The sequence below is a fragment of the Nerophis lumbriciformis genome, linkage group LG01, assembly GCF_033978685.3.
Source record: "Nerophis lumbriciformis linkage group LG01, RoL_Nlum_v2.1, whole genome shotgun sequence".
Lineage (NCBI taxonomy): Eukaryota > Metazoa > Chordata > Actinopteri > Syngnathiformes > Syngnathidae > Nerophis > Nerophis lumbriciformis.
Window position 1 is genome coordinate 78,607,780 of NC_084548.2, and position 117,646 is coordinate 78,725,425.

Below are 117,646 nucleotides of genomic sequence, written 5' to 3' on the forward strand. Positions count from 1 at the left end.
CTCAGGGACATTTGTATTAGATCTTTTAAGCAGGTGTTTTTTGTTTACATTGTTATTGCCTTCTGGTTAGCTAATGTTTGCCCTGCAGGTAATAGTCACTTTTCCACCCCTTTATATATTAGGTATTGTTGTAAGTTAAAAAAAAAAAAAAAGGTCAAAGACAAAGCTATTCGGTTTCTTGTGAGTATATACACTTCACTGCCGATGTGGGGGGGGCGCCACCTAAAATCTTGCCTAGGGCACCAGATTGGTTAGGGCCGGGCCTGGTTATGCGGATGACACTCAGCTCTACATCTCCTCCAAACCAACGGCCTCTCTTCCTCCTTCCTCCCTTACAGACTGCCTCAGTCAACTCAAGCAGTGGTTCTCATCCAATTTCCTTCAACTCCATACTAATAAAACCGAAATCCTACTTGTCGGTACAAAAACCAACAGCTTGTTCATTACTCTCTGCAGTTCCTCTGTCTCTGTCTCACCCTCCTCCCAAGTCAAGAGTCTGGGTGTCATCCTCGACAGCACTCTCTCCTTTCAAGCCCACATAAACAACATTACCCGGTCTGCTTACTTTCATCTTCGGAACATTAATCGTCTTCGCCCATCCCTTACCCCTCATACTGCTGCCATACTAGTCCACAGCCTGGTCACCTCTCGCCTGGACTACTGCAACTCTCTCCTGTTTGGTCTCCCTCACAAGTCACTTCACAAACTTTAGCTTCTCCAGAACTCTGCAGCCCGGATAATCAGCAGAAGCCCTTCAATCCAGCACATCAGCCCTGTTCTGCAGCAACTCCACTGGCTAGCCATCAAACATCGCATCCACTTTAAAATAATTCTCACTTTCAAAGTCATCCATAACCTCCCTCTATCATATCTCTCTGACCTGATCCATGTTGCCACGCCCTCACGGTCCCTAAGATCCTCTTCATCCATCCATCTCACTGTCCCTTTATTTCAAGTGTCCACCATGGGTGCCCGAGCTTTCAGCCGCTCTGCCCCACATCTTTGGAACTCTTTGCCACCAGACCTTCGCAACTTAGGTTCAATATCCCTCTTCAAATCAAGACTCAAAACACACATTGGAACTCTTTGCCACCAGACCTTCAGATTCAATTAGAGATTCTTTGCCACCAGACCTTCAGATTCAATATCCCTCTTCAAATCAAGACTCAAAACACACATTGGAACTCTTTGCCACCAGACCTTCGCAACTTAGATTCAATATCCCTCTTCAAATCAAGACTCAAAACACACCTATTCCTGACTGCTTATTCATTGTAATCATCTTTTTTTTTCTCTTTGTTGTTGTTTTTTATCCAATTTGATTTTATTGTGATTTTGTACGGTGTCCTTGAGTGCCCAGAAAGGTGCCTTATAAATAAAATTGATTATTATTAATTGGCAGATTTTGAACAAGTGAATGGATCACTGCCTAAATATTATTTTTGGGGGAGGAAGGCCTGCTGACACCCATACTAACAAGTACCGGTACTTTTTTCACCAAAGTACCACCTCAGAAAACACTTGGCTGTCCAAATACCACCATAATGACATTATAATACAGTAGTGTAGTAGACTTAAGTATTCATTAAGTACCACCATAATGACAACATTAAATACAGTAGTGTAGTAGACCTAAGTATTCATTAAGTACCACCATAATGACAACATTAAAATACAGTAGTGTAGTAGACCTAAGTATTCATTAGGTACCACCATAATGACATTAAATACAGTAGTGTAGTAGACCTAAGTATTCATTAAGTACCACCATAATGGCAACATTAAAAAAAAATGCAGTAGCGTAGTAGGCCTAAGTATTCATTAAGTACCACCATAATGACAACATTAAATACAGTAGTGTAGTAGACCTAATTATTCATTAAGTACCACCATATTGACAACATTAAATACAGTAGTGTAGTAGACCTAAGTATTCATTAAGTACCACCATATTGACATTAAATACAGTAGTGTAGTAGACCTAAGTATTCATTAAGTACCACCATAATGACAACATTAAATACAGTAGTGTAGTAGACTTAAGTATTCATTAAGTACCACCATAATGACATTATAATACAGTAGTGTAGTAGACTTAAGTATTCATTAAGTACCACCATAATGACAACATTAAATACAGTAGTGTAGTAGACCTAAGTATTCATTAAGTACCACCATAATGACATTAAATACAGTAGTGTAGTAGACCCAAGTATTCATTAAGTACCACCATAATGACATTAAATACAGTAGTGTAGTAGACCTATGTATTCATTAAGTACCACCATATTGACAACATTAAAATATAGTGTAGTAGACCTAAGTATTCATTAAGTACCACCATAATGACAACATTAAATACAGTAGTGTAGTAGACCTAAGTATTCATTAAGTACCACCATAATGACAACATTAAATACAGTAGTGTAGTAGACCTAAGTATTCATTAAATACCACCATAATGACATTAAAATACAGTAGTGTAGTAGACCCAAGTATTCATTAAGTACCACCATAATGACATAATACGGTAGTGTAGTAGACCTAAGTATTCATTAAGTACCACCATAATGACAACATTAAATACAGTAGTGTAGTAGACCTAAGTATTCATCAAGTACCACCATAATGACAACATTAAATACAGTAGTGTAGTAGACCTAAGTATTCATTAAGTACCACCATGATGACATTAATATACAGTAGTGTAGTAGACCTAAGTATTCATTAAGTACCACCATAATGACAACATTAAATACAGTAGTGTAGTAGACCTAAGTATTCATTAAGTACCACCATAATGACATTATAATACAGTAGTGTAGTAGACCTAAGTATTCATTAAGTACCACCATAATGACAACATTAAATACAGTAGTGTAGTAGACCTAAGTATTCATTAAGTACCACCATAATGACATAATACAGTAGTGTAGTAGACCTAAGTATTCATTAAGTACCACCATATTGACATTAAAACAGTGTAGTAGACCTAAGTATTCATTAAGTACCACCATAATGACATTAAATACAGTAGTGTAGTAGACTTAAGTATTCATTAAGTACCACCATAATGACATAATACACTAGTGTAGTAGACCTAAGTATTCATTAAGTACCACCATAATGGCAACATTAAGAAAAATGCAGTAGCGTAGTAGACTTAAGTATTCATTAAGTACCACCATAATGACAACATTAAATACAGTAGTGTAGCAGACCTAAGTATTCATTAAGTACCACCATAATGACATTAAAATATAGTGTAGTAGACCTAAGTATTCATTAAGTACCACCATAATGACATTAAAATACAGTAGTGTAGTAGACCTAAGTATTCATCAAGTACCACCATAACGACCAACATTAAAATACAGTAGCGTAGTAGGCCTACATATTCACTAAAAACAAGGCAGAGGTTTTATTTAACAAATATGTTAAAAAAAATTGACCACTAACATTACACACGGTTTGAACAGTAACACAGTTTTGAATATTTAAGAGATTTTTTTGGCACACCACCAGACGGAGAATCACTGAAATAAAGTTTGGAAATCCAAAATAATGACTAAAAAAAACCCCACAACTTGCTAAATTAATGTTCTTTACTCCTTTAATGGTTAAAAAAATATTTCTTTGCACAGAGAAACCATGAAACAAAACAATGATTGCCACCAATGAATGACTGGTGGGACAAGATGAGGTAAATGTTTGTGAGGCGTCAAAAAACCAAACGTTGTTAGCATGCCTCCAAATAATAATACTCAATAATATATAATAACAGCTAAAAAAATGTGCAAGAAAACCAAACAAGCCGGTTGTATAATACAAGTCCACTCAGCACACTATCTGACCACCAGACACGACACGCAGAGTTTGGAGGGTCCGATGCAGTCGTCATGGCAGAAGGCACCGCAGCCTTGGCACATGATCATGGCTTTGAGGCGACACGAGCACTTGAGCGACACCTCTTCGGCCGTACCGTCGCTGAAGGTCTGGATGCTGAGCGTGGCCTGGCTGGAGGCCAAACGGGGTCGCAGCTGGAGAACGCCGTCCGTCATGTTACGGGAAAAACCGCTATTGTCCATCACCGACACGTTGGCCGTGTAGCTGACGCCGCCCATGCCCCCGCCTTGCTTGGAAATCTTCCCGTAGATCTGGAAGGGCAGGGTGGAAGAGTGGTAACTCGAGTACGGAGCTTTGCTGAGCTCATTTTTGGCCATGCGGGCCAAGTTCATCTCCATGTTGAGGAGTCCCTCCATTGCCCCCCCACTTGAGTATCCGTCCATAGGACTCACGGGTTCTTTCTTGGTAACAACCTTGGGTGCAGCTGGGTAGGAGTTAGTGAACGCCTGACAAGCAGCTTTTGCACCAACTTCCGTCTTCACGATGGAAGCGGAAGGTTCTTGATGGTTGGACATGTGAATCTGTGGAGATCGCCAGGTGATCTTCAGACTCGGCACCACTTCAGTGGGACAAGGGTCTGCGTGAGGAGGTGTCGGGCCGTTGAGTACGGTCCTGTGAGCGGGCTGGTTCCTGTCTGGGATGACCCCCCGCGGGGGCTGATGAAGAGGCGACGCTTTGACGGCTGCCGTCTCTGACGTGTGAGAGTTCAGGTTGGTCATGCTGGACGTGATGACCGGGACGGCTCCAGTAGTCTCCTGAGACTGATACTGCGATGTTGTTGGAGTCTCCACCAGGCAGGACACGGGGTAGCCTTTCTGAGACTTGACTTGAATTCCTTCCGTGCTCAGTAACTGCGACGAGACCTCAGGCCTGATGCAAGGTCTTCGCTGGGGTCCCGGTAATCGGCTGATTTCCAGCCTCTCTGCCGAGTGTGCCGGTAGAACTTTGTCCAGGGCGAGGCTGCCCTGTAAAAGCTGCGTCACCAAAGGGTTGTTGGCTTCCACGCTGGATAGTCGTCTGGTCGGAGTAGAAATCTTCTTTGAGGCGCCTGAAGGAGCGACGCAGGGGTGACTACGTCCGTCGTAGTCTTCCTCCGCAGAACTCGGTCTGCTGCTTCTGCAATCCTCTGCAGGCTCGACTTTGATAACGACATTGTTCTCCCGGGGAGGTGTTGTCTGAAGAGACGTGTGTTCTTGGGACGGGGTCTGATTCCGTTGAGGCAAACCGTTGGGAAAGCGAGACTGAATAACGGTGTGACTCTGCATGATTGGCTGCTGGTTCCGAGGAGGACTACAAATTACCTGCTGCATTTGTCTGTGGCTTCTCACCTGAGAGCACCAATCGCCATCAAGCTGATACTGTGACTCGTCCACTTGACTTTCATTCTCACAATCGGACGCCGTTTCCGTGGAGTCACTGTGAGTCGCAGCCTCGTCATCTCGGACTGAAGAGTCCGTGCGAGGTGAGGGTACGTCTGCTTGTCGTGCCGTTGGGACCAAGTCAGCGTTCGTCTCCTGGGAGTCTTTGTTGGCGACAACTTTGTCGTTCTTGTGTTCAAGCGCTGAGGCTGTGGTGGATCTGACCAGCTTCTGAACAACTATCCCCTGAGCTCCAAACCTAGGTAAAGAATCAGGGATGGATGTTGGGGCCAGTGAGCGTTTTTCATTCCCCTGGTCGAACCTCTCAGAGGGTGAAGTTGACTCAGTCACCTGGTTTTGCTCACTCAGCGGAAAACCCTCAGACATTGAGTCAGTCTTTTGAGAGGGAAGATTACCTACTTGGCCCACAAGTCGGTCAGAAGGATAATGGGCGTTAGCTAATGTTGGAGCTAACCCTTCTTCAGGCCCCGAGACCCTTCCCTCCCATTTTTGAGGACTTGGGGTCTCTGAGGACACAGAGTTCGAGGTAGCAGACGGTGACGGGGAAGGGACCGTTTTGTCTTCTACATCGGTATGCTGTAGTTGTGTTCCAGACGAATGAGTGTCGGGAGACGTTCCTTGCTCCTGCGCGCCGCCGCCGCCCCCCTTCCTGCCACTCCTTCCTCCGGGCTCGATCGGCCCCGGATGCTCTTGGGCTCGCTGTCCACTGTTGCTATTCGGTAGCCCAGCAGAAGGCCGCAGCCGGACCCTGGTCGGCCCTGGCCCTTCGGAAGAGGCTGCAACAGCAGCAGCGGCTTCGCGTTGGGCACGGGCTTGCTGCGCCCGGGCTTTGATGTCTGCAAGCGTCCGCGCGCCCCCCGTCCCCGACCGCCGCGAGGCCTCTCCGGGGGGCACGATGCGGGGACAGATCTGGTAGGTGGGGTGCCCTTTGATCCACGGAGGTTTGATTCTGGACAATTGAATCTGCGGTACAGAAGAAATCACTGAGTAAAACGTAATAATCACAAATCTGCAGCATTGTGTCTTTGGAGCAAACCCTTACCCGGATTGGCGGCACCTTGGGCTCCTCTGTTGTCGGCTGCGATTTCTCTGGATGGACCCTGTCAATTGTGGTACGAAAGGACTGCTGATCGTTCAGCCGCGGCCTCTTTTCGGGGAAGCTTGAGAAGGCCCGTGCCTCTTCTGGTCTTCTCTTCTGCTCCTTGTGCTGGGTGCTGCTGGGTGCGGGGGTGGCTGCCGGGCTGTCTGAGGGGCTGCTCTCGCGGCTGCTGGTGGCCGTTTCGCCTGTGACGGAGGTGGCCACTGACGCCGTGTCATCCAGGTGGTCTGTGGCGACTGCAGCGGCGGATGAAACCGAAGAGGATGAGGAAGAGTCCAAACCAGTAGTGAAAACTCCCTGCCTATCAGAAGCTGAAGACGGTGAGGATGAAGGAGACGAATCAGAAGATGACGAGGACGACGAAGGGGAGGAGGTGGAAGCTAACACTGGTGCAATTTCTTCTGGAAGCAGACAGCCTGCGATGTTTGGTTCTTTGTCGTCGCTTGTAGATGCTGGACTGGGACTGGGAGTGGGAGTTGGGGTTGGAGTTGGAGTTGGGGTTGGGGTTGGAGTTGGGGTTGGGGTTGGAGTTGGGGTTGGGGTTGGAGTTGGGGTTGGGGTTGGGGTTGGAGTTGGGGTTGGAGTGGGAGTGAGAGTTGGAGTGAGATTTGGACTTGGAGTGGGAGTGGGCGTGAGAGTTGGAGCGGGAGTGGGCGTGAGAGTTGGAGCGGGAGTGGGAGCCGGCAGTAGGATCGGCTCAGGTGCGGGAGACTTTGGCTCAACAGAGATCTCCTCTGGCGGGATCTCCTCGTCACATTCCGCCTGCAGAACAACTTCGTCTTGAACAACTGTACTTTCTGACATGGGAGAACCGATAGAAACGGCCGAGGTGTCCAGAGAATCAATGTCTTCAGCAGCTTCTGTGGACTGCAACACCGGAGAGGTGGTCTTGCACAAGGTGCGTCGAGCCCTGCGGCGTAGATCGGCCCGTGTGCGCCTCCTCATCCGACCGTCTCTCCTCCGCCGACCCACGCTGCGCCTCTTGGGGGCGCCGGCTGACACCACAGAGACGTCGCTGTCCAGGACACTCGTTGCAACTTCGCTAGCGTCGCCCATCGTGAGCTGAAGGGATTCTTCTCTTGTCAAACCAGACCTGCGGGCACACGTACAATGTTTTAGTAAGGCGTCAAGGCCCAGGTTACACAGAATAAATAGCAAGCCAAAAAATCAATGATCTTCAACCAATATTCATTAGGAGTAATAAAGTTATAGGTTCAAATGCTTACTTTTGTCCGTGGTACTCCTCAAAAAACTTTTCCTTCCACACTTCAACTTTCTTTTCTTTCTCCATTTCTTGCCGGAACCGCACCTGCATCTCATGCGTGAACTCTCCTAAACAGATCAAATGTCAACATTACAGACAAGTTGTTCATCACAATAGGCAGTAGGGTTATCAATGATAACCACTTGCGACGATAAGTAGTTTTGAATTAAAATGATGAAAAAATGGTGATTGATAACTGCACTTTGATGAACTCACAGACTGACCGGCGCCATCTCGCTCGCTTAAATGCTATCATGAAAACAGGAGACATTTACTTTAACCATTCTAAAACGACACACCCCAATCTAAACTTTTATAAAGAAATGACTGTCTGAGCGTTTAAGATATTCAATTGTGCACATTGAACATACAAGCTGTGCTCTCTTACAACAGCGTGATCCTTCTATACTCCGAGGAATATGAGACAGAGGTGTTTTTACGGTGCGTTTAAGGCCCTCTGAACCAAGTAGGACTCCACAACGCCCACCAGAACTATTAAATAAGATATTTGATTTGTTACGCACTTTTCATTTAAATACATCTTAATTAAAGTGCTACAGTATAAATCAATAATTAAAGCAACAAAACCTTAGTCATAGCCAAAAACCCTAAGAAGAGCCTGTAGGTTCAATGTGCGCAATTCATTATCTTAGTTGCTCAGACAGTAATGTATTTACATACCATATTTTCCGCACTATAAGGCGCACCTAAAAACCACAAATTTTCTCAAAAGCTGACAGTGCGCCTTATAACCCGGTGCGCTTTATATATGGATTAATATTAAGATTCATTTTCATAAAGTTTCGGTCTCGCAACTACGGTAAACAGCCGCCATCTTTTTTCCCCGTAGAAGAGGAAGTGCTTCTTCTTCTACGCAAGCAACCGCCAAGGTAAGCACCCGCCCCCATAGAACAGGAAGCGCTTCTTCTTCTACTGTAAGCAACCACCCGCCCGCGTAGAAGAAGAAGAAGCGCGCGGATATTACCGTACGTTTCATTTCCTTTGTGTGTTTACATCTGTAAAGACCACAAAATGGCTCCTACTAAGCGACAGGGATCCGGTTCATGAAAAGACGCAATCTCTCCATCCGCACACGGATTACTATTTCACAGCAACTGCCTAAAGACTTTCAAGAAAAGCTGGCCAGAGAACATTATCAACATGGACGAGGTTCCACTGACTTTTGATATTCCTGTGAACCGCACTGTGGATACAACGGGAGCACGTACGGTGAATATTCGCACCACAGGGAATGAGAAGTCATCCTTCACTGTGGTTCTAGCTTGCCATGCTAATGGCCAGAAACTTCCACCCATGGTGATATTCAAAAGGAAGACCTTGCCAAAAGAGACCTTTCCAGCCGGCGTCATCATAAAAGCTAACTCGAAAGGATGGATGGATGAAGAAAAGATGAGCGAGTGGTTAAGGTAAGTTTACGCGAAGAGGCCGGGTGGCTTTTTTCACGCAGCTCCGTCCATGTTGATATAAGACTCCGTGCGCGCCCACATCACGCTGGTTTTTAATATATTATTAAAGTTTGACTGACCTATCTGACTGTTTTTTTGACATTCCTTTAGCGCAGTTAGATGCGGCTTATAACACGGGGCGGCTTATAGGTGGACAAAGTTTTGAAATATGCCGTTCATTGAAGGCGCGGCTTATAACCCAGGGCGCCTTATGGTGCGGAAAATACGGTAAGCTTACATTGTGGTATGCGGTTTCTTACTGGGGAAAGACGTAAATGTCTCTTGTTTTCATATCAGCATTTAAGCTAGCGAGCTTGTGCCAGTCAGTCTCTGAGTTCATCAAAGTGCAGTTACTAATCACGTTTTGCTCATTTTCATTTCAAACGGTATCGCTAACCGTAGGGAGTTTCACTGCGGTTATTATTAATACCATTTATTGTTACATCCCTACTGTGTACAATTCTACATGTTAGTTGTTCGGACAGCGAGTCGTTTATATAAGTTTAGATGGTGATATGATGTTCGTAATGAGGAAAGATCAGCCCCTGGCTGCTTCTCCAGGGAATTAGCATCATCACAATGACTGAGTTTAATTAAGTGCATTATCCAATCGCTAATCTACAATAGTCATCATTTAAAACAATAATACTAACAGTCTGAAGTTTTAGCACAGTTGATCATGTATACCGGTATTCCTTACAGCCTCAGGATGTAATGGTGTTGCAAATATCGCAGTATTGATGTTTCAAAGTTCTCAGTATGATGCTGTGGCATGTGACTAGAGGTGGGAACTATGATTGGTTCTCCCATGCATCAGGATTAGAACGTGGGCCATTCATGAATCGATGGACAAATGTCCAAATGTTGATTATTTACGCATGTTAAAAGGGGAACTATACTTTTTTGGGGGGGAATTTTGCCTATCGTTCACAGTCATTACGAGAGACAAGAACATTAGGATTTTAAAGAAAAAATGCGGCGAATATAAGTCACCGCTGTAGCCTTCAAAGCCCTCTAAAACACCTTCAAAACCCTCCATCAATGTTTTATATACACACTGCAAGTATATATATAATGTAGTAACAGACATCTTCATAACAATATGTACAGTATACACACTGCAAGTATATATATATAAATAAAATGTAGTAACAGACACCTTCATAACAATATGTACAATATACACACTGCAAGTATATATATATAATGTAGTAACAGACACCTTCATAACAATAAGTAATATGTACAATATACACACTGCAGCTATATATATAATGTAGTAACAGACACCTTCATAACAATATGTAATATGTACAATATACACACTGCAAGTATATATATAATGTAGTAACAGACACCTTCACAACAATAAGTAATATGTACAATATACACACTGCAAGTATATATATAATGTAGTAACAGACACCTTCATAACAATATGTAATATGTACAATATACACACTGCAAGTATATGTATAATGTAGTAACAGACATCTTCATAACAATATGTACAATATACACACTGCAAGTATATATATATATATATATATATATATATATATATATATATATATATAAATAAAATGTAGTAACAGACACCTTCATAACAATATGTAATATGTACAATATACACACTGCAAGTATATATATATATATATATATATATATATATATATAAATAATGTAGTAACAGACACCTTCAAAAAAATATGTAATATGTACAATATACACACTGCAAGTATATATATAATGTAGTAACAAACACCTTCATAACAATATGTAATGTACAATATACACACTGCAAGTATATATATAATGTAGTAACATACACCTTCATATCAATAAGTAATATGTACAATATACACACTGCAAGTACTGTACATATATAATGTAGTAACAGACACCTTCATAACAATATGTAATATGTACAATATACACACTGCAAGTATATGTATAATGTAGTAACAGACATCTTCATAACAATATGTACAATATACACACTGCAAGTATATATATAATGTAGTAACAGACACCTTCATAACAATATGTAATATGTACAATATACACACTGCAAGTATATATATAATGTAGTAACAGACACCTTCATAACAATATGTAATATGTACAATATACACACTGCAAGTATATATATAATGTAGTAACAGACACCTTCAAAACAATATGTAATATGTACAATATACACACTGCAAGTATATGTATAATGTAGTAACAGACACCTTCATAACAATATGTACAATATACACACTGCAAGTATATATATATAATGTAGTAACATACACCTTCATAACAATAAGTAATATGTACAATATACACACTGCAAGTACTGTATATATATAATGTAGTAACAGACACCTTCATAACAATAAGTAATATATACAATATACACCGTATTTTGATCATTTTAATCATTGGACACACACACATTTTTTTTTTTAGCCTACTCAGAATTTCACCCTGGTTGCGGCTACTACAGTAAGAGCTTTCCCAGCGCTGAGATATTTTAATACTGCCAAACAGTTGCTTTTAAAAATGAAATGAAATCACCAGTCAGTTTTCCTTGCTGGAGGAAGACTTACCTTCCGCTAACCTCTCTTTCCAGCTCTGGGAGGCGTGTGTAAAGAACTCATTGTTGAGGGCTGAACTACTCAGTCTGGCCATTCCATCTGTTCCAATCTTCATAGAAAGCAGACAAAAAAAGTACAAATATTAGCAAAAGTGTTAACAAATACAGATAATGTTGCACAATTATAAATTAATGTGTTCGATTGTAGGGCTGCAACGATTCATTAATTAGAAATAAAGATTCAGTATGTATTTTGTTGCTTCCATGATTTGTTTAAGACACAGAGGAAACCTTTTATTTAGTTCTTTGAAAAGTATTCTATAAAAAGTACAAATTTGTATCTGGTCTAAGAAAAAAGAACAACATTATTCAATTTAGAATTTGCAAAGAGTAAGATGCAGTGTCATTTCAAACTACTAGTTTTTGATCAAATAAAAGAAAAACTTATTTTGAATTCTCTGTCATTTTAATTTAATTACCGTATTTTTCGCACTATTAGCCGCACCTAAAAACCACAAATTTAGTCAAAAGCTGACAGTGCGGCTTATAACCCGGTGCGCTTTATATATGGATTAATATTAAGATTCATTTTCATAAAGTTTCGGTCTCGCAACTACGGTAAACAGCCGCCATCTTTTTTCCCCGTAGAAGAGGAAGTGCTTCTTCTTCTACGCAAGCAACCGCCAAGGTAAGCACCCGCCCCCATAGAACAGGAAGCGCTTCTTCTTCTACTGTAAGCAACCACCCGCCCGCGTAGAAGAAGAAAAAGCGCGCGGGTATTACCGTACGTTTCATTTCCTTTGTGTGTTTACATCTGTAAAGACCACAAAATGGCTCCTACTAAGCGACAGGGATCCGGTTCATGAAAAGACGCAATCTCTCCATCCGCACACGGACTACTATTTCACAGCAACTGCCTAAAGACTTTCAAGAAAAGCTGGCTACTTTCCGTGCATATTGTAAAAACAAGATAGCTGAAAAAAAGATCCGGCCAGAGAACATTATCAGCATGGACGAGGTTCCACTGACTTTTGATATTCCTGTGAACCGCACTGTGGATACAACGGGAGCACGTACGGTGAATATTCGCACCACAGGGAATGAGAAGTCATCCTTTACTGTGGTTCTAGCTTGCCATGCTAATGGCCAGAAACTTCCACCCATGGTGATATTCAAAAGGAAGACCTTGCCAAAAGAGACCTTTCCAGCCGGCGTCATCATAAAAGCTAACTCGAAGGGATGGATGAAGAAAAGATGAGCGAGTGGTTAAGGTAAGTTTAAGTTTACGCGAAGAGGCCGGGTGGCTTTTTTCACGCAGCTCCGTCCATGTTGATATACGACTCCATGCGCGCCCACATCACGCTGGTTTTAATATATTATTAAAGTTTGACTGACCTATTTGACTGTTTTTTTGACATTCCTTTAGCGCAGTTAGATGCGGCTTACAACACGGGGCGGCTTATAGGTGGACAAAGTTTTGAAATATGCCGTTCATTGAAGGCGCGGCTTATAACCCAGGGCGCCTTATGGTGCGGAAAATACGGTAACAAAAAAGAACAACATTATTCAATTTAGAATTTGCAAAGAGTAAGATGCCGTGTCATTTCAAACAACTAGTTTTTGATCAAATAAAAGAAAAACTTATTTTGAATTCTCTGTCATTTTAATTGAATTAAAAGTAAGGAAAACTTTTTTGTGAAAAAAAAAAAAGATTGTATTTTTAGGCCATATCGCCTAGGTCTAGTTTGTTGTGTAGCACTTTGTATTGATGTATTTTTCATTTAAATCAATACAATCCATTTATTATTACTACCGTACTCAGTTCAGCAGTCCTTGCCTTGAACGCACCGTGAAAACACCTCTGTGGTTGAGTTTGAGTTTGAGTTTATTTGGAACATGCAAGTATACAACATGATACATCACAATCTCCAGTTTCTCTTTTCAACATGTTCGAAAAGGAGTAGGAAGAAGCACAGCTTATTTAATCCTACCCCTTTTCTTTTACATAACAGTTGCTAAAACTTTTGTTCACTTCCTGTTCTCAATTTATTCACAATATACTCCATAAGTAATCACAATAAATAAGTAAATAAATAATAATTGGTGAAGTAAGTTACATTTCATATGTTGAGATAAGTAAGATTATTTTGTGAGTGAAAGAATGAAAGAATGGATGAGTTAAATAAATTCAGAATGTTTATCATGGTTCTTCTTCTTTGTACTTTGTAAACACTTTAAGTGTGAAGAGTTTCTTGAAGTGGATCATATTAGTACATTGTTTGATTGCTTTGCTTAATCCATTCCATCATTTAATTCCACATACTGATATACTGAAGGTCTTAAGTGTTGTACGTGCATACAAATGTTTTAAATTACATTTCTCCCCAAGATTATATTTCTCCTCTTTTTTTGAGAAGAATTGTTGTATATTCTTGGGTAGCAGGTTATAGTTTGCTTTGTGTATCATTTTAGCTGTTTGCAAATTCACTATGTCGTAGAATTTCAGTATCTTTGATTCAATAAATAAAGGATTTGTGTGTTCTCTATATCCAACATGATGTATTATTATCACTGATCTTTTTTGTAACACCGTTAATGAATGAAGTGTACTTTTGTAGTTATTTCCCCATATTTCTACACAATAACTCAGATATGGTAACACTAGTGAGCAGTAGAGAATATGAAGTGAATTTTTGTCTAGAACATGTTTTGCTTTATTCATTATTGACGTGTTTCTTGCTACTTTATGTTGTATATTTTTTACGTGACATTTCCAGTTCAATTTATCATCAATCATTATACCTAGAAATTTGGTTTCATTTACTCTTTCAATTTCTATTCCGTCTATTTGTATTTGTGTTTGACTTTCTCTTCTACTGTTACCAAATAGCATTATTTTAGTTTTACTGAGATTCAACGATAGTCTGTTTTTGTCAAAGCATCTTTTTAATTTGTTCATTTCTTCTGTTATTATTTGTAGTATCTTCTGTGTGTTCTCTCCTGAACAAAACGCTGTTGTATCATCCGCAAATAATACTAACTTTAAATCTTTTGTAACTTTACAAATGTCATTTATATATAGATTGAATAATTTAGGTCCTAGTATTGATCCCTGAGGTACACCACAGGATATATTTAGCGTTGTAGAGGTGTGTTCGCCTACCTTCACGTATTGTTTCCTGTTCGTTAGATAACTTCTTATCAAGTTTAAGACTAACCCTCTGATGCCATATCGTTCTAGTTTTTTGATTAAAATATTGCGATTAATTGTGTCAAATGCTTTAGTTAGATACATTAAAACTGCTGCCGCACATTTTTTATTATCTATAGCATTGGTAATTTCTTCTGTAATTTCAATTAAAGCCATCGAAGTTGAAACATTAGCTCTGTATCCATATTGATTTTCTTCGAGTATTCTATTTTTATTTATGAAACTCTCTAATCTGTTATTGAACAGTTTTTCAATGATCTTAGAAAATTGTGGAAGTAAGGAAACAGGTCTATAGTTTGTTGCAGCCCTACGTGATTGCAAGGGGTCTTGGTAAAGAGGAGTAAGTTACCTGGCGGTCCACCTCTGGCAGAAGCTGTAAGAGCTGCTGCTGGGACTGTGCTGGGAAGGCCGAGAAGGTTCTCACGTTAATGAGAGCCCTGATGTTGGTGTTGACAAGAATGGAACCCGGTGTTTCAAAGTCCACATCCACCCCGCCACGATTCCTCTTCATCGGTCCTAAAAAGTCCAAACCACAAGTGGCCACTCTTAAAGGGGAACTGTACTTTACTCTTATTTTGCCCATCATTCCCAATCATAATGAAAGACATGACAATAGATGCATTTTTTTAATAATGCATTCTAAATAAATAAATGTGTAGGGAGTGCTCAGAGAGTATGGGGTATTGGACTGTCTGATTGTGGCGGTCCGCTTCCTATATGATCAGTGTCAGAGCTTGGTCCGCATTGCCGGCAGTAAGTCGGACACGTTTCCAGTGAGGGTTGGACTCCGCCAAGGCCGCCCTTTGTCACCTATTCTGTTCATAACTTTTATGGACACAATTTCTAGGCGTAGTCAGGGTGTTGAGGGGATCCAGTTTGGTGGCTGCAGGTGATGTGGTCCTGATGGCTTCATCTGGCCAGGATCTTCAGCTCTCACTGGATCGGTTCGCAGCCGAGTGTGAAGCGACTGGGATGAGAATCAGCACCTCCAAGTCCGAGTCCATGGTTCTCACCCGGGAAAGGGTGGAGTACCATCTCCAGGTTGGGGAGGAGATCTTGCCCCAAGTGGAGGAGTTCAAGTACCTCGGAGTCTTGTTCACGAGTGGATGGTGAGATGGACAGGCGGATCGGTGCGGCGTCTTCAGTAATGCGGACGCTGTATCGTTGTGGTGAAGAAGGAGCTGAGCCGGAAGGCAAAGCTCTCAATTTAGCGGTCGATCTACGTTCCTATCCTCACCTATGGTCATGAGCTTTGGGTTATGACCGAAAGGACAAGATCACGGGTACAAGCGGCCCAAATGAGTTTCCTCTGCCGGGTGGCGGGTAGAGATAGGGTGAGGAGCTCTGTCATATGTGAAGAGCTCAGAGTAAAGCCGCTGCTCCTCCACATGGAGAGGAGCCAGATGATGTGGTTCGGGCATCTGCTCAGGATGCCACCCGAACGCCTCCCTAGGGAGGTGTTTAGGGCACGTCAGACCGGCAGGAGGCCACGGGGAAGACCCGGGACACGTTGGGAAGACTATGTCTCCCGGCTGGCCTGGGAACGCCTCGGGATCCCCCGGGAGGAGCTGAACGAGGTGACTGGGGAGGGGGAAGTCTGGGCTTCCCTGCTTAGGCTGCTGCACCCGCGACCCGACCTCGGATAAGCGGAAGATAATTAATGGATGGATGGAAGTCCGCTTTGAATGTGAGCTGCTCTATTCTGCTCATAAAGCCTTTAAAAAACAACTCTATTAAAGTTGTATATACATGATGTAAGTATATATGTAATGTAGTAGTATTTACATACTGTATATTAATCGTTTTAAGCATACGCAGCACATTCATTTCCAAAACGCATCACAAACTTTACTTTTTTCCCCCGATTCCAACACTGATTACTGCTCACTGCAGACTTCATGAGAGCCGACAAACATTAAAAACATCACTTACTGCACAAGGTCAGCTGTCATTAGGATGGAGACTGCTAGGATGTTCATATATTCCCATTTAGATGAAGAATGACTCAATCCTCGCAAAGAAAAGAAAGCGCGTCGTTCTCGCCATTACAGGGTCTAAATTGCCTGTCAAACTGTGCCAACTTGTTGGAATATGTCCTCATCCTTCTACTATCCAGGTGAGAGGCATGACTTATTCACAGGAAGCAGCTGATCAGTCGATCATGTTAACATTTGCACACAAGCTCCTGCTCACTGTGCCACTATAAATAATTTGTGCGTGTTAGCGCTTATAACAACAATGTCACTAATACTTGGTTAATATTCAGGTCACAAAATGTGAATGCAGTATTGTTGGCACTTTTTGGATGTTTTTTTATTGCATTTTATGGGCGGAATAAAAGGACCTCCCATTGGCTCCGCTGTAAGACAACTTATATTTACAAGTTGGAATGCATTAAAAAATAAACATCTGTTGTCACGTCTTTCATAATGATTGTAAACGATAGGCACAAAAAAAAAAAAATTGCAGTTACCCTTTCAATGAGCTCTCACACAATGTAAAATTCACGCAAATAAAAACAATGTTATTGCAATTATCAAGATGTTGGGGTGCAAGCTACTGATCTAGCGACAGAATAACATTTTGATCATTTCAAGTATTGCTGTTCCAAAGACATACCTGAAGGTACATGCTCTCCGTTTACTTTAAGAGGCGTGAGGACGACGCGTGGCATCATGACTGCTTTCTTACGCTGCCTCCCGGACTGTGGTAGCAAACAGACACGGCGCACTTCTTCATGTTCAAACACTACACACACTTTCTTCAACTGCAGTTCCAAGTACACACAAGTGCTACTAATGATCATTTCCACTTGTCTTTGGCTATTTTCAACTTTTAGTCACACCCACCATAGTCAGGGCAGGCCGTCTTTGAAGATGGTACTGACCTGTCTGGAGCGGCTCAGTCTGGTCTGGGTGTGCTGAACATGTTGGACCTGTTGAGCGTCGGTGCGTCCCTGCAATCCTGCTGCCCTGCTGAGTCGGGTCTGAGGTTGGCTGGTGGAAGACTGCAACTCTGTGGAGCCGTAAACACTGGATAAAGTTTCAGCTGCCAAGGCTGCGGGCCAGGAAAAGGCAGATTTATGTTGTCACAATTAGGGTTGCAAAATTCCGGGAATATTCAAAGTAGGAAACTTTCCATGGGAATTAACGGGAATTAGAGATGCACGGTTTGCGGGCACAACCGCGGAGTCCGCGGATTATCCGCGGATCGGGCGGATGAAATTAAAAAAAATTAGATTTTATCCGCGGGTCGGGTCGGGCGGTTGAAATAAAAAAAAATTAGATTTTAAATAGATTCAGGCGGGTGGCAGTTAAACCAATTGGGAAATATATATACATAGTTAAATGTTGTTACCCACATACGAAAAACGAGCAGGCACCTGCAGCATATGCCACAACAGAAGAAAAAAAAAAAAAAAGAGATGGACACTTTTACGGAGCGGAGAAGGGACGCCTCGCCGGGGTCCGGGACCGAGGTCCCTTCCCCCGAGAGCTCGGGCCCCACCGGGAGCCGTAGCTGAGGCGATCCGCGAGAAGGGCCCGACGCACGTCCAGGGTCACCACCGCGCCCACCGCACCGACACCCCGCCTCGTCCGCCTTCGCCGCGGCCGGCGTCACGCGCAGCAGGTAAGCAGCTTACCTGCCCGCCACCCCCGTGGCCGGGGTCTCGTAACAGGGGTCACTCCGCGCGCTCCGCCCGCGCAGTTTACCTGCCCGCCACCCCTGTTGCCGGGGGCGCGTAACAGGGGTCACTCCGCGCGCAGTGCGCTCACGAAAGGGGTGGGGCTCACCCTGATTGATATAGACAGCAGGACGGTGGCCATGGAAGTTGGAACCCACTAAGGAGTGTGTAACAACCCACCTGCCGAATCAACTAGCCCTGAAAATGGATGGCGCTGGAGCGTTGGGCCCATACCCGGCCGTCGCCGGCAGCGAGACGCGCTTGGAGGTGCGCTCAGCGCGGCTCCCATATGATTGCGCACTGGTGTGCGTCTGGGTCGTGACAGCGTGGCACGCGAATGTCTGTGCTGCATTGGATCAGTCTCCTTTCTTTAACAGGCAAAAGCTTTATAACCTCACTAATGCCTTGCATCGTCTATATTAGATATATAACAACGGGCGGGTGCGGTTCTGATCAAATGCTACATCGGGTGGATGGCGGATGGTTGACGACTTTCTGATGCGGTTGCGGATGCAATAATTGCCTATCCGCGCATCTCTAACGGGAATATATAAGAATCAACGGGAATATATGGGAATAAACATTGAATGAAACATGCTAGATCTTGCAGCATGATTATTAGCTAAAACAACCTGATTTAATATACATTTAGTTGAATTTCAACCTTGCACTGTGCATTCCTCCATGCATTCTTCCATCACATGCCCAGATAATTGCCAGCATGCTACACACTACAGCAGGGCTATTGAGGCCACACTAGTATTTGAGCCCAAGGACTTCATCCAGTCAGGTAAGTGTTGATGGGGTAAATATATTTGATCTATGGTATTTAAGTTTAATAGAGGTGTAATTGCTTGTTACTGTATGACTGTAGACTACTCCAGCAGACTTACACTCAAGCTATTTAGCTGTTCCTGTACTTGTTCAATGATTTTGGGGCCAATATCTCTAGCTAGCTAGGTTTATGTACCACCACAGTCTCATAATGAACCCAAAATATTTCTCCGTTAGCCGTGATGCTAATTTTCTCTAGCAAATACTAAATCAAAACATGTAGTTTCCTCCGCCTTCTGTTCTGCTAGCCATTCTGTTGTCATACAATAATGTAGGTTATAGTTTGATTTAGCATGCTGATTGACTGTTCATTTATTCATCTAGCTCAGGGGTCGGCAACCCGCGGCTCCGGAGCCGCATGCGGCTCTTTGATCACTCTTATGCGGCTCAGCAGCTTACTTGCTGAACCCCCCAATTTTCCAGTGAGACTTCCGGATTTCAGTGCCTCTCGCAGAAAATTCCCGGGATTAATATTAACCGATTTTCACCCTTACAGCTATAATAAGGGCGTGCCATGATGGTACAACATTTGGCGCTCTCTACAATCTGTATTAACAGCGTGCCAGCCCAACACTTGTTATACAATATACATCTTCTGCTTACACACGTACGTGACAGCAAGGCATACTTGGTCAACAGCCACACAGGTTACACTGATGGTGACCATATAAAACAACTTTAACACTCTTACTAATAATGCGCCACACTTTGAACCAAAACCAAACAAGAATGACAAACACATTTCGGGAGAACATCTGCACCTTAACACAACATAAACACAACAGGACAAATACCCAGAATCCCATGCAGCCCTGACTCTTCCGGGCTACATTATACACCCCTGCTACCACCAAACCCCCCCGCCCCCCTTCTGTGCGTCGGTTGAGGTGGACGGGGTTTGGTAGCGGGGGTGTATAATGTGTCACGGAAGAGTTAGGGCTGCATGGGGTTCTGGGTATTTGTCCTGTTGTGTTTATGTTGTGTTACGGTGCAGATGTTCTCCCAAAATGTGTTTGTCATTCTTGTTTGGTGTGGGTTCACAGTGTGGCGCATTATTAGTAAGAGTGTTATAGTTTTTTTTATACCGCCACTGTCAGTGTAACCTGTGTGGTTATTGACCAAGTAGGCCTTGCTGTCACCTACGTGAGCAAGCGGAAACACCATACAACGTGTCGCTGATCAGGCACGCTGGTTGTATTGGGTGCTATATGCTGTATCATCACGGCACGCATCACGCTGACAAGCGCCATTCATTCAAATCCCACGTGTCGCACCAGCTTACAAATTCCACATAAAGGTGTGGGCAGCGTGTCGGAGACCCCTGGTTTATACATAGCACAAAGCAAAAAAAAAAATTGTATGCAGTGTTATTTCATTTAAAATTTCAAAAAAATTATGCGGCTCCCATTGTTTTCTCTAATTTGCGAAACTGGTCAAAATGGTTCTTTGACTGGTAAAGGTTGCCGACCCCTGATCTAGCTTATTTCCATTCATTTGTCCATCAGTCAAATATTGTTAAAGACTACTCCAATTGTTTAGCTGACTATTTATATATATGTGTGTGGCATTGCATTAGTCTTTTACAAGCTTCTCATCTTATTCTACACAATAAGATGGACGCTGTCCAACTTTGAATACCGTATTTTCCGCACTATTAGCCGCACCTAAAAACCACAAATTTACTCAAAAGCTGACAGTGCGCCTTATAACCCGGTGCGCTTTATATATGGATTAATATTAAGATTCATTTTCATAAAGTTTCGGTCTCGCAACTACGGTAAACAGCCGCCATCTTTTTTCCCCGTAGAAGAGGAAGCGCTTCTTCTTCTACTGTAAGCAACCACCCGCCCCCGTAGAAGAAGAAGAAGGGCGCGGATATTACGTTTCATTTCCTTTGTGTGTTTACATCTGTAAAGACCACAAAATGGCTCCTACTAAGCGACAGGTTTCCGGTTCATGAAAAGACGCAATCTCTCCATCCGCACACGGACTACTATTTCACAGCAACTGCCTAAAGACTTTCAAGAAAAGCTGGCTACTTTCCGTGCATATTGTAAAAACAAGATAGCTGAAAAAAAGATCCGGCCAGAGAACATTATCAACATGGACGAGGTTCCACTGACTTTTGATATTCCTGTGAACCGCACTGTGGATACAACGGGAGCACGTACGGTGAATATTCGCACCACAGGGAATGAGAAGTCATCCTTCACTGTGGTTCTAGCTTGCCATGCTAATGGCCAGAAACTTCCACCCATGGTGATATTCAAAAGGAAGACCTTGCCAAAAGAGACCTTTCCAGCCGGCGTCATCATAAAAGCTAACTCGAAGGGATGGATGGATGAAGAAAAGATGAGCGAGTGGTTAAGGTAAGTTTACGCGAAGAGGCCGGGTGGCTTTTTTCACGCAGCTCCGTCCATGTTGATATACGACTCCATGCGCGCCCACATCACGCTGGTTTTTAATATATTATTAAAGTTTGACTGACCTATCTGACTGTTTTTTTGACATTCCTTTAGCGCAGTTAGATGCGGCTTATAACACGGGGCGGCTTATAGGTGGACAAAGTTTTGAAATATGCCGTTCATTGAAGGCGCGGCTTATAACCCAGGGCGCCTTATGGTGCGGAAAATACGGTAATCCAAAAATGGTCAAAATTTCCAAACTTCCCGTGGTAAATTTCCGGAAGGTTTCCGGAAATTTACCGGAAACTTTCCACCCCTTTGCAACTCTAGTCACAATCCAATGCGAGCAAACGAACGCATTGCTGCGAAAGAGACGACAGGCTCACTCAACAACAGACCCAGGTCAGCAGCACTGTGTGGTGTTACCAAAATTGGAGGCGGTGGAAGGGTTCTCAGTCACGTTGCAGGTCTCCTCCTCGGTCGCTTCTGTGGCGCCAGCCTCTGTGAGAGCGGAGCTGCTGGAGGTCGGGTTAGCGGCGCTGCTCACCAGCTCAGTGGCCGTTTCGGCCTCTGAACTCTTGGTCCACTGCAGGGCATTCTTCTACAGATCAGACAGGAAAGGGTGAAGGTGAAGTCAATCGCCTTGTTCTTTGGAGCTAATTAAGCCACTTAATGCATCACTGGCAGACACCCAAGTACAGGTACTAGTAACTAGGGGTGTCCCGGTCCGATATATCGACCTGATATCAGTCAAAAAACATGTAAGGGATTTTATGGGCTTTCATCAAAAATCTCTGATGTAAACGCTGTGTTACAAGCAGTCCTGCAACCTTTTTACTGCTAAATGTCCTCCAGTAAGTACACAAGGCAGGTCTTGTCTTCTATTTTGGTCATTCACAAAAAGTAATCATGCTAGGCTATAGGCTACCGGCCGCTAGCAGCTACACAACAGCTAAGCACACAAGCAAGACCTACGTGTAATAAATGTCCATTATTGAACAATATTGCAGTCTAAAACAGTGTCTCTTGATCATAAGGCCGGGGTTCATTGTTTCTCAGCCGTGTTTTCCACCACCTGTTGCAATAATGAAAATCTCAAGTAAGTATAAGTATGAAGCTAAAGATACAGGTAAAAGGCAGTAAATTAGAATATTTTGAAAAACTTGATTTATTTCAGTAATTGCATTCAAAAGGTGTAACTTGTACATTATATTTATTCATTGCACACAGACTGATGCATTGAAATGTTTATTTTATTTAATTTTGATGATTTGAAGTGGCAACAAATGAAAATCCAAAATTCCGTGTGTCACAAAATTAGAATATTACTTAAGGCTAATACAAAAAAGGGATTTTTAGAAATGTTGGCCAACTGAAAAGTATGAAAATGAAAAATATGAGCATGTACAATACTCAATACTTGGTTGGAGCTCCTTTTGCCTCAATTACTGCGTTAATGCGGCGTGGCATGGAGTCGATGAGTTTCTGGCACTGCTCAGGTGTTATGAGAGCCCAGGTTGCTCTGATAGTGGCCTTCAACTCTTCTGCGTTTTTGGGTCTGGCATTCTGCATCTTCCTTTTCACAATACCCCACAGATTTTCTATGGGGCTAAGGTCAGGGGAGTTGGCGGGCCAATTTAGAACAGAAATACAATGGTCCGTAAACCAGGCACCGGTAGATTTTGCGCTGTGTGCAGGCGCCAAGTCCTGTTGGAACTTGAAATCTCCATCTCCATAGAGCAGGTCAGCAGCAGGAAGCATGAAGTGCTCTAAAACTTGCTGGTAGACGGCTGCGTTGACCCTGGATCTCAGGAAACAGAGTGGACCGACACCAGCAGATGACATGGCACCCCAAACCATCACTGATGGTGGAAACTTTACACTAGACTTTAGGCAACGTGGATCCTGTGCCTCTCCTGTCTTCCTCCAGACTCTGGGACCTCGATTTCCAAAGGAAATGCAAAATTTGCATGGTTGGGTGATGGTTTGGGGTGCCATGTCATCTGCTGGTGTCGGTCCACTCTGTTTCCTGAGATCCAGGGTCAACGCAGCCGTCTACCAGCAAGTTTTAGAGCACTTCATGCTTCCTGCTGCTGACCTGCTCTATGGAGATGGAGATTTCAAGTTCCAACAGGACTTGGCGCCTGCACACAGCGCAAAATCTACCCGTGCCTGGTTTACGGACCATGGTATTTCTGTTCTAAATTGGCCCGCCAACTCCCCTGACCTTAGTCCCATAGAAAATCTGTGGGGTATTGTGAAAAGGAAGATGCAGAATGCCAGACCCAAAAACGCAGAAGAGTTGAAGGCCACTATCAGAGCAACCTGGGCTCTCATAACACCTGAGCAGTGCCAGAAACTCATCGACTCCATGCCACGCCGCATTAACGCAGTAATTGAGGCAAAAGGAGCTCCAACCAAGTATTGAGTATTGTACATGCTCATATTTTTCATTTTCATACTTTTCAGTTGGCCAACATTTCTAAAAATCCCTTTTTTGTATTAGCCTTAAGTAATATTCTAATTTTGTGACACACGGAATTTTGGATTTTCATTTGTTGCCACTTCAAATCATCAAAATTAAATGAAATAAACATTTGAATGCATCAGTCTGTGTGCAATGAATAAATATAATGTACAAGTTACACCTTTTGAATGCAATTACTGAAATAAATCAAGTTTTTCAAAATATTCTAATTTACTGGCTTTTACCTGTAGATAGATAGTACTTTATTAAAGCCATGAAGACGATTCTTAAGCGCATCATTTTTGACTAAAGTGGTGAAGCTAATGACTGTTTTAGCACTACATATCAATTTATTTTTCGTCAGACATTTATGACTCCCTTCTTACGCAGTATATTTGGTTAGTATATATTTTTCTAATCAGCCTCACATGGTTTAATATCATTTGGCAAGGTTATAAACTGTAGATATTCAGTAATTGTTGAACACGATCGAAATCAAACGTAAGATTACTAATTCAGTGGTAACATTTGAGTGGGCCTCGGGCTCCTTTGTAGTGGTAAAGTTGGGCTGCAAAGTCAAAAAGGTTAAGAACCTCTGGTCTAAAACACATTTATCAAATAGGCAGAGCATATTTTGAAGTGTCCAGTAACAAACGTGTCCGCAACATTAAACCTATTGCGTCATGAGATTCATTTTAAGCATTTTTGTTGCCACTAAAATAATAACCACTCCACTTCAACTTAAAAACAGCATAAGTCCATTCCAGATGGTTAATAATAAACATGTTAGTGTTTTTCATACCTACCATTGTTTTCTGTTTGGCTCACATTTTCTGCATTCCACACTACAAAATAAAGTATGTATGATTCCTGATATCAGATCCATATCGGTATTGTATAGGAAGTAAAAAAGTTGTATTGGCACACCCATACTAGTCACTAAACTCATACTATTCATTTCAAACCACATGAACACAGATCTTTGTGACACATTACCATTGGCGGCTTTTGTGTGTACAGCCATTTCAATCAGGGACCAGTTAAACTCCTGGTTAACACAAATGATATCAGCTAATAAAATGGCTTATAGCGTTTAGGGATGTAGACATGATCAGATGAACAAGTTAAAAAGGGTTTTGAGTGACTGAGCGTGGCATGGTTGTTAGTCGACACGGGCTGGTCTGTTGATTTACTGGGATTTTCCACGCACAACCGTCTGGGCTTTACGAAGAATGGTCCAAAATAGAGAAAATATCCAGTAAACAGCAGTCCTCTGGGTGAAAATGCCTTGTTGGATGGCAGAGGTCAGAGGAGAATGGCCAGACGGGTTCAAATAAAAATCACACACGTTACCACTTGTTACAACCGAGGTAACGCATTACACGTCAGCAGAAGACCACATCGGGTGCCACTCCTGTCAATAAAGAACAGGATATTGAGGCCACAATTTGCATTGGCTGATCAAAATTGGACAGACCTAAAAGCTGTTAAGGCTCCAGTGAGTCTTTTTGACTCTGCTGCAACAACCACTGTGCAAACAAACTGAACTGATTGGCCATTTAGCACAACACCCAGTCGATTGCAATCACGAAAAAAAAAAAAGACCTTGTCTAATCCCAACGGATTTTGAAACAGTCGGAGTGACAAGATGGCGTGCACACCATTTTTGGGATTGACCTACGAGCCGGACCACAGTCCTGCCTTGCCACTTCTTGCTTCAAATTTTGCGGCTTCACTATCACGTTTCCCCACGTTTTTTTTACGGCAAACTTTAAAGGGGTCCTATTTGGCGAAATCAACTTAGCTGTTGGTGTATATTTGTGTATTTGGGATCCCCGTACAGTACCGCATTTTTCGGACTATAAATCGCAGTTTTTTTTCATAGTTTGGCCGGGCTCCAGTGCGACTTATACATGTTTTTTTCCTTCTTTATTATGCATTTTCGGCCGGTGCGACTTATACTCCAAAAAATACGGTAAGTGAAATCAATCCATGGATGAATGGCGAAGATCAGTGATAAGAAAAGTAATTTAAAAAAGGAAATACAGCTACTCGTTGCTTTCCCCCAAAATGTTATTACCGTATTTTCCGCACTATAAGGCGCACCTAAAAACCACAAATTTTCTCAAAAGCTGACAGTGCGGCTTATAACCCGGTGCGCTTTATATATGGATAAATATTAAGATTCATTTTCATAAAGTTTCGGTCTCGCAACTTCGGTAAACAGCCGCCATCTTTTTTCCCGGTAGGACAGGAAGCGCTTCTTCTTCTACGCAAGCAACCGCCAAGGTAAGCACCCGCCCCCATAGAACAGGAAGCGCTTCTTCTTCTACTGTAAGCAACCACCCGCCCGCGTAGAAGAAGAAAAAGCGCGCGGATATCACCGTACGTTTCATTTCCTTTGTGTGTTTACATCTGTAAAGACCACAAAATGGCTCCTACTAAACGACAGGTTTCCGGTTCATGAAAAGACGCAATCTCTCCATCCGCACACGGATTACTATTTCACAGCAACTGATATTCCTGTGAACCGCACTGTGGATACAACGGGAGCACGTACGGTGAATATTCGCACCACAGGGAATAAGAAGTCATCCTTCACTGTGGTTCTAGCTTGCCATGCTAATGGCCAGAAACTTCCACCCATGGTGATATTCAAAAGGAAGACCTTGCCAAAAGAGACCTTTCCAGCCGGCGTCATCATAAAAGCTAACTCGAAGGGATGGATGAAGAAAAGATGAGCGAGTGGTTAAGGTAAGTTTAAGTTTACGCGAAGAGGCCGGGTGGCTTTTTTCACGCAGCTCTGTCCATGTTGATATACGTATGTTTGTGATTGCACATTTGCGTACATTTTGGGAGTGAACAGAGTTGTTAGAACGCTGGTTTTTAATATATTATTAAAGTTTGACTGACCTATCTGACTGTTTTTTTGACATTCCTTTAGAGCAGTTAGATGCGGCTTACAACACCGGGCGGCTTATAGGTGGACAAAGTTTTGAAATATGCCGTTCATTGAAGGCGCGGCTTATAACCCAGGGCGCCTTATGGTGCGGAAAATACGGTACTCAAGTAATTATTCTTTAATAGTTTATCAGTTAAATTACTTGGGAAAGCAATGTATTATTTTTTTTTATATCTGGTGTATGAAGTTGAGCGATGTTTCATGAGAGAAGAGTGCATGGCTGTGTGCTGAGCGATATTTCATGAGAGAAGAGTGCGTGGCTGTGTGCCTTAAAGGCGGTTCCTGCAGACATGTGAAGCGTGACGTCAGCCGAGGGCGCGCTCATTAGCTGTTTGAAGCTCAGCATTGGTAGTCTGTGGCCTGAAAAGGAGATTGTTGACGACAGCACCTGTGGAATGTTTTTAAAGCGGTTGAACATGCGTCAACGGCTGTGTCTCTCCTTGTCCACAAACGGTATTGTCGGATTGCTATTCTTTATGATTGTCACTTTATTGAATTGTCATTATTCTCCCGTAGTAGTAGTGTGCACTTTTTTTAAAGCTAATTTTTACTGTTTTATCCAAATTCCGCCATACACCTCGGTCATATAACTTGGTACTTGACACATGCAAACAGTTAGCATACTAACAGGTAATCAAATGTCATTGTTGGCTAAAACTGTTAGCCTGTATCAAGTATCTGTCAGTAGGCTGGATGTGGAACCACTAAACTACAACATCACACTGCGTCAACAAAAATGCCATTCACATGAGGCATGGGCGATCATGCACATTAGACGAGCCACCACCAGAGATACAGTAGACAGCAATCTTGTGGAAAAACACTCGTTCCACACTAGGTGTGCTTCAGCTTCTCTCTTGCTCGGATACAAGTCAACACCACCACCTCTTCCTTGCCAGAGAAAGTTGATTGGTCCTTGAGTCCTGAACCAGTACGCTTACTGGGACATACCAATTTTGATTGTTTGACCAATTAAACTGTTATATGTGTATGGCACACACAATACCCGCTACAAAGCAGGTAGATATAGGTCACGGAAAGCAATTAGCACATTTTATAACAACACAGCAACGGACGTCAGTATGTGAGCGTAGTTGATTTCCATCCCGTAATGACCACTGTGGCCTACAATCATAATATCATGTACTCCTGTCATAAATCTTTAAAAAAAAAACTCAAATTGGTTTCTTGAAAATGACAATGTCTTTGTAAAAAGGGCTGGGCGATACGGCTTAATACTTTATCACAAAATAAGTGTTTTATATTGGTCGATATCGGTAATTATTAATATTTTTTATGACCTATCGAAAATAAGGACCAGAGAAACCCAAAAGCAGTGAAGTTGTCACGTTGTGTAAATGGTAAATAAAAAGAGAATACAACAACTTATATTCAATTGAATAGACTGCAAAGACAAGATATTTCATGTTCACACTGAGAAACTTTCTTATTTTTGGCAAATAATCATCAACTTAGAATTTAATGGCAGCAACACATTGCAGAAAAGGCATTTTTACCAGTGTGTTACATGGCCTTTCCTTTTAACAACACTCAGTAAAGGTTTGGGAACTGAGGAGCAGTGTTGGGACTAACGCGTTACAAAGTAACGCGTTACTGTAACGCCGTTACTATCGGCGGTAACTAGTAATCTAACGCGTTATTTTTTATATTCAGTAACTCCGTTACCGTTACTACATGATGCGTTACTAATAACGCAGTATCGGCTAGAAACTGAGAAGATCTGAGTGTTGCAGCGCTGCTGAAGAGGCGACAAAAAAGAGGCGCGCCGCGCGCTGTCTGTGTGTACGTGTGTGTGTGTGTACGTGTGTGTGTGTGTGTGTGTGTGTGTGTGTGTGTGTGTGAGGGGGCGTGTCTGTGTCTACTATCAAGACGTCATGGCGAACCCCGAAGCCGAGTTTCTTAAAATGGAGATATTTTCAGTACGTTTCTTTTATCGACCACAAAGAAAATAACATTTTAGTTGAATGTAAGTTTCAAATATGCTGAAACAGCGACAAAAACAACATGCTTCGACGAAGCTAGTAAAGAGACACACACTTCACCTCCACCTCCAACAGCGGCTGGATTTTAATGAGGCACTGCACACTGAAGGTACACACACTCTGTCAATTCTCTTATATACTCTTTCATTTTAAACTTTTAGAGTGTTTGATTATCACATCACTCTAAATGTTTAGACTATAAAGTTCACAAACCTAAAGAGGGATACTAGTGGGCCAGGCTAATATTTTCTTTTCTCTAAACTAAGTGGGGAAATGTGTAGAGTGTTCTGGGCTTCAGACATGATTTTATTTCAGAATTCCTTGAGAAAACGCCTGGTTAGGCTTTATATATGTAGTGTGTGCCTTTCTTGTTTTACAGCTATGTTGTTATTATGCTGTTTGTTACTTATGTATGTTAAGTTGCAGCTATTTAAAATAGTTTTGTCAATTTGTTCTGGTCTGAAACAAATTGGCCCTTTAAAACATATCTTTGTCTTTGTGTGTTGTATGTAGAGCACATTGCTTAGCAGAGTTCAGTAATGCAAATGCATGTCAAGTTGATCAACAGATTGTATTATTCTCCAGTGCAATAACAGTACTGAAATGAAGGCTAAAAGGGCATTAAATGGGGCCTTAAAAAAATTAAAAAATATATATAAGTAACTAAATAGTTACTTTTCACAGTAACGCATTACTTTTTGGTTTAAGTAACTGAGTTAGTAACTGAGTTACTTTTGAAATAAAGTAACTAGTAACGTAACTAGTTACTGGTTTTCAGTAACTAACCCAACACTGCTGAGGAGACACATTTTTGAAGTGGAATTCTTTCCCATTCTTGCTTGATGTACAGCTTAAGTTGTTCAACAGTCTCCCTTCTCATATTTTAGCCTTCATATTGCACCACACATTTTCAATGGGAGACAGGTCTGGACTACAGGCAGGCCAGTCTAGTACCCGCACTCTTTTACTATGCAGCCAGGCTGTTGTAACACGTGGCTTGGCATTGTCTTGCTGAAATAAGCAGGGGCGTCCATGGAAAAGATGTTGCTTGGATGGCAACATATGTTTTTTTCCAAAAGCTGTATGTACTTTTAAGCATTAATGGTGCCTTCACAGATGTGTAAGTTACCCATGCCTTGGGCACTAATACACCCCCATACCATCACACATGCCTGCCTTTTACACTTTGCGCCTGTAACAGTCCGGATGGTTCTATTCCTCTTTGGTCCGGAGGATACAACATCCACAGTTCCCAAAACAATTTGAAATGTAGACTCGTCGGAACACTTTGCATCAGTCCATCTTAGATGAGCTCGGGCCGAACAAAGCATTTCTGGGTGTTGTTGATAAATGGCTTTGGCTTTGCATAGTAGAGTTGCACTTACAGATGTAGCGACCAACTGTAGTTACTGACAGTGGTTTTCTGAAGTGTTCCTGAGCCCATGTGGTGATATCCTTTACACACTGATGTCGGTTTTTGGTGCAGTACTGCCTGAGGGATCGACGGTCACATGCATACAATGTTGGTTTTCGGCCTTGCAGTGATTTCTCCAGATTCTCTGAACTGAAGGAGCGTAGATGGTAAACTACCTAAATTCCTTGCAACAGCTGGTTGAGAAATGTTGTTCTTTAACTGTTCGACAATTTGCTCAGGCATTTGTTGACAAAGTGGTGACCCTCGCCCCGTTCTTGTTTGTGAATGACTGAGCATTTCATGGAAGCTGCTTTTATACCCAATCATGGCACCCACCTGTTCCCAATTAGCCTGTTCAACTGTGGGATGTTCCAAATAAGTGTTTGATGAGCATTCCTCAACTTGCTCAGTCTTTTTTGCCACTTGTGCCAGCTTTTTTCAAAACATGTTGCATGCATCAATTTCCAAATGAGCTAATATTTGCAAAAAACAACAAAGTTGACCAGTTTGAACATTAAGTATCTTGTCTTTGCAGTCTATTCAATTGAACATAAGTTGAAAAGGATTTGTTGTATTCTCTTTTTTATTTACCATTTACACAACGTGACAACTTAACTGCTTTTGGCTTTTGACCATGTAAAGATTTGTGTTCAAAATGTGACCGTACTCTGATTATAATCCTCTCATCTATCACAGCAGAAAGGAAGGGAAATGTCAACACAAGCATGGAAAACAAACAATGTAAACAAAATTGTAAAATCACATTGAACACTTAACAATAACCTCTTAAAATAGAAGTGCAAAAAGAAGGAATATGTAAGCAATGCTCAAAGTGTAAGAAAATAGTGCAAAGTGTGAAAATGTAAACAGAGAGAAACCTGAGAAGAACTATTTTCTGCAGGTTTAGTGCCAGGAAGTTACAGCTGTGCTCTAAAGGGTGAGCGCTGCTAAGGCTGTGAGGTCTTGGTGGGGACCAGCGCCTTGCATCATTTACAGACCACACTGGTCTGACTACGGTCCCTTTTAAAAATTCCCAAAAACTGCCATTCTGTCCAGGTGACTTTTTTCTGTTTTATCTACAATTTCTTCATTTTTACTTTCTCTTCTCACTCCGTGCAAAGTTTCAACTGCGAGACAAAACGATGGCGCAACCAAACCTGATAGTCGATACTGTTACTTGATTGGCTGTTAGCTTGTCAGTCCCACTGATCAGAGATCACTTCCTGCGCTGTTTAGTTACGAGAGCGCAAAACCCTTAGTTCATGCAACCAACCACGCTTTGCAACTTCCGCTTTCTTCCGACAAAGAAGAAAAAATATCGTATAACGTTTCCTTGAACGCATTTTTTACTGATATCGATTACGTGTCTAGCGCGATATACAGGTAAAAGCCAGTAAATTTGAATATTTTGAAAAACTTGATTTATTTCAGTAATTGCATTCAAAAGGTGTAACTTGTACATTATATTTATTCATTGCACACAGACTGATGCATTCAAATGTTTATTTCATTTAATTTTGATGATTTGAAGTGGCAACAAATGAAAATCCAAAATTCCGTGTGTCACAAAATTAGGATATTACTTAAGGCTAATACAAAAAAGGGATTTTTAGAAATGTTGGCCAACTGAAAAGTATGAAAATGAAAAATATGAGCATGTACAATACTCAATACTTGGTTGGAGCTCCTTTTGCCTCAATTACTGCGTTAATGCGGCGTGGCATGGAGTCGATGAGTTTCTGGCACTGCTCAGGTGTTATGAGAGCCCAGGTTGCTCTGATAGTGGCCTTCAACTCTTCTGCGTTTTTGGGTCTGGCATTCTGCATCTTCCTTTTCACAATACCCCACAGATTTTCTATGGGGCTAAGGTCAGGGGAGTTGGCGGGCCAATTTAGAAGAGAAATACCATGGTCCGTAAACCAGGCACGGGTAGATTTTGCGCTGTGTGCAGGCGCCAAGTCCTGTTGGAACTTGAAATCTCCATCTCCATAGAGCAGGTCAGCAGCAGGAAGCATGAAGTGCTCTAAAACTTGCTGGTAGACGGCTGCGTTGACCCTGGATCTCAGGAAACAGAGTGGACCGACACCAGCAGATGACATGGCACCCCAAACCATCACTGATGGTGGAAACTTTACACTAGACTTCAGGCAACGTGGATCCTGTGCCTCTCCAGTCTTCCTCCAGACTCTGGGACCTCGATTTCCAAAGGAAATGCAAAGTTTGCATGGTTGGGTGATGGTTTGGGGTGCCATGTCATCTGCTGGTGTCGGTCCACTCTGTTTCCTGAGATCCAGGGTCAACGCAGCCGTCTACCAGCAAGTTTTAGAGCACTTCATGCTTCCTGCTGCTGACCTGCTCTATGGAGATGGAGATTTCAAGTTCCAACAGGACTTGGCGCCTGCACACAGCGCAAAATCTACCCGTGCCTGGTTTACGGACCATGGTATTTCTGTTCTAAATTGGCCCGCCAACTCCCCTGACCTTAGCCCCATAGAAAATCTGTGGGGTATTGTGAAAAGGAAGATGCAGAATGCCAGACCCAAAAACGCAGAAGAGTTGAAGGCCACTATCAGAGCAACCTGGGCTCTCATAACACCTGAGCAGTGCCAGAAACTCATCGACTCCATGCCACGCCGCATTAACGCAGTAATTGAGGCAAAAGGAGCTCCAACCAAGTATTGAGTATTGTACATGCTCATATTTTTCATTTTCATACTTTTCAGTTGGCCAACATTTCTAAAAATCCCTTTTTTGTATTAGCCTTAAGTAATATTCTAATTTTGTGACACACGGAATTTTGGATTTTCATTTGTTGCCACTTCAAATCATCAAAATTAAATGAAATAAACATTTGAATGCATCAGTCTGTGTGCAATGAATAAATATAATGTACAAGTTACACCTTTTGAATGCAATTACTGAAATAAATCAAGTTTTTCAAAATATTCTAATTTACTGGCTTTTACCTGTATATTGATATTGTTTTATCACCCCAGCCCTTTTCGTAAACACAAAATATATTTCAATACAATAAATAATCTAATTGGGTTCTATTGTGCAACCATTTAAAAACGCTTAAAGTCAAGGTCACACTCTGCACGTGGACATTTTGTTTGCCCCGAACCGTCAAGCACCGGCTGGGCAAATACAAAAAGGGTCTTTCCCAGCAGTCTAATGCTTCTCAAGAAATCCCAAAGTATGACATTAGTAAGAGGTCGGGCTTCTTTAACCAGCAAATTAGTTCTGTTAGTTTTTAGTACTAACTCCATTTAGTCTCTGGCTTCAATACAAAGCCAACTAAATAACATAACCCAGTTAGAATGAATTGTAAATCGAGGAAATCCCCTACAATTGACAATACTTGAACAATTAACCCATTTTGATGCCTAGTAAAACGTGTCTACATACCTTGAGCGTGAAAAGGCTCATCCGTCCAGGCAACTTAAAGAAGATGCTGTTCTTGACCCGATCTCCCCTCACCTGGGAGTGAAGCATTGTGACCAGGCAAGCCAAAGGTGCTGTTCCACTGCGTGCATACAACATTAAAATCCTGTGTCACTGGGAACTGAGTATCAGGGTGAAACAACAACACACTCACATCCATCCTACAACATTGCCAAAAGAGAAAAAAAAATCTTGGTTGGACTGGGCCACAATAAATAATTGTATAGATAACGGTTTAATAATCAGTATTTTTATGCGTATTAGCTAGCGGTCAATCCCTTTGTATTATAGGTTGTCTTTTTCCTTACAAAAGACTTTACAATTTGCGTGCTGTCTAAAACAGTCTTTCTGGGCTTCTTATGTAAGCCCATTTCACACAAGTGTTGCTTTTAAACACGCCTCGAGGGAATTTAACAAGTGAATGCATAAATTAACTTTGAAACTTGCTGCATTTTGAAAACAGAAGGCATCAGAAAGCGTATTTGAGGCAGTGGCTCGGACTGGGCCAAAACTGATTAGGTTGACTAGCAATATACGGTATACACTGGTATCATAAACAAAATGTGCAAAGTCCTTGAAGGGGAACTGCACTTTTTCTGGAATTTTGCCTAATCGCTCACAATCATTATGAGAGACAAGACGACAAAAAGTTTTTTTTCTTCCACTTACTATCATATAAAATCGTTTTGTTCTCGGTGACTAGCAATGCAGCTAATGGGAGAAATCAAATTCTACCTAGAAATCACTTTAAAAATGCACACAAAACACGACAATACTTCATTTACGTTCCGTAACCTGTATAATAACCAAGCGGTAGCAACATTGTTATTGTAAGAGCGAACACTGAGGAACTCTTTTTCTAGCGTACTAACATCGGCGTGCTTCGGTATTAGCCATAGAAGCTAACTAAGGCAAGAGATAAGCGAGCCTCTACAACAACACGAAACACCCTTGGGTTTGTAAAGCACACCAATCTGTACGGAGTGAAAAACATGAACAATCATATAACAGTATCTGTAAAGTATTATTTCATGTTTTGTTTGTACACAGCTGAGCTACACATACGATGTGCATCATGATTGATATTAAGGTGACCGACTCGATGGGCAGTTGCCTGTTGATTTTAGGTAAGCAATCCATTTATGTCGAAGTAGCTTGTCGCCAAGTTCCATATTTATAGCATCAAAACAGCTTTCTTCCCCCTCTTCCGGCTTTTGTCGCCTCCAACGTCTCACTCTTCCTTCGTGCTGGCTTCTATAAGCAGCAGTTTATCCACAGTATATTTTACTTCAAATGTATAAGGTTGTAAATCCTCATTTGTCCAAAAATAGTCGTCTTTGTTATTTGTTACCAAGTCTGCCATGATTAGAAAACACACTCGTGTTTGATTCCGGAAGTAGGAACATACATGTTGCCAGAAGTCAGACGTGTGCTGCTATGGAAACAGAAATCAATGAGAGGAATAAATCAGTTCCTGCGATGATTAAAATGATCAAATATGGTAACTATTGTTATGAATGTGTCATTTACTACATTTTATATATATATATATATATATATATATATATATATATATATATATATATATATATATATATATATATATATATATATATATATATATGTGTGGGAAAAAAATCACAAGACTATTTCATCTCTACAGGCCTGTTTCATGAGGGGGGGTACCCTCAATCATCAGGAGATTTTAATGGGAGCATTCGCATACCATGGTTTATATAGGGCACAGAGTGGGTGGGTACAGGCTGGCCTAGGGGCGTGGTGATTGGCTCATGTGTTACCTAGGAGGTGTTTCCGTCTATGGCGGCATGCTGTTACAATTTCGCTGCGCTTGTTGAGGGATGACAGGTCTGGACGGTAAATAATAAACAGTTTCTCTTTCAAGCATAGGTTGCATCTTTTATTACCACTATTGTAAGGTGTGCTGGATGCAAGAATTTGCCATGTTATTGAATATTCAACATTATTGTCTTTGAGGTCCCAAATGTGTTTGCTGAGTTCTGTGGTATTCTTTCAGGAACAAAAACCTGCGAAATACCACAGAACTCAGCAAACACATTTGGGACCTCAAAGACAATAATGTTGAATATTCAATAACATGGCAAATTCTTGCATCCAGCACACCTTACAATAGTGGTAATAAAAGATGCAACCTATGCTTGAAAGAGAAACTGTTTATTATTTACCGTCCAGACCTGTCATCCCTCAACAAGCGCAGCGAAATTGTAACAGCATGCCGCCATAGACGGAAACACCTCCTAGGTAACACATGAGCCAATCACCACGCCCCTAGGCCAGGCTGTACCCACCCACTCTGTGCCCTATATAAACCATGGTATGCGAATGCTCCCATTAAAATCTCCTGATGATTGAGGGTACCCCCCCTCATGAAACAGGCCTGTAGAGATGAAATAGTCTTGTGATTTTTTTCCCACACATACATATATTGCGCTCTACTACGGTATCGAGCACTATTTTTTGGATAACCTTATTAAGACATATATATATATATATATATATATATATATATATATATATATCTTAATTAGATTATCCAAATCACAAGACTACTTCATCTCGACAGGCCCGTTTCATGAGGGGTTCCCTCAATCATCAGGAGTTTTTTTTTTTCTTTTTTCTCAAACCTCCTGATGATTGAGGGAAACCCTTGGGACGGCGTGGCGCAGTGGAAGAGTGGCCGTGCGCGACCCGAGGGACCCTGGTTCAATCCCCACCTAGTACCAACCTCGTCATGTCCGTTGTGTCCTGAGCAAGACACTTCACCCTTGCTCCTGATGGGTGCTGGTAGCGCCTTGCATGGCAGCTCCCTCCATCAGTGTGTGAATGTGTGTGTGAATGGGTAAATGTGGAAGTAGTGTCAAAGCGCTTTGAGTACCTTGAAGGTAGAAAAGCGCTATACAAGTACAACCCATTTATCATTTATTTATTTATCATGAAACAGGCCTGTAAAGATGAAGTAGTCTTGTGATTTTTTCCCCCACACATACATATATATATACATATACATATAAATATATATATATATATATATATATATATATATATATATATATATATATAAACCCCGTTTCCATACGGGTTGGGAAACTGTGTTAGATGTAAATATAAACGGAATACAATGATTTGCAAATCCTTTTCAACCCATATTCAATTGAATGCACTACAAAGACAAAATATTTGATGTTCAAACTTAATTTTTTTTGTGCAAATAATAATTAACTTAGAATTTCATGGCTACAACACGTGCCAAAGTAGTTGGGAAAGGGCATGTTCACCACTGTGTTACATGGCCTTTCCTTTTAACAACACTCAGTAAACGTTTGGGAACTGAGGAGACACATTTTTTTAAGCTTCTCAGGTGGAATTCTTTCCACCTGATGCGCCACACATTTTCAATGGGAGACAGGTCTGGACTACAGGCAGGCCAGTCTAGTACCCGCACTCTTTTACTATGAAGCCACGTTGATGTAACACGTGGCTTGGCATTGTCTTGCTGAAATAAGCAGGGGCGTCCATGGTAACGTTGCTTGGATGGCAACATATGTTGCTCCAAAACCTGTATGTACCTTTCAGCATTAATGGCGCCTTCACAGATGTGTAAGTTACCCATGTCTTGGCCACTAATACACCCCCATACCATCACACATGCTGCCTTTTACACTTTACGCCTATAACAATCCGGATGGTTCTTTTCCTCTTTGGTCCGGAGGACACGACGTCCACAGTTTCCAAAATCAATTTGAAATGTGGACTCGTCGGACCACAGAACACTTTTCCACTTTGTATCAGTCCATCTTAGATGAGCTCAGGCCTAGCAAAGCCGACGGCGTTTCTGGGTGTTGTTGATAAACGGTTTTCGCCTTGCATAGGAGAGTTTTAACTTGCACTTACAGATGTAGCGACCAACTGTAGTTACTGACAGTGGGTTTCTTTAGTGTTCCTGAGCCCATGTGGTGATATCCTTTACACACTGATGTCGCTTGTTGATGCAGTACAGCCTGAGGGATCGAAGGTCACAGGCTTATAGCAGCTTATGTGCAGTGATTTATCCAAATTCTCTGAACCCTTTGATGATATTACGGAGCGTAGATGGTGAAATCCCTAAATTCCTTGCAATAGCTGGTTGAGAAAGGTTTTTCTTAAACTGTTCAACAATTTGCTCACGCATTTGTTGACAAAGTGGTGACCCTCGCCCCATCCTTGTTTGTGAATGACTGAGCATTTCGTGGAATCTACTTTTATACCCAATCATGGCACCCACCTGTTCCCAATTAGCCTGTTCACCTGTGGGATGTTCCAAATAAGTCTTTGATGAGCATTCCTCAACTTTATCAGTATTTATTGCCACCTTTCCCAACTTCTTTGTCACGTGTTGCTGGCATCAAATTCTAAAGTTAATGATTATTTGCAAAAAAAATTTTTTTTATGAGTTTGAACATCAAATATGTTGTCTTTGAAGCATTTTCAACTGAATATGGGTTGAAAATGATTTGCAAATCTTTGTATTCCGTTTATATTTACATCTAACACAATTTCCCAACTCATATGGAAAAAAGGCACATCAAAAGATTGTCTCAAATATGTATCTCTTTTTAAAATACTGCGATATTAACTATACCGATACACCGCGCAGCCCTCGCAGTGGCTATTGGTTTTTGAGGCGAGGATAAAACTTGACACCTTATTTTTGACCGTGGAGTTAGAAAAATATGGGATTTTCAAAAATGCCCACATGCGTGTGGACTTTGGATAATTGTATTTTTGGAGACTCTTCTGTTCTTCCTTATCACAATACTAAGTTTATCAGGCCCTGCTAGAAACCAATAAAAATATAATTCAAATATATGCAAGCTGTAAGTAACTTAGTCATATGACAAACATACCTTCTGTTGAGAGCATCACCAGGTGAAGAGTCCATACACATGGAAATACAAAAATAAATGTTAAAATCACATTGTGAACATAGGTGACCACTACAAACACACAACTAAATAGGCACTTCCAACCTGAGGGATTTAAATTGTTGTTGACTCAACCAAGTTCAGCAAACATTGCATTTTAACAAGAAACTTACCACTAATTAACACAAGAATTTTGTCATTAGAAAAGGAGTGATTTTTTTTTTTATATACAGTTTTGTCTATTTTATAGGAAAAACAATATTTTGTCATATCTTGACCAGAATGAAAAATGTATATTTTTGTATTGGGTTGGTTTACAATACAATGTAGTTCCATCCCGTCTAGAACATACTAGTTCCATACCTGCCAACTTTTGAAATCAGAAAAACCTAGTAGCCAGGGTCCAGGGGCCGCAGGCCCCGGTAGATCCAGGACAAAGTCCTGGTGGGGGGTTCAGGTTCGCCCCCCCCCGACCCAAAATGATTATTAGCATTCAGACAGGTTAAAATGTTGCTAAAACCATCACTTTTCTATCAGTCACAGTGACTTTTCAAAACAAAAATATTACAGCAAAAATCATATGGGTTGATTGACATGTTTATTCTGTAAGCTAACTTCAATAGTTTGAAATTATTTTGACAGTTAATGCCAGTTATCCTGTCAACATTTCACAAGACTTCAATTTGTTAATTGAAAGTATAAACACTTTTTACAGTAAACAAATGGTAAAACAGTACTAAACAATTCCATTAAAAAAAAAAAATTGGTGTCATTATTAACTTTCTGTCCAAGCTTGTATAATCTACTGCCTTGTTCAATTGTAAAAAATATTCTGTGCCTAAAATTCACATTTCTATCACAATTATCATACTGTAAACATGGTAAGCTAACTTCATTAAAATTAATAGTCCTGTCAATAGCATGGAATTACAATTCAAATGTAGTTTTTTTGTAAGCCTTTCAAAAGAATTCAAAATATGAAAAATGAATGAAAATTAATTGAAGCCATCAGACACTTGAAAAGTGGCACATCACATCTCTAATGTAATCATTTGAACTTTTCAACAGAAATAGCACTGCAAAAATATTAAGGACATACTTCTGTATTTTGGTAGTTATGCTGTCAACATTTACCGTATTTTCCGCACTATAAGGCGCACCGGATTATTAGCCGCACCTTCTATGAATTACATATTTCATAATTTTGTCCACCAATAAGCCGCCCCGGACTAAAAGCCGCGCCTACGCTGCGCTAAAGTGAATGTCAAAAAAACGCTGCGCTAAAGTGAATGTCAAAAAAACAGTCAGATAGTTCAGTCAAACTTTAATAATATATTGAAAACCAGCGTTCTAACAACTCTGTCCCAAAATGTACAAATGTGCAATCACAAACATAGTAAAATTCAAAATGGTGTAGAGCAATAGCAACATACCGGTAATGTTGCTCGAACGTTAATGTCACAACACACAAAATAAACATAGCGCTCACCTTCTGAAGTTATTCTTCATTCGTAAATCCTTCGAATTCTTCGTCTTCGGTGTCCGAATTGAAAAGTTGCGCTAGCGTGGGATCCAAAATGGCCGGTTCCGTCTCGTAGAAGTCATCGGGAGTCAGTGTCGCTGTTGTTCTGTGAATCCTGCCTTCCGGAAAGCTCGGACCACAGTTGTGACCGAAATATCTGCCCAAGCATTTACGATCCACTGGCAGATGTTGGCGTATGTCGTCCGAGGCTGTCTGCCCGTCTTAGTGAAGGTGTGTTCGCCTTCGGAGCTGTGTGAAAAAAGCCAGCCGGCCTCTTCGCGTAAACTTCCCTTAACCACTCGCTCATCTTTTCTTCATCCATCCATCCCTTCGAGTTAGCTTTTATGATGACGCCGGCTGGAAAGGTCTCTTTTGGCAAGGTCTTCCTTTTGAATATCACCATGAGTGGAAGTTAGCATGGCAAGCTAGAACCACAGTGAAGGATGACTTCTCATTCCCTGTGGAGCGAATATTCACCGTACGTGCTCCCGTTCCACAGTGCGGTTCAGTTGCTGTGAAATACGGTAGTAATCCGTGTGCGGATGGAGAGATTGCGTCTTTTTATGACCCGGATCGTTTAGTAGGAGCCATTTTGTGGTCTTTACAGATGTAAACAGGAAATGAAACGTACGGTGATATCCGCGCGTTTTTTCTTCTTCTTCCGGGGGCGGGTGAAGCGCTTCCTGTTCTATGGGGGCGGGTGAAGCGCTTCCTGTTCTATGGGGGCGGGTGCTTTCCTTGGCGGTTGCTTGCGTAGAAGAAGAAGCGCTTCCTGTTCTACCGGGAAAAAAGATGGCGGCTGTTTACCGAAGTTGCGAGACCGAAACTTTATGAAAATGAATCGTAATAAAGCGCACCGGGTTATTAGGCGCACTGTCAGCTTTTGAGAAAAATTGTGGTTTTTAGGTGCGCCTTATAGTGCGGAAAATACGGTAACAAGATTTCTTCGACTTGAAAGCATAAATAGTATAAACACTTTTAACAGTATAACAGTACTAAACAATTCCAATAGATAACATTGGTGTCATTACCTTTTTGTGGCTAAAATCCAAATTTAGCAACGGCATTAGACTTGTGTTTTTTTGTCCCAACGTGGTCTTTTACATCGCTAATTCCTCCGTGTCCGATCGAAAAATCTTGTCTGCACAAGGTGCAATTCGCGTAGTTTTCACCCTTTTTGGAACGGATAATTATTCCCGGATAGGCTTTTGAATATTCTTCACGGAATGACTGCAGTTTTCTTTTCGGTTTAAGACTCGTTTGCGATTTTTCTCCGGCTGATTCCATGATCGTTCGCTCGTTTGGAAACAATGGCCTCGTGCTTGGCAGCGGTGCTATAAATAGCCTCGCGCATGGCATTCGGAATGGCTCGATAGGAAGTTACGGGAAGCAGTGTCGATTGTCATTGTTGTTATGCGATTTTGTAAATAAAACTTTAAAAAAAAAATTATTTTTTTTTAATTAATGAAAAACCGTATTTTTTATCACTGCAACCGTAACCCGGAATAGGTTGATGAAAACCGTACTAATTACGGGAAAACCGGAGTAGTTGGCAGGTATGTAGTTCTAGTAAGGTTACAGTGTGTGTTTATTTGAATTATGAATATTTTTATGATTTTTCTTATTTTATGATTTGAATTAGGATTACTTTTGCTTTGTTGTAATTTTCTTTAAAGCACTTTTTATTGCCTTGTGTACGAATTGTGTCCTATAAATAAACTTGCCTTGCCTACAATGAGTACAAATATTTATTGGTTAAATCAACTGTCGCGGAGATAGGATTGCATTAAAAATCCACAAAAGTAGCAATCTTAATTTACCGTATTTTCCGCACTATTAGCCGCACCTAAAAACCACAAATTTACTCAAAAGCTGACAGTGCGGCTTATAACCCGGTGCGCTTTATGTATGGATTAATATTAAGATTCATTTTCATAAAGTTTCGGTCTCGCAACTACGGTAAACAGCCGCCATCTTTTTTCCCCGTAGAAGAGGAAGTGCTTCTTCTTCTACGCAAGCAACCGCCAAGGTAAGCACCCGCCCCCATAGAAGAGGAAGCGCTTCTTCTTCTACTGTAAGCAACCACCCGCCCCCATAGAAGAAGAAGAAGCACGCGGATATTACGTTTCATTTCCTTTGTGTGTTTACATCTGTAAAGACCACAAAATGGCTCCTACTAAGCGACAGGTTTCCGGTTCATGAAAAGACGCAATCTCTCCATCCGCACACGGACTACTATTTCACAGCAACTGCCTAAAGACTTTCAAGAAAAGCTGGCTACTTTCCGTGCATATTGTAAAAACAAGATAGCTGAAAAAAAGATCCGGCCAGAGAACATTATCAACATGGACGAGGTTCCACTGACTTTTGATATTCCTGTGAACCGCACTGTGGATACAACGGGAGCACGTACGGTGAATATTCGCACCACAGGGAATGAGAAGTCATCCTTCACTGTGGTTCTAGCTTGCCATGCTAATGGCCAGAAACTTCCACCCATGGTGATATTCAAAAGGAAGACCTTGCCAAAAGAGACCTTTCCAGCCGGCGTCATCATAAAAGCTAACTCGAAGGGATGGATGGATGAAGAAAAGATGAGCGAGTGGTTAAGGTAAGTTTACGCGAAGAGTCCGGGTGGCTTTTTTCACGCAGCTCCGTCCATGTTGATATACGACTCCATGCGCGCCCACATCACGCTGGTTTTTAATATATTATTAAAGTTTGACTGACCTATCTGACTGTTTTTTTGACATTCCTTTAGCGCAGTTAGATGCGGCTTATAACACGGGGCGGCTTATAGGTGGACAAAGTTTTGAAATATGCCATTCATTGAAGGCGCGGCTTATAACCCAGGGCGGCTTATGGTGCGGAAAATACGGTACATCAACAAGCCATTTAATTTCTCAATAAAGTGGAACTTCCATTTACGAACCTCCCCTATTTGCGACCTTTTCAGTTTACAAACTTTTCTATCGAGCCAAATATGCCTGCGTGTGACAAACAACGTCTCTGCGTACAAACGCTTCATTCAGCCATTCGTTTTGTTTCATGCCCGCAGGCAAAAAAGCATGGCGCAACATTTTTGTGGAGACAGAGCCCTCCTGGTCACTTGCTGCTGAGTACACTACTAGCGCTTCAGACAGTGTGTGTGCCTTTTCTCTGCTTTTCCTTTTGACAACTTCTGCCCATCTTGCCAACTCCATATAAGTCCCAAAAAGCCAACAGACCAGCGTGGAAAGGAGGTGGCAATTAGCTGTTGGGTTTACAAAGTAGTATTTGAGAGGTGTACATTAATGGTGCTCACAAGTATGCAGGCTTCGTACCACAGCAAGTTTTCATTGAGATGAGACCGGACTTTTCTGGAAAAATATGCCAAAGAGGACTACCGTATTTTCCAGACTTAAAGGCGCACTTAAAATAATTTTTTCCTCAAAACTCAATGCGCCTTGTAACCCGGTGCGCCTAATGTAAGGAATAAGTTTGGTTGAGCTTACCCACCTTGAAGCAATTTTATTTCGTACATGGTGTAATGGTAAGTGTGACAAGTAGATGGCAGTCAAACATGAGATATGTGTAGTCTGCACCGTTTGATTAGCTTCAACATAGGAGTTTTATTATGGTTTGTGTATAAGGTAAGACACTATCTGGCGTTTGTTTTGCAATATTATGCAAAATCAACTTTGCTTACCTTCTGGTACCTGCTGATCTGTATTTGGGATCTGCATGAATACTGAAAAATTGCGCGCATCCGCCTTTGTAGTCTGTGCCGATAAGCTTCTTCTTTTTCTCCATCTTCTTGTTATGTGACATTCATCCTCCACTGTTGCCATTTCTAATATAAAGTACCGTATTTTCCGCACCATAAGCCGCCCTGGGTTATAAGCCGCGCCTTCAATGAACGGCACATTTCAAAACTTTCTCCACCTATAAGCCGCCCCGTGTTGTAAGCCGCATCTAACTGCGCTAAAGGAATGTCAAAAAAACAGTCAGATAGGTCAGTCAAACTTTAATAATATATTAAAAACCAGCGTGATGTGGGCGCGCATGGAGTCGTATATCAACATGGACGGAGCTGCGTGAAAAAAGCCACCCGGCCTCTTCGCGTAAACTTCCCTTAACCACTCGCTCATCTTTTCTTCATCCATCCATCCCTTCGAGTTAGCTTTTATGATGACGCCGGCTGGAAAGGTCTCTTTTGGCAAGGTCTTCCTTTTGAATATCACCATGGGTGGAAGTTTCTGGCAATTAGCATGGCAAGCTAGAACCACAGTGAAGGATGACTTCTCATTCCCTGTGGTGCGAATATTCACCGTACGTGCTCCCGTTGTATCCACAGTGCGGTTCACAGGAATATCAAAAGTCAGTGGAACCTCGTCCATGTTGATAATGTTCTCTGGCCGGATCTTTTTTTCAGCTATCTTGTTTTTACAATATGCACGGAAAGTAGCCAGCTTTTCATGAAAGTCTTTAGGCAGTTGCTGTGAAATAGTAGTCCGTGTGCGGATGGAGAGATTGCGTCTTTTCATGAACCGGAAACCTGTCGCTTAGTAGGAGCCATTTTGTGGTCTTTACAGATGTAAACACACAAAGGAAATGAAACGTAATATCCGCGCGCTTCTTCTTCTTCTACGGGGGCGGGTGGTTGCTTACAGTAGAAGAAGAAGCGCTTCCTCTTCTATGGGGGCGGGTGCTTACCTTGGCGGTTGCTTGCCGTAGAAGAAGAAAAAAGATGGCGGCTGTTTACCGTAGTTGCGAGACCTAAACTTTATGAAAATGAATCTTAATATTAATCCATATATAAAGCGCACCGGGTTATAAGCCGCACTGTCAGCTTTTGAGTAAATTTGTGGTTTTTAGGTGCGGCTAATAGTGCGGAAAATACGGTAGTGTAAAGTTCTTACTTATATCTGTCAGTAAACTCGCCATGAAAGCACTAAAACATACCGGTATAGTGAGTTTACATTATCCACCCCAGGAACTTGAGTTATTAGAGAGTTCCGGTTTGGACGGTTTTTCACGGGACACATTTCCTGCGTTGTTGTTTCCGTATGAGGAGATGCTGCTCCGTTATTGATTTAAGTAAAGTCTGAATGTCATTAAAACAGTTAGCGCCATCTTTTGACACTTCTTTCACTCCCGTCCTTGCACGCTACACCGCTACAACAAAGATGACGGGGAGAAGACGCTGTCGAAGGTGAGCCACGCAAATAAGACCGCCCACAAAACGGCGCATCCTGAAGAGACTGTCAGAAAGTGACTTGAAGATGTGTAAAACATCATCTATGCAACATTTTGAGCAAAGAAACAGCATTACATGTTATGTAGACCACAAGGAAGTCTTTTACTTTTAGAAAAAAATATATAATATGACTCCTTTTGTATGAAAAAAGATCAAAAATAGACCATTCATCGGCAGTGCGCCTTATAATCCGGTGTGCCCTGTGGTCTGGAAAATACGGTAATTTCACAGCGGAGAGAATGCGTGTCTTTCAAGGCATGGTTTGCTTTTTAACAGAAATTTGCAACTCTCTTCAGAAGTATAACTAGGGTGCTTCTTTGTCTCCTTTTCCTCGTCTTGTCTTCGTAAATATGTGTTCAAATGTGCTCATTGTGCACAAGTGGTTTTTTTCTGGTCTCAAAATGAACTAACGCCTCGCCCCAGTTAAAATTCCGACTAGTAACTTCAAATGGAATGCACCTTTGCTTCTATTCCCTCCCCCCATGTTTACCTTTCCTTCCTACCTCTTTACGGGACACCGCCAGGCGGCGACCCGTCAGTCTTCCTGTTCTGTATACCCTTGTAACTGTATCAGGCATGTCATTTGGACTTAATGAGAAAGACTGAAGATAAGCCGAAGCTCCTTGTTTTTCAGCAATTGAACATGCAAAATTAGCAATAAAAAGCACAATTTAAAGATGTTTTAGTGTTTAAAGAATTGAAAAGAACCTTACTAGTGTTCACAGCTAGTGCATCAAGTTATTGAAATTATTTACACATTACTTTTGTCTGTTTCAGGCATTATGTTATTTAGTCACTCCAGTAATTACAACTTGTGTTCACATCCACAGGAACCACATGGGTTAGCCTACTCTGTACAGTATTTAAAACCTTACTAGTGTTCTCTTCACAGCTGGTTCATCAAGTTATGGACATTATTTACACATTACTTTGTCTGTTTCAGTCACTGTTTTATTTAGTCACTACAGTAATTACAACTTGTGTTCACATCCACAGCCTACTATATACAGTATTTACAACCTTACTAGTGTTCACTTCACAGCTGGTTCATCTAGTTATTGACATTATTTTCACATCACTTTGGCATTTTTGCTTTGATGGCTCTGACATGAGCCTTCCTGGCTAATTTGAGCTTGCATTTTCCCTTTTGTTTCTGCTTTAGAGGATTCTGCCTTGGATTTATAGCCACTTTGTCTCTTCGACTCCCTCTCCACTTCCATACCTGCCAACTTTTGAAATCAGAAAAACCTAGTAGCCAGGGTCCAGAGGGCCGCAGGCCCCGGTAGGTCCAGGACAAAGTCCTGGTGGGGGGTTCAGCTTCGCCCCCCGACGCAAAATGATTATTAGCATTCAGACAGGTTAAAATGTTGCTAAAACCATCACTTTTCTATCAGTCACAGTGACTCATACCTGCCAACTTTTGAAATCAGAAAAACCTAGTAGCCAGGGTCCAGGGGCCGCAGGCCCCGGTAGGTCCAGGACAAAGTCCTGGTGGGGGGTTCAGGCTTCGCCCCCCCGACGCAAAATGATTATTAGCATTCAGACAGGTTAAAATGTTGCTAAAACCATCACTTTTCTATCAGTCACAGTGACTTTTCAAAACAAAAATATTACAGCAAAAATCATATGGGTTGATTGACATGTTTATTCTGTAAGATAACTTCAATAGTTTGAAATTATTTTGACAGTTAATGCCAGTTATCCTGTCAACCTTTCACAAGACTTCAATTTGTTCATTGAAAGTATAAACAGTATAAACACTTTTTACAGCAAACAAATGGTAAAACAGTACTAAACAATTCCATTAAAAAAAAAATTGGTGTCATTATTAACTTTCTGTCCAAGCTTGAATAATCTACTGCCTTGTTCAATTGTAAAAAATATTCTGTGCCTAAAATTCACATTTCTATCACAATTATCATACTGTAAACATGGTAAGCTAACTTCATTAAAATTAATAGTCCTGTCAATAGCATGGAATTACAATTCAAATGTAGTTTTTTTGTAAGCCTTTCAAAAGAATTCAAAATATGAAAAATTAATGAAAATTAATTGAAGCCATCAGACACTTGAAAAGTGGCACATCACATCTCTAATGTAATCATTTGAACTTTTCAACAGAAATAGCACTGCAAAAATATTAAGGACATACTTCTGTATTTTGGTAGTTATGCTGTCAACATTTAACAAGATTTATTCAACTTGGACTTGAAAGCATAAATAGTATAAACACTTAACAGTATAACAGTACTAAACAATTCCAATAGATAACATTGGTGTCATTACCTTTTTGTGGCTAAAATCCGAAAAACGTTGAAAGTTTTCCACTTGTATCGCTAGCAACGGCATTAGACTTGTGTTTTTTTTGTCCCAACGTGGTCTTTTACATCGCTAATTCCTCCGTGTCCGATCGAAAAATCTTGTCTGCACAAGGTGCAATTCGCGTAGTTTTCACCCTTTTTGGAACGGATAATTATTCCCGGATAGGCTTTTGAATATTCTTTACGGAATGACTGCCGTTTTCTTTTCGGTTTAAGACTCGTTTGCGATGTTTCTCCGGCTGATTCCATGATCGTTCGCTCGTTTGGAAACAATGGCAACTGGTGCCTCGTGCTTGGCAGCGGTGCTATAAATAGCCTCGCGCATTTAAAAAAAAATTTTTTTTTTAATTAATGAAAAACCGTATTTTTTATCACTGCAACCGTAACCCGGAATAGGTTGATGAAAACCGTACTAATTACGGGAAAACCGGAGTAGTTGGCAGGTATGTAGTTCTAACTGCTCCAAATGCAAAAATCATAAATAGTACAAACAATGCATATTAGCTAACTTCCTTTATCTGAATAGCCATTTGTGATTTATAGCATGAAATAACATATCTTGTTGTTTATGTTTCAATATGATTCAACTATTCAATGTCAAAATATAAAGAGTAGAAAAAATGAACAAAATGTCAGCTACTGTCTTGTTGTAAAACACCAATGAAAATGAAAGTTAGCATTTAGACAGGCATATATATGTATTTCAGTTTTGATTTGGGCTTGCATGGTAAACAAGTCAAATGAATGTTTTATCATATCCATCCATCCATCCGTTTTCTACCGCTTATTCCCTTTGGGGTCGCGGGGGGCGCTGGAGCCTATCTCAGCTACAAGCTTATGTTTTATCATACATTTGTCCTAATGTGGCCAACATTGTGGGTTTCCTGGACGTGGTCTACATCGCTAAAAGAAACATCTAAAGAAGAGAATCCCTCTGCCATCTTCCACTAGTTTTTTTTAGTATAGAAATTGCTCTCTTGAACATTCCTTCTTCTCTTCTCCGACTCTCTCGTCGTCATTTGGTTATGTCTGTTGTGATTTCACTTCCTGGTTCTATGACACGTCCTATCTTGCCTCTGATTGGCCTGTCCTTAATGTTTAGCCCTAATCTTAACCAATGGTGACTCATCATAGTAAACAAGCAACCAATCATGGATGAGTTTATACGTAAACCAACCAATCATCATTGATGTTTCTGTATATGTTGTCCCCTGCCCTTCGCTACGTAGCTTCCATTTTTAACTTATTCATTTTTAAATGGACAACCATAGTTTTTACCACTCGATTATCAAAACCCGGACTCATTACGGGAAAACTGTAGTTGTTGGCAGGTATGGCAAAGAGACGGATCAAGATTTTAACACACATTGTAGGTCGGAAAAAACGAAGAAAAAAAAAAAAAATTTTGTTATATTTTTACTAAGATAAAAAAAAGACGCATTTCCGACTATAGACAGAAAAATCACACGCCTGTAGGGATGATGTTCGAAAACCGGTTCTCCCGATTGTTCGATAAGAAAAGAACCGATTCCATGGATTCTAATCCCTTTTTGAGAAATGTTTCCCGTTATCGAAGCCACTATAGTAAAGAAAAAAATGTGGTTCTTTATTCAAATCCCTGGGAACGAATCCGGTGTCACAGGAAATGTCCTGTGGCACGTCACAGGAAATGACGTAGCTCAGTCATTAGGCGGCAGATACAGAAGCAGCAACAACAATGGACCGGAAAAAACGCTCCAAGGCATGGCTTCACTTTACTAAGAAATACGAGGAGGAATTGTCTATCTGCAATAATTGCCAGGCTTCGCTTTCTTGTAAGGGGAGCAGTACAACAAACATGTTGAAACATGTTAGAGAAACGTGTCCTGTCTTCGACACGTGGAAAAGCAGCGACAGAGATGACGAAGCACGCCCCTCTTCCTCTGCTTCAACCTGCAGCCCCAGTGATAGTGCCGGTGAGTAACTAACGTTAACTGTTGCCGGTTCATTTCCATATCTGCTCACTTGTAGCCTTTAGGCTAAAATAACGGTACCTCTTATGTCAACCAGGACTGCAGTAATGTTAGCTAGACTAACGTTCCCTAAGCATAGTCAGTGGCTAATGGTAACATTGGCGTTAGCCTTATTGTACGTGTGATAACATTAACGGTATCTTGTAGCCTACACCACTCCAGAGTTTGTAGGTCTGTCTAATAAATAATATAAATGAATGCAGGATTTTCCCTGCATGTATTTTTCTTAGGTGGCCCAATTAAAGGGGCACTAACAGTTAGTATTTATTTATTTTATTCTTAAAAAATATAAGTGAAGGCTGCCAAAAGTGAGTTTTTGTCAAACCAAGTACCGTATTTTCCGCACCATTAGCCGCACCTAAAAACCACAAATTTACTCAAAAGCTGACAATGCGGCTTTTAACCCGGTGCGCTTTATATATGGATTAATATTAAGATTCATTTTCATAAAGTTTAGGTCTCGCAACTTCGGTAAACAGCCGCCATCTTTTTTCCCGGTAGAACAGGAAGCGCTTCTTCTTCTACGCAAGCAACCGCCAAGGTAAGCACCCGCCCCCATAGAACAGGAAGCGCTTCTTCTTCTACTGTAAGCAACCACCCGCCCGCGTAGAAGAAGAAAAAGCGCGCGGATATCACCGTACGTTTCATTTCCTTTGTGTGTTTACATCTGTAAAGACCACAAAATGGCTCCTACTAAGCGACAAGGATCCGGTTCATGAAAAGACGCAATCTCTCCATCCGCACACGGATTACTACCGTATTTCACAGCAACTGATATTCCTGTGAACCGCACTGTGGAACGGGAGCACGTACGGTGAATATTCGCACCACAGGGAATGAGAAGTCGTCCTTCACTGTGGTTCTAGCTTGCCATGCTAATGGCCAGAAACTTCCACCCATGGTGATATTCAAAAGGAAGACCTTGCCAAAAGAGACCTTTCCAGCCGGCGTCATCATAAAAGCTAACTCGAAGGGATGGATGAAGAAAAGATGAGCGAGTGGTTAAGGTAAGTTTAAGTTTACGCGAAGAGGCCGGGTGGCTTTTTTCACGCAGCTCTGTCCATGTTGATATACGTATGTTTGTGATTGCACATTTGCGTACATTTTGGGAGTGAACAGAGTTGTTAGAACGCTGGTTTTTAATATATTATTAAAGTTTGACTGACCTATCTGACTGTTTTTTTGACATTCCTTTAACGCAGTTAGATGCGGCTTACAACACCGGGCGGCTTATAGGTGGACAAAGTTTTGAAATATGCCGTTCATTGAAGGCGCGGCTTTTAACCCAGGGCGCCTTATGGTGCGGAAAATACGGTATTGTGTGTTTTTTTCCCCATATACAACAACCTATCTGGATTCGATAAGAGAATCGGTTCGATAAGAGGATTCGATAATGGCATTGAAATCGATAATTTCTTAACAAACATCATCCCTACATGCCTGTGTATATCGTATGTCTGTTCTTGGATGGGTTGGACAAAAAAATAGTTTTGTTGTACTTTTTAAGTGCAATGACAAATGATATTCTATTCAGTGTGTGTCTGACCTCATTTCCTTCAGCCCCTTGGTCTGGATGACATGAAGTATCTGTTTCGGGGTCATAGGAGCGTCGGAGAAGTTCTCCAGCACCTGAAAAAAAAAGGCAACACTGGTTTAACAACACAATCTGTGCTATAAAGGACTATATAGTCAGTTTAGAACAGGGGCGCTCATTACGTCGATCGCGATCTACCGGTCGATCACCAGTCAGGCATTAAAAAAATAGTCCTAAAAATGAGCGATCATAAATCTTCACTATGACGTCACTTTCTTCACTTGATTGACATTCACGGCACCCGAAGGTCTTCTGAGATGACGCTGGCTGCTGCCAGCTCATTAAAATTACAGACTGGAAGGCGAGAAACACTTTATTTCAACAGACTCTGGCGCCGTACCTGTCGTCAAAACTCCAAAGACCGACTGCACAGTTGCACAATAAAAGCTCTGCTTCATCCTGCCTGCGCTACCAAAATAAGAGTCTCAGAAAGCTGGCGTGCACAAGCTAGCAAGCTACGGAGTTTGCCGACAATGTATTTCTTGTAAAGTGTATACAAAGGAGTACGGAAGCTGGACAAATAAGATGCCAAAAACCAACCACTTTCATGTGGTATTGGACAGAAAGGACTTTTTTTTTCCTCCATTCGAAAATGCGGACGTTATCATCACCACTGTCTGATTCCAATCAATGCAAGTCATCAGAATCAGGTAATGCACCAACTTATATTCTTGTCTTCATGAAAGAAAGGAATCTATATGTGTTAAACATGCTTGTATTATCTTTAACCACCTTTAAGTTGTTAACAATATTAACTATTTGTGTTAAACATGCTTGTATTATTTTTAACCACCTTTAACTTGTTAACAATATTAACTATATGTGTTAAACATGCTTGTATTATCTTTAACCACCTTTAACTTGTTAACAATATTAACTATATGTGTTAAACATGCTTGTATTATCTTTAACCACCTTTAAGTTGTTAACAATATTAACTATTTGTGTTAAACATGCTTGTATTATTTTTAACCACCTTTAACTTGTTAACAATATTAACTATATGTGTTAAACATGCTTGCATTATCTTTAAACACCTTTAACTTGTTAACAATATTAACTATATGTATTAAACATACTTGTATTATCATTAAACACCTTTAATGTATTAACAATATTAACTATATGTGTTAAACATGCTTGCATTATCATTAAACACCTTTAACTTGTTAACAAAAACATATATTTCATAAATAAGTAAATATAAATGATATATATGAATGAGGTAGATCCCCACGACTTGATCAATTGAAAAGTAGCTCGCCTGCAGAAAAAGTGTGAGCACCCCTGGTTTAGAATGTCTGACTTTAACCAGCAAAAAGATCATAGATGAGTTCATGGACTGAAAAATGCCATTAGCACCCAATCAGATGACCTATCAGATGATATGCTCAATTCAGTTCATTCTTTGGCATTTATCCTCAAAATTCACAAAAGCCAGAGGAAATAAAAGTGTATCTGTTACTGTGCTAAATAAAAATATCTAAATGTAGAGGCTACATGTGCCTCTACACATCCGGACTTGGAGACAATCGCGGTCGGGCAGTATCTGCAAACTGTATTTTGCATGCCCTGCCTCTATGCAATTTGTGGAAGTACTCATTCAAACCAAATATGAAACAAATTGCAGTAAATTAATTTCCAAAATGTGTTAACAACACTACATACAGATCTAGCAGGGATGGAACAGTATTGTCATGACCGCAGTATTGCGGCTTCAGAGTTCTCACAATAATGCCGTGACGTGTGACGGTATACGACAATTGGGAGTACACCCGCCAGTGTCGGTTTTTTTCGGGCTCGATTGAGTGAGCCGGTCTGAGAAGAAAACCACATTTCCCACAATCCCCAGCGCAGAGCAGAAAGCTCAAGCTATCGAATACTCCCGCAGAGTCAAAGTTGGACGTTGGCAAGCATTTTAACTTCGCAGTCGAAGAATAAGTGACGGACATGCAGAATATGGTTTGCAGATATTGCCAATCCACAATAATCTAAAAATACAAGCAATATGAGATGTCACTTGATTCTTTATCACCTAAAAAAGATAATTGACGCAAACCTAAGATTTAAGCCAGGCCAAACATCACATCATGAGGCATTTCAATGAAGTTTTCCTGGGGATGGATAGCATCTTTACAATGCCAGCTTAAAAACACTAAACTGAACGTTTTGATGTTTACTCTTTACGTGAAACACTGTTATTTGCACATTTTGGTAGTAATAAACAGGATTTGAGCATTAGCTTTGCCGTTATTTACAGTATGTGTTTATCCTCAATATAAGTAGCACTTCATTTTCCACACTATGGCATTTTTTCCCCAAGTCAACCTTTTTTGACATAATTGCAATAATATTGTACAATCTGTGGCCATATTACCGTGGTAATATCGTACCATGACGTTATAGTCCTAATATGGTTTACTGAAAGTGCATTATTCTGTAGGCAATGTCGTTAATTAAGGGGGTTAAACGTTCAATATTCACAACATAGCCCGTTAACAGAGCACATTGTTGCACAACATATGCCACCACAGGCAGGGTCTTTATGGTGCCAATACCTTGTTTTAAGTCTTTAATGCTCTCAAGTCCACGTTGTGTCTTCTTAAACCAGTGTTCTTCAACCACTGTGCCGCGGCACATTCGTGAGATACAGTCTGGTGTGCCGTAGGAGATTACCGTATTTTCCGCACTATTAGCCGCACCTAAAAACCACAAATTTACTCAAAAGCTGACAGTGCGGCTTATAACCCGGTGCGCTTTATATATGGATTAATATTAAGATTCATTTTCATAAAGTTTCGGTCTCGCAACTACGGTAAACAGCCGCCATCTTTTTTCCCCGTAGAAGAGGAAGTGCTTCTTCTTCTACGCAAGCAACCGCCAAGGTAAGCACCCGCCCCCATAGAACAGGAAGCGCTTCTTCTTCTACTGTAAGCAACCACCCGCCCGCGTAGAAGAAGCGCGCAGATATTACGTTTCATTTCCTTTGTGTGTTTACATCTGTAAAGACCACAAAATGGCTCCTACTAAGCGACAGGTTTCCAAGACACAATCTCTCCATCCGCACACGGACTACTATTTCACAGCAACTGCCTAAAGACTTTCAAGAAAAGCTGGCTACTTTCCTTGCATATTGTAAAAACAAGATAGCTGAAAAAAATATCCGGCCAGAGAACATTATCAACATGGACGAGGTTCCACTGACTTTTGATATTCCTGTGAACCGCACTGTGGATACAACGGGAGCACGTACGGTGAATATTCGCACCACAGGGAATGAGAAGTCATCCTTCAATGTGGTTCTAGCTTGCCATGCTAATGGCCAGAAACTTCCACCCATGGTGATATTCAAAAGGAAGACCTTGCCAAAAGAGACCTTTCCAGCCGGCGTCATCATAAAAGCTAACTCGAAGGGATGGATGGATGAAGAAAAGATGAGCGAGTGGTTAAGGTAAGTTTACGCGAAGAGGCCGGGTGGCTTTTTTCACGCAGCTCCGTCCATGTTGATATACGACTCCATGCGCGCCCACATCACGCTGGTTTTTAATATATTATTAAAGTTTGACTGACCTATCTGACTGTTTTTTTGACATTCCTTTAGCGCAGTTAGATGCGGCTTATAACACGGGGCGGCTTATAGGTGGACAAAGTTTTGAAATATGCCGTTCATTGAAGGCGCGGCTTATAACCCAGGACGCCTTATGGTGCGGAAAATACGGTATCTAATTTTACTTTTTTGGGTTAAAAATATTTTTTGCAAAGCAGTAATTATAGTCTGCAAATGATGTGTTGTTGTTGAGTGTCTGTGCTGTCTAGAGCTCGGCAGAGTAACTGTGTAATACTCTTTTGCTACTACGGTACATTTTTGTCTACTTTATACTTGCATTGTCCTTTCCATTCTTTGTAACTGAGCTACTGTGTGGAACAATTTCCCTTGTGGATCATTAAAGTTTGTCTAAGTCTTCCATATCAGTAGGTGGCAGCCAGTAGCTAATTGCTTTGTAGATGTAGGAAACAGCGGGAGGCAGCGCGCAGGTAAAAAGGTATCTAATGCTTAAACTAAAAATAAACAAAAGGTGAGTGCCCCTAAGAAAAGGCATTGACGCTTAGGGAAGGCTATGCAGAACGAAACTAAAACTGAACTGGCGACAAAGTAAACAAAAACAGAATGCTGGACGACAGCAAAGACTTACAGCGTGTGGAGCAGAGACGGCGTCCACAAAGTACATCGGTACATGACATGACAATCAACAATGTCTACACAAAAAAAAGATAGCAACAACTTAAATATTCTAGATTGCTAAAACAAAGCAGGTGCGGGAAATATCGCTCAAAGGAAGACATGAATACCAAAAAAGAGAAAAAGCCACCAAAATAAGAGCGCAAGACAAGAATCAAAACACTACACAGGAAAACAGCAAAAAAGTCCAAATAAGTCAGGGTGTGATGTGACAGGTGGTGACAGTACACCTACTTTGAGACAAGAGCTATATTGATGAATGCCTGTTATGCTTTAAAGTCATATCCAACAATTGCAACAACGATTTTTTTTACTGTCAACGGAGTTTCGCTTTTTAATGATTTCTGCTGATGGTGTGCCTCTGCATTTTTTCAATGCAAAAATGTGCCTTGGCTCCAAAAAGGTTGAAAAACACTGGTGTAGACCAGTGTTTTTCAACCAGAGATACAGTCTGGTGTGCCGTGGGAAATTATGCAACTTCCACCTAATTGGTCCAAAAATATTTTTTGCAAATCAATAATTATAATCTGCAAATAATGTGTCGTTGTCTAGTGTCTGTGCCATGTAGAACTTGCCAGGGTAACTGTGTAGTACTCCAGTAGGTGGTAGCAGGTAGCTAATTGCTTTAGAGAAGTAGAGGATGGTTTGTCGTGATCCCAATATGCAGAGCACAGCGGGAGACAGCATGCAGGTAAAAAGGTATGTAATGCTTAAAACAAAAGTCTTGCTAGGAAAAGGCACTGAAGCATAGGGATGGCTATGCGAAACGTAAGTAAAACTGAACTGGCTACAAAGTAAACAAAAACAGAATGCTGGACGACAGCAAAAACTTACAGTGTGTGTCCGTACATGACATGACAATCAACAATGTCCCCACAAAGAAGGATAGCGTCCGCACAACTGAATTAGTCTTGATTGCCAATTCAAAGCAGGTCAGGAAATAGCGCTCAAAAAGGAAGGCGTGAAGCTGCTACAGGAAAACACCAACAAAACAGGAAAATCCACCAAAATAACAGCGCAACACAGGAACTCAAGCACTACACACAGGAAAACAACAAACTAAAAAAATAAGACAGCCTGGTGGAGTTTCATTTTTTTAACGCATCTGCTAGTGGCGTGCCTCCGTATTTTTTTAATGAAAAAAACATTCCTTGGCTGAAAAACACTGGTGTAGAGCAGTGGTTTTCAAACTTTTTGGAGCCAAGGCACATTTTTTTGCGTTGAAAAAATGCGGAGGCACACCAGCAGCAGAAATCATTAAAAAACAAAACTCAGTTGACAGTAAAAAGTCGTTGTCGCAATTGTTGGATATGACTTTAAAGCATAATAAGCATGCATCAATATAGCTCTTGTCTCAAAGTAGGTGTACTGTCCCCACCTGTCACATCACACCCTGACTTATTTGGACTTTTTTGCTGTTTTCCTGTGTGTAGTGTTTTACTTCTTGTCTTGCGCTCCTATTTTAAATGGCATTTTCTCTTTTTTTGGTATTTTCCTGTAGCAGTTTCATGTCTTCCTTTGAGCGATATTTCCCGCATCTACTTTGTTTTAGCAATCAAGAATATTTCAGTTTTCATCCTTCTTTGTGGGGACATTGTTGATTGTCATGTCATGTTCGGATGTACATTGTCTTTGCTCCACAGTAAGTCTTTGCTGTCGTCCAGTATTATGTTTTTGTTTACTTTGTAGTAGGGATGTCCCGATCCGATATTTGGATCGGATCGGCTGCCGATATTTGCCAAAAATTGCGTATCGGCAAGGCATGGGAAAATGCCGATCCAGATCCAGTTTTAAAAAAAACTCCGGTCCGTGTTTTCCAACGCACCTATTTAAATAATACATTCCACTTTTCTGCTGCTCCATAATTTCCGTTCCGCATTTTCCAGCACACCTTCAACACATCCACAATTCTCACGCAGTTGCTTTTAGCTGCTGGCATTACACGACAGGCTCTTCTCACTCTTTCCTGTGTCTCCCTCTCACAGACAGCGAGCGCACCTTCTTACACACGTCACATACTGTCACGTCATACGTCACATACTGTCACGTCATACGTCACATACGTATACGTCCTCTCCCAGCAGAGAGCGAGGTAGCGGCATGGCTAACGTTAGCTGTGATGCTAGCGCAGCCGCTAAGGTGCGCGCCTGCTCAAGCGTCCTCTGCGCACGGCAAATCTATGCCACGCACAAAATAAAATAAAAAATAAAAAAGCGCATAACAATTTTCGACACACGGACACGACAGAGAAAACAGTTTTCGTCATCATTGTTCAAATATTATAACGTCTGTCGAGGCGCTTATCTCCATTCGGTGCCACACGTCCAGACTCCACACCATCAAAATGGCAAAAATTTCCAGATCAACACCGTATGAAAAAATTAGTGATTTTTTTAGTTGTGATTTCCTTCTCTGCATGAAAGTTTAAAAATAGCATATATTAATGCAGTATGAAGAAGAATGTTTTAATGTAGACATGCAAGCCTTGAAATAACATTTTGAAAATCAAGATTACATTTCCTGCAAATGGGTGCATTTCTACCCTATATTTTAACTTTAGATTTATTCTCATATCAAACTCTTTTGGCTGTCTTTTTGACACTTACATCAGGCGCCCCCCTCCACACCCTGGATTATAGATAATGTAAATAATTCAATGTGATTATCTTGTGTGATGACTGTATTATGATGATAGTATATATCTGATAGTATATATCTGTATCATGAATCAATTTAAGTAGACCCCGACTTAAACAAGTGTAAAAACTTATTGGGGTGTTACCATTTAGTGGTCAATTGTACGGAATATGTACTTCACTGTGCAACCTACTAATAAAAGTCTCAATCAATCAATCAAAACACATAGAATCATCATACTGCTGTGATTATATGCATCAAGTGTTCATTCAAGGCTGAGGCAAAATATCGAGATATATATTGTGTATCGCAATATGGCCTTAAAATATCGCAATATTAAAAAAAGGCCATATCGCCCAGCCCTAGTTCAATGATGCCATTTCTGTTTGTCATGTATAATTTTGTCTATTTTGTGTTTATCCTTGAATAAACAGGTCAGTTTCTTGTTACCAACCATTGTGTATTATTCAAACTCCCCTAATTCAGCTGGCTAGTTGTTATCAAGAGTACTAAAACCCTTTTCAACATGATTCTGACAACTAAGTAGGCTAAATAACTTTAAACTTTAATACATGCTCGGATAGGCCAGTATCGGTCGGTATCAGTATCGGTCGGTATCGGATCGGAAATGCAAAAACAATATCGGTATCGGATCGGAAGTGCAAAAACCTGGATCGGGACATCCCTACTTTGTAGCCAGTTCAGTTTTAGTTTCGTTCTGCATAGCATTCCCTAAGCTTCAATACATTTTCTTAGAGGCACTCACTTTTTGTTTATTTTTGGTTTAAACATTAGACACCTTTTTACCTGCACCCTGCCTCCCGCTGTTTCCCACATCTACAAAGCAATTATCTACCTGCTGCCACCTACTGATATGGAAGAGTATTACACGGTTACTCTACCCAGCTCTAGACAGCACCGACACTCAACAACAACACATCATTTGCAGACTATAATTCCATCCATCCATCCATTTTCTACCGCTTATTCCCTTTTGGGGTAGCGGGGGGCGCTGGAGCCTATCTCAGCTACAATCGGGCGGAAGGCGGGGTACACCCTGGACAAGTCGCCACCTCATCGCAGGGCCAACACAGATAGACAGACAACATTCACACTCACATCCACACACTAGGGCCAATTTTAGTGTTGCCAATCAACCTATCCCCAGGTGCATGTCTTTGGAGGTGGGAGGAAGCCGGAGTACCCGGCGGGAACCCACGCAGTCACGGGGAGAACATGCAAACTCCACACAGAAAGATCCCGAGCCCGGGATTGAACCAAAGACTACTCAGGACCTTCGTATTGTGAGGCAGATGCACTAACCCCTACTTTGTTTTAGCAATCAAGAACATTTCAGTTGTTTTCATCCTTCTTTGTGGGGACATTGTTGATTGTCATGTCATGTTCGGATGTACATTGTCTTTGCTCCACAGTAAGTCTTTGCTGTCGTCCAGCATTCTGTTTTTGTTTACTTTGTAGCCAGTTCAGTTTTAGTATCGTTCTGCATAGCCTTCCCTAAGCTTCAATACCCTTTCTTAGGGGCACTCACTTTTTGTTTATTTTTGGTTTAAACATTAGACACCTTTTTACCTGCACCCTGCCTCCCGCTGTTTCCCACATCTACAAAGCAATTATCTACCTGCTGCCACCTACTGATATGGAAGAGTCTCCGCTCGGGATGGTGTCCTGCTGGCCCCACTATGGACTGGACTCTTACTATTATGTTGGATCCACTATGGACTGGACTCTCACAATATTATGTCAGACCCACTCGACATCCATTGCTTTCGGTCTCCCCTAGAGGGGAGGGGGGGGGGGGGGTTACCCACATATGCGGTCCTCTCCAAGGTTTCTCATAGTCATTCACATCGACGTCCCACTGGGGTGAGTTTTTCCTTGCCCTTAGGCAAGGAAAACTCAGTGGCCTAGTGGTTAGAGTGTCCGCCCTGAGATCGGTAGGTTGTGAGTTCAAACCCCGGCCGAGTCATACCAAAGACTATAAAAATGGGACCCATTGCCTCCCTGCTTGGCACTCAGTATCAAGGGTTGGAATTGGGGGTTAAATCACCAAAATGATTCCCGGGCGCGGCCACTGCTGCTGCCCACTGCTCCCCTCACCTCCCAGGGGGTGATCAAGGGTGATGGGTCAAATGCAGAGAATAATTTCGCCACACCTAGTGTGTGTGTGACAATCATTGCTACTTTAACTTTAACTTTTTAACTTTATGTGGGCTTTGTACCGAGGATGTCGTTGTGGCTTGTGCAGCCCTTTGAGACACTTGTGATTTAGGGCTATATAAATAAACATTGATTGATTGATTGACTTTGTAGCCAGTTCAGTTTTAGTTTCATTCTGCATAGCCTTCCCTAAGCTTCAATACCCTTTCTTAGGGGCACTCACTTTTTGTTTATTTTTGGTTTAAACATTAGACACCTTTTTACCTGCACCCTGCCTCCCGCTGTTTCCCACATCTACAAAGCAATTATCTACCTGCTGCCACCTACTGATATGGAAGAGTCTCCGCTCGGGATGGTGTCCTGCTGGCCCCACTATGGACTGGACTCTTACTATTATGTTGGATCCACTATGGACTGGACTCTCACAATATTATGTCAGACCCACTCGACATCCATTGCTTTCGGTCTCCCCTAGAGGGGGGGGGGGGGGGGGGGGGGGGGGTTACCCACATATGCGGTCCTCTCCAAGGTTTCTCATAGTCATTCACATCGACGTCCCACTGGGGTGAGTTTTTCCTTGCCCTTAGGCAAGGAAAACTCAGTGGCCTAGTGGTTAGAGTGTCCGCCCTGAGATCGGTAGGTTGTGAGTTCAAACCCCGGCCGAGTCATACCAAAGACTATAAAAATGGGACCCATTGCCTCCCTGCTTGGCACTCAGTATCAAGGGTTGGAATTGGGGGTTAAATCACCAAAATGATTCCCGGGCGCGGCCACTGCTGCTGCCCACTGCTCCCCTCACCTCCCAGGGGGTGATCAAGGGTGATGGGTCAAATGCAGAGAATAATTTCGCCACACCTAGTGTGTGTGTGACAATCATTGCTACTTTAACTTTAACTTTTTAACTTTATGTGGGCTTTGTACCGAGGATGTCGTTGTGGCTTGTGCAGCCCTTTGAGACACTTGTGATTTAGGGCTATATAAATAAACATTGATTGATTGATTGACTTTGTAGCCAGTTCAGTTTTAGTTTCATTCTGCATAGCCTTCCCTAAGCTTCAATACCCTTTCTTAGGGGCACTCACTTTTTGTTTATTTTTGGTTTAAACATTAGACACCTTTTTACCTGCACCCTGCCTCCCGCTGTTTCCCACATCTACAAAGCAATTATCTACCTGCTGCCACCTACTGATATGGAAGAGTATTACACGGTTACTCTGCCCAGCTCTAGACAGCACCGACACTCAACAACAACACATCATTTGCAGACTATAATTACTGCTTTGCAAACAATATTTTTAACCCAAAATGTATCTCACTAGTGTGCCGCGGCACAGTGGTTGAAAAAGACTACTGGGGTTAGCTAGCATGCAGCCTAGCAAACAAAGAGATCAAAACACACATGCTAGCGTGTTAGCTAGGGTTGGCATGCTATGTTGGCCACATCCTCCTTTTTTACTGGCATTTGTTGCAAAAGCACAAATTTAAAGCGGTGTTTTCACAAAAAAAAAGCGGTCGACGTTAGCAATGCTAATGCTAATGCTAACGTAGTCTAGCTTGTGTGGACGGAAATGGGACAAAAACAAAAGCGGCGCCGTCGTCGTTTCCAAACGATTATCGACACAAGTCAAGTAAAAAGAGACAAAATGAGGCATTTACCATCCGAGCCGCTTCAGCCCAGGTCCGCTCCTTCTTTCTCTTTTGTTTGTCCTTCATTTTCCCCTCGCCTGCAGAGCGCCCGGAGTTAGCTAACGCGGCTAGCTTGTTAGCTGCTAACGAGGCTAGCGCTACAACGGGCAAGTGCCTCTTTTTTTTTTTTGCTTTCTTTCTTCCAATCTACGCCGCCTCTGACGACGCCTACTGTGGCCTGTACCGTGTCAACAGTCGCTCCCTTTCCCTAAGCAGGCGCGGCACACATGTGGCGGACGGCAGGCAGGGCGAAGTGTGGAAGAAAGAAGGCAGGAGGAAGAAGGCAGGAGGAAGAAGGCAGGAGAGCCGCAGCAGAACAAGCCGAGGAGGACAACACTGGCAGGTCAAAGGTCGGCCGCGCCACAGCACTGCAACAAAACAAACCCTTTATAGCACCTTGCATCTAACCTACGTTCTTTCCAAATATCACTGAAATAACAATACATTCATATCATGAATAATAATAAATGAAAACAAATGTGTTTTTTTGTGTAGAAATTCTAAAAAACAAAAATTTCCTAAATTATCAACAAAGTAACTACCTACTGATTGTGCTAACTGCTTATGTTGGTTATAAATGTTTTTTTGTGTAGAAATTCTAAAAAAAACCGTAACTATTTCCTAAATTATCAACAAAATAACTGCCTACTGATTGTGCTAACTGCTTATGTTGGTTAGCGTGTCACCAATACAACCTTTGTTATACATCATGTCTTTAATGTGAGTGTGACATCATTATTCTTGCTAATCAAACATTAAAGGGGTCACCTTATGATTTTTTTTCTACATTTAAAATGCTTCCTTGTGGTCCACCGGCCCAACTTTTCCACTACAGGCGGGCCTGGGGCACCCGATGAATTACTACTCTTTAGAGATGCGCGGATAGGCAATTATTTCATCCGCAACCGCATCAGAAAGTCGTCAACCATCCGCCATCCACCCGATCTAACATTTGATCAGAACCGCACCCGCTCGTTGTTATATATCTAATATAGACGATGCAAGGCATTAGTGAGGTTATAAAGCTTTTGCCTGTTAAAGAAAGGAGACTGATCCAATGCAGCACAGACATTCGCGTGCCACGCTGTCACGACCCAGACGCACACCAGTGCGCAATCATATGGGAGCCGCGCTGAGCGCACCTCCAAGCGCGTCTCTGCGCGTGACGCCGGCCGCGGCGAAGGCGGACGAGGCGGGGTGTCGGTGCGGTGGTGACCCTGGACGTGCGTCGGGCCCTTCTCGCGGATCGCCTCAGCTACGGCTCCCGGTGGGGCTCTCTCGGGGGAAGGGGCCTCGGTCCCGGACCCCGGCGAGGCGTCCCTTCTCCGCTCCGTAAAAGTGTCCATCTCTTTTCTTTTCTTTTCTTCTGTTGTGGCATATGCTGCAGGTGCCTGCTCGTTTTTCGTATGTGGGTAACAACATTTAACTATGTATATATATTTACCAATTGGTTTAACTGCCACCCGCCTGAATCTATTTAAAATCTAATTTTTTTTTATTTCAACCGCCCGACCCGACCCGACCCGACCCGACCCGACCCGACCCGCGGATAAAATCTAATTTTTTAAAATTTCATCCGCCCGATCCGCGGATAATCCGCGGACTCCGCGGTTGTGCCCGCAAACCGCGCATCTCTACTACTCTTACTCTTGATTTGAATCATAGCTAACCTACTTACAGTTTAACAGGACAAACCTTGTCAAATGATGTGAAATCATGTGGTAATCACAAAGATCATTATCAAGGCTTAGGTCAGGCTGATTATGAAAATAAATGCGAATCAAATATCAATGAAATAAGAATACATTCATATCATGAATAATAATAAATGAAAAAAAAATGTGTCCGTTTAACTGTGTTATGTTTTTTTGTGTAGAAATTCTAAAACAAAACCCAACTATTCAAAGGTTTGGCCGCGCCACAGCACTGCAACAAAACAAACCCTTTATAGCATCTTGCATCTAGTGTGCAAGAAACCTACATTATTTGCAAATATCACTGAAATAACAATACATTCATATCATGAATAATAATAAATGAAAACAAATGTGTTTTTTGTGTAGAAATTCTAAAAAAAAACGTAACTATTTCCCAAATTATCAACAGAGTAACTACCTACTGATTGTGCTAACTGCTTATGTTGGTTAGCGTGTCACCAATACAATCTTTGTTATACATCATGTCTTTAATGTGAGTGTGACATCATTATTCTTGCTAATCAAACATTAAAGGGGTCACCTTATGATTTTTTTTCTACATTTAAAATGCTTCCTTGTGGTCCACCGGCCCAACTTTTCCACTACAGGCGGGCCTGGGTACCCCGATGAATTACTACTCTTTAGAGATGCGCGGATAGGCAATTATTTCATCCGCAACCGCATCAGAAAGTCGTCAACCATCCGCCATCCACCCGATGTAACATTTGATCAGAACCGCACCCGCCCGTTGTTATATATCTAATATAGACGATGCAAGGCATTAGTGAGGTTATAAAGCTTTTGCCTGTTAAAGAAAGGAGACTGATCCAATGCAGCACAGACATTCGCGTGCCACGCTGTCACGACCCAGACGCACACCAGTGCGCAATCATATGGGAGCCGCGCTGAGCGCACCTCCAAGCGCGTCTCGCTGCCCGCGACGGCCGGGTATGGGCCCGACGCTCCAGCGCCATCCATTTTCAGGGCTAGTTGAGTCGGCAGGTGGGTTGTTACACACTCCTTAGCGAGTTCAGACTTCCATGGCCACCGTCCTGCTGTCTATATCAACCAGGGTGAGCCCCACCCCTTTCGTGAGCGCACTGCGCGCGGAGTGACCCCTGTTACGCGCCCCCGGCAACAGGGGTGGCGGGCAGGTAAGCTGCGCGGGCGGAGCGCGCGGAGTGACCCCTGTTACGAGCCCCCGGCCACGGGGGTGGCGGGCAGGTAAACTGCTTACCTGCTGCGCGTGACGCCGGCCGCGGCGATGGCGGACGAGGTGGGGTGTCGGTGCGGTGGGCGCGGTGGTGACCCTGGACGTGCGTCGGGCCCTTCTCGCGGATTGCCTCAGCTACGGCTCCCGGTGGGGCCCTCTCGGGGGAACGGGCCTCAGTCCCGGACCCCGGCGAGGCGTCCCTTCTCCGCTCCGTAAAAGTGTCCATCTCTTTTCTTTTTTTTTCTTCTGTTGTGGCATATGCTGCAGGTGCCTGCTCGTTTTTCGTATGTGGGTAACAACATTTAACTATGTATATATATTTCCCAATTGGTTTAACTGCCACCCGCCTGAATCTATTTAAAATCTCATTTTTTTTTATTTCAACCGCCCGACCCGACCCGACCCGACCCGACCCGACCCGACCCGCGGATAAAATCTAATTTTTTTTAATTTCATCCGCCCGATCCGCGGATAATCCGCGGACTCCGCGGTTGTGCCCGCAAACCGCGCATCTCTACTACTCTTACTCTTGATTTGAATCATAGCTAACCTACTTACAGTTTAACAGGACAAACCTTGTCAAATGATGTGAAATCATGTGGTAATCACAAAGATCATTATCAAGGCTTAGGTCAGGCTGATTATGGAAATAAATGCTAATCAAATATCAATGAAATAAGAATACATTCATATCATGAATAATAATAAATGAAAAAAAAACGTGTCCGTTTAACTGTGTTAGGTTTTTTTGTGTAGAAATTCTAAAACAAAACCCAACTATTCAAAGGTCGGCCGCGCCACAGCACTGCAACAAAACAAACCCTTTATAGCACCTTGCATGTAGCGTGTAAGAAACCTACATTCTTTGCAAATATCACTGAAATAACAATACATTCATATCATGAATAATAATAAATGAAAACAAATGTGTCCGTTAAACTGTGTTATAAATGTTTTTTTTGTGTAGAAATTCTAAAAAAAAAACGTAACTATTTCCTAAATGATCAACAGAGTAACTACCTACTGATTGTGCTAACTGCTTATGTTGGTTAGCGTGTCACCAATACAATCTTTGTTATACATCATGTCTTTAATGTGAGTGTGACATCATTATTCTTGCTAATCAAACATTAAAGGGGTCACCTTATGATTTTTCTTCTACATTTAAAATGCTTCCTTGTGGTCCACCGGCCCAACTTTTCCACTACAGGCGGGCCTGGGACCCCCGATGAATTACTACTCTTTAGAGATGCGCGGATAGGCAATTATTTCATCCGCAACCGCATCAGAAAGTCGTCAACCATCCGCCATCCACCCGATCTAACATTTGATCAGAACCGCACCCGCCCGTTGTTATATATCTAATATAGACGATGCAAGGCATTAGTGAGGTTATAAAGCTTTTGCCTGTTAAAGAAAGGAGACTGATCCAATGCAGCACAGACATTCGCGTGCCACGCTGTCACGACCCAGACGCACACCAGTGCGCAATCATATGGGAGCCGCGCTGAGCGCACCTCCAAGCGCGTCTCGCTGCCGGCGACGGCCGGGTATGGGCCCGACGCTCCAGCGCCATCCATTTTCAGGGCTAGTTGATTCGGCAGGTGGGTTGTTACACACTCCTTAGCGGGTTCCAACTTCCATGGCCACCGTCCTGCTGTCTATATCAACCAGGGTGAGCCCCACCCCTTTTGTGAGCGCACTGCGCGCGGAGTGACCCCTGTTACGCACCCCCGGCAACAGGGGTGGCGGGCAGGTAAGCTGCGCGGGCGGAGCGCGCGGAGTGACCCCTGTTACGAGCCCCCGGCCACGGGGGTGGCGGGCAGGTAAGCTGCTTACCTGCTGCGCGTGACGCCGGCCGCGGCGAAGGCGGACGAGGCAGGGTGTCGGTGCGGTGGGCGCGGTGGTGACCCTGGACGTGCGTCGGGCCCTTCTCGCGGATCGCCTCAGCTACGGCTCCCGGTGGGGCCCTCTCGGGGGAAGGGGCCTCGGTCCCGGACCCCGGCGAGGCGTCCCTTCTCCGCTCCGTAAAAGTGTCCATCTCTTTCTTTCTTTTTTCTTCTGTTGTGGCATATGCAGCAGGTGCCTGCTCGATTTTCGTATGTGGGTAACAACATTTAACTATGTATATATATTTCCAAATTGGTTTAACTGCCACCCGCCTGAATCTATTTAAAATCTCTTTTTTTTTTTATTTCAACCGCCTGACCCGACCCGACCCGACCCGACCCGACCCGACCCGACCCGCGGATAAAATCTAATTTTTTTTTATTTCAACCGCCCGACCCGACCCGACCCGACCCGACCCGCGGATAAAATCTAATTTTTTTAAATTTCATCCGCCCGATCCGCGGATAATCCGCGGACTCCGCGGTTGTGCCCGCAAACCGCGCATCTCTACTACTCTTACTCTTGATTTGAATCATAGCTAACCTACTTACAGTTTAACAGGACAAACCTTGTGAAATGATGTGAAATCATGTGGTAATCACAAAGATCATTATCAAGGCTTAGGTCAGGCTGATTATGGAAATAAATGCTAATCGAATATCAATGAAATAAGAATACATTCATATCATGAATAATAATAAATGAAAAAAAAATGTGTCCGTTTAACTGTGTTATGTTTTTTTGTGTAGAAATTCTAAAACAAAACCCAACTATTCAAAGGTCGGCCGCGCCATAGCACTGCAACAAAACAAACCTTTTATAGCACCTTGCATCTAGCGTGAAAGAAACCTACATTCTTTGCAAATATCACTGAAATAACAATACATTCATATCATGAATAATGATAATTGAAAACAAATGTGTCCGTTTAACTGTGTTATAAATGTTTTTTTGTATAGAAATTCTAAAAAAAACAACTATTTCCCAAATTATCAACAGAGTAACTACCTACTGATTGTGCTAACTGCTTATGTTGGTTAGCGTGTCACCAATACAATCTTTGTTATACATCATGTCTTTAATGTGAGTGTGACATCATTATTCTTGCTAATCAAACATTAAAGGGGTCACCTTATGATTTTTCTTCTACATTTAAAATGCTTCCTTGTGGTCCACCGGCCCAACTTTTCCACTACAGGCGGGCCTGGGACCCCCGATGAATTACTACTCTTTAGAGATGCGCGGATAGGCAATTATTTCATCCGCAATCGCATCAGAAAGTCGTCAACCATCCGCCATCCACCCGATCTAACATTTGATCAGAACCGCACCCGCCCGTTGTTATATATCTAATATAGACGATGCAAGGCATTAGTGAGGTTATAAAGCTTTTGCCTGTTAAAGAAAGGAGACTGATCCAATGCAGCACAGACATTCGCGTGCCACGCTGTCACGACCCAGACGCACACCAGTGCGCAATCATATGGGAGCTGCGCTGAGCGCACCTCCAAGCGCGTCTCGCTGCCGGCGACGGCCGGGTATGGGCCCGGCGCTCCAGCGCCATCCATTTTCAGGGCTAGTTGATTCGGCAGGTGGGTTGTTACACACTCCTTAGCGGGTTCCGACTTCCATGGCCACCGTCCTGCTGTCTATATCAACCAGGGTGAGCCCCACCCCTTTCGTGAGCGCACTGCGCGCGGAGTGACCCCTGTTACGAGCCCCCGGCCACGGGGGTGGCGGGCAGGTAAGCTGCTTACCTGCTGCGCGTGACGCCGGCCGCGGCGAAGGCGGACGAGGCGGGGTGTCGGTGCGGTGGGCGCGGTGGTGACCCTGGACGTGCGTCGGGCCCTTCTCGCGGATCGCCTCAGCTACGGCTCCCGGTGGGGCCCTCTCGGGGGAAGGGGCCTCGGTCCCGGACCCCGGCGAGGCGTCCCTTCTCCGCTCCGTAAAAGTGTCCATCTCTTTTTTTTTTTTTCTTCTGTTGTGGCATATGCTGCAGGTGCCTGCTCGTTTTTCATATGTGGGTAACAACATTTAACTATGTATATATATTTACCAATTGGTTTAACTGCCACCCGCCTGAATCTATTTAAAATCTAATTTTTTTTATTTCAACCGCCCGACCCGACCCGCGGATAAAATCTAATTTTTTTTAAATTTCATCCGCCCGATCCGCGGATAATCCGCGGACTCCGCGGTTGTGCCCGCAAACCGCGCATCTCTAATACCAAGTATAGGAGCGTATCTAGTCGATACTACTATGATTACATCGATATTTTTTAGCATCACAAAATCTTTTTTCCTTTTTTTAATTCATATTATGTTTATAAAGTCAGTAAATATGTCCCTGGACACATGAGGACCAATGAATGTATGATCCTGTATCTACTTGGCAGGGCCGGCCCGTGGCATAGGCCGTATAGGCAAATGCTAAGGGCGCCGTCCATCAGGGGGCGCCACGCCAGTGCCACAAATGTTGAAGAAAAAAAAAAAAAAGTTGGTACTATTACTTCTAAATACAAAAAATAATCCCACGTTAATTAAAATGCAAATTAAAGCCTATTTAATAGAAATATTATTTGTTACAACATTACGCCCCCCCCCCTTCCCCCCGCACGGTGCGCCCCCCCCCCCTCCCTTCCCGTATCATGACTCTTTTTGGACGTCACCACATCAAAAAATCAACACAAGATGTCAAAATGGCCAAAACTGTCAGGTGCCCAGGGAAGAAAAAAGAGAAAAGAAGAGGAGGAGAAACGAGAAAAAGACAGAGGTAGCAGGTAGGTAACGTTAGCCTACATGAAATTATTTGTCTGTTACAGAATGTGATAGTAACCTGGCTTTTTAGCATTAAGCTAATGTTACATGATTCGGCAATTGCTAATCAATAAATAGCTAGTTCTGTTTTAACGTCGGGTTAATATTGTGGAGGGGGCTAAATTGTTATGGAAAATAATCATGTAACGTTAGGTAATTACAGTACTCCCACCTTACATTCCTCAGGGACATTTGTATTAGATCTTTTAAGCAGGTGTTTTTTGTTTACATTGTTATTGCCTTCTGGTTAGCTAATGTTTGCCCTGCAGGTAATAGTCACTTTTCCACCCCTTTATATACAGGTATTAGGTATAGTTGTAAGCAGAGGTGGGTAGAGTAGCCAGAAATTGTACTCAAGTAAGAGTACTGTTACTTTAGAGATTTATTACTCAAGTAAAAGTAAGGAGTAGTCACCCAAATATTTACTTGAGTAAAAGTAAAAAGTATGTTGTGAAAAAACTACTCAAGTACTGAGTAACTGATGAGTAACATACACACACACACACACACACACATATATATATATATATATATATATATATATATATATATATATATATATATATATATATATATATATATATATATATATATATATATATATATATATATATACATACATATACATTGATATATATATATTTTTTTCCCCCAAGATGGCGGCGCGCATAGACGCAGCGGCTTACGGCTCTCCATTTCAGTGCTCTTTCTTCCTTCTTTTCTTCATGTTTTTTTTCCTTTTGTGCACCACCTGTACTTTTTTTCTTTCTTTAATTTTCCTCAATCTCGTTACCTTGCGTAATGACAATAAAGCTGATTCTGATTCTGATATACAGTATATAATTTATATGTATTTATTTTGCTGTTTTTGTTTACATGTTAAAGATGTTTTAATGAATATACATGCATGTTTAACACATATAGATTCCTTTCTTTCATGAAGACAAGAATATAAGTTGGTGTATTACCTGATTCTGATGACTTGCATTGATTGTAATCAGACAGTAGTGATGATAACGTCCACGTTTTCAAATGGAGGAGAAGAAAAGTTCCTCCTTTCTGTCTAATACCACATGAAAGTGGTTGGTTTTTGGCATCTTATTTGTCCAGCTTCCATATTTGTTTTTATACACTTTACAAGAAATATATTGGCGTCAAACTCCGTAGCTTGCTAGCTTGTTTGCGCTGGCTTTCGGAGACTCTTGTTTTGAAAGCGCAGGCGCGATGGAGCGGCACTTTTATTGTGAAGACAGGAACTGTGCAGTCAGTCTTTAGGCTTTTGACGGGTTGTACGGTTGAAATAAAAAATGGTCTTTTTTCCTTCACACTTTTGATTGATTGATTGGAACTTTTATTAGTAGATTGCACAGTACAGTACATATTCCGTACAATTGACCACTAAATGGTAACACCCCAATAAGTTTTTCAACTTGTTTAAGTCAGGTCATGTGACCGCCTGGCTCTGTTTGATTGGTCCAACGTCACCAGTGACTGCATCTGATTGGTGGAACGGAGTGAACGTCACCAGTGACTGTATTTGTTGAAACGCAGGCACTATGAAGGTCTGTCTGACAGACCAAAACAAACAAAGCGTGCATTAACAGATGGATAAAAATTAGTAGCGAGTAGCGAGCTGAATGTAGATAAAAGTAGCGGAGTAAAAGTAGCGTTTCTTCTCTATAAATATACTCAAGTAAAAGTAAAAGTATGTTGCATTAAAACTACTCTTAGAAGTACAATGTATCCCAAAAGTTACTCAAGTAGATGTAACGGAGTAAATGTAGCGCGTTACTACCCACCTCTGTTGGTATCACATCCATACCTAAATGTGTGGTATCATCCAAAACTAATGTCAAGTATCAAAGAAGAGAAGAATAAGTGATTATTACATTTGAACAGAAGTGTAGATAGAACATGTTAAAAGAGAAAATAAGCAGTAAATGAACAAGTAGATGAATAATCCATTTTTACAGTTTGTCCCTCATAATGTGTACAAAATAATAGGTGTATAAATGACACAATATGTTACTGCATACGTCAGCAGACTTTTTTTTTTGCAACATTTTAGCGAACGAATGCACAGATTGAAGGTGTGATGGAGGCGAGAGTGTAAAAGTGTAGTCGTCACGCTCCCCACTGGCGGTGCAGGCGCGGAGGCCGTGCTGTGACGTCACGCTCCCAGAATGCCCGGCTTGTAGCGCGGCGCCAGCAGCTCAGGCCCAGACTCTCATAAACATCGTTTAAAAAGCTTCATCTGGACAAAATGTCCACGTGGAGGGCGAGTGGAGAGCGGAGGACGACGTCGGCGGTGCGGCAGGCGGTAAGAAAGCTCCCGCTCGTCACGTGTCGACGCCGGCGGGACTTTTTTTTTTTGTAGCCAGTTTTGCTAAAGTAATGAGAAGAGTTAGCCGCGCAGCCGCACAAACTCCCACACAACTTTAGTCAATCCTGCATCTATTTGTGTTTCCTTCACCATCACAACGTCTGTCCTCCATCGGCACTCGCGATAATCGTGGTGTTGTGTGAAAACCGATGCGATGGATTTGAGATGACCGGGCGAGCAAAACTCCGATCCGCCTGCCGAATTCCACCTCTGCGAGTCGGGCTAGCAGACACACTTCGCCCCGGTCCTCACCTTGGTCCTCACGGTCGTTACAACTTCGGACTTCCACTTCAGTTACGCACTCGCCCGCTTTTAACGATGTCTCTTTATTTCAAGCACACCACCCAAAAATGTTTACATCTTGTTTGAAACACTAAAAGTGCTTTTAATGGAGGAAAGTTGGGTCATGCCGTCGTCGTGACGCGAGGCCCCACAAGATGGCGCTGTCTTCTCGGTCATCATCACTTTATTGCAGGCCCGGCCCTAACCAATCTGGCGCCCTAGGCAAGATTTTAGGTGGCGCCCCCCCACATCGGCAGTGAAGTGTATATACCAGAGGTGGGACCAAGTCATTGTTTTGCAAGTCACAAGTAAGTCTCAAGTCTTTGCCCTCAAGTCTCGAGTCAAGACAGGCAAGCCCCGAGTCAAGTCCAAAGTCAAGACTGGAAAGTCTCAAGTCAAGTCCTAAGTCCTGCATTTTGAGTTTCGAGTCCTTTCAAGTCCTTTTAACCACAGACTAATATATTAACACAGATTGTGTATGCTTTTCAAACGCTGTATTTATTTATTAAAACAAGTGCATTTTAAATTGCAGGAAAGAAAATTGTGCTGACATTGCACTTCATAATAGCACTATTAACCAGTCATTTTAAACATTAACTCATTCCTTTACAGAACAAACACATTGAAAAATAAAGTGCAAATGTACTTATTGGTACAAAAGTGTTAACATTGAAAAAACATGACATATACTTGAACATAACAAGTATAGGGCCCTATGCTGCATTGCATTTGCAAAAGACCAAATTAGCCAAGAGTCTGTCAGTCATTTGTGCACGATGGGGGCGTAGTATGATGCCACCATGGCTGAAAACTCGCTCCACTGGAGCACTGGAGGCAGGCACTGCCAAGACTCTCATGGCCACTCGGAACAGTGAAGGAAGAGTCTTCATGTTCAATGCCCAGAACAAAAGGGGGGAGAGAGTTGTTTTGAGTTGGTGCACTACTTGTAAGTGTATCTTGTGTTTTTTATGTTGATTTAATTAAAAAAAGAGAAGAAAAAAAAAAGATTTCTTGTGCGGCCCGATACCAATCGATCCACGGACCAGTACCGGGCCGCGGCCCGGTGGTTGGGGACCACTGAGGTAAACAACCAACAACAGTATGTCAGAAAGCTAGCTAAAACGGTACACATATTCATAATATAGTATACATTTTAACTGACCTTTATTTGACTATTTTTGTCTTTTTTTAGGTGGCTAAAATACGCGGTGCTGCTGACCGCCGTCTAACGTTACGTGTGATATATTGACTAACGTAACCCTGCTTGAAAAAAATCACTGAACAAAAAGTATGAATAAGGTAGTGAACTGCAACAGATTCCCGTGTTTGCAATAACGTTATAACGTTAGCAGTGAGTTTACAGCCTCACTGATTTAACTACACAGCAAATAAAAGTCACGTTACTTAGCCAATAAACGTTATCTTACATTCAAAACTTACCGTTCTTTGTGCAACTTCAAATGCCGGACGAAGTTAGAAGTTGTTGCCTCTCCATCAGTCATTTTGGAACCGCATGTGTTGCATACTGCAAACCGTTTTGTGTTGACCACCTCGTAATTTTTATACCCAAACAAAATTATTTTAGGTATCATTTTTTGTTCACTGGCGTGTGGTTTGGACATGTCTTCTTCGTTGGTTGTCCTGCAATTTGATTGGATGAATGCTGTGTGATGAAAACAAAGTAGATCTAATTTGATTGGCTGTTGTACTGAGAGCACACCAGCTGACACACGCAACGCTGATAGACAAGTACACAATGAAAAATACGGAGCGCTCCCGAATAACTTTTTCATCTTTGGGTTTTGGGGAAAGTAGCAAGTCATGTCAAGTCAAAAGGCTCAAGTGGCTATACCGAGGATGTCGTTGTGGCTTGTGCAGCCCTTTGAGACACTTGTGATTTAGGGCTATATAAATAAACATTGATTGATTGATTGATTGATTGAAGTCCAAGTGAAGTCACAAGTCATTGATGTTAAAGTCTAAGTCGAGTTGCAAGTCTTTTTACATTTTGTCAAGTCGAGTCTAAAGTCATCAAATTCATGACTCGAGTCTGACTCGAGTCCAAGTCATGTGACTCGAGTCCACACCTCTGGTATATACTCACAAGAAACCGAATAGCTTTGTCTTTGACCTTTTTTTTTTTTTACTTACAACTATACCTAATATATAAAGGGGTGGAAAAGTGACTATTACCTGCAGGGCAAACATTAGCTAACCAGAAGGCAATAACAATGTAAACAAAAAACAGCTGCTTAAAAGATCTAATACAAATGTCCCTGAAAAATGTAAGGTGGGAGTACTGTAATTACCTAACATTACATTATTATTTTCCATAACAATTTAGCCCCCTCCACAATATTAACCCGACGTTAAAACAGAACTAGCTATTTATTGATTAGCAATTGCCGAATCATGTGACATTAGCTTAATGCTAAAAAGCCAGGTTACTATCACATTCTGTAACAGACAAATAATTTCATGTTCGGCTCACCTACCTGCTATCTGTCTTTTCTCGTTTCTCCTCCTCTTCTTTTCTCTTTTTTCTTCCCTGGGCACCTGACAGTTTTGGCCGTTTTGACATCTTGTGTTGATTTTTTGATGTGGTGACGTCCAAAAAGAGTCATGATACGGGAAGGGAGGGGGCGCACCGTGCGGGGGGAGAGAGGGGGGGGCGTAATGTTGTAACAAATAATATTTCTATTAAATAGGCTTTACTTTGCATTTTAATTAACGTGGGATTATTTTTTGTATTTAAAAATAATAGTACCAACTTTTTTTTCCTTTTTTTTTTCTCCAACATTTGTGGCACTGGCGTGGCGCCCCCTGATGGACGGCGCCCTTAGCATTTGCCTATACGGCCTATGCCACGGGCCGGCCCTGTTTTATTGTGTGGCGTTTAGTCAAAATGAGCTAAATTACTGCAACTGCACTCCATTATTATTCTTTTAGAACCATGACTCTCAGGTGCAGAGAAATAAAAAGTAAACATTGCCCTGTTTGTGATGAGACTGGCGGTAAACAAAGCAGCATTATTTTGTTGACTCGTCCAGTTAGAGACCAGGGGTCGTATTTATCAAGCGTCTTAGAATTACTCCTAAGAAGTCTGCTAAGAGTTGACTTATGAGTAAAGAAATTCTTAGCTGAAAGCTGCACTTAAAAGTTAGTTATCAAGCGTCTTACTCACACTTTCAGCGAAGTGTAGGACTGAATCTTAAGTGTCACACTCAGAGCTGAATTACGACATTACTATGTGCCCAGTGTTTCCCACACATTCATTTATTTGTGGCGGCCCGCCACGAAAGAATTACGTCCGCCACAAATGGATTTTTCGGCTTTTGACTCGCTCGACCGCTCATAAAAGTAATGGGACTGTCTGTGAATGTTGCTTGTAGTTACACCTCCGGTGCAGTAGGTGGCAGTAGCCTACTTTGCATTGTAACTCCGCCAATAGCACTTAATTCACCTGGTGGGCCAGAAGAAGAAGAAGAAGAGGAAGACGGACGGACGAATCAAAATACTCGCATGCTACTTTTCATAATGATGGCGCTTCCTACGTTTCTACCTCAAACGTCCAAAAGCTGCTGAAAGCCTTGATCCAGGATGCCATGGGGAAAACAACTTAAATGGTGCCTTTTGGCGATAGTTAGCAGCTTGGTGGCTCATAGCCGGCTAGCTAACGCTTGCTAGCGTGGTAGCATTGCTTCATTTGTACAGGTGTTATAGGTAGATAGGTTATAGCTGCATCGCTCGCGGCTCGTCATATATTTAACGTTAATCTGCGATTTCACCGAGCGTTTCACTGACGGTGAGCAGCCTGACGCTGCTTCATTAACACCGCCGCTGTTTGACTCAGTCACCTGTTTTCATACCGACGAGCTAACGTGTCCAGGTTATAACCCTGTTGTCAATAAACACACATGGACTGAAGCTAAATTGTCCACTGCAGCATGTGAATGCAATGAAAAGAATAAAATCTGAGCCAATCAGCTGTTAAAATGTTGTCCAGGTTAATGTTTTGGCCATTAAAGGCCCTTCATTTCAAGATTTCAACTGTGATCGGGCTTTAAACAGGTGGCTGACCTGTTCAGATGGGTGTAACTGCTACTGGTCAAATAATGTGAAATAGCATTTAATTTTACATGTATGCAATGCCATTTAAATGTAATTATAGATAATAATAATAATAATAATAAATACTGTGTAGTGTTATAAATAGTCAACGGGAAGAATTTTAGTAAGATATAAGCCATGAGCACTACACAGCCAGAAAAAAACCTAGGCAGGACAAGTAAAAATATTGGGGCAAGTAGATTTGAGAAGTCGGGCAAGTAGAAAAAAACCTTAACGTTGAACCCTGCATGTGTTGAGCTGCTGCCGCTTAAGGTTAGACGGCACTGTACATAGAGCGCTTCTGCTCGTTAGTAATAAATTCTAATGTTAGATGTTCACTCCTTCACACAGATGAGTATAGAAAAATATTTTCAACGGCCGAAAAGGGCTCGACTTGGAGAGGAGGTAGGCCTACAGTCCGGACCACAGGTGCGACCAGTTCAGCAGCAGCAGGAAGAGGAGGAGGAGGAGGAGGTTGACTGACTGTGGCAGGACACCTCTGCCTCTGTTTCACTTCATGTTGCTGGTAAATAATATGGTTGTAGTAGTAGGCTAAAGTTAAATTATTTAGTATTTACTAATTAAAGGGGCAGAGCTTTAAGAGACATTTTAGCTTTTATATTTTATAAGGTATATTTTTTGTAAGAACCACAATTAATAAATATATTTCAGTGAATCACTAATTGTTCAAATCTGTATATAAATATGTACATAAAATGTTGTAATTATATTGCAACTCCGCGTTCTTCTTGGTCATCGCCGCTGCCGCCGCCACCCCCCGCCCCTCGACCACACCACCACAAATAGATGCCTGTCCTGTGGGAAACACTGGTGCCGTAAACGGAATTTTAGGTGACGTCATTTCTGTGTCCATAGAAATGACCAATCACGGAAGGGAATCCCTTGTCTAAGAATAAAGCAATATTTTAGAAATATGTAAGTGGACAATGGGAGTGTATATTTTGACAATAAACCACAAAATAATACAAAACAAACAAACAATATTGGCAATGAATCAAAAATAAACGTTTTCTTTTCTTTCCAATTCATTTTCCCAGTGGCGAGATATCGAAGCATTGTGATGACCTTTTAGTTCTGCTGTGAAAGCTCTGCTGCGTGATGTTGCTGATGAGATGACGCCCCTTATTATTAAATCTGTGACAAAAATAATACCCGCTCTGTCTAAACCAGGGGTCGGCAACCCGCGGCTCCGGAGCCGCATGCGGCTCTTTGATCACTCTGCAGCTTACTTGCTGAACCCCCCAATTTTCCCGTGAGACTTCCGGATTTCAGTGCCTCTCGCAGAAAACTCCCGGGATATATATTAACCGATTATCACCCTTACAACTATAATAAGGGCGTGCCATGATGGTACAACATTTGGCGCCCTCTATAATCTGTATTAACAGCGTGCCAGCCCAACACTTGTTATACAATATACATCTTCTGCTTGCACACGTACGTGACAGCAAGGCATACTTGTTCAACAGCCACACAGGTTACACTGACGGTGACCATATAAAACAACTTTAACACTCTTACTAATAATGCGCCACACTTTGAACCAAAACCAAACAAGAATGACAAACACATTTCGGGAGAACATCTGCACCTTAACACAACATAAACACAACAGAACAAACACCCAGAATCCCATGCAGCCCTGACTCTTCCGGGCTACATTATACACCCCCCCCCCCCCCCCCCCCTGAATATATGCAAACAAAACTGTGTTTAGATAATTGATACTTCCATAAATAAATCTTAAGGAATATAACATAACTTGGCTTCTGAGAGCTTCAAAATGTAATGAATAAAATGCTAAAGTTGTTGATAAACAAGCAATTATTTTAATAATTAAATATTGTCATTTTAAATGAATTATTATGATCATTTAAAATTAATGATTTCAAATATGTTTATTTTAATGTATAATTCTATGGCTGGATGTAATAAGGAGTCAGAAAAAATACATATCGGGAGATTTTCCGGAGAATATTTGTCCCGGGAGGTTTTCGGGAGAGGCGCTGAATTTCGGGAGTCTCCCGGAAAATTCGGGAGGGTTGGCAAGTATGAGTATGACTCAAATATTGCAATTATAATATAATCAAAACAATTGTCAAAATGACATCGTAATAGCAGAATTAAAGGTAACACAACTACAAACTTAACCAATGTGAACATGGTAGATTTAAGCATAAAATAAAATAGAACAAACAACAAATGTAGAAACACACATTTTTACAATGGAGTTCAGGGTGCACTACGTGCCGTAAAAAAATTGCGAGCGCTGCACGGAATTCTAACTACCGTATTTTCCGCACTATAAGGCGCACCGAATTATTAGCCGCACCTTCAATGAATTACATATTTCATAACTTTGTCCACCAATAAGCCGCCCCGGATTATAAGCCGCGCCTACGCTGCGCTAAAGGGAATGTCAAAAAAACAGTCAGATAGTTCAGTCAAACTTTAATAATATATTGAAAACCAGCGTTCTAACAACTCTGTCCCAAAATGTACGCAAATGTGCAATCACAAACATAGTAAAATTCAAAATGGTGTAGAGCAATAGCAACATAATGTTGCTCGAACGTTAATGTCACAACACACAAAATAAACATAGCGCTCACCTTCTGAAGTTATTCTTCATTCGTAAATCCTTCGAATTCTTCGTCTTCGGTGTCCGAATTGAAAAGTTGCGCAAGCGTGGGATCCAAAAATGGCCGGCTCCGTCTCGTCGAAGTCATCGGATTCAGTGTCGCTGTTGTTGTGCAGCAGTTCTGTGAATCCTGCCTTCCGGAAAGCTCGGACCACAGTTGTGACCGAAATATCTGCCCAGGCATTTACGATCCACTGGCAAATGTTGGCGTATGTCGTCCGGCGCTGTCTGCCCGTCTTAGTGAAGGTGTGTTCGCCTTCGGAGCTGTGTGAAAAAAGCCACCCGGCCTCTTCGCGTAAACTTCCCTTAACCACTCGCTCATCTTTTCTTCATCCATCCATCCCTTCGAGTTAGCTTTTATGATGACGCCGGCTGGAAAGGTCTCTTTTGGCAAGGTCTTCCTTTTGAATATCACCATGGGTGGAAGTTAGCATGGCAAGCTAGAACCACAGTGAAGGATGACTTCTCATTCCCTGTGGTGAGAATATTCACCGTACGTGCTCCCGTTCCACAGTGCGGTTCACAGGAATATCAGTTGCTGTGAAATACGGTAGTAATCCGTGTGCGGATGGAGAGATTGCGTCTTTTTATGAACCGGATCCTTGTCGCTTAGTAGGAGCCATTTTGTGGTCTTTACAGATGTAAACAGGAAATGAAACGTACGGTGATATCCGCGCGTTTTTTCTTCTTCTTCCGGGGGCGGGTGGTTGCTTACAGTAGAAGAAGAAGCGCTTCCTGTTCTATGGGGGCGGGTGCTTTCCTTGGCGGTTGCTTGCGTAGAAGAAGAAGCGCTTCCTGTTCTACCGGGAAAAAAGATGGCGGCTGTTTACCGAAGTTGCGAGATCGAAACTTTATGAAAATGAATCGTAATAAAGCGCACCGGGTTATAAGGCGCACTGTCAGCTTTTGAGAAAAATTGTGGTTTTTAGGTGCGCCTTATAGTGCGGAAAATACGGTACAAAGATGATGGTTATATTGAAGTCTTTGCATCTTACAGTTTCATTTTTTTAATCTATTGAGTGGATAATTTACAATCAAAGAAGATATTGTGCATCACTACAGCATTAGTGTGCTGCCAGCCACAACAAGAAACTGCTGAGTAATTAATAATACAGTCTAAACGTCACAAAATGCCACCATTTCAGACGGCACTGATATGGCGGTGGCGTTCCTTATCCTAGCGCTAAATATACGCAGGGCTTCTATTTTTGCCGGTCACTGCCACACGGCTGTTCAGATTAGCTCAAATGTGCTTGTGATGGACAGGAAGTCATGTACAAACAAAATAAATTATTGCTTTTACTTTCAAAATAAAATTGTTTTCAGGGCGGATCGTATTTTACACTTTGAAATAACTAATGTGTGGACGGTAGAGATGCGCGGATAGGCAATTATTTCATCCGCAACCGCATGACAAAAGTCGTCAACCATCCGCATCCACCCGAATTAACAGTTAATCAACACCGCACCCGCCCGTTGTTATATATCTAATATAGACGATGCAAGGCATTAGTGAGGTTATAAAGCTTTTGCCTGTTAAAGAAAGGAGACTGATCCAATGCAGCAATCATCTGGGAGCCGCGCTGAGCGCACCTCCAAGCGCGTGGAGGTGCGATGTCCCTCGCACCTGCGGCAGCTCCACCCGGGCTCGCGCCCGAGGCTTCAGCGCGCACCGCGACACCGGCGACGGCCGGGTATGGGCCCGACGCTCCAGCGCCATCCATTTTCAGGGCTAGTTGATTCGGCAGGTGGGTTGTTACACACTCCTTAGCGGGTTCCGACTTCCATGGCCACCGTCCTGCTGTCTATATCAACCAACACCTTTTCTGGGGTATGATGAGCGTCGGCATCGGGCGCCTTAACCCAGCGTTCGGTTCATCCCGCAGCGCCAGTTCTGCTTGCCCCACCCCTTTCGTGAGCGCACTGCGTGCGGAGTGACCCCTGTTACGTGCCCCCGGCAACGGGGGTGGCGGGCAGGTAAGCTGCGGAGTGACCCCCGTTACGAGCCCCCGGCCATGGGGGTGGCGGCAGGTAAGCTGCTTACCTGCTGCGCGTGACGCCGGCCGCGGCGAAGGCGGACGAGGCGGGGTGTCGTGCGGTGGGCGCGGTGGTGACCCTGGACGTGCGTCGGGCCCTTCTCGCGGATCGCCTCAGCTACGGCTCCCGGTGGGGCCCTCTCGGGGGAAGGGGCCTCGGTCCCGGACCCCGGCGAGGCGTCCCTTCTCCGCTCCGTAAAAGTGTCCATCTCTTTTTTTTTTTTTTCTTCTGTTGTGGCATATGCAGCAGGTGCCTGCTCGTTTTTCGTATGTGGGTAACAACATTTAACTACAGTGGGGCAAACAAGTATTTAGTCAGCCACCGATTGTGCAAGTTCTCCCACTTAAAATGATGACAGAGGTCTGTAATTTTCATCATAGGAACACTTCAACTGTGAGAGACAGAATGTGGAAAAAAAATCCAGGAATTCACATTGTAGGAATTTTAAAGAATTTATTTGTAAAATATGGTGGAAAATAAGTATTTGGTCAATAACAAAAATTAAACTCAATGCTTTGTAATATAACCTTTGTTGGCAATAACAGAGGTCAAACGATTACTATAGGTCTTTACCAGGTTTGCACACACAGTAGCTGGTATTTTGGCCCATTCCTCCATGCAGATCTTCTCGAGAGCAGTGATGTTTTGGGGCTGTCGCCGAGCAACACAGACTTTCAACTCCCTTCACAGATTTTCTATGGGGTTGAGGTCTGGAGACTGGCTAGGCCACTCCAGGACTTTCAAATGCTTCTTACGGAGCCACTCCTTCGTTGCCCGGGCGGTGTGTTTGGGATCATTGTCATGCTAGAAGACCCAGCCACGTTTCATCTTCAAAGCTCTCACTGATGGAAGGAGGTTTTGGCTCAAAATTTCACGATACATGGCCCCATTTATTCTTTCCTTAACACGCATCAGTCAACCTGTCCCCTTAGCAGAAAAACAGCCCCAAAGCATGATGTTTCCACCCCCATGCTTCACAGTAGGTATGGTGTTCTTGGGATGCAACTCAGTATTCTTCTTCCTCCAAACACGACGAGTTGAGTTTATACCAAAAAGTTCTATTTTGGTTTCATCTGACCACATGACATTCTCCCAATCCTCTGCTGTATCATCCATGTGCTCTTTGGCAAACTTCAGACGGGCCTGGACATGCACTGGCTTAAGCAGGGGGACACGTCTGGCACTGCAGGATTTGATTCCCTGTCGGCGTAGTGTGTTACTGATGGTAACCTTTGTTACTTTGGTCCCAGCTCTCTGCAGGTCATTCACCAGGTCTCCCCGTGTGGTTCTGGGATTTTTGCTCACCGTTCTCATGATCATTTTGACCCCACGGGATGAGATCTTGCGTGGAGCCCCAGATCGAGGGAGATTATCAGTGGTCTTGTATGTCTTCCATTTTCTGATAATTGCTCCCACAGTTGATTTTTTCACACCAAGCTGCTTGCCTATTGTAGATTCACTCTTCACAGTCTGGTGCAGGTCTACAATTATTTTCCTGGTGTCCTTCGACAGCTCTTTGGTCTTGGCCATAGTGGAGTTTGGAGTCTGACTGTGGACAGGTGTCTTTTATACAGATAACGAGTTCAAACAGGTGCCATTAATACAGGTAACGAGTGGAGGACAGAAGAGTTTCTTAAAGAAGAAGTTACAGGTCTGTGAGAGCCAGAGATCTTCCTTGTTTGAAGTGACCAAATACTTATTTTCCACCATGATTTACAAATAAATTCTTTAAAATTCCTACAATGTGAATTCCTGGCTTTTTTTTTCACATTCTGTCTCTCACAGTTGAAGTGTACCTACGATGAAAATTACAGACCTCTGTCATCATTTTAAGTGGGAGAACTTGCACAATCGGTGGCTGACTAAATACTTTTTTGCCCCACTGTATGTATATATATTTCCCAATTGGTTTAACTGCCACCCGCCTGAATCTATTTAAAATCTTTTTTTTTTTTTATTTCAACCGCCCAACCCGACCCGCGGATAAAATCTAATTTTTTTTTATTTCAACCGCCCGAACCGCGGATAATCCGCGGACTCCGCGGTTGTGCCCGCAAACCGCGCATCTCTAGTGGACGGACATGAAGTAAACATGTCAAAATTTAAAGAAGCATATACAGGCAAAAACCCGGGCAACCTTATGGGGTCCTGCGGAATGCAAAAAAACCCGACTTTTGTCTTACTGTCTCTCATAATGATTGTGAACGATCGGCAAAATTAAAAAAAAAATTACAGTTTCCTTTTAAGGTACGGCGGCTTTTATTTTGCCGTGGCGGGGCGCCACAATCAATTATATGTTGGGGAAACCCTGTAATCAAGGCGGAATTTTCCTATTGTCTGACCCCGGCATGTCATTTGCTTATGATGCTATGTTTTTTGTTTCATGTTTCAGATCCTTTTAGGATGTTGAGCTTCCTCCCCAATTCCACCGTGACGGGAGTGCCGTGCTGCTGAACACTAGAGGACCGAGACAGAAAAACGCGAGATACAAACGCCCTCATAACTGCAGCCCTCTTGGGGTTGCTATGGCAGGTGCTGTCGCCGAAACCAAACGCTGGACACGGGCCTGTCCCACCAAGGCAGGACAGACCACACGTCGTTGCCGCAAGGGACCGTCAAGCAGTGGACAAGCTGCACTTAGTGTCATCGCGAGCACACTGAGAAAACTAAAAGAGCCCTAAGGCGCAGAGCTGAAGCTGATGTAGAATCCTCATGAGTGTTGCTTGTGTCGCCTCCTACTCAGCTCCTTTCTCTCGCACCAGCACCACCCCCGTGGGACCATGTTCCACCAGCAGGACCAGCTGAAGGGTCCGCTGCAGGACACCATCGTCTTCCACTGCCAGGAGTGCGGGAAGCAATACAACACCCAGCTGGGTTACAGGCGGCACCTGGTGGAAGCTCACACCAACGCCGGCACCGGCCCGACCTGCTCGGACGGCACGCCGTCCCTGCTGGAGCACCTGGGCGGCGGCCACACTGACAGACCGCCCCCGGCAGAGGGCAACAACAACACCGTCGTGTCTGTGAGAGAGAGGAAATATTCCTGCGAGCGATGCGACCGGCGCTTTTACACCCGCAAGGACGTACGCCGCCACGCTGTGGTGCACACGGGACGCCGCGACTTCCTGTGTCCCCGCTGTGCGCAGCGCTTTGGCCGCAGAGACCACTTGACCCGTCACTTGAAGAAGAGCCACGCGCATGACACGGGATTGATACCACTGGTTACGCCCAGCACTCCTGTGGCGACGTCCACCGCAACCACGCCGTGTCCCGCAAAGGAGGCCAGCCCTCTATCCTCCGACAGAGGCTCCTCCTCCTCCAAGGAACCGGTGGAGACCTTCGCCCGGGAAATGTTCAACTCCTACCCCATTGCTAACCCTGTCCCCGGGATGAGTCACCCGCACGGCCTCATGCAGGTCTCGCTGTCCTCCAGCATGGGTCGCCACATGCCTCCTCCATCGACTCACAACCACCACCACCACCTGCAGCCCCTGGCGGCGCCGCAGCAGCAGTCGTACGGCAACATGTCTCGGTACCAACAAGGATCTACCTCGTATCCCCGCACGGACGTGGACAGTTTCCTGCTGGATCTGCAGAGCGCCCCTCCTCCCCATCTCAACTCTTCTACCTCTACGTCCACCTCCCCTCAGAGGGAGATGCTCGGCGAAGGGATGGGCGTTGGCGGTGACCCTCACCTGCTCCCCAGGAATCCCGCCATCTCCCCGGCTGAGCTCTCCTGCACCACTAACATGGAACTGGGCCCACTGTTGGGCTTTCTGCCTTTCAGCCTGCCGCCTTACAGCTCTCATGTGGGGATGGGAGGGTTAATGATGGGTTATCCTCCTGCCACCACCGCCGCCTCCTCCCCAACTTCCTCCACTGGGTTGTCCTCCCAGTCTTCAGGGCCTTTTACCTTCTTCCAGCCTCCTCAGGCTCACGTGCCCCAGGGCCCTGTGGCCCACAACCACAGCCAGCTACCTCAGGCATACAGCACTTCTGCTGTTAGCACTTCTAGCTCCTTACCTCATTACTACCAGGCCTTTCAGCAATAAGCAGTTCTGTTGACCGCGATTAGCCTTCTTCACACCTTTTTTTTTGAATGGCATCTTTATGACGTATACATCAAGTATGTAACTTGGAACACAACAAATCACCTCATCAGTATTACCTCGTTATTTAAAAAAAAAACAAATAGCTTGAATGCACAACTTTGTCTCACTATAACCAACAGAGTCATTTTTTAAAAACGTATAATTAACGGTTCATGCACTTGACACAGTTATCACATGTGATGGTTTGATAACCGGAAGAATACTTGTACCATTAGTTACTGGGTAAAAGAACTCCAGACCAAGCACTGAGTTCCAAGGAGCCACGCTAACATGGTGACACACTTATCTCTATTTACAAATGCACTTAAGTAAATTTTTTAGCATGACATACCTTTTTTTAGCGGCTTAAAGGCGAGCCAGTCTTGTAAACCAGTGGTCCCTAACCTTTTATGCAACACGGACCGGTTTAATGTCGGCAGTATTTTCATGGACCGGCTTTACAGATAAATACAGCAAGAATAACGGGCATGAAAAATACAACTTACCGTATTTTCCGCACCATAAGGCGCCCTGGGTTATAAGCCGCGCCTTCAATGAACGGCATATTTCAAAACTTTGTCCACCTATAAGCCGCCCCGTGTTGTAAGCCGCATCTAACTGCGCTAAAGGAATGTCAAAAAAACAGTCAGATAGGTCAGTCAAACTTTAATAATATATTAAAACCAGCGTGATGTGGGCGCGCATGGAATCGTATATCAACATGGACAGAGCTGCGTGAAAAAAGCCACCCGGCCTCTTCGCGTAAACTTAAACTTACCTTAACCACTCGCTCATCTTTTCTTCATCCATCCCTTCGAGTTAGCTTTTATGATGACGCCGGCTGGAAAGGTCTCTTTTGGCAAGGTCTTCCTTTTGAATATCACCATGGGTGGAAGTTTCTGGCCATTAGCATGGCAAGCTAGAACCACAGTGAAGGATGACTTCTCATTCCCTGTGGTGCGAATATTCACCGTACGTGCTCCCGTTGTATCCACAGTGCGGTTCACAGGAATATCAGTTGCTGTGAAATAGTAATCCGTGTGCGGATGGAGAGATTGCGTCTTTTCATGAACCGGATACCTGTCGCTTAGTAGGAGCCATTTTGTGGTCTTTACAGATGTAAACACACAAAGGAAATGAAACGTACGGTGATATCCGCGCCCTTTTTCTTCTTCTACGCGGGCGGGTGGTTGCTTACAGTAGAAGAAGAAGCGCTTCCTGTTCTATGGGGGCGGGTGCTTACCTTGGCGGTTGCTTGCGTAGAAGAAGAAGCGCTTCCTGTTCTACCGGGAAAAAAGATGGCGGCTGTTTACCGTAGTTGCGAGACCGAAACTTTATGAAAATGAATCTTAATATTAATCCATATATAAAGCGCACCAGGTTATAAGCCGCACTGTCAGCTTTTGAGTAAATTTGTGGTTTTTTGGTGCGGCTAATAGTGCGGAAAATACGGTATGTTAACGTAACATATTATGGTAAGAGTCATTCAAATAACTATAACATATAGAACATGCTATACGTTTACCAAACAATCTGTCACTCCTAATCGCTAAATCCCATGAAATCTTATACGTCTAGTCTCTTATGTGAATGAGATCAATAATATTATTTGATATTTTACGCTAATGTGTTCATCATTTCACACATAAGTCGCTCCTGAGTATAAGTCGCACCCCCGGCCAAACTATGAAAAAAACTGCGACTTATAGTCTGAAAAATACGGTACTTAAATATCTGCTTAACTTATGATTTCAAAGCAAGTTATTGTACGCTATAACAATGACCAATACATTTTACTGTAACATTTAGGGATTTTTTTTTTTTTACAACATATTACTGTAAGTTGAAAAAAAAAGACCAATGTTTTACTGTTTTTACAGTAAAATTTTCTTGTTTTTTTTTTACTGTAAAATCCACGGTGGATGACTTTATGGTACCACATTTTATTATGGTAAAAAAATTGGCAGCTGAGTTGCCAAAATAAAATTAAACAGCGCTACTGTATTTCTATTTACAGTAACATGTTGTAAAAATAATAATCATTTTTAAAAAGACACCATATATTTTACAGTACAAGTCTGGCATCGAACTGTAAAAAACTGGTAAAATCCACAGATTTTTTTTTACTCTTTACGTTAAAAAAACTAAAATATTTAAATCCATAGGCAAATTCATAAATGATTTACCGTATTTTCCGCACCATAAGGCGCCCTGGGTTATAAGCCGCGCCTTCAATGAACGGCATATTTCAAAACTTTGTCCACCTATAAGCCGCCCCGGCGTGTTATAAGCCGCATCTAACTGCGCTAAAGGAATGTCAAAAAAACAGTCAGATAGGTCAGTCAAACTTTAATAATATATTAAAAACCAGCGTGATGTGGGCACGCATGGAGTCGTATATCAACATGGACGGAGCTGCGTGAAAAAAGCCACCCGGCCTCTTCGCGTAAACTTACCTTAACCACTCGCTCATCTTTTCTTCATCCATCCATCCCTTCGAGTTAGCTTTTATGATGACGCCGGCTGGAAAGGTCTCTTTTGGCAAGGTCTTCCTTTTGAATATCACCATGGGTGGAAGTTTCTGGCCATTAGCATGGCAAGCTAGAACCACAGTGAAGGATGACTTCTCATTCCCTGTGGTGCGAATATTCACCGTACGTGCTCCCGTTGTATCCACAGTGCGGTTCACAGGAATATCAGTTGCTGTGAAATAGTAATCCGTGTGCGGATGGAGAGATTGCGTCTTTTCATGAACCGGATCCCTGTCGCTTAGTAGGAGCCATTTTGTGGTCTTTACAGATGTAAACACACAAAGGAAATGAAACGTACGGTAATATCCGCGCGCTTTTTCTTCTACGCGGGCGGGTGGTTGCTTACAGTAGAAGAAGAAGCACTTCCTGTTCTATGGGGGCGGGTGCTTACCTTGGCGGTTGCTTGCGTAGAAGAAGAAGCGCTTCCTGTTCTACCGGGAAAAAAGATGGCGGCTGTTTACCGAAGTTGCGAGACCGAAACTTTATGAAAATGAATCTTAATATTAATCCATATATAAAGCGCACCGGGTTATAAGGCGCACTGTCAGCTTTTGAGAAAATTTGTGGTTTTTAGGTGCGCCTTATAGTGCGGAAAATACGGTAATATGTTGTAAAAATCATATTTTTTAAAAAGACACAATATATTTTACAGTACAAGTCTGGCAATGAACTGTAAAAAACAGTGGTAAAATCCACAGATTTTTTTTTTACTCTTTACGTTAAAAAAACTAAAATATATAAATCCATAGGCAAATTCATAAATGATTTACTGTTACAAGCGGCCCTCTAATGGCAGCCATGACTGCGGTGTGGCCCTCAATGAAAAGGAGTTTGACACCCCTGGTCTAGTGGGACAGGCTAAAGTTAAGCGGGAGAAAATGCAGTCCTTTTATAAATTATTTAACGTTTCATTGCGGCCCGGTAGCAAATGCTTGGTTGGGGACCACTGTTGTAAACTACTCCTGATGGAAATAAAACAATCTGGCATTTGACAACGTAGATGCCAGTCATACAGAGAAAACATGACCACACGATGCCAAATACCAGTAGATATCACGGGATGTCAGTCCCTCAATTCTCTGACGTGACGCTGTGCCTTTTTATTCCCTGAACCCATTAGGCCTTCAGAAAGCGTGCAAGGCTGTAGTATCTCATTTCTATACTTTAACCCACTATGCCAAAATGTCTCACAATGAACCTTAGTTGCTGACCGCAAATCAGGAGACTCACCTTTAAAGAGCCTAACTTAACACCTTGAATAGTCGTTTCCTTCTAGGTGGATTACTTCTCCTAGATATTGGACAATGCTGTTCTGGCATTCCTGTTTTTTTTTAATATCTATTAGTCACAATGCAAGTTCATTTTCTAAAACAAAGATGTGTACAAAATGCCCTCATTGGTAGAACGATTGTCGTTACTTTACAGGGTTGTATTCCTCTTCTTCAGGTCCTTCACATACTGTATATTAGGAGATGAATACCTTGGATTAGGGCTGGGCGATATGGCTGAAAACTGTATCACGATATAAGTACAATGGTTATTCATATTTTTTATGATTTATGGAAAATGAGGATTCTCTGATTATAATCCCTTCAACTATCAAGGCAGAAAGGAAATGTCAACACAAGCATGAAAAACAAACAAAATAGTAAAATCACATTGAACACTAAACAATAAGCTCTTAAAATGAAGGTGCAAAAATAAGGACTATGTCAGAAGTATTAAAGTGTAAGAAAATAGTGCAAAATGTGAAAATGTGAACCTGAAAAAAAACAGTTTTCAGCAGGTTTAGTGGCAGGAAGTTACAGCTATGCTCTAAAGGGTGAGCTAAGGTGGTGTGGTATTAGCGGCCTTGCCTTGCATCAGTTACACACTACATTGGTCTGACTACGGTCCCTTTTAAAAAAAATCCCCAAATCTACCTAGGTGATTTTTTCAGTTTTATCCACAATTTCATATTTACTTTCTCTTCTCCATGCAGAGAATCAACTGCAAGAACGCGCAACCAAACGTGACAGTTGATACTGTTACCTGATTGGCTGTTGTTGCGTTTTGGACCAGTTGTTCCTCCCAGGGAATTCAAGTCACAATTCGCTCCCAAGTTCTTTCCGACACTTAAAGCTGAGTTGAAAAACCACCAGAGACAGAATAGGTATTTTGTTGTATATTCTCAAAGCTTTGCCAATATACATTTTGATTGAGACCAGTCTAACCCTAGAACATTCTATCGCGCCTCCCCAAAATGGTCTGTCTTCCCGATCCCACCACCCTCTCTCTCGTCTAATCTCTGTAGACAAAACAAAATGCTAGTCTAAACACATTCCAAAGAACTCAAGGTTAACACACACAGTATACTTGCTGACAGAGCATCAAGAGAAGAAATGGAAAACACAAGCTGTTTTCAAATATGACTAAGAAATGAAAGAAGTACAACTTAAATTCAGATGTATGTAAATATCTGTTAACGTGTCACTCCGACTGATCAGTGATCACTTCCTGCTTTGCTCGGTCACCAGAGAGCGAGTGCCTTTGTTCATGCAACAGAACTTTGCTTCCATACTTTCTGCTTTCTTCTGACAAACAAAGATTTGATCAAACACATTTTTTCACTAGCTATCCATTACGTCTGTGTCGTGATACATACTGATGTCGGTTTATCGCCCAGCCCTACCATGTGTTGTAAAGTAATAACTGGTCAAACTAGTCCAAGTAGTTGTCTTTGAGGTATTATTTTGGGGAAATAATGTGAAAATTGAATTTCTCTTGGGTTTGGTTTGCTTGGTCACGGACGTCCTGGTTCTAATGTAGCGGCGGTCGGTAATTGGAATAATAGTTGTTCCCACTGGCAGGGATGTTCATAGAATCAGCCTCAGCCAACTTCTGTAAGGCAGAATGGTCAAACTCCAACCAAATCCGAACTTTTGACAGGCGAGAAAACCCCAACGTGACCCCAAGCATCAAAAACACAAACTGGTTGATTGTAGATAGCGACGCATACTTGTGATCATTTAGATGTCTAAAGAGTTATTATTAGAGTACATTTGTCTTCTGAAGAGTCGAGCCCCATTTTTAAAAATAGAACTTTGAAGTTTAAGGTTGACTTTGGGTGTAACTTGAATGGGACTGGGTCAGTGTTTGGTCCCACGGCATATTGTGGCCGCGCTTAAACTGACTGACCCTTTTTTTTTTTCCTTTATTGTGTAATTTAGATTCTCTGGATGTGAGCAACTATGACCTTGTTGCTGTTTTGATTTAGCACAGCAAAAAAAAAAATCTATAGAATGCATAGCCTTTTCTGATATTACCCACAATGACCCTGTCTGCTAGTTTTACTTTGGTGTGTTGGGGCTCTCAAGAGCTTCCAATGGAGATGGGACTGAAACGCTACACGCAAATTTGACTTCCTTCCTTCCCCCAAAGGGGGGGTGGGTGTCAATATCAGAAGGAGAAATACTTTATTACCGTATTTTCCGCACCATAAGGCGCCCTGGGTTATAAGCCGCGCCTTCAATGAACGGCATATTTCAAAACTTTGTCCACCTATAAGCCGCCCCGTGTTATAAGCCGCATCTAACTGCGCTAAAGGAATGTCAAAAAAACAGTCGGATAGGTCAGTCAAACTTTAATAATATATTAAAAACCAGCGTGATGTGGGCGCGCATGGAGTCGTATATCAACATGGACGGAGCTGCGTGAAAGCTTAGTAGGAGCCATTTTGTGGTCTTTACAGATGTAAACACACAAAGGAAATGAAACGTACGGTGATATCTGCGCGCTTTTTCTTCTTCTACGCGGGCGGGTGGTTGCTTACAGTAGAAGAAGAAGCGCTTCCTGTTCTATGGGGGCGGGTGCTTACCTTGGCGGTTGCTTGCGTAGAAGAAAATACAACTTACCGTATTTTCCGCACCATAAGGCGCCCTGGGTTATAAGCCGCGCCTTCAATGAACGGCATATTTCAAAACTTTGTCCACCTATAAGCCGCCCCGTGTTGTAAGCCGCATCTAACTGCGCTAAAGGAATGTCAAAAAACCAGTCAGATAGGTCAGTCAAACTTTAATAATATATTAAAAACCAGCGTTCTAACAACTCTGTTCACTCCCAAAATGTACGCAAATGTGCAATCACAAACATTCGTATATCAACATGGACAGAGCTGCGTGAAAAAAGCCACCCGGCCTCTTCGCGTAAACTTAAACTTACCTTAACCACTCGCTCATCTTTTCTTCATCCATCCCTTCGAGTTAGCTTTTATGATGACGCCGGCTGGAAAGGTCTCTTTTGGCAAGGTCTTCCTTTTGAATATCACCATGGGTGGAAGTTTCTGGCCATTAGCATGGCAAGCTAGAACCACAGTGAAGGATGACTTCTCATTCCCTGTGGTGCGAATATTCACCGTACGTGCTCCCGTTGTATCCACAGTGCGGTTCACAGGAATATCAGTTGCTGTGAAATAGTAATCCATGTGCGGATGGAGAGATTGCGTCTTTTCATGAACCGGATCCCTGTCGCTTAGTAGGAGCCATTTTGTGGTCTTTACAGATGTAAACACACAAAGGAAATGAAACGTACGGTGATATCCGCGCGCTTTTTCTTCTTCTACGCGGGCGGGTGGTTGCTTACAGTAGAAGAAGAAGCGCTTCCTGTTCTATGGGGGCGGGTGCTTACCTTGGCGGTTGCTTGCGTAGAAGAAGAAGCGCTTCCTGTTCTACCGGGAAAAAAGATGGCGGCTGTTTACCGAAGTTGCGAGACCGAAACTTTATGAAAATGAATCTTAATATTAATCCATATATAAAGCGCACCGGGTTATAAGGCGCACTGTCAGCTTTTGAGAAAATTTGTGGTTTTTAGGTGCGCCTTATAGTGCGGAAAATACGGTAATCCCCGGCGGGAACATCGGTATCGAAGTTTTCAACCTATTTCTTTGGTAATTATGTCACACTGTCAAGAAGAATGAATCCCAAGCGGAGTTCCAGTACGGGAGTACCTCGGGATACGAGTTTATTTAGTTCTGGGACACACCTCAAACTTGTATTGCCAAACGGCGTCACCCATTAAATGGAGTTAAAATCCTTTCAACATGTGCTCGGACCCTAAAAAGAGCACAATTTTAACATGTAAGACAAAGGGACTTTTAGATAAGAAATATACAAAAGCATTGAAGTTGTCAGGTTGTGTAAATGGTAAATAAAAAGAGAATACAACAAATCCTTTTCAACTTATATTCAATTGAATAGACTGCAAAGACAAGATATTTCATGTTCACACTGAGAAACTTTTTTTTTTTTTTGCAAGTCGGCGGCGTTTCTGGGTGTTGTTGATAAATGGCTTTGGCTTTGCATAGTAGAGTTTGAACTTGCACTTACAGATGTAGCGACCAACTGTAGTTACTGACAGTGGTTTTCTGAAGTGTTCCTGAGCCCATGTGGTGATATCCTTTACACACCGCTGTGGCTTTTTGATGCAGTATTGCCTGAGGGATCCAAGGTGTGTAATATCATGGCTTACGTGCAGTGATTTCTCCAGATTCTCTGAACCTTTCTTTTTTTTTTTGCAAATAATCATGAACTTAGAATTGAATGGCAGCAACACATTGCAAAAAAAGGCATTTTTACCAGTGTGTTACATGGCCTTTCCTTTTAACAACACTCAGTAAAGGTTTGGGAACTGAGGAGACACATTTTTGAAGTGGAATTCTTTCCCATTCTTGCTTGATGTACAGCTTAAGTTGTTCCTTCTGCTATTTTAGCCTTCACACATTTTCAATGTCTGGACTACAGGCATGCCAGTCTAGTACCCGCACTCTTTTACTATGAAGCCACGCTGTTGTAACTTGTGGCTTGGCATTGTCTTGATGAAATAAGCAGGGGCGTCCATGATAACGTTGCTCCAAAAGCTGTATGTAACTTTCAGCATTAATGGTGCCTTCACAGATGTGTAAGTTACCCATGTCTTGGCCACTAATACACCCCCATACCATCACACATGCTGCCTTTTACACTTTCACCCTAGAACAGTCCGGATGGTTCTTTTCCTCTTTGGTCCGGAGGACACCACGTCCACAATTTCCAAAAACAATTTGAAATGTGGACTCGCCAAACCACTTTTCCACTTTAGTCCATTTTAAATGAGCTCGGGCCTAGCGAAGCATTTCTGGGTGTTGTTGATAAATTACTTTGGCTTTGCATAGTAGAGTTTTAACTTGAACTTACAGATGTAGCGACCAACTGTAGTTACTGACAGTGGTTTTCTGAAGTGTTCCTGAGCCCATGTGGTGATATCCTTCACACACTGATGTCACTTTTTGATGCAGTACGGCCATTGCTGCTTACGTGAAGGGATTTCTCCAGATTCTCTGAACCTTTTGATGATATTACGGAGCGTAGATGGTGAAATCCCTAAATTCCTTGCAATAGCTGCTTGAGAAATGTTGTTCTTAAAACAATTTGCTCAGGCATTTGTTGACAAAGTGGTGACCCTCACCACTGTGTTACATGGCCTTTCCTTTTAACAACACTCAGTAAAGGTTTGGGAACTGAGGAGACACATTTTTGAAGCTTCTCAGGTGGAATTCTTTCCCATTCTTGCTTGATGTACAGCTTAAGTTGTTCAACAGTCCGGGGGTCTCCGTTGTGCTATTTTAGGCTTCACACATTTCCAATGGGAGACAGGTCTGGACTACAGGCAGGCCAGTCTAGTACCCGCACTCTTTTACTATGAAGCCATGTTGATGTAACACGTGGCTTGGCATTGTCTTGCTGAAATAAGCAGGGGCGTCCATGGTAACGTTGCTTGGATGGCAACATATGTTGCTCCAAAACCTGTATGTACCTTTCAGCATTAATGGTGCCTTCACAGATGTGTAAGTTACCCATGTTTTAGGCACTAATACACCCCCATACCATCACACATGCTGCCTTTTACACTTTGCGCCTATAACAATCCGGATGCTTCTTTTCCTCTTTGGTCCGGAGGACACGACGTCCACAATTTCCAAAAACAATTTGAAATGTGGACTCGCCAGACCACTTTTCCACTTTGTATCAGTCCATCTTAGATGAGCTCAGGCCCAGCGAAGCCGACAGCGTTTCTGGGTGTTGTTGATAAACAGTTTTCGCCTTGCATAGGAGAGTTTTAACTTGCACTTACAGATGTAGCGACCTACTGTAGTTACTGACAGTGGGTTTCTGAAGTGTTCCTGAGCCCATGTGGTGATATCCTTTACACACTGATGTCGCTTGTTGATGCAGTACAGCCTGAGGGATGGAAGGTCACGGGCTTAGCTGCTTACGTGCAGTGATTTCTCCAGATTCTCTGAACCCTTTGATGATATTACGGAGCGTAGATGGTGAAATCCCTAAATTCCTTGCAATAGCTGGTTGAGAAAGGTTTTTCTTAAACTGTTCAACAATTTGCTCAGGCATTTGTTGACAAAGTGGTGACCCTCACCCCGTCCTTGTTTGTGAATGACTGAGCATTTCATGGAATCTACTTTTATACCCAATCATGGCACCCACCAGTTCCCAATTAGCCTGCACACCTGTGGGATGTTCCAAATAAGTGTTTGATGAGCATTCCTCAACTTTCTCACTCTTTTTTTGCCACTCGTGCCAGCTTTTTTGAAACATGTTGCAGACACCAAATTCCAAATGAGCTCATATTTGCCAAAAATAAGAAAGTTTGTCAGTGTGAACATGAAATATCTTGTCTTTGCAGTCTATTCAATTGAATATAAGTTGAAAAGGATTTGTTGTATTCTCTTTTTATTTACCATTTACACAACGTGACAACTTCACTGCTTTTGGGCTTTGTACATCATTTACCTTCTCGAAAGTGGACTTTGATGATGTGTTTGTGTGTATACCTTATTTTCCGCACCATAAGCCGCCCTGGGTTATAAGCCGCGCCTTCAATGAACGGCATATTTCAAAACTTTGTCCACCTATAAGCCGCCCCGTGTTGTAAGCCGCATCTAACTGCGCTAAAGGAATGTCAAAAAAACAGTCAGATAGGTCAGTCAAACTTTAATAATATATTAAAAACCAGCGTTCTAACAACTCTGTTCACTCCCAAAATGTACGCAAATGTGCAATCACAAACATACGTATATCAACATGGACAGAGCTGCGTGAAAAAAGCCACCCGGCCTCTTCGCGTAAACTTAAACTTACCTTAACCACTCGCTCATCTTTTCTTCATCCATCCCTTCGAGTTAGCTTTTATGATGACGCCGGCTGGAAAGGTCTCTTTTGGCAAGGTCTTCCTTTTGAATATCACCATGGGTGGAAGTTTCTGGCCATTAGCATGGCAAGCTAGAACCACAGTGAAGGATGACTTCTCATTCCCCGTGGTGCGAATATTCACCGTACGTGCTCCCGTTGTATCCACAGTGCGGTTCACAGGAATATCAAAAGTCAGTGGAACCTCGTCCATGTTGATAATGTTCTCTGGCCGGATCTTTTTTTCCAGCTATCTTGTTTTTACAATATGCACGGAAAGTAGCCAGCTTTTCTTGAAAGTCTTTAGGCAGTTGCTGTGAAATAGTAGTCCGTGTGCGGATGGAGAGATTGCGTCTTGGAAACCTGTCGCTTAGTAGGAGCCATTTTGTGGTCTTTACAGATGTAAACACACAAAGGAAATGAAACGTACGGTGATATCCGCGCGCTTTTTCTTCTTTTACGCGGGCGGGTGGTTGCTTACAGTAGAAGAAGAAGCGCTTCCTGTTCTATGGGGGCGGGTGCTTACCTTGGCGGTTGCTTGCGTAGAAGAAGAAGCACTTCCTCTTCTACGGGGGAAAAAAGATGGCGGCTGTTTACCGTAGTTGCGAGACCGAAACTTTATGAAAATGAATCTTAATATTAATCCATATATAAAGCGCACCGGGTTATGAGGCGCACTGTCAGCTTTTGAGAACATTTGTGGTTTTTAGGTGCGCCTTATAGTGCGGAAAATACGGTAAATGTTATTTGAACGTCCTTGGCTGGCGTTACGGACTGGTTCTGCTTGATTGTGGTGCAGACTAGCACTTCTCCACACTTCCTGTGGTTATGTCCATCTCTGGCTCAGAAGGGATGTTTTGGTGGGCTCAGTGTGATATCCGCGCGCTTCTTCTTCTTCTTCTACGCGGGCGGGTGGTTGCTTACAGTAGAAGAAGAAGCGCTTCCAACCAGGATTTGCAGAATTTTGGCTCAAAACCGAAAGCCTGAGAAGAGACGAAAAAACTCGTATCCCGAAGTAGCGCCGTGGCGTTGTAGTGACTGATGTCCTGTTTCAAGGCCGTGCTGATTGACAGATGGCCACTCGCCTCAGTGTTGCACCAATGTCAAAATGCTACTGTTGCGTCTCTTTCAAAGAGTGTGTCATCTCTTGACAGGGTTAAAGCACTTATGACATTTCTAATAAGAAAAAAAATGTTTTGTACCTCAACCACACAGAAACTTTCTGTTTTCCTTCCCCGTCCCCTCCCCCCCTTAGTTATGATGGCACTTTTGCCATGTTAGATTGAAACTTTTAAAGGTAGCTTTTTACGAGTTAACTCTTAATATAGTGGCAGACATTGATGTAATAACTTAAACATTCTACCTCTTGTCATATCAAGTGTTTAAAGCTGTAACAGTTAGGCAACTTACCACTGAAGAAGACTGTTAACGAAGGACGTGTATTCCTTTTGAATGATATTTCTACTTATTTACTACCTCAGCAGTGACAGGCCACTGCTTATCCAACACGTCTAGGACTACGTTGTAGTTCTAGTGTTGGAGAGTACCTCACGGCAGGGCTGTTGTTCTGCTCAGTACCACTTTAGCCTGTAAGTGTTACACGTAGGGACACAGGTCTGGGTTCCTTTTTTTTTTTTGCCTCATCCCTCACTTCAAGTGTGAACTAATAACCCGCCTGATAAGTCCGAACAGTATTATCTGCTCACAGATGCTCCCTGGTGGTTGTGTGAGCACACTGCAGCTAGTCCTGGATAGTCCTTACTCCTTCAAAAAGGGAACTGCACTTTTTTGGGGGGGGAATTTTTGCCTATCGTTCACTATCAATATGAGAGACAAGAAGACAAAAGGTTGTTTTGTTTTGCATCCTAACTTGTAAAAATCGTCTCGTTCTCTGGCTAGTGTTGCGTTTTGGACCAGTCGTTCCTCCCAGGGAATTCAAGTCACAATTCGCTCCCAAGTTCTTTCCGACACTTAAAGCTGAGTTGAAAAACCAGAGACAGAATAGGTATTTTGTTGTATATTCACAAAGCTTTGCAAATATACATTGATTGAGACCAGTCTAACCCTAGAACATTCTATCTGTCTTCCCGATCCCACCACCCTCTCTCTCGTCCCATCTCTGTAGACAAAAACAAATGCTAGTCAAAACACATTCCAAAGAACTCAAGGTTAACACACACAGTATACTTGCTGACAGAGCATCAAGAGAAGAAATGGAAAACACGAGCTGTTTTCAAATATGACAAAGAAATGGAAGAAGTACAACTTAAATTCGGATTATATGTAAATATCTGCCTCCGACACTAGCAATCACTTTGAAATGCATTCAAAAACCGTCAACGATACTTCATTTGCATTCCGTAACCTGTGTAAGAACCAAGCTGTGCAACATTGTTATTGTAAGAGACAACACTGAGGGCGTCTTATTTCTAGCGCGCTACGGTATTAGTCGTAAAAGCTAACTTACGGCAAGAAATAAGCTGGCTTAGTGAATCACTCGATTGTACAGTTGTCTGTTTGGTCCAGACATTTTTTTCCGGTTTATTTGGGTAAGCACTCCATTTATGTCAAAATAGCTCGGCTTCAAATTCCACATTTTGCAACTTCAAGTCACTTTCACCTCACTCTCTCGGCTTCCGTCGGCTACAGCGTCTCACTCTTCCTCCGTGCTGGCTTCTAGAAGCAAGCAGTTCATCCTCCGTATATTCAGCTTCAAAAAGATAATGTGGTGAATCCCTCATTCGTCTAAAATGGTCGTCTTTGTTGATTGTTGCCGAATCTGCCACGATTAGAAGACACACGTCTTTGTTTCCAGAAGTAGGAACACATTTGTTGCCAGAAGTCGCAAGTGCGTTGCTATGGAAACTGAAATCAGTGCATGGAAGAGATCATTCTCAGCGATGATTAAAATGACCAAAACACGGTGAATATTGTTGTTAAGTTAAAGTTAAAGTAGCAATGATGACACGGTAGGTGTGGCAAACTGATTCTCTGCATTTTGCCTATCGTTCACTATCAATATGAGAGACAAGAAGACAAAAGGTTGTTTTGTTTTGCATCCTAACTTGTAAAAATCGTCTCGTTCTCTGGCTAGCAATCACTTTGAAATGCATTCAAAAACCGTCAACAGTACTTAGCGTCTTATTTCTAGCGTGCTACGGTATTAGTCGTAAAAGCTAACTTACGGCAAGAAATAAACTGGCATAGTGAATCACTCGATTGTACAGTTGTCTGTTTGGTCCAGCTGGCCGGGGACATTTTTTTTCCGGTTTATTTGGGTAAGCACTCCATTTATGTCAAAATAGCTCGGCTTCAAATTCCCCATTTTGCAACTTCAAGTCACTTTCACGTCACTCTCTCGGCTTCCGTCGGCTACAGCGTCTCACTCTTCCTCCGTGCCGGCTTCTAGAAGCAAGCAGTTCATCCTCCGTATATTCAGCTTCAAAAAGATAATGTGGTGAATCCCTCATTTGTCTAAAATGGTCGTCTTTGTTGATTGTTATTGAATCTGCCGCGATTAGAAGACGCACGTCTTTGTTTCCAGAAGTAGGAACACATTTGTTGCCGGAAGTCGCAAGTGCGTTGCTATGGAAACTGAAATCAGTGCATGGAAGAGATCATTCTCAGCGATGATTAAAATGACCAAAACACGGTGAATATTGTTATTAAGTTAAAGTTAAAGTAGCAATGATGACACGCTAGGTGTGGCAAACTGATTCTCTGCATTTTGCCTATCGTTCACTATCAATATGAGAGAGAAGAAGACAAAAGGTTGTTTTGTTTTGCATCCTAACTTGTAAAAATCGTCTCGTTCTCTGGCTAGTGTTGCGTTTTGGACCAGTTGTTCCTCCCAGGGAATTCAAGTCACAATTCGCTCCCAAGTTCTTTCCGACACTTAAAGCTGAGTTGAAAAAACCACCAGAGACAGAATAGGTATTTTGTTGTATATTCTCAAAGCTTTGCAAATATACATTGATTGAGACCAGTCTAACCCTAGAACATTCTATCTGTCTTCCCGATCCCACCAACCTCTCTCTCGTCCCATCTCTGTAGACAAAAACAAATGCTAGTCAAAACACATTCCAAAGAACTCAAGGTTAACACACACAGTATACTTGCTGACAGAGCATCAAGAGAAGAAATGGAAAACACGAGCTGTTTTCAAATATGACAAAGAAATGGAAGAAGTACAACTTAAATTCGGATATATGTAAATATCTGCCTCCGACACTAGCAATCACTTTGAAATGTATTCAAAAACCGTCAACGATACTTCATTTGCATTCCGTAACCTGTGTAAGAACCAAGCTGTGCAACATTGTTATTGTAAGAGACAACACTGAGGGTGTCTTATTTCTAGCGCGCTACGGTATTAGTCGTAAAAGCTAACTACGGCAAGAAATAAGCTGGCTTAGTGAATCACTCGATTGCACAGTTGTCTGTTTGGTCCATTTGTTCCGGTTTATTTGGGTAAGCACTCCATTTATGTCAAAATAGCTCGGCTTCAAATTCCACATTTTGCAACTTCAAGTCCCTTTCACCTCACTCTCTCGGCTTCCGTCGGCTACAGCGTCTCACTCTTCCTCCGTGCTGGCTTCTAGAAGCAAGCAGTTCATCCTCCGTATATTCAGCTTCAAAAAGATAATGTGGTGAATCCCTCATTTGTCTAAAATGGTCGTCTTTGTTGATTGTTACCGAATCTGCCATGATTAGAAGACACACGTCTTTGTTTCCAGAAGTAGGAACACATTTGTTGCCAGACGTCGCAAGTGCGTTGCTATGGAAACTGAAATCGGTGCATGGAAGAGATCATTCTCAGCGACGATTAAAGTGACCAAAACACGGTGAATATTGTTGTTAAGTTAAAGTTAAAGTAGCAATGATGACACGCTAGGTGTGGCGAACTGATTCTCTGCATTTTGCCTATCGTTCACTATCAATATGAGAGAGAAGAAGACAAAAGGTTGTTTTGTTTTGCATCCTAACTTGTAAAAATCGTCTCGTTCTCCGGCTAGCAATCACTTTGAAATGCATTCAAAAACCGTCAACAATACTTAGCGTCTTATTTCTAGCGTGCTACGGTATTAGTCGTAAAAGCTAACTACGGCAAGAAATAAACTGGCTTAGTGAATCACTCGATTGTACAGTTGTCTGTTTGGTCCAGCTGGCCGGGGACATTTTTTTCCCGGTTTATTTGGGTAAGTACTCCCATTTATGTCAAAATAGCTTGGCTTCAAATTCCACATTTTGCAACTTCAAGTCACTTTCACCTCACTCTCTCGGCTTCCGTCGGCTACAGCGTCTCACTCTTCCTTCGTGCTGGCTTCTAGAAGCAGCAGTTCATCCTCCGTATATTCAGCTTCAAAAAGATAATGTAGTGAATCCTCATTTGTCTAAAATGGTCGTCTTTGTTGATTGTTGCCGAATCTGCCGTGATTAGAAGACACACGTCTTTGTTTCCAGAAGTAGGAACACATTTGTTGCCAGAATTCGCAAGTGCGTTGCTATGGAAACTGAAATCAGAGATCATTCTCAGCGATGATTAAAATGACCAAAACACGGTGAATATTGTTATTAAGTTAAAGTTAAAGTAGCAATGATGACACGCTAGGTGTGGCAAACTGATTCTCTGCATTTTGCCTATCGTTCACTATCAATATGAGAGACAAGAAGACAAAAGGTTGTTTTGTTTTGCATCCTAACTTGTAAAAATCGTCTCGTTCTCTGGCTAGCAATCACTTTGAAATGCATTCAAAAACCGTCAACAATACCTAGCGTCTTATTTCTAGCGTGCTACGGTATTAGTCGTAAAAGCTAACTTACGGCAAGAAATAAGCTGGCTTAGTGAATCACTCGATTGTACAGTTGTCTGTTTGGTCCAGCTGGCCGGGGACATTTTTTTTCCGGTTTATTTGGGTAAGTACTCCCATTTATGTCAAAATAGCTTGGCTTCAAATTCCACATTTTGCAACTTCAAGTCACTTTCACCTCACTCTCTCAGCTTCCGTCGGCTACAGCGTCTCACTCTTCCTCCGTGCTGGCTTCTAGAAGCAAGCAGTTCATCCTCCGTATATTCAGCTTCAAAAAGATAATGTGGTGAATCCCTCATTTGTCTAAAATGGTCGTCTTTGTTGATTGTTACCGAATCTGCCATGATTAGAAGACACGCGTCTTTGTTTCCAGAAGTAGGAACACATTTGTTGCCAGAAGTCGCAAGTGCGTTGCTATGGAAACTGAAATCAGTGCATGGAAGAGATCATTCTCAGCGATGATTAAAATGACCAAAACACGGTGAATATTGTTATTAAGTTAAAGTAGCAATGATGACACGCTAGGTGTGGCAAACTGATTCTCTGCATTTTGCCTATCGTTCACTATCAATATGAGAGACAAGAAGACAAAAGGTTTTTTTGTTTTGCATCCTAACTTGTAAAAATCGTCTCGTTCTCTGGCTAGCAATCACTTTGAAATGCATTCAAAAACCGTCAACAATACTTAGCGTCTTATTTCTAGCGTGCTACGGTATTAGTCGTAAAAGCTAACTTACGGCAAGAAATAAACTGGCATAGTGAATCACTCGATTGTACAGTTGTCTGTTTGGCCCAGCTGGCCGAGGACATTTTTTTCCCGGTTTATTTGGGTAAGCACTCCATTTATGTCAAAATAGCTCGGCTTCAAATTCCACATTTTGCAACTTCAAGTCACTTTCACCTCACTCTCTCGGCTTCCGTCGGCTACAGCGTCTCACTCTTCCTTCGTGCTGGCTTCTAGAAGCAAGCAGTTCATCCTCCGTATATTCAGCTTCAAAAAGATAATGTAGTGAATCCTCATTTGTCTAAAATGGTCGTCTTTGTTGATTGTTGCCGAATCCGCCATGATTAGAAGTTACACGTCTTTGTTTCCAGAAGTCGCAAGTGCGTTGCTATGGAAACTGAAATCAGTGCATGGAAGAGATCATTCTCAGCGATGATTAAAATGACCAAAACACGGTGAATATGGTTATTAAGTTAAAGTAGCAATGATGACACGCTAGGTGTGGCGAACTGATTCTCTGCATTTGACTCATCACCCTTGATCACCCCCCCCCCCGGGAGGTGAGGGGAGCAGTGAGCAGCAGCGGTGGCCGCGCCCGGGAATAATTTTTTGGTGATTTAACCCCCAATTCCAAGCCTTGATGCTGAGTGCCAAGCAGGGAGGTAATGGCTCCCATTTTTATAGTCTTTGGTATGACTCGGCCAGGGGTTTGAACTCACAACCTACTCGGAAGAGATCAGTCTCAGCGGTGATTAAAATGACCAAAACACGGTGAATATTGTTATGTCTACATGACTTGCAGTGTGTATATAAAACGATGGAGGGTTTTGAAGGCTACAACGGTGACTCCCCTTACCCGCATCTTCCAAGGGTTTTTTTAAAATCATCTTTAAAATCCAGAAGAAGAAGAAAAAAGACGTGTGTTCTTGTCTCTCATAACGATTGTGAGCGATATGCAAAATTCCCTTCCAAAAAGTGCAGTTCCCCTTTTAACGCTTCAGTCACACGCAGGATTCTCACAGGAATGAGGCAAAAAAAAAAATGCAATTAGGGCCTAGTGTGCCTGCCAGGGACACAAGCGAAATGAACCTCACCGCCTCGTCTGTTACGCGTCTTGAACTGGATCACCTTTTTGCGTCGGGATACTTGCTGACAATAGAAAGAATGACAAACGCAGTCCTTGATAATTGGATCACACGTCCATTTTGAACAAGACCGTTCATTTCCGGATGTCTTTTGATACTGTACATTTGTTCATAGCTTCATGTAAATCCTGTGCTTTGCTGTCCCGAATGCTCACACTGGAAGTTGTCTGCAACGTTGTCCATATGAACATTGTGCGTATTAGTCAAGACGTGCATGAAAATGAAGCGACAACAAGGTACTCGCAGGGTCGTGCCTGTGCCTTGTTACACTCCCAAGACCTTTCAACAACTTAACCTTTGTTTACGTGTTCACCACTAAGTAGAAGCAGCGTCTTCTCAATGCTGAATATGATCAACACTCTGGACTGCTGTGAACACACCTTTTCCATGATCATGTCCCAGCATTGACCACCGGGAAAATTGTCATTTTTTTTCTATTGTCTAAACAAAGTAAAACAAAAATAAATATGTAGATTGACTCTTTAAGTTGTTGTTTTCATTTGGAACAAAGGAATACCAACTTTTTCACTTCTGATACTAATGTTGGAGCCTTGAGTAATACACTACAGGTAAAAGCCAGTAAATTAGAATATTTTGAAAAACTTGATTTATTTCAGTAATTGCATTCAAAAGGTGTAACTTGTACATTATATTTATTCATTGCACACAGACTGATGCATTCAAATGTTTATTTCATTTAATTTTGATGATTTGAAGTGGCAACAAATGAAAATCCAAAATTCCGTGTGTCACAAAATTAGAATATTACTTAAGGCTAATACAAAAAAGGGATTTTTAGAAATGTTGGCCAACTGAAAAGTATGAAAATGAAAAATATGAGCATGTACAATACTCAATACTTGGTTGGAGCTCCTTTTGCCTCAATTACTGCGTTAATGCGGCGTGGCATGGAGTCGATGAGTTTCTGGCACTGCTCAGGTGTTATGAGAGCCCAGGTTGCTCTGATAGTGGCCTTCAACTCTTCTGCGTTTTTGGGTCTGGCATTCTGCATCTTCCTTTTCACAATACCCCACAGATTTTCTATGGGGCTAAGGTCGGGAGTTGGCGGGCCAATTTAGAACAGAAATACCATGGTCCGTAAACCAGGCACGGGTAGATTTTGCGCTGTGTGCAGGCGCCAAGTCCTGTTGGAACTTGAAATCTCCATCTCCATAGAGCAGGTCAGCAGCAGGAAGCATGAAGTGCTCTAAAACTTGCTGGTAGACGGCTGCGTTGACCCTGGATCTCAGGAAACAGAGTGGACCGACACCAGCAGATGACATGGCACCCCAAACCATCACCCAACCATGCAAATTTTGCATTTCCTTTGGAAATCAAGGTCCCAGAGTCTGGAGGAAGACAGGAGAGGCACAGGATCCACGTTGCCTGAAGTCTAGTGTAAAGTTTCCACCATCAGTGATGGTTTGGGGTGCCATGTCATCTGCTGGTGTCGGTCCACTCTGTTTCCTGAGATCCAGGGTCAACGCAGCCGTCTACCAGCAAGTTTTAGAGCACTTCATGCTTCCTGCTGCTGACCTGCTCTATGGAGATGGAGATTTCAAGTTCCAACAGGACTTGGCGCCTGCACACAGCGCAAAATCTACCCGTGCCTGGTTTACGGACCATGGTATTTCTGTTCTAAATTGGCCCGCCAACTCCCCTGACCTTAGCCCCATAGAAAATCTGTGGGGTATTGTGAAAAGGAAGATGCAGAATGCCAGACCCAAAAACGCAGAAGAGTTGAAGGCCACTATCAGAGCAACCTGGGCTCTCATAACACCTGAGCAGTGCCAGAAACTCATCGACTCCATGCCACGCCGCATTAACGCAGTAATTGAGGCAAAAGGAGCTCCAACCAAGTATTGAGTATTGTACATGCTCATATTTTTCATTTTCATACTTTTCAGTTGGCCAACATTTCTAAAAATCCCTTTTTTGTATTAGCCTTAAGTAATATTCTCATTTTGTGACACACGGAATTTTGGATTTTCATTTGTTGCCACTTCAAATCATCAAAATTAAATGAAATAAACATTTGAATGCATCAGTCTGTGTGCAATGAATAAATATAATGTACAAGTTACACCTTTTGAATGCAATTACTGAAATAAATCAAGTTTTTCAAAATATTCTAATTTACTGGCTTTTACCTGTATATAATCTACATCCTGAAAATATGCAAACAAAACTGTGTTTGGATAATTGATACTTCAAACTTGTATAAATAAATCTTAAGGAATATAACATAACTTGGCTTCTGAGAGCTTCAAAATGTAATGAATAAAATGCTAAAGTTGTTGATAAACAAGCAATTATTTTAATAATTAAATATGGTCATTTTAAATGAATTATTATGATCATTTGAAATTAATTATTTCAAATATGTTTATTTCAATTCTATGGCTGGATGTAATAAGGAGTCAGAAAAAATACAAAAAAAATACAATTCATTTTGATGTTTTTAGCAAAAGATAATAAAAATGTATTTAGTTTGTTTTTTTAAAAATTAATAAATATATTTATTTTTAGGTAAGATAAACATAATACAATGTATCTCTAGTCTGGATGATTTAGTTCTTGTCACCCTGTTGTCCTCCCATCGTGGAAAAAAGACTGTCCTCACTCAGGTCCGCATGGACCCCTCCAGCTCCGGCTGAAAATCGGGAGATTTTCGGGAGAAGCGCTGAATTTTCGGGAGTCTCCCGGAAAATTCGGGAGGGTTGGCAAGTATGGTTAGGAATGGAATGGCACTTCAACTTCATATGTGAGTCAAGGCAGGTGGCCAAATACTTTTGGCAATATAGTGTATTCATCTGATACATCAGCACAAATCATAGTACCTACTTTCGATATTTTCAAGTGAAATCAATCAATCAATCAATCAATCAATGTTTATTTATATAGCCCTAAATCACAAGTGTCTCAAAGGGCTGCACAAGCCACAACGACATCCTCGGTATAGCCCACATAAGGGCAAGGAAAAACTCACCCCAGTGGGACGTCGATGTGAATGACTATGAGAAACCTTGGAGAGGACCTAGAGAACCATGATTGATGAAAAGAAAACACCAACCTTATGAAGTGGAGTGATAATCTATTCATCACAATAATTCATCAAGGTAAGCACGATGCAGTAAGGTGAATGATGCGAACACATTTGTTACTGGACACTTTGGAACATGTTTCTAGAAGCCTTGGAGATTTTGTATGTGTAAGTAATATGTGAGTATAATTATTTGATACTTGTTTATATTGACAAATGTGCTGTTTTACACTGCAGTATTCTTTAATTAATTCTCAATTATTTTCTCTTACGCCCCCCTAGGTAAAAGAAAACATTTTGTGTCCCCCCCTATAAATATCATTTGTCTATGAAATTGTTATAAGTACACCTCTGCTTAACATTCTGTCTTTTTTTAATGTTACAGACAACAACAAACACTATAGATCACCTTACAACAGTGGTTCTCAAACTTTTTTTGTCATCCCCCACTTTGGACAAGGGGGAGTTTTCAAGCCCCACCTGCCCCCATCGCCCCAACAGAGCGCTAATGCCAAGCTTTAACATTTTCAAATTTATTGAACATCAAGTTGTATACATTCAAACTCAATAAGATAAAATAACATCAAGTTCAATAATAAATAAAATAACTGTGCAGCTGTGGTATAACTTGCATCAAGTTCAATAATAAATAAAATAACTTCCATCAAGTTCAATAATAAATAAAACAAAAGTGTTATAACTTGCATCAAGTTCAATAATAAATCAAAAAAAGTGTTATAACTTGCATCATGTTCAATAATAAATAAAAAAAACTGTTATAACTTGCATCAAGTTCAATAATAAATCAAAAAAAGTGTTATAACTTGCATCACGTTCAATAATAAATCAAAAAAGTGTTATAACTTGCATCAAGTTCAATAATAAATCAAATAAAAGTGTTATAACTTGCATCAAGTTCAATAATAAATCAAAAAAAGTGTTATAACTTGCATCAAGTTCAATAATAAATCAAAAAGTGTTATAACTTGCATCACGTTCAATAATAAATCAAAAAAAGTGTTATAACTTGCATCAAGTTCAATAATAAATCAAATAACTTGCATCAAGTTCAATAATAAATCAAAAAAAGTGTTATAACTTGCATCAAGTTCAATAATAAATAAAACAAAAGTGTTATAACTTGCATCAAGTTCAATAATAAAAAAAAGTGTTATAACTTGCATCAAGTTCAATAATAAATCAAATAAAAGTGTTATAACTTGCATCAAGTTCAATAATAAATCCAATAACTTGCATCAAGTTCAATAATAAATCAAAAAAAGTGTTATAACTTGCATCAAGTTCAATAATAAATCAAAAAAAGTGTTATAACTTGCATCAAGTTCAATAATAAATAAAACAAAAGTGTTATAACTTGCATCAAGTTCAATAATAAATCAAATAACTTGCATCAAGTTCAATAATAAATAAAATAAAAGTGCCACTTTGCAATCTCTGCAAAAAAAAAGAGGAGGAGCTATGCATTTGGCAAGACAGGGCAAGTGACAGCACTTTCCCCCAGGAGAGCCACCTTGCTTCACTGTGAAACAGCACGGCTGTATGATCAGCTCCCATTTCCTCACACAGTGCAGAGAACAGTCGCGTTTTCAGTGGTCGTGTTTTGATCAAATTTACCGCGCTCAGAACATTAAAACCCCATTGAGTTCGGGGCTGAGCTGCCTTGACGCGAGTGCTTCCCGGTGAATGACACAGTGTGTGCCCGTCACATTTTTGTTTCTCTGCAGGCGCTGGCTCTGGCTCTGGCTCGACGACCTTTGAGGTGTGAGTCACAAATGTATATATTTGTGTAATTGTGATCCACACATTAGCCTGCTACCCATCCGCTCGAAAGTTTGTTCCGCTTAGCCCCGCCCCCATTAGTTACTGTTGCTATGTTTGTCAAACTTTCGCTCGTACCGAGAAATATAAAGCCTACAGTAAAAATAAGTACCGGTAATTTCCATTTATTTATATAGCGGATTTCACATACAGAATCACAAAGTGATTTACAGTGTGTATAGAAAATGAAAGCATAGTAAAAAAAAATAATCTAAGAATATAATAATTAAAAAAAATTTTTAAAGTGAAATTTCCTCCCGTTCCTCGCGCCCCACCTGTCATGTCTCTATTCCCCACCAGTGGGGCGCGCCCCACACTTTGAGAAACACTGCCTTACAACAATGAACAACGTATTTAAAGTGCATTCATTTTCCTGAAATTTTGCCCCCCCAAAAATCCTTATTTACATTTTTTGGACCGACTTGAACCAGTTAATGCTGAAAAATAAAATAAAATAAACTCAGACAATATTACATTCAAATTGGCACATTATATGAAACACAACTACAAAAAAATGAATAAAACAATTTGTGCTGATTGTTTTTAATAATGAGGAAAGTAGAATTAGTGCAAAGCATTTTGAAGCGGGTGTTTGAAGCATCAAACTGCATGAAACTGATAAAGCGTGTTTTAAATTGTAACCCATGAAAAGATTTACCACCAAAACTTTATTTTTTGAAAACATATTTATGGAAGTAGAATTGTCTCACATCAACTTATACATATCAATATGATATTAATACATATGAATATAAATACAAATGTGATATTCAAATAAATAAATAATTTGTATAAATAAACGTGACCCAGAGCGGTCTGGGTCACAGAGCATTATATGCAAAATGCCCGGAGTTCTCTGCACAAAAACAATCCACGTCTTTCCAGAGAGAACCCACAACAGTCCTGAGCTTGCTAACGTTAGCGTTGTATTAGCTAATGCTAATTTATCCAGTTCATCTTTTAGATCGTGCTAGCTGCTTATTTGATTGTATCAATGCCGTTTCATGACCCGATGGAGATACTCATCTCTTACCAGGCTGCATTGCCCTCTGCTGGTTGTTCAGGGGAGTGTAGATCACATTTATTTGTGCATCTGGTTTGTGGGATGCTAATTCAATATAAATACAAAATCAAGCATATTTATACTCAAATCGCAAAAATATATTTACAAGTACATGTTTATTTATACAAATTCTTGATTTATTTATGTCACATTTTTATATTTATACATTTTATTTGTATATATTTTCAAATCTCAAAAATATATTTACAAATACGCGTTTATTTATACTAATTATTTATTTATTTGTATATCACATTTGTATTTGTATATTTATTAATATATGTATATGTATTAATGCCATATATATATAAGTTGATGCAAGACCATTCTACTTCCATACATATTTTCTAAAAATTACAAATGTTTTATTTCAGTTTAGTGCAGTGTTTTTCAACCACTGTGCCATGGGAGATGATCTAATTTCCCCTATTTGTGATGGGTAAATTATAAAAATGTTTTTTGCAAAGCAGTAATTATAGTCTGCAAATGATGTGTTGTTGTTGAGTGTCGGTGCTGTCTAGAGCTGGGCAGAGTAACCGTGTAATACTCTTCCATATCAGTAGGTGGCAGCAGGTAGCTAATTGCTTTGTAGATGTGGGAAACAGCGGGAGGCAGTGTGCAGGTAAAAAGGTGTCTCATGCTTAAACCAAAAATAAACAAAAGGTGAGTGCCCCTAAGAAAAGGCATTGAAGCTTAGGGAAGGCTATGCAGGACGAAACTAAAACTGAACTTGCTACAAAGTAAACAAAAAATAGAATGCTGGACGACAGCAAAGACTTACTGGGGAGCAAAGACGGCGTCCACAAAGTACATCCCAACATGACATGACAATCAACAATGTCCCCACAAAGAAGGATTAAAACAACTGAAATATTCTTGATTGCTAAAACAAACTAAAAAAAAAAAGTGCCTTGGCTCCAAAAAGGTTGAAAAACACTCGTTTGGAGCATAAAAAGACCATTTTCTGCCCTTGTGGTCCCCCAGTAATGACTGACCTTAGCGGCCAGTTGTACTTACCTTACAGTTCTACTCGCCTTAGCGGCCAGTTCTACGTACCTTACAGTTCTACTTGCCTTAGCGGCCAGTCTACTTACCTTACAGTTCTACTCGCCTTAGCGGCCAGTTCTACGTACCTTACAGTTCTACTTGCCTTAGCGGCCAGTCTACTTACCTTACAGTTCTACTTGCCTTAGCGGCCAGTTCTACTTACCTTACAGTTCTACTTGCCTTAGCGGCCAGTTGTACTTACCTTACAGTTCTTCTTGCCTTAGCGGCCAGTTCTACTTACCTTACAGTTCTACTTGCCTTAGCGGCCAGTTGTACTTACCTTACAGTTCTACTTGCCTTAGCGGCCAGTTCTACTTACCTTACAGTTCTACTTGCCTTCGCGGCCAGTTCTACTTACCTTACAGTTCTACTTGCCTTAGCGGCCAGTTCTACTTACCTTACAGTTCTACTTGCCTTAGCGGCCAGTTCTACTTACCTTACAGTTCTACTTGCCTTAGCGGCCAGTTCTACTTACCTTACAGTTCTACTTGCCTTAGCGGCCAGTTGTACTTACCTTACAGTTCTACTTGCCTTAGCGGCCAGTTCTACTTACCTTACAGTTCTACTTGCCTTAGCGGCCAGTTCTACTTACCTTACAGTTCTACTTGCCTTAGCGGCCAGTTCTACTTACCTTACAGTTCTACTTGCCTTAGCGGCCAGTTGTACTTACCTTACAGTTCTACTTACCTTACAGTTCTACTTGCCTTAGCGGCCAGTTCTACTTACCTTACAGTTCTACTTGCCTTAGCGGCCAGTTGTACTTACCTTACAGTTCTACTTGCCTTAGCGGCCAGTTCTACTTACCTTTCAGTCAGGCACGTGCACACATAGGGCCCTATGGGTGCTTGAGCCCCTGCCCTTTTTTGCCTTGTTTTAAAAAGTGCCCTCTGCCTGTGTGTGTGTTTTTTCTTCTTCTTCTTCTTTCTTTAAACAACATTAATAAATTCCTGTCCGGGATGTAAAAAAAAGAAAGAAAGAAAAAAACTCCACGTTTTCTTGTAATACCGGGTTGTTTGAGCCTGCCGCTTCCGCCAGAGAGGGAGAGAGTGAAAGAGAGGGCGAGTGAGTGAGTAAGTGAGAGGAGAGAGAGCCAACTGCGCCCCTGAGGAGACGTGACAGTGGAGCAACTTGAACCTGTGAGTTATGGTCTAGTCGCCGTCCACTTATTCAGCATCTAATATGGATAATATTTCAGAAAAACGCTGTATTATTCTATTATTCAATGTGTCAGCTTCTGTTTTTGCCGGACGTCGGAGCACGGCGCATTAATTGAGCACGGCACATCATTTCCGCACAGAGCAGAGCGGATCGTGCGGGACAGGAAGTAGTGTACAAAATACAAAATAAAACACCGGGTTAATTTTCAAAATAAAATGCACTGTGTTTACGATCACATTTCTCTCACAGTAGAGGTTTAGATATAAAGTTTATAGTGACTTTGCTATTTCTGTGTGGGTTAACAAAATAATAATAATAATAATGATAATAATAACAATAATGAGAAGAATGACACATGACCAGAGGTGGGTAGTAACGCGCTACATTTACTCCGTTACATCTACTTGAGTAACTTTTGGGATAAATTGTACTTCTAAGAGTAGTTTTAATGCAACATACTCTTACTTTTACTTGAGTATATTTATAGAGAAGAAACGCTACTTTTACTCCGCTACTTTTATCTACATTCAGCTCGCTACTCGCTACTAATTTTTATCCATCTGTTAATGCACGCTTTGTTTGTTTTGGTCTGTCAGACAGACCTTCATAGTGCCTGCGTTTCAACAAATACAGTCACTGGTGACGTTCACTCCGTTCCACCAATCAGATGCAGTCACTGGTGACGTTGGACCAATCAAACAGAGCCAGGTGGTCACATGACCTGACTTAAACAAGTTGAAAAACTTATTGGGGTGTTACCATTTAGTGGTCAATTGTACGGAATATGTACTGTACTGTGCAATCTACTAATAAAAGTTCCAATCAATCAATCAAAACTGTGAAGGAAAAAAGACAATTTTTTATTTCAACCGTACATCCCGTCAAAAGCCTAAAGACTGACTGCACAGTTCCTGTCTTCACAATAAAAGTGCCGCGCCATTGCGCCTGCGCTTTCAAAATAAGAGTCTCCGAAAGCCAGCACAAACAAGCTAGCAAGCTACGGAGTTTGCCGGCAATGTATTTCTTGTAAAGTGTATAAAAACGAATATGGAAGCTGGACAAATAAGATGCTAAAAACCAACCACTTTCATGTGGTATTAGACAGAAAGGAGGAACTTTTTTTCTCCTCCATTTGAAAATGTTGACGTTATCATCACTACTGTCTGATTACAATCAATGCAAGTCATCACAATCAGGTAATACACCAACTTATATTCTTGTCTTCATGAAAGAAAGGAATCTATATGTGTTAAACATGCATGTATATTCATTAAAACACCTTTAACATGTAAACAAAAGCGGCAAAATAAATAAATATAAATTATATACTGTATATATCAATGTATGTATGTATATATATATATATATATATGTATGTATATATATATATATATATATATATATATATATATATATATATATATATATATATATATATATATATATATATATATATATATATATGATGTGTGTGTGTATGTTACTCATCAGTTACTCAGTACTTGAGTAGTTTTTTCACAACATACTTTTTACTTTTACTCAAGTAAATATTTGAGTGACTACTCCTTACTTTTACTTGAGTAATAAATCTCTAAAGTAACAGTACTCTTACTTGAGTACAATTTCTGGCTACTCTACCCACCTCTGCACATGACACTCTCACACTGAAGGGGATCTTAAGAACACTAAGAGACAACAGTGGACATGACATCTTTCCAGCACTGGAAGAAATGATGAAAACATATGCCACGATTCCAGTGTCCACTGCCACAGTAGAGAGGTCTTTTTCTAAACTGAAGATAATCAAAAACTCACTCAGAGGCCTATGCACAGAAGAGAGGCTGTCTGATCTCCTTCTCCTCTCCATTGAAAAAGACGTAGTCATAAATCACAATGATGTGATCAACATCTACAGGGACATGGCCCCCAGAAGGTTGCTGCTTTAAGGCCCCCAGAAGGTTTGGCTACTGATTGTGCACTGATTTCACAGCATTTCATGGAAGCCCTGAATTTACATTGAGGAGCATATTTGGGTATGGGTGGCCTCCATCCTACAGCCCTCTACTGGCTCCTGGTCCATATTTTTGGCCCTGTATTGCGTTTCAGTTGTTTAGTCTGAGCATTAAGTGAGAAAGACCATAAGTTACAACTTGATGGTGTTTTCATCAAGTTAAGGGAAGGACGACAGATTTTCTCATTGAATTTTTTTCCATTTGAGTATTTATTTTTGTATTTTTTTTCAAAGTTCATGTTGCACTGTTCAATGTTCAATATTAAAGTGCTTATCTTTAACAATAAATAGCCTAATAATAAACCAGTGTTTTGTTGCTTTTCATGTCTTCCAAGCCTATGATAATGTGAATTAACTCATTATGACAATAATTTGTTGACACAAAAGAAATGGCAATCACTTTTACCTACAAAGGACACACAGCTAAGTAGTTAGCTTCCTATTAGCAAATTTAATTTTACATTAATTTCCATATTGTGTAAAGGACCAAAAAAAAATGTCCTGCCCTTTTCTGACTTTGAGCCCCTGCCCCTCTATAATCATGTGCACGTCCCTGATTACAGTTCTACTTGCCTTAGTGGCCAGTTCTACTTACCTTACAGTTCTACTTGCCTTAGTGGCCAGTTCTACTTACCTTACAGTTCTACATGCCTTAGCGGCCAGTTCTACTTACCTTACAGTTCTACTTGCCTTAGTGGCCAGTTCTACTTACCTTACAGTTCTACTTGCCTTAGTGGCCAGTTCTACTTACCTTACAGTTCTACTTGCCTTAGTGGCCAGTTCTACTTACCTTACAGTTCTACTTGCCTTAGTGGCCAGTTCTACTTACCTTACAGTTCTACTTGCCTTAGTGGCCAGTTCTACTTACCTTACAGTTCTACATGCCTTAGCGGCCAGTTCTACTTACCTTACAGTTCTACTTGCCTTAGCGGCCAGTTCTACTTACCTTACAGTTCTACTTGCCTTAGTGGCCAGTTCTACTTACCTTACAGTTCTACTTGCCTTAGCGGCCAGTTCTACTTACCTTACAGTTCTACTTGCCTTAGCGGCCAGTTCTACTTACCTTACAGTTCTACTTGCCTTAGTGGCCAGTTCTACTTACCTTACAGTTCTACTTGCCTTAGCGGCCAGTTCTACTTACCTTACAGTTCTACTTGCCTTAGCGGCCAGTTCTACTTACCTTACAGTTCTACTTGCCTTAGCGGCCAGTTCTACTTACCTTACAGTTCTACTTGCCTTAGCGGCCAGTTCTACTTACCTTACAGTTCTACTTGCCTTAGTGGCCAGTTCTACTTACCTTACAGTTCTACTTGCCTTAGTGGCCAGTTCTACTTACCTTACAGTTCTACTTGCCTTAGCGGCCAGTTCTACTTACCTTACAGTTCTACTTGCCTTAGCGGCCAGTTCTACTTACCTTCTTACAGTTCTACTTGCCTTAGCGGCCAGTTCTACTTACCTTACAGTTCTACTTGCCTTAGCGGCCAGTTCTACTTACCTTACAGTTCTACTTGCCTTGGCGGCCAGTTCTACTTACCTTACAGTTCTACTTGCCTTAGCGGCCAGTTCTACTTACCTTACAGTTCTACTTACCTTACAGTTCTACATGCCTTAGCAGCCAGTTCTACTTACCTTACAGTTCTACTTGCCTTGGCGGCCAGTTCTACTTACCTTACAGTTCTACATGCCTTGGCGGCCAGTTCTACTTACCTTACAGTTCTACTTGCCTTAGCGGCCAGTTCTACTTACCTTGCAGTTCTACTTACCTTACAGTTCTACTTACCTTACAGTTCAACTTGCCTTAACGGCCAGTTCTACTTACCTTACAGTTCTACTTACCTTACAGTTCTACTTACCTTACAGTTCTACTTGCCTTAACGGCCTGTTCTACTTACCTTACAGTTCTACTTGCCTTAGCAGCCAGTTCTACTTACCTTACAGTTCTACTTGCCTTGGCGGACAGTTCTACTTACCTTACAGTTCTACTTGCCTTAGCGGCCAGTTCTACTTACCTTACAGTTCTACTTACCTTACAGTTCTACTTGCCTTAACGGCCAGTTCTACTTACCTTACAGTTCTACTTACCTTACAGTTCTACTTACCTTACAGTTCTACTTGCCTTAGCGGCCAGTTGTACTTACCTTACAGTTCTACTTGCCTTAGCGGCCAGTTCTACTTACCTTACAGTTCTACTTGCCTTAGCAGCCAGTTCTACTTACCTTACAGTTCTACTTGCCTTGGCGGACAGTTCTACTTACCTTACAGTTCTACTTGCCTTAGCGGCCAGTTCTACTTACCTTACAGTTCTACTTACCTTACAGTTCTACTTGCCTTAGCGGCCAGTTCTACTTACCTTACAGTTCTACTTGCCTTAGCGGCCAGTTCTACTTACCTTACAGTTCTACTTGCCTTAGCGGCCAGTTCTACTTACCTTACAGTTCTACTTGCCTTAGCAGCCAGTTCTACTTACCTTACAGTTCTACTTGCCTTGGCGGCCAGTTCTACTTACCTTACAGTTCTACATGCCTTAGCGGCCAGTTCTACTTACCTTACAGTTCTACTTGCCTTAGCGGCCAGTTCTACTTACCTTGCAGTTCTACTTACCTTAGCGGCCAGTTGTACTTACCTTACAGTTCTACTTGCCTTAACGGCCAGTTCTACTTACCTTACAGTTCTACTTACCTTACAGTTCTACTTACCTTACAGTTCTACTTGCCTTAACGGCCTGTTCTACTTACCTTACAGTTCTACTTACCTTACAGTTCTACTTGCCTTAGCAGCCAGTTCTACTTACCTTACAGTTCTACTTGCCTTGGCGGACAGTTCTACTTACCTTACAGTTCTACTTGCCTTAGCGGCCAGTTCTACTTACCTTACAGTTCTACTTACCTTACAGTTCTACTTGCCTTAACGGCCAGTTCTACTTACCTTACAGTTCTACTTACCTTACAGTTCTACTTACCTTACAGTTCTACTTGCCTTAGCGGCCAGTTGTACTTACCTTACAGTTCTACTTGCCTTAGCGGCCAGTTCTACTTACCTTACAGTTCTACTTGCCTTAGCAGCCAGTTCTACTTACCTTACAGTTCTACTTGCCTTGGCGGCCAGTTCTACTTACCTTACAGTTCTACATGCCTTAGCGGCCAGTTCTACTTACCTTACAGTTCTACTTGCCTTAGCGGCCAGTTCTACTTACCTTGCAGTTCTACTTACCTTACAGTTCTACTTACCTTACAGTTCTACTTGCCTTAACGGCCAGTTCTACTTACCTTACAGTTCTACTTACCTTACAGTTCTACTTGCCTTAACGGCCAGTTCTACTTACCTTACAGTTCTACTTGCCTTAGCAGCCAGTTCTACTTACCTTACAGTTCTACTTGCCTTGGCG

The 117,646-nt window shown here is 42.0% G+C and overlaps 2 protein-coding genes across 2 annotated transcripts; one reads left to right on the forward strand and one right to left on the reverse strand.

Annotated features, from left to right (window-relative positions):
• Nucleotides 1-3,528: 3,528 nt before the first annotated feature.
• Nucleotides 3,529-62,861, reverse strand: asxl1 (ASXL transcriptional regulator 1). The gene is made up of 12 exons (XM_072914842.1): nucleotides 62,463-62,861; nucleotides 51,704-51,786; nucleotides 44,274-44,276; nucleotides 34,088-34,205; nucleotides 22,260-22,434; nucleotides 17,797-17,924; nucleotides 17,529-17,613; nucleotides 15,259-15,425; nucleotides 11,712-11,808; nucleotides 7,611-7,716; nucleotides 6,328-7,477; nucleotides 3,529-6,248 (listed from the first exon to the last, which is right to left on the reverse strand). Exons 1-12 carry the CDS (start codon nucleotides 62,517-62,519, stop codon nucleotides 3,846-3,848), a joined length of 4,572 nt encoding a protein of 1,523 aa, XP_072770943.1. The 5' UTR covers nucleotides 62,520-62,861; the 3' UTR covers nucleotides 3,529-3,845.
• A 9,435-nt stretch (nucleotides 62,862-72,296) lies between these two features.
• On the forward strand, nucleotides 72,297-86,327 carry LOC133612645 (zinc finger protein PLAGL2-like). The gene is made up of 2 exons (XM_061970258.2): nucleotides 72,297-72,429; nucleotides 83,976-86,327. Exon 2 carries the CDS (start codon nucleotides 84,364-84,366, stop codon nucleotides 85,633-85,635), a length of 1,272 nt encoding a protein of 423 aa, XP_061826242.2. The 5' UTR covers nucleotides 72,297-72,429; nucleotides 83,976-84,363; the 3' UTR covers nucleotides 85,636-86,327.
• Nucleotides 86,328-117,646: the final 31,319 nt, after the last annotated feature.

Excerpts from the sequence above, each read along its gene's own strand:
- LOC133612645 (XM_061970258.2), top strand. The coding sequence starts at position 84,364 with ATGTTCCACCAGCAGGACCAGCTGAAGGGTCCGCTGCAGGACACCATC.
- asxl1 (XM_072914842.1), bottom strand. The coding sequence starts at position 62,519 with ATGAAGGACAAACAAAAGAGAAAGAAGGAGCGGACCTGGGCTGAAGCG. Across the intron at positions 22,435-34,087 it reads TGAGCCTTTTCACGCTCAAG|AAGAATGCCCTGCAGTGGAC; the intron begins GTATGTAGACAC and ends TCTGATCTGTAG. Across the intron at positions 17,614-17,796 it reads GACTGAGCCGCTCCAGACAG|TCCGGGAGGCAGCGTAAGAA; the intron begins GTCAGTACCATC and ends TTGCTACCACAG.